Raw genomic sequence first — 107,442 nt, 5'->3', positions numbered from 1 at the left:
GGCGCGACCGGCGGGCGGGAGGGAGGGAGGGAGGGGGGCGGCGGGGCGGCCCCGCACAGGCCCCACCGGGAGGGGACGGGGCAGGGCGGGGCGGGCAGCCCCGGCCCTGCGGCCGCGCCGGGACCCGGGACCGGGAGGGGAAGGGAGGAGAGGGGAAGGGGCCCCCGCCGCCGCCGCCGCTCACCCTGTGCCGGTGCGGGCAGCACCGGGCGGGCCGGGCCGGGCCGGGCCGATCGCTCCCTCCCTCAGCGCCGCGGGAGGGGCCGCCACGCCCCGCGCCGCCGCGGGGGCGGAGCCACGCCAGCCATTGGCCCCTCCGCGCCCAACGCCCCGCCCCGCCGCTCTCCGCTTTCTCACTGGCAGCGCGCAACGTCACTCCGCAGCGGCACCCGCCCCCCTCCCCGGTGCGGACAAGGGGAGGCGGGGCGAGGGGGCGGGGCTCGGCACGTGGCCGGGGGCGGGGCACGCCCCCCCCCCAGCCGCCGGCCCCACGGCAGCGTTTTGGGGCCGCACACCCGTTTTCCCACAGTTTTGCACGCCCAGACCCCGCGTTTGGGTGCAGGGGACACCGCCCCTCCCCCGCAGCCCGCCCCTCCGCATTGGCGGCGGCCCGGCCCGGCGCGCCGAATCCGGGGGGAAAAAAACCAACAAAAAAACCCCAGAAAACAAAAAAAAAACCCAAAAAAACAAAGAAAGAGACTTTTCCGGCGGCCGTTGCCATGGAGACCGCCGTGGCGGGGACACAGCTCGTTATTTCCCCCAATTCCCCCCAATTCGGGCCCCCCCGGGGCTCCTCGCTCCGCCGGGGCGCGGCCCCCCTCCTCCGCCCGCCGGGCCCCGCTGCCACGGCAACTGTGACGTCAAGGCAGGGCGGGCGGAAGCGCGGCAGCAGCCCGGGCGGAAGCGGCGCGCTTTCCGGCAAGTCGCAGAGCGGCGGGGAGGGGGGTGTGGGGAGGGGGGGGTGTCGTGGAGCTGCGCGGCGCTTTCCGGCTCGCCCGGCGTGCGCGGAGCCATGGCGGAGGACTGGCTGGGCGTGGAGGCGGCCGTGAGCGCCAGCGAGGGCGAGGATGAGGTGAGCGGGGCCGGGCCGGGCTGCTCCGGCAGCCGCCGCCGCTGCGTGCGGAGCTCCGGGGGCGGCCGCAGGCCGAGGCCGGGCCGGGGACGTCGGGGTCCGGGGGGCGAGGCCGAGCGGTGGCGGAGCCCCGGGGGAGCTGTGGCGGCTGCTCTGCCGGGCCCGTTCCTGGGCCGGGCCAGGCTCTGTAACCGCGTGTGCCGTGTGCCAGGGGCAGGAGGACGGCGAGCGGCGGCACCGGCAGCTCCTGGAGGCGGTCAGCGCCCTCACCGGGCGGAGGCGGTGAGTCGGGGGGGCGGCTGAGGGGGTCCCGCAGCAGCCGCGCTGCCTCCTCTTGCAAAAGGGGGGCGGCGGGAGGGCGCTGGGTTCCCCTTCCCGCGGGCAGCAGCCCCTCTGCCGAAGCAGCAGGTCGGAGGAGGAGCCCGGGGGGGTGGATCGTGAGGGGCCTTTTGGTTTATTGTCTCTTCTCGCAGGCGGCGGCTGGCGGAGCGCACGGAGGCGAGCGTGCAGGTGTCCGAGTTCAACGTCAGCTGCAAAGGTGAGACCCCCGGGGGGCGCTGGGCAGGGCTGCCGGCTCGGGGTTTGCTGTGTCTGCCCCCGGGGCTGAGCGCTGGCCTCGGCCCTGCCCGCGCTGACCGGCGGGACCGTGCGCAGGCGCTGGGGAGAAGCTGGTCCTGTCCGAGCTCCTGCGGCCCATCCGCCCCCAGTCCGCCCTGAGCAGCGTGAAGAAGGAGCTGAGCAGAGTGAAGCAGAAGAAGGCGGTGGAGCTGCCGCTCAGCAAGGAGGAGGCGGCGCGGGTGAGTGGAGCTGAGCCCCCCGAGTGCCCCTCTGGTGCTGAGGGGCTTCTCTTGTCCTCGACATCGGCCCTTCTCTGCTCATCCTCTTCCCCTCTCGCCCCTGCCTGCAGGTCGTGAGGGAAGCTGCCTACGTCGGGACTTCCAAGGACGTGGGCAAATGGCAGCAGGTGGTTCTGCAGAACCGGCGGGCGGAGCAGCTGGTGTTCCCCCTGAGGCAGGAGATCGCCACGGTCGTGCCCCTGGAGCAGGCGGCTTCGGCATGGAAGGTGGGTGCTGGGCGCCTCGGCGCCCGGCTCCCGGGGTTTGGCTGGGGCAGCTCGACGTCTCCCGGCCGCGCTGGGAGGAGCGAGGGGGGCGTGAGGGAAGGCCCAGCCGGGAGCTGAGGCGCTGGGCAGGCGCACGCTGAGCTCGGGGCAGGGGAACGGGAACCTCCTGCCTTCCTGACGCACGGCAGGCGTATAAACACCCGCGGGGAGGAGCCGGGTGAGGCGTGAGCAGAGGGTTTGGAGCCTGCTCAGCCCCCTCTCCTCCTCCCAGCCCTGGGCGTGCAGCCCCAGTCTGCCCTTTCCCAGTCCCCGGGCTGAGCCAGGTGCCTGCTGGTAGCCCTTGGCCCCTCGTGCTGGGGTAGCGGCGGGGGTTTGGGTCGCCAGAGCCTGCGTGTCCGTGAGTCCTCTCTCTGAAGGAAGGATGCGCTCGGTTTGGGACCTGAATTCCCATCCTAACCTGGCACGGTGGCTGGGAGGGTCCCTGGGCAGGCCCGTGGTGTGGGACCCATGAGCGGGGCCATGACCCAGCCCTGGGAGGAGGGGGGGCACGCTCCTCCAGGCCCTCCCGTGGACCCCCTCGGGGGCACTCAGGGGGGATGGGGACATCGGGGGGGGGCGTTGGCTCTTGCAGTCCTTCTCTTCTCGCCGTGCTCTTGCTGCGTCTGTTCCCTCCCGCCAGGCCCGAACCCCCCTGGAGCAGGAGATCTTGGGGCTGCTCCACAAGACGAAGCAGCCCATCACAGACCCGCTCCTGACGCCGGAGGAGACGGCCTCGCTGCAGGCCATGAGCTTGGAGGAGGCGAGTGCTGTCCTGCCCCGCCGGACCCCGGCGCTGGAGGCCTCCGCCCCGGCGCTCGCCCTCACTCCGCTCTCCCCGGCAGGCCCAGCGGCGGCGGGCGGAGCTGCAGAAGGCTCGGGTCGTGCAGTCCTACTACGAGGCCAAGGCTCGGCGGGAGAAGAGGATCAAGAGCAAGAAGTGAGGCTCTGCCGCTGCGGTGGGAGAAGGCTGGGTCGCGGCGGGTCGGGCAGCCTCCCTCCTGCCCACGGCGGTGCTGCCTTCCCCGAGGCCTCCCCAGCCCCCCCAGGCCTCGCTCACCGGCTCCCCGCCCTCGTGCTGCAGGTACCACCGCGTGCTGAAGAAGAGCAGGAGGCGCAAGACCTTGAAGGAGTTCGAGCTGCTGCACAAGTCGGACCCTGAGGCCGCCTTGGCGAGGCTGGAGGAGCTGGAGCAGCTCAGGATGCAGGTGCTGCTTTTGCGCTGCTTCCCCGCCCCTGGGGAAGCCCCTGCTCGTCAGGGTGCCCTTTCTGATGCTTCGTCTCCTCTCTCCCTCTTCCCCCCCAGGAGCGGATGAGTCTGAAGCACCAGAACAAGGGGAAATGGGCCCGCTCCAGGGCCATTATGGCGAAGTACGACCTGGAGGTGAGACCACAGAAGGGCTTGGGTTGGGAGGGGTCTTCAAAGATCATCTAGTTCCATGGGCAGGGGCACCTCCCACCAGACCAGGTTGCTCCCAGCCCCATCCAGCTTGGCCTTGGACAGTGCCAGGGAGGGGGCAGCCACAGCTTCTCTGGGCAACCTGTGGCAGTGCCTCACCGCCCTCAACGTGAAACATTTATCTCTCGCCCAAACCTGCCCTCTTTCAGGTTAAAGCAGTCGCCCCTTGTCCTGTCACTTGGCCTGAAGTCTCTGTCTCTCTTACAAGCCCCCTCTAAATGCCGAAAGGCCACATGAGGCAGCTGAGGCGGGCCAGGGAAGGTGGGCGGGTTGCTTCTGCCGGCGTTAGAACTGTCTCGGTCCCCTCCCAGGCCCGCAAGGCCCTGCAGGAGCAGCTGGCCAGGAACAAGGAGCTGATGCAGAAGGTGCGGGTGGAGCTGCCTGAGGAGGAGCCGGGTGACGTCCCCGAGGAGGACGCCGCGTCGGTGACCGTCCCCACCGTCCCTGCGGGCGCCAGCGGAGCCAACCCCTGGATGCTGGGCAAGCCCAGCGGCCCGGCCGAGGAGCCCGAGGCACAGGAGGGTCTGGGGGACATTGCGGCGCCCCGTGTTGCGGAGAGCAAGGAGGAGGTGGAGGAGGAGGAGGAGGAGGAGGAGATGTCGGAGGAGGAAGCTCTGCTGCAGGACTTTGCGCAGAAGCGGCACGTGCGGCAGCAGCGGGCAGGGAGCCCCGAGGGAGAAGGTGAGGAGCTCGCAGCCCCAGGGCTGGCGTGCCACTGGGCCGGGCAGAGGAAAGGGGGTCCTGGAGGCCGTTTTCTGCCCGGCTCCGCTCGTCTCTCTGCTCACGGGTGCCCGTTTCTCCCCTTTGTCTCAACACGTAGGTGCTGGAGAGACAGAGGCAGCTCCGGAGCCGAAGCCGGAGGACAGCCCCGTCCTCCCGGTCTGCGCCGAGGAGCCGGTGAGCGCAGGGGCCGAGCAGCCCCCCCGGGCCCAGGAGGAGACCCTGCTGTCGGAGCGGCTGGGCCGGGCACGGACACTGGAGGACATGGAGGCTCTGGCCTCGGAGGCGCGTGGGGAAGAGCTGGAGGAGCCGGCGGCCGCGGGAGCCGAGGAGCGAGTGCAGCGGCCCGAGGAGGGCGGCAGAGCTGCAGGGGGGGCGGCCAGGCGTGCCAAGAACCCCCCAGCCAAGAAGAAGAAGAAGCAGCAGCTGATCAGCCTGCGGGCCGTGCTGGCGGGGAAGCCCCAGGAGGCTCAGTGCCCCAGCCTGCCCCTGGTCGTGGAGGAGGAGGTGAGCGGGACCGGCCTCCCCCTTGGTCCCGGCGCGGGGGTGGCCGCAGGGGACTGGTGACCCTTCTCCCCGCAGGAGGGTGGCGTCGACCAAAGGGGGGTGATCACGGAGGCCTTCGCCGGGGACGACGTGGTGGCCGACTTCCGTCGGGAGAAGCGCAAGGCGGAGCAGGAGGCGCAGCCGCAGCCGGTGAACCTGGTGCTGCCGGGCTGGGGCGAGTGGGGCGGCACGGGGCTGCGGCCCAGCGCCAGGAAAATCAAGCGGTAAGCGGGGGCAGGGCTGCGCCCGTGTGCCACGGCCCAGCGCCACGGCCCAGCGCCTGACGTCTCGCTCGGGGCGGGGGGGGCCCCCCCAGGTTCCTGCTCAAGCCGCCCCCGGCGCCTCCCAGGAAGGACCGGCACTTGCCCCACGTCATCGTGAGCGAGAAGCGCAACATCCACGCGGCGGCACATCAGGTGGGTGACACCGGGCTGGCCCCGAGCCTTCCTGCGCCCCCATGCCCAAACCTGAGTCCAGCTCGGCCGAGCCAGAGGCCAGCGGGGTGATGGGGGGAGGAGGAGCTGACAGGCCGGCCGCTGGGCCAGCCGCCCCGGGAGCTGCTAGAGGAGGGTTTGGAGCGAGGGGGTCGGCGGGGCAGGGGCCTGGCAGTGCAGGGGAGCTGGCAGCAGCCCCCAGGGAGTTTCCCCCCCCCCCCCCCCGCAGGTCAGCGAGCTGCCCTTCCCCTTCGAGAGGCACCAGCAGTTCGAGCAGAGCATCCGCACGCCCGTGGGCCCCACCTGGAACACCCAGCGCGCCTTCCAGAAGCTGACGGCCCCCCGCGTCCTCACCCGGGCGGGCCACATCATCCCCCCCATCTCCGCCGAGGACGTCCCCGACGCGGTCACCGCGGCTGCCGGCGGAGCCAAACCCCCGCTGGACACTGCGCCCCAACGGCCCCTTCCCCGCCCGCCCAGGAGGCAGCGGTAGCTCTGCCCGGGTCCGACTGGGGCAGACGGGGGGCACTGGGAGAGGCTCCTGGTTCTGGCTGGAGCCTCCTCCCGCTCCCCGCAGGAAAACCCCCGGGCTGCCTCGGCTGCTGCCCACCCCCCGGCCCAATTTGGGCCCCCACATCGGGCTGGGGGCTGTGGCCGGGCGTGAGGGAACGGCTTGGGGCTGGGAGGGTGGCCCGGGGGTGGAGCAGCCGCCGGCTGGGTTTCACCTGCCGTGCTTCTGCCCTTCGTACCCCCCTTTTGTAACAGAATAGAACAGATTTATTTTTTCTTTTTAAATATTCACCCCAGGACCCCACTCCCCCGGCCCACCTGCAGCTCCAGCGTCGCTTATCCCCGGCTCTAATAAACCCGACGAGCTGGAGAACGGGTCTGTGAGGTGGTGCTGCTGTTCTGCCCGGGCTGGGACCTGGCTCTGCCCCCGCCGCAGCCACCCTGCCCCCTTCCTGCCCCTGCGCCCGGCCTCCCTGCCCGACCCACCCCGCCGAGGGTGGCGTTGGGGTGCTCGGGGCCTCCGGGCGGCCGCAGGGAGCCCTCGGGGCCTCTCTTCCCGCTGAAACGCTCCCCAGCCCGAGCGAAGGAGCCGGAGCTGCCGGTGCTGACCCAGGGAACCGCGTCCCTCGCACGGGGGACACCTCCCGCCGCCGTGGCCCCGCAGCCACCCCCTCCCCAGAACCACGCAGGGCTCTTCTGCGCTGGGTGCTGGCGCTCTTCCCGGGGCGTCAGCTCCGCCTGGGCTGGGTGCTGCCTGCGCCCTGACCTTGCCCGGGACCCGGCCCGGGTGGCGCTGGCCCCCGTACAGCACCCTGGGGTGGCCAGATAGCGCTCGGGGCCCGTTGCCTTGCACGGTTTTAGGCTGGGCTGGAAAAAAAAAAAAAAAAAGAAGAACAAACACCAAAACAAAAAGGAGAGGAAGCCGAGAGCGTTTCCGCATCGCTGGGGAGCCCCTCGCCGGGCTGGTGGCCCCAGCTCGCAGCCCAGCTTCCCTCCGCCCTGCCTGCCCCCAGAGCCGTGGGAAACGTTGGTCCCCGGCCCCTGGGGGTGTCGCGGGGGTGCAGGGGGGGTTCTTGTTTGCACCCCGGAGCCCGGGGCAGGCAGTGCCTGGCATAGGGTGGGTGCAGCCCCCCCTGCCCCATCTGCCTGTGGCCAGGGCTCCCCTGCAGCCCCCCTTTGCTTACGACACCGCTGTCCTTGTCCCTCTCCGCAGGGACCTCAACCCGGGGCTCTGCCTGCCTCCTTCCCAGCCCCAGGATGGTGCCCAGCTGGGCACGATGGGGGGTCCTGGCACCTAAATCCCTTTCCCCAGCCCCAGGATGCTCCAAAGGGTTGTGGGAGGTATGGGTGGTCGGAGCAGAGTTGACTCTGGGCTCGGAGCGGGGTCTGCAGGGCATGTCCTGCCCTTGGCAGGGATGGGGAGCCCCGCGCGCCCCTCTGGCCCCCCGTTCGCCCTGCCCTGTGGCAAAGGGCCGTCCTCTGCTGTATCTGTGCCTGCTCTCGAGCGTGGGGTCCTCTGTGCCCCGAGGAGGGGCTGCACAGCCTGGAGGGGTCTGGCCTTGCCCCAGGCTGGGCTGGGACCTCCTCAGCTGCCCCAGCGATGCTCCCCACCAGGGCTGGGGTGACAATGGCACCAGGGCAGTCCCTGGGGTGCAGATCCTGCGGAGGTCCGCGGCCACCGGGTCTGAACCCAATTCAGGCCTCGGCGGAGCAGGGGGGGTTTACAGCTGTCACAAGCTGGGACCACCCAAAGCAGCGAGAGGGACCTGCTGCTGTGCAGCCCCTCGCTCCGGAGCTGCCTCACGCTGAGGTTTGGCTGGTGGGTCCCGTGGCGTGAGCGTTGAGGGGGGACAGGGCTGGATGTGCCTCATCTTGCGAGGAAGGGCAGCGCTGGGCTGGACTGGGCTTGAACTGGGGCTTTCGGGATGCAGACGCGCTTCAAAAATAAACGCAGAAAGCGTCAGCACGAGCTGCTGGGGGTGAGTTAGAGGAGGGACCCGGATGCAGCGGGGCCACGGGTGCTGCCGTTCCGGCTGCCGGGCCAGCGCTCCCGCATCAAGGGCAACGCTCGTCCCTCCGACTTCCCTGCAGGAGTGAAACCGCTGGGCACACGGGTGTCGGCGCTTGGCGGCTTTTAAATCCAAATCCAAGCCCGGCTCTGCAAACCGCTGCAGGAACGGGGGGCGCTGGGGGGTGCCCACTGGGAGAAACCCCCTTTCCTCGCCAGCCACCGCCTCGGCCGCGCGGTAGCCCCCGGGGAGCCTTCCCACGGCCGCGCGAGCGCCGCGTCCCTCCCGAGAGCTGCGAGCGGCTGCCGTTTGCTCTTACTGGCCTACTTTCCGGGCTACGTCAAAGCCGGGCTTACGGAGCCGGGAGCCTCGGCCAGGGCGGCCGAGCTGCTCCCGGTGCCAGCAGGGAGCGGTGGCTAATCCCGGCCGGGAGCAGTGGCGGCGGTGGCTCCCGGGCTGGGCAGCCCGGCCTGGCTGGCACCCATGGGTGCTGGGCTCGTGGGCAGCGGGGCAGGGACGGGCAGCGCTGCGGTGGGGCTGTGCCTCGCCCGGTGTGGCGTGCCCGGGCCGGGGGCCGTGCCAAGGAACGGCACAGCCAACGCTGGTGTCCCCCTGGGCAGGGACCGGCCGGGGAGAGACGATGCCCCGAGCCCCGGGGAGCTGCTGGTGCAGCCGGGCTCCTGCACCCGCCATCCCGGGAGACCAGCGGGAGCTGAGTGAAAGTAAAAGGCAGATTTAAAATCAACAAATAAAAGGCTTTTGGTGATCGGGGGTTTTTGTTGTTGTTGTTGTCGTTGGGGTTTTTTTTAAAGCAAGCTATAAATAACCTGTAAAATATTTTGTCAGGGCTATTTCTGAGGGTGAAATCTCAGCCCTCTGGCTTCCCGTGCTGCGGGACGTGAATGTGGGCACGGGCCCCTCCCCGGCCATCGCGGGGGTCCTGCACCCTTGCTCACTGGGATGGGGGGATTTCCAGAGCCCTGAACGCCTCCGGCCCTGAGGTGAAGGAAAGGGTCCTCCCAGAACGGGCCTGACTGCACCCGGCAGTGGGAGAGGGGGTGAGCTCCCCCAAACCCCACCGGAGGCTCTGCTTGGCACAGCGCAGACGGAACGGGGCTGGGGAGGCAGGTTTTGGGTCGGTGTTTTCAGCACAGAACCGCTCCCCCCAGTTTTCCCGGGCTGGGGATGGGGGTCTCCTGCGCTCCGTCCCTGGCCTCGGAGGTGGGCCCGGCTCTCCTCCGTCACCCCGCAGCCGGGGGCACCCCGGGCACCCGCAGCCCTCCCGCAGCGGTACCCGGTGCCCGGCCGGCGCATCCCGGCCTGCCCAGCCCCGCAGCCGCGTTTCCGTGGAGATGGCATCTCCCGAGCCCGCACCGCCTGAGCGGGAGGGTTTCCATGGAGATGCCGTATCCAGCACGGCACAACCCGAGCAAGAGATTTCCACCCAGATGCTGTAGCCGGGACCCTCGCACCCGCAGCGGGGCCATTCCCGGGGAGACGGGAGACCAGGGCCCGCGGTGGCTCCCGGGGCGGCGTGCGGTGGCACCATCTCGCCCCGGGTTCGGTGGCGGGCGCTGGGATGGGGGCAGCTGCCGGCTTTGAACAGCCGCTGGGGCTGGGGCAGCCGCCAGCCCTGTCACTGGTCCGGAGTGGGGACCCGGTCACTTGGGTCGTGCTGCAATGTCACATTCTGGGTGTCCCAGAGGTGACGGGTCCCTGTCTGTCCCCAGCTGCCTGGGGAGGAGAGGGGCGAAGTGCCTGTATCCCCCTGATGACTTTGCCCCAGCTGCCACCCCGCAACTCCCACAGCGATGCACTGGGCACACCGGGGCCAGGGAGGGACATCAGGGCCACCGGGCAGGGAGCGGGGCACCGCGCTGACCCCCCCACACACCTGGGGAAATCAGGTAGCTGAGCCCCAAACCAGCAGCATCCCAGAGCTGGGAGATGCCTGGCTGGGCTCCGGCAGAGCCGCAGCACCAAAAAACCTCCTGGGGGGGGAGAAAGGAGGGTCCGCGCAGGGGCAGGTTGAAGGCAAAGCCGGGGAGGGAGAGCGGAGGCTGTTCAGCCAGACATCCTCATGGCAGGCAGCCGCATGGTACGTGCACCCTGGCCGGCGCTACAAAAGCCGCCCTCGTTGGAGCGCAGCTACCGCAGAGGTCGCAGCCATTCGTTCCGCACGCAGCGACACCCCGACCAAACGCCAGCCCCGGCCGCGAAGACGAGGAGCAAGAAGCGCCGCAGGGACACCCTCGTGCCCCCCTCCACGCCCGCGGGAGACGCGGGGCCGGTTCAGCCCACGCCGCCTCTCCCCACCTCGGCCCCCCTCTACACCCCCCGCTCCCCTGCCTCCGCTCCTTGCCCGACCTTCCTCCGGCTGCCTGCGTCCTGCCCCGAGCCAAGGCCGGCCCTGAGCCTCCGCGGGGGCTTCCCTGATCACGGGTCCCCCACGCGTCCCCGTGCCGAGCGTGGCCCCGGTGGCTCAGCGGTGGGGAGCTGCAAGGGGGAGCCGGGGGGGCGATGCCTGTGGCTGAGCAGCGGTGGCCGCTCCAGCCTTCAGCCCCTGAGGGGGGGGGGGGGGGGGGCACAGGCCCCCCCATACAGCCCGGCCGTCCCCGGGGCTGCTGGCAGCACTTTCAGCATCACGGGCTGTCAGATGCAGCGTGCGTCGCAGTCAAAGACCGGCTCTCTTTGTCTCTGGTTACAATTTGGAGCCCTCGGCGGCTCCCAAAGCCGGACCTGGGGGGGTCGGGGCTGGAGGACGGACAATAGCGGAGCTGGGGGTCTGGTGCAGCAGCCCCCGGCAGTGGGGGAGCAGGGGCAGGCCCAGCTCTGCCCGCAGCGAGCAGCTTTCTGGAGCCTCCTGCCGTGCCATCCTCGGAAAGGGGCTGGAGAGGAGCCAGGGCTCCCTGCGGGCACCCCTCCACCCCTGCCAGCCCCACTGGGCTCCTCGCCTGTATTCTGGGGCTCCCCAGGCACCCCAAGCTCTGCTCACCCGCCGTGTGCTCCCCTCCAGCATCCTCCCAAGCTGCCAGCTCTTCCCTCGGCTCCCCGGCGCAGCACCTTCCTCCCCACCTCGTCCCCACGATCCCAAATCCTCACCCGCCAGCGGTGCCCCCCCAGCCCAGGGCTTCTCCTGGGGATGCCGCAGAGGAGGGCAGCTCACCGGAGGCGATGCCTCATCTCTCCAGCCAGCCCGGAGGCCAGTCCCCAGGAAGCCCACTGGCCCGTGGGGGCAGGAAGGGGCCAGCCCTGAGCTCCTCGTGGTGCCCATGGAAGGCCCAAGGCGAAGTCACCCAAAGCCCCCAGCCATGGCCGCCCCCTCCCGACGCAGTGGCAGCATTGGGCTGGTTCCAGAACGTCACCCTGCGAGCTCAGGGCGAAGAGGTTCAGCTTCCCAGGTGGGAGGTGGGACCCCGTCGCACGTCCCCCCTCAGTCCCTGCCGCAACCCCTTTGGGGAGCTGGGGGAAGAGGGGCCGCGGTGCACAACGGCGGGCAGCAGCCCGGCCGTCACGTCCCCAGCAGGACTCATGGCCTTCCTGCCCACCCTGCTCTGTCCCCCAGGCGCCAGCAGGGCAGGAGGAGAAGGCGGCTGCTCCGATGAAGTCGTCACCCTTGAGCCGCCCCTTCAAACATGCTCCAGAAGTGTTTGCTTGTCGTGGGAGCAGGGATGTCCCCGCGGAAAGCGGGAGGACGAGGTCTGTAGTTAGAGCTGACGCCCCTCATCGCCGGCAGCACCCCGGTGGGCTGCCTGTCCACCGCGGGCGGAGCAGCACAGGGGCTCCTTCTTGGGAGCAGAAGGAAACGCCTCAAGAAACCCAGAGAGAGACCGCCAGACCCTGTGGCGATGGGCACCCCGATGGGAAAGCCCCTCCCTGGCCTCGGGGCTGGTTCCTCCGCCCCAACTCCATCTTCCCAGAGATGCCCAAGCTCTGGAGCTGGGATGTCCAACGCAGGTGACGGGACGCTCATGGGGTGGACGGCTGGACGTGGCATCACAGCACGCACGAGGTGTCCCCCCCGTCAGTCCTCTCCTGGCGCCAGGAGCTACGAGCCATCCTCCCCGCCACCAGCTGCCACCACCCCTGCACGGAGGGGAAGGCTCCGCGACGCCCCACTGAGCCAGAGACACCCGTTTGCACCTCCCGGCCTACCGGCCCTGCTGGAGAGCTGTTGGGGGACGGGCAGAGGGACCGAAAGGCTCCCCAGAAGGGTTTGAGGTCTCCCTGCCCACGGCCTGGCGGCGAGCAGAGCGTGCCGTGTGGCCAGTGCTTGGCTGGGCGCATCAGCCCGCGCCTTTCTGGCTTGGGGAGGGCGGGGATGATGCGGATCCTGCCCAAAAACCAGAGGGAAGAGGCGAGATGCATCCAAAAAAAGGAAACACAATGAAGCGGCACTAGCAAAAGCAGCAGCAGCGGCCGCAGGCCAGGTCAGAGCCGAGCGCTCGAGCCCCGGTGGCTCAGGGCACCGCGGCGGGCAGAGCACCGCAGCCCCTCGGGTCCGGGGAGCGCCCTGAGCACCCGGCCAGCGCTCGGGTGCCATCGGCGCTGCGGAGCTGGGCAGGAGCCCCACTGCCCGGGCAGGCAGTGCGGAGGAAACGCCGAGGCACGGCAGCAGCCCAGGGCTGCCCGCGGCCAGGCGTGTGTCCCCGAGATGGAGGCGACTCAAAAGGAGCCTCCAGCTCCGCCCGCAGCGGGCAGCCTGGCTTCCTTTTCTTGAGAAACTCCCGGTGACGGCTCCCGGTCGTGTTTTTGCAGTGCATTATCGACAGATAACTCATGGTGGCCTACGCAAGTCAGCCCGTGACCGCTGGGCGATCAGCCACGCTCCCCGACGGGGGACGCTCCTCATTCCCCAGACTTTCCCCAGAACGCTAAGGCGGGAGCCGCAGAATTTTTCAGCACCACCTCTCAAAGCCCCTGGGTGCCAATGATCCCCTCGTGACCACATTAAAGCCTCAGCAGGTTCTGATGGAACCAGGAAGGGGCAGAGCAGTGTGAGAGGATGCGATGGCGGGATGCAGAGCCCCCCCCGGCCGGCCCCATGCATCCCCGTGTGCAATTCCTGCAGGGATGGGGTGGGGGGTGGTGGGGGTGCAGCTGCAGGATGAGGCCATCACTCAAACCGGCTGTTTTTAATTGCACCAGGATGCAAATAAGGCAGGTCCTGATAAACCCAGGGCCAGTCATGTGCCTGTTGCACGTGCCAGCCTGGTGTCCCAACCGCCCGCCCGGCCTCCGCAGCACCCCTGCGAGCATCTCCTCTGCCCGCAGCCTGGCTGGAGGCAACAGGTAGGAGAAGGTTCGGACCTAACGGAGGAGAGACCGAATAATTCCCCTCTGCAGGAAGAGTTTCCCCCCTCCTGGCCTTCCTCGGCTCAGCCCTTGCTCTCCGCCTTCCCTGGCACTGCCAGCCCCTCGCGTGTCACCCTGCTGCCCCCCACCGCAGCGCTCCCCTCTGCCACCCTCGCCCCAGCCCGCACGCCCCGCACGCTCAGCACCGCCGAGCCGTGCCCCCCAACCGCATCCCCGCAGGGGCAACGCGCCATCGCCCGCCCGAAGCCGTCACGGCCTTTCTGGTGGAAAACCCCCAAAGAGCTCGAAGCCTTGGTGAGGTGTTTCTGCCCCGTCTGGGGCAGGGGAAAGGTTTGGTGCTGAGGCTGCGGAGGATGCTGTGGGCAGCAGCAGGTGACACCAGGGTGCGGGTGCCACCCCAGATGTGCCAGCTGCGGGGGGGGGGACACGCCACAGCCCCTCCGGGATGAGCCCCCCTCTGGGATAAACCTTGGGCATCCCCCACGCTGATCTGAGAAGAGACTTTGCCGCCGGACGGGCCAAATCCGGGGGTGAAAACGGCGCAGAGCAGAGGGTCCCGGTCGCCCTCCCTGGAGCAGCGCGGACCCCGCGGGGAGGGGACCCGGCCCGTCCTGCGTTCCCACTGCAGCCCCCCGGCCCTTCGCCCCCCGACACACGTCCCCGGGGCCGCTGCCCACCGGAGAGCGGCCGTCCCGTCTCCGTGCGGCGGCGGCACCGCGACCCCTCTCCCCCCCGCGGCGCCTTGCCCGCTCCTCCCGGGCAGGACGGGCCCTACCGCGTCCCGGTGCGCCCGGCAGCGCCGGGACAAGCCCCGTGCGGCGGGGCCGGGGGACGGCCCTTCCCTTCGGTCCCGGGGGACTGGGGGGGGGGTGCGGGGGGGGAGCGGGCAGGGCTGCCGGTGTCAGGCAGCGGGGAGGGCGGCGGGGCGGTGCCTGCGCTGGGCCCGGGCAGGGCCGGGCAGCCGGGGCACGGCCCAGGGCGGCGTGGCAGGGCCGGGGCCGGGGCCGGGGCGCTGCGGGGCCGCCGGTCGCCGAGGCCCGGTGCGGGGGGCCGGGGGCGGTGCAAAGCCCGGGCCGGGGCGAGGCTGTCAGTCACCGGGGCGGTGCGGTACGGTGCGGGGCGGGCCCGGCGGAGCGACGGGGCCGAAGCAGGCCGGGGGGCGCGGCCGGGCAACCGCCGGGCCTATGGGCCCCGGTGCTGCGGGTGGGGGGGGCCCGGTGAGAAACTTCCAGCCGCCGTGCAGAGCCGCTCCGTGCCCCGCATGGCGCTGGGGAGGCGCCTCGACCCCCCCGCGCCCCGGGGCCGCCCCGCAGGGCTGCCCTCCCGGCGGAGCACCGGGCCCGGGGCGGGGGGGAAACACACACACACACACGACGGGGACGGCACCCAGCGCCATCGCCGCCGGCGGGGCGGGGGCCCCGCGGCCCCCTCGGCCGGGCAGGCGGCTCCGCGCCCGTTCCGCCGTCCCGGCCCGTCTCGGCGGGGCTGCGCCCGGAGGGAGGGGAGGGCGGTCGGGCGGGGGGGTGGGGGAGGAACCCCCCGCGGCCGCGCCCGGCGACGGGCACCGGGTCCGCGGGCTCCGCGCTCGCTGCCCGTCCAGCGCTGCCCGCTGCCGGGCTCCCAGCCGCTGTGCCCGGGCGTGGAGCGAGCGCCCGCCCCCGCTGCCTCCTCCTCCTCCATCCTCCTCCTCCATCCTCCTCCTCCCCCCGGTGCGGAGCGAGCGCCGCTCCCCGGTGCGGGCGCCGGTGCCCCGGCGCGGGGTCGGGCGTGTGTGTGTGTGTGTGTGCGTGTGCGCGGGGCTCCCCCCCGCACCGCGCCGCACCGCACCGCCAGGAGCTGCCGTCCGCGGAGCGGGGAGCGGTGCGGCCCCTCCCCGGGCGGGAGCGGCCTCCCCCCGCGCCCCCTCCCGCGGGCTGTGCCGGGCGCGGAGCCCCCTCCCTCCCTCTCTCCCTCCCTCCCCGTTCCCTCTCCGGACTCGGCTGGCTCCGCACAGCCCCCCCCCGGGCGGGCAGGGCTGCCCGCACGGCACGCCGGGAGCCGCAGTCCTCGGGGCGGTGCGGGGACCGGCCGGCCGCCGGTTGCCGGACTACAGCTCCCATCAGCCCCCGCGGCGGCGGCTCGCTCTCGCCCTCACACTCCGGCTGCCGCTGCCAGTGTCTCCGCCGCCGCCGCCGAACCGCCGCTCGCAGCGCCCAGTGTCCGACCCGCCGCCTCGGGCAGGGGGCCCGCCTCGGCCCGCCGCCCCCCCCCGCCGCCGCCGCCCGCACGGCTCGGGAAGCAGGTGCGTGTCCGCCACCCCCCCGCACACACACTCCGCCCCACCGACCCGCACCGGACGCCCGGCCCCCGCTGCCCGGGCACCCCGGGCCCGCACGGCCCCGCACCCACCGCCGGGGGGGGGGGAGGCGGACGGGAGCGGGCGGACCGAGCCCCCCAGCCCGGTTGGACGGGGTCTCCATGGAAACGGTCCCGGGACACCCCCGGGGGTGGCGGCGCGAGGGGGGTGGTGGTGGTGGTTGGGGGGGGGCGGGCGGGCGGCGCGGGCAGCGTCCTGCGGCGGGACAGCGGCGGGGCCGGCGGGCGCTGACAGCGCCGGGCCGGGGGGCAGCGGGCGGGCGGGCGGCGGTGGGCTCCGCTCCCTGCCCCGCGACGGCGCGGCTGTGCCGCTGCCCTGCCTGGCGCGGCGGCACCGGCACCGGTGGCACCTGCCGCTCCCGGGGCGGCGCGGGGGGTCCCGGGGTGCCGCGGCGGGGCGGGGCGCGGGGCGGTCGCCGGAGCGCAGCGCTCCCGGGGCGGCGGCCGCCAGCGGCGGGACGGCGGCGCCGGGCGTTCGCGGAGTTTTGGCGGCGTGGCCCGAGCCTACCCCGGCGGTCGCCGTGCCCGGGGCCGGCCGCACCGGCAGCAGCTCCGGTTACCGACCGGCCGGGCGCCGGGCGATGGCGGAAGAGCCCTCCCCGGGGGCAGCGCGGCCGCCGCTACCTCCATGTTCGGGGCTGCCCCGGTGCGGCAGCGCGGGGGCCGCGGCCACCGGGGCTGCGGGACGAGCGGCGCCGCCGCCGCGCTCCGGTGGGGAGCGGCCCCGGGGGCAACTGTTGAGCCGGGGGGCGGGCAGCGGGACCGGGCGGGGGGGGGGGGGGGGGCGGGGGGCGCTGCTGCGGGAGCCGACGCGGGGCAGCGTCGCGGGGCCTGGCCCCCGGCAGGGCTGCGGGGCGCCGGGGCGAAGCCCCCGGAGCGGCCGCGGGGGCCGGCGTGTCCCGGAGGGGAGGGCCCGGTGCGGGCCGAGGCTGCGCCCCCGCGGGGCTCGGGGGCCGGGGCTCGGGGAGCGGGACGTGCCGCGGGGAGGGGGCTCGGGCGGCGGATCCCCCCCCCCCCCCCGCGGTCCCAGCCCCGGGCCGTCAGGCTGGGTTAGGGCTGGGGCGGTGCCGCTCCGCCGCCCCCCCGAGCCCACGGTGGGGGCGGCCGGGCCCCCCGGCCGTGCCCGGGGTGGTGGTCGGGCAGCGGCGGGACCGGGCAGGAGGAGGAGGCGCTTCCTGCCGCCCTCGCCGGGGAGGAAACCAAAACTCCTTCGGTGGAGCGTCGGTGCTCGGGAGGTTTACCGGTGGCTCCTCGGTGAGCGGCGTCGGTGCCTTCATGCCAGCGTGGGCGAAGCTGGTTCGGAAAAGCACCAGGAAAAGGTCTTCCAGGCTCAAACGAAGAGGAAGCAAGTTTCTCCTCCTCGCAGAGCGTCCGCTCTCCAGCACCCTCGTCCTCACTGGAGTTAGGGGGGATCCGTGCCCTTCGCAGCTCGTCTGCGTCTTTTTTTGACATGTCTGCATCAGCCTTCCCCGCCCTGCCGCCTTCTGCATCGCCGCCGCCAGCCTTTGGGTTCAGCCAGCGCCGGCGTGGCGCTGGGGGCTGCGTGGTGCCCGTCGAGGGCACCGGCTCTTGTCACTTTTTGTCACCCGGGTCCGGAGACACGTTCCTGGGAGGGTTTCAGAGACCGGGCGCTGGCGCGGTTTGGCCTTCGGAAGGAAACCACCCTTGGGATCGCCGGGCTCCGGCGAGCCAGCTCGTCTCCTGGGGACGGGAGGCTGCGCTCCCATTGCAGTATTTCGGACGAGGCGCCCCTGCTCAGGTACATGTTTTTTAATGCTGTTTGCCCTTAGTGGCTCTTTTTTTCAGTCCTTAAAAATACGCGGCAGAGGGCTTGCGTGGGGACAGCCTGGCTGGCTGGAGTGAGCGAGGGTTTAGTGACACCCGTCACCCGGAGCTGGGACTTACGGTGAAAGGACGGCCGAGTGCGCAGCAAACTTTTTTTTTTTCCTCCCCCCCCAAACGGGGATGGATTTTCTCTTTTTTATTTCCTATTCATCACACCGAGTATCTATAATTACTCGTGGTGTTACTGTGTCTTTAAATCAGCTTAAGCAAATGCGTGTAGGCAAAGCCTGGCTCAGCTCCGCAGCAGTCGGGGCTGCTGTGCGGGCAGTGGGAAACCTGAACGGAGCCGGGGGCTGCCGCACCGGCCACGGACCACCGGACCCCGTGCTGGACACCGGCTCCCGCCGACACCGGCAGCGGAGGCGGCCCGGCCTGGCCGTGCTGGGTTTTGTTCGGCGTTGGCCGTTCCTGGTCAGTTCTGCTACAGTTTCTGACCTCTGCGTGAGCAGTAACATAATAAAAGACAAACTTTCCTTTTTTTTTTTTTTCATTTTTTTTGTTTATGTTTTTCCCTTGCTGTGTATCACGCCCATTGCGAGTCCTGTGAGAGGACCGTCATGATTTTTTTAATTTATTTTTTTATTTAATTTTTGGGGTTTTTTTTGCAAGCAGTTTGCTTTGAAAGGGTTTTCTGAAGCGGCGCTTGGAGCCAAATCCCAGCTAAGGCAGCTCGGGCAACTCTCAGGACCAGCGCTCGCTCTGGACCTCTGTACCTCGAACGGGCGCCCGACAGTCGCGTGTAAAAACCAGTATAATTCCTCGCCTGCGTTACTAATGGCAACGAACATTGCCAAAGTGAACAAACTATCGCAAGCGAAGGAGCCCGTGCCCGTCGGCGCAGCCCATTTCCTCCCGGCCCGCCTGAGCCGCCTCGTTCCGCTGCTCTCGCTCCGGTCGAAGCCGCCAGCGATGTGCTCCGAGCAGCCGGTCCCGCTGGGCTTCCCGGTGGTTTTAGGTTTTTGTAGCCATCCGTGGGGGGGGGGAAAAAAACCCCAACCCAACCCTGCCTTCGAGGTTTCGCTGCTCTCTGGGAATGAATGTGACAAAGGTGCCTCCTGCGGGCGTGTTTCCAGGGTCGAAGTGCATCCCTCCCGGCCTGCCCTGGCCAAAGGAGCCGTACGGCGCCTCGGGAGGGCGAGCGACCGCGTCCTCCCCATCTCTCGCTGCGGAGGGATGTGTTGGGCCTCCTCCTCTTCGATCCCCTACGGCTGGGAAGTCTCCCTTGCTTCCCGCCGGGCCGCTGGCCCACTTAACGCCGCCATCGCGTCGTGCTGTGTCCGTGCAGCCCAGCACATCGCTTTGGCTGTCGGCGCGACCCGCGGCACGATCCCGGCGCTGGCCCTCGGCTCGTGCCGCGGCTGCCGCTCGCTCCGGGAAGGGCAAAGCTGCCGTTCACCCCCCCCGGGGGAGCCTCGTGCCGTCGCCTGAGCCCCGGCAGCGGTGGCACGTCGCCGCTCGTCGGGCCTCTGCTCGCTGCCGTCGTGTGGGCGCTCCCGCCTGTGTCGGGGGGCGAGGGGCCTGCCCGGAGCCCATGCGGAGGGGAGCCCCATGCGGGGGTGATTTTAGGAGACTGGCTGCTGGCTTTTCAGCCCCGGTCACCTTGTCCCTGCATAGGCAGGGCGCAGTGGAGAGAGGGGCGGTCTGTTGGCACGCGGCTCACGTGCTGGTGCTGGAATGGGGGAGAGGGAAGGTCTTGAAATCCACGTTGGTTTAGTGCTTGGAAATGTACGGAGCGGGAAAACACGTGAAAAGCTTCTTGGGGGGGGGGGGGGGTCAAGGCAGGACGGTCCTAAGGCAGAACGCGTTTGCACCGCGAGGAAGCGGCTGGCACAGGTTGTCTCTGCGAGGAAGAGGGAGAAGCGCCCCTCCTGTGCCCCCGCTGCCGCAGGGGTGGGCGCCTGTGGGTCACGGCTCTGGTTGACCTGACCAAGGCAGTATGAAAGCGGGTTGGACCGGGTGGCAGCGTCGATGCGACATCTGTTAGGGCCAACACCGCCAGCACCAAACCCGCCGCTACAAACCAAACCCTTTGCTACCTGTGGCTGGAAGTTCGGTGGCCGCCCAGAGAAGCTGCTGTGTGTGTTTGCCAATGCCAGCGCTGGGGAAGCTGAGTGTGGAGTCAGGGAACGCACCCGGCTGAGGGGTCACTGTTATTTGGGGCGGGGGGGAGGCTGCTTTCCACAGGACAGCTTGCAAATCTGCTTTGCAACTCCTGTTCCCCGCTGCCGCGTTAACGCTGGGGTGGGAGGCGCGAGTGCGAGGGGCAGCACTGCGGTGGGGAACTTGGGAAGCCTCACCTGGGGCAGCTCGAGTTAGGATCCCCAAGAGCCAGGGAGCAGGCAGGATTTTAGCGGGGGTCAGCACGGAGATTACGCGGGCTTAATTCTCCCCAGCCGTGTGGGAGCTGTAGGTGAAGGCGACGGCAGCCTGTCCCGCCACCCTCGGCTCGGCCTGTGCTGCAGCGACGGTCAGCTTGGTGCTGTTGGTATTCTGGTGCAGAGGGGATTTGTCTGGAGATAGTTATTAGGAAATACCCATTCCCAAAGACCTTCATCTCAGGAAACTCGTTTCCATCGGCTGTGCAGCGGGGTTTCAGAAGAGACAGTAATTTCTTGACTTAATCCAAGGGAACTTCCACGTGCGGCGAAGTCATCGCTAACCTGAGCAAAAGCAGGCTCCTGCTGCAAGGAAAACATCCCCTGCTTTGCTTTTTTCTGGAAGAGACTGGTTTGCAGAGCAGCGTCCTCTCCTTTTGCAAAACGATGAGAGGTTTTGCCTTAATGAACAAAAAAAAAAACCCCCTTGCTTTCCATTCACCACGCTAGTTTCATCGAAGGTCTCTCCGAGGGCTTGCTGCCGGAGGTGAACGCGTTGGCACCTTTCTCGTTCGCACGTTTTGGTTTGAGAGGCGAAGGAGCTTTAGTGTCGCGCGACGGGCTGCTCCGCGCCAAATGCCGTGCTGATGTTCCTAGTTTGTTCTTAACCAGTTTTCTTCGGAGTTAATTGGAATTGGCTGGGCACCTATTCTGCTGAATCAAAATAAGGCTGTGGTTTCGTGTACACTTCCTTTGGCAGACGTAGTGGATTAAGCAGATTCTGTGCCAGGCTGTGCCCTCTCTCCCTCTTGGTGAATCTGATCTAGGAGCTGGTATGGGTTAAAACCTGTACGGCCAGGGGGAAAAAAAAGAAAAAAAAAAAAAAAAGAGGTTTTAAACAGAGACCAGCTCCCTGGTGAAGTTAACGGGACACTGCACAGTTTCAGCGACACGATTGAAGGGGTGAGGAGAGAGAGGAGGGCTTCCACAGCTTCTTCAGCAGCTGCTTCTACTCGAAGCCAGGCATGTGAAACCATGCCCTAGTTGTGTTCTCCAAGGGGTTCCGACTCGTTTAATTACATCCGTTTAAAGTCGCTTCAAGCTGCAGCAGTGTAGACGAGAGACTCGCTCGGTTTCCTCGGCTGAGGGTGTGTTTTGACCCAGGGAGGCTGCAGTTGCTCGCCCTGGTTCGGTGTGGCGTTGGGAGGCTGCTCATCCCTGCATTTCCCTGGCCGGCCTCCGTAAGGACGCTGGCCTTTGCGCGGGTCCGAGCTCGAGACAGCATCTGTTGTTTGTCCCCTGGTTTATTCCTTCTCTTGATTCTGAGGTCAAGATGAAATCAAGTTGAAATCTTGATTCTTCTTCTCTTCTGTCCTCCTTCGTTCCCTGTGAAATGCCTGTCTTTGGCATGTGTCCCACGTCGTCCGGAGAGGATAGAGGCCAAGAATTCATGAAACAGTGTCGATCTCTGTTGCTGTGTCCTCCCGGCTCTCTCCTCGTGGCTGTCGTGCCTCCTCTGTTGACCAGCTCTCACTCGAGTGCTCCAAACGTGCCGTTTCTCCCAGCTCCTCGTACCACCCTGCTATCACTTTTCCCTTGCCAGACCTATGCTCGGGTCACGCCTGATCGCTGCTCGTTGGAGGCTTCGGCTCGTCCCCAGCTCCTGTTCCACACCGTGCAGCCGCACGCACCCCCGGCCCCCGGCCCACAGAAGGTCCCTTTTGATTTCTCCCGAAACATCTGTCCTGCCGCTGCGCTCGGGGGCAGAACCTTTCTCCTCCCCTTCTTTCAGTTTAGCCTAAGATGGTGAAATCCCCGCAGATTGTTTGTTCCCCTATTTCCTTTATGTTGCATTTCTCTCCAAGCATCGAAAGACTCCTCCCCTTCCTGCTCCAAGCCACCTCTCATTCTCTTTGGGTATGACCCTGCTCTCTGTCTTAGCGTCTCCCCGGCTCCCCCTTCGTTATACGCTATTTCTTCCATCCGACAGCGCGTGGCTTTTAGCAGGTTTCCCCCTCTTCTCCCGACCTCCGGTTTCCGTAGTCTGCGTGCTCACTTGTGCCCTCGTACGTGCAGGCGGGTCTCTCGCTGCTTTTTCGCCAACGAGCCGCCTTGCCCCAATTTCTCCTCTGTGCCCGGCCCTGCTTTTCTGTCCGGAGGATCCCCGCTGGCACGTCTGGGCTGCGGCGAGGATACCCGGCAGCAGCCGCCTTCAGGGGAGTCCCTCGGTGCCACGGCTCGATCCCTTGGGCTGCCGGCCGGTGGATCCCTGCGCGGCTCGTTTCGGCGTAAACGAAGGGTGCGAGCTGCTTCTTGCCCCGCTCGGGGCTTGTGTCACCAGGAGTTTGTCAGGGAGAAGACAACCGACGGAGATTTGGGATCACGTGTCGCTTTCAGCTTCTTCCCACTCTCACCCTCTGCACGGAGAGCGCTGCCGTGGCTCTGTGCCTGCTTTCCCTTCGGGTGTTTAGAATTCCTCTGGACCAGGAACCTCTTGGACAGCACCTCTCTGCCTTTTGCAGTCAGTCCTACTTGGTTCGACCGAGTCCACTTGTTAGCACAGTAGATTCTCTCTTCCTTCGTTGCTTTTTCCCTGACACGACTTGAGCAGCAAAGCTGCCTTAATGCTTGAACACCCAGCGCTGCACGATTGGCTGCAACGTTCTCCCTCGAAAGCTCCACCCAGCCGACGGTGCGTCTTGGATGCTCACGAATCTCTGGATTTCCTCATGTTTGCCACCCGTAACTCCGCTGAATACGAGCGCCTTCCTGACAGAGGGAGGGGATAATCACTTGCTGGCACTGTTGGCAAACCTCTGCTCCCCTCCAGGGTCCCCCAGCTGCCTCCTTGTTGGAGGCTTTCCCCCTTGAACCCGCCGCGTGCTGGTTTATGAAAGTCATAGGGAGCCTCAGGGATGTCAGCGTTTTAACAGGCCATCATCTCGGGTAAAGCTCTGTCTCGTGGCTCGCTGCTCCGTGCTGGAGACTCCTCTGGAGGGAGGAGGAAAGTGAAGGAGTCTTTCGAGGGATGCATAGGTGTGTGAAGATGCCGGTGTGAAACTCCCAGGGTAGCCAGCGGGGTTTTTTTGGCAATAACGTTGTTTAATGTGAGGATGAGCGGGCTGGGTTCTGTCCCAGGGCGCTGCTGACTTCTTCCAGCCCTCTTCCAGACAGATGTGTAGGTTCTCAGGCGTCGTACCCCGGCTGCCTGGCGGCGAAGCTGGGGGTGACTCTTTCTGAAGCACGGTTGAACGCGAGCATCCCGGGGAGAGTTACCCATCCTCTGTTTTTCTTTCGCAGGCAGAGCGGCCCCTCGAGCCCCAGCAGGTCCCGGTTGGTGAGGAGCAGCTGTCATGATCTCTACGGCACCTCTCTACAGCGGGGTGCACAACTGGACCAGCACAGAGCGGATTCGCATGTGTGGCCTCAACGAGGAGAGGTGAGGTGCGTGGGCGGCGTGGTGGGGAAGAGAGCAGAGAAAGCGAGTGAGGGATCTGGAGTGGCTACGGAAGGGAGCTGGTGCTGGTGCCCGCATCCCGCGCTCCGGCGGGGAGGGCCCACGCGCAGAGCGTCTCTGCGGAGGGACCGCTGGCTGTGTGTAGCCGCGCTGCCTCCACGGCGTTGGGCGACGAGGCCGAGTTGTCTGCGTGTGCTGTTGGCTTCGCCAGACCTGTGCTTTTAACTGCCAGGGGAGGGAAAGAGCTTGACCCACTGCGAGCCAAGCTGCTACAAAGAGCTTTTGGCGACCCAGGAGGGTTAGTGGAGACCAAACGATTAGATGGGAGAGTTGTGACATGCCACCAAATAGGAGATTAGGGAGGATTAGTGGCTGGGAGGCAGAATCGATCCAGACGAGTCCCTGGCCTGCCCCGTGGCTTTCCATCGCCTTTTCATTTCCGCAGCTCTGGGGTCTTGTTTTCGAAACGGATCAGTTTGTGGCTTCCTTGAGGCTGTTCAGCACGTTTGCCGTAGCTGGAGCCAGAAAAGTTTTATGGGCTCAAAGGCAGCGCGTGCCTGTCATTGCTCAGTGTGGATGTTGAGGCTTTTGGGGACGAGCCCTCCAGACAGAAGAGCGGTGGGACGGGGTGTGTGTGTGGGGGGGAGCCGAGACTCTCGCTCGGGGCAGGAGCGCGGGCGGAGATCATCTCCAGCCCTCAGCAGCCGCTCGCCCGCCGTGCGTCCCCCAGATAAGAGCTGGCGATGGCGTTGCCCTCTGCCTCTCCTGAACCGCTTGGAGCGACTTTACAATAAATATTAAAGTTTGAGGCGTCTGAGCAAGACGGGCAAACCGGGCTGGCTGCAGCCCAGCTCCGTCCCTTGGCAGCCGGCCGGGAGAGGCGGCTGGCCCCGTCCCCTGCGCCTGGCTACCGTGGGCTCCCCCGTTCGCCACCCCCACGGGCCGGAGTGGCTTGTGGAGAGGAGCCGGGGCCGGAGGCGGACAGGCCGCACCACCGCAGCCGGGGCTGCCCGCGGGGCCGTCCCGGCAGCTGACGGGGCCTGGGCCCGGCGGCGGCGCGGCAGCTCCGGGCCCGCCGCCCCTGCAGGTTGCCGGGGCGGGAGGGGGCCGGGGCCGGGGCCGGGGCCGGGGCCGGGGCCGGGGCCGAGGCAGGGCCGGGCCCCGCTGTCCAGCCCCGCCGCTCGCCCGCGGTGCCGCGGGCAGCCGGCTGCGATCGGGCGCCCCCTGGCGTCCCGCCGCTGCGCCGCCCGCCCGTGTGCAACCGGCCCCGGCCCCGGCCCCGGCCCCGCTCCGCCTCGCGGCTCCGCGGGGACCGGGCTGCGGCGGCGGGCCGGCTCCGGGACCCCCGCTCCGCGCCTGCCGCCCGCCCCCGCTGTCACTCCGGCGGGGCCGGGCCTGCCCCGGCGCGGCGCTGGGCCCCGGGGCCTGCCGCAGCCGCGGAGCCGGGTGCCGCATGCCGAGCCCCGGCGGTTCGTCCCCGGCGCCGCGGGGATCCGGTCGGAGGACAGTCCTCCTGGGCCTGCTGTGGCCGGGCGGGCTTGGGAGGGCCCTGTCGAAGGGGCGCCGAGGGGCCGGGAGGGCAGGAGCCCCTCGAAGGGACCGACCGGGCTGTCACCGGGGCTCGGCGGGGGTTGCGCCGAGGCAGCCTGGAGTGGGGTCCCGGTGCTGCGGATACGGGAGCCCAAGGAGAGAGCTTGCTGCCGTAGCTTGTGTCTGTCGCTTTGTTGTGAAAGCCGGGGGGGGGGGGGGGGGGGAGCAAATCCAGAAGAAACCGCGTCATCAGCGGAAACTAAACTTGAGGTCTTTTATCGCGGCACCAGCAGCTTGTCTAAATGACCCTTAAAGACCAGAGAGTCGCCATCGGGTAACTACTGCCGGGACAGGAGTGTCCCGGGACAGGGCACCGCACGGGCGAGCTCTGCGTCCTGCCCAGCCTTCTCGTAGATCGTAAGGAGAGCCCTCTCCTCAGCGCGCCCCGCGTCCGTGGGGTTCACAGGCCTGGTCCTGAATTCAGGCTTTCCGCCCGGGAACTGCCTCCCAAACGTGCCGGCAGGACGCTGCGCACCGGGGCAGCTGCCGAGCCCCAGTGCCCCCGAGCCTGAAGAGCTTTGATGCTGGAGGGAGATCTCCGGCAGCGGCTGGAGGAGAGCAGCAGGGCTGGGCTGGAAGTCAGGAGCAGGGAGGGAGCGTGGCTGGGAGACAGAGGGACGGGAATGAGGAGGTGCCTGCGGAAGAAGAGACGAGCAGGATGGGGCTCAGGGGAGGACAGGACTGGGAGTGTGCAGTGGGGCAGGACGGGAAGCAGAGGGGATGGGAGCGGGTGCGTGGAGCCGGGCTGTGACTGGGAGGGCTGGGCTGGCCTGTGGTGAGACTGATGGGGCCGGGATCAAAATGGCCGTGGGTGAGGAAGGTGCACGGAGCTGCTGGGCCATGGAGAAAGTCTTGTCAGGCCCGTAGGAGCCGTAGGGTCGGCATTTCAGTGTGAGGAGGTGCTCTCCAGCGGGCGGAGCGCCGGGAGCGGGGAAGGACTGCAGTGGACAGCAGTGCTCCTCACCCTCTCGGTCTGCGGTGGCCGGTGCCCGCTGTGTAACATATGGTGACGAGGAGCTGGCTGCACGGAGCAGGCACGCTTCTTCAGGCTGCCAGCTGCTACGCTGTCCCACGCAGGGACGGGGAGGAGTAGGATGCTGGGAGGGTGTCTTGGGGTGTTGTAATGCTGTGTCTTGTTCCTCGGCTAGGAGAGCCCCTCTTTCTGATGAGGAGTCTAAAACGAGCAGCTCCCAGCACTTGGGGTCTCAGGAGTTTTGCGTCAGCAGCAGCCTTTCCGAGGTGAGCTCCTTGCGTGCGTGTCTGGGTCCAAGAAGGCTTTTCCCTGACGGAACGGGGCAAGCAAGAGCACCTACCCGAATGGGTCCCGCGGGCTCCTTCTTGGGAGGGGCACACTAGGTGCAGTAAAGCCAAGCGACGCCCTAGTTCGGCAAGAGCTTCTGCCCCTGTGTGCTGGGGGGGCTAGAGGGAAGGTCCTCTGAGGAACACCTCCTCCCTTCTTGTTGCAGGTGGAGCTCACAGCGGTCAGCGGTGGTGGCAGCAGTGCCCAGGGGCTGGATGCTGATGGCAAGGTGGAGGAAAAGCTTGGGCCCAAACTGGAAGAGCAGCTGCCTGATCCCAACCCAAACCCGGAGTGTGCGGGAAAGACTGTGAGAGATGACGCCCTGGGCCCTCTGGCAAGCCAGGGGGATGGCAGAGGGCAGGAGCCCGCAACCCCCAGGGGTGTCGAGCAGGAGAGCAGCGGTGCTGATGCTGCCTGGACACCCGCAGACCCTCGCAGCGACAAGCAGGCTGATGCTCCTCCAGCCTGCTCCGTGGCTCCAGAGAGCGAGCCTGCTGGGAAGGAGAAAACCAGCCCAAGCGCTGGAGCGCCAGGGCCAGGCGTGCTGGCGGAAGGGACGTTGTCTGTGGTTGTCTCCAGCTGCAACACCTCTGCCTCCACTCCCGCTACTTTTACCTTGAACAGGGTGTGCTTTACCACATCTCAGGCCCCTGCTATGCAAAAACTGCCCCTGTCCTTTCAGGCTGGGGCAGTTCTGAGCCCGAGCCAGTCGCTGGTGTACATCCCACCGCCCAGCTGCGGGCAGCCGCTCAGCGTGGCCACGCTTCCAGCCACCTTGGGGGTCTCCTCCACGCTCACCCTCCCCGTCCTGCCTTCCTACCTGCACGAGCGCTGCCTGCCGGGCATCATCGCTTCCCCGGAGTTGCGCTCCTACCCCTACACCTTCTCCGTCACCAGACCCTTGGCTTCGGATGCCAAAGTGGTGTCTGTGGAGGTGAATCAGCTCAGCTGCCCCTCGCCCTCCGCTGGAAGCGGTGCCCAGGCTGCTGCCGAGGGCGCTCCCCCGTCCACCTCGGGCCCTTCCCTCTCCTCCAGCCAGGCTCCGCCGGCGGCAGCAGCATCGTGCGGGAGCGCTGCTCCCTCTTCTGGCACCGGTGCGCACGCCAGAGCCCCGGAGCCGCACGCCCCGGGGGCTGCCACTTCGCTCTCTCCTCTGAAGTCCCCTCCGCAGCTGGAGCGTGAGATGGTCTCCTCTCCCGAGTGCAGCGAGATGCCCCTCGACCTCTCCTCCAAGTCCAACCGTCAGAAACTGCCTCCGCCCAGCCAACGCAAAACCCCTCCGATGCCCATCCTCACGCCCGTGCACACCAGCGGCAAAGCCCTTCTCACCACGGTCCTGTCCAAGTCCCAGCGCGCGGCCCAGGCCGCGGGCAGCAGCGTCACCTCGTGTCTCGGCACCACCTCTCCCTTGGTCATCTTCCCCGAGTTCCTGCGCAACGGCGAGCAGGGCTCCTGGGTGAAGAACACCACGCTCATCAGCACCATCCCGGGCACCTACGTCGGCGTCGCCAACCCGGTGCCCGCCTCGCTGCTGCTCAGCAAGGACCCCGGCGTGAGCTTCAGCAGGGACCCGCGCCACCTCCCCAAGCAGGAGCCTATTTCCATCATCGATCAGGGAGAGCCTCGCGGCGCCGGCGTACCCTGTGGGAAGAAAGCCAACCAGGTCGGCGCAGAAGGACAGCAGGATCCTGCCAGGAGACTTCTTCACGGCAGAGTTGCTCCCGGAGCTCCTTTGTGTCAGTCCAAGGACATCTCCACCTGGAATCCCGGCCAGGGAAGCGTGTACCCACGATGCCCTGTGAATGGAAAACCTTCCAACCCTCAGCTTCTGCCTCTCGGCTGGTCTCCTTACCATCAAACCCCGCTGCTTTCAATCGGCATCTCCGCAGCGGGACAGCTGCCCCCGAACCAGAACAGCTCCTGCAAGCCAGCTGGCGCGGGTGAGCTCCCCACGTTCCCGAGCGTGCAGCCCACGGAGTCCAGCGCGGCCGCCCAGAGCCTGCCGGAGGGGCTGCCCAGGCTCCCGCCTCAGGAAGCTGCAGCCAAGAGCAAGAGCTGCCGGGCCTTGCCCAAGCTCTACGAGGAGCAGGGCAATCCAGTCCCCTTGGATGCGGGCCCATCTCTTCAGGCCAGTGCTTTGGATGGGAAAGGGGGCAAGGGGAAGCTGGACAACCCTCAGAAGAGTCAAGAGTGTGATGAACCAGGGGCTGACTCCAGCAAGGAGGGCAACGTACAGACTGAGGCTCCCCAGGGGAGCTGCGGCCTCAAGCAGGCGGACGCAAAGCCTAAAAACCAAGTGTTGGCGGCGTATTTGTCGCACGACCTGCCCGCGGCCGGGCAGCAGAACCCGCGGATGATTTCGGAGGGGCCCGCCGGGCCCGCGGAGAGCCAATGCAAGGAGCCGGGCTGCGAAGGCTCCCAGGAGGCGCCGGCCGCTGAGTCCCTCCCGTGCGTGCGTCAGGTGGATCTGTGCAGGGTCAAGAAGGAGCGAGTGGAGTGCGACGTGTCGTTTCCTTCCGTGACCTGCCTGCGAGCTGGGGCGGCCCCCCAGGCCTTTGCCGAGGCCAAGCTCAAAGGAGGGGGCCAGGTCAAGCAAGAGGGCGGCGCGCGCTGCAAGGCCAAGCGGCAGCACGACGGGGACGCCAGGCAGACCCACAAGAGACTCAAGTGCCAAGCCCAGGGCGGCGAGGAGTCCCCGAGCAAATCGGGGAGCCGGAGCGTGCACGGCCGGAAGGTGGGTGGGACGGGCTGGGCCTGTTGGGTGACAGCGGAGCTGGGGCTGGGGGCGAGGAGGGAGCGCTCGCAGCAGGGGCGGGCGCCTGAGCGCGCAGGGCTCTCCGCCCGCGCTCGTCGGCCTTGCCTGGCGGCGGATTAACGGACCCGTGTCTGCAGGTAATCGAGAGCAAAAGCGGATCCGGCGTGTCCAGAGCGCCAGAGGGCACCAGCACGAGGCGTGGGGGACGTTTTGTCCCTTCTCCTTTGCTGCTCCAGCTGGGTCAGCCGGCAGCAGCTCGGGCTTCAGCCTGTGTCTTCCGTTCACAGTGGCGAAAACACCACGACAACCCGCATGAGCTCGGCAAGCGAGAAGGCCGAACCGGCCTGGGGTCGGCGAAGGATCACAACAGCCTCAGGGTAAAACGTAAGCGCAGGAGGCCGGCGAAGACGGAGCTCCCACCCCCGGCGCACCGCGGGGACGGCCACGAGGAAGGTACTTGTCACCGGCAACGTGTTCTCGCGGGGTCGGGCTGCGCCGGGGCCCAGGGCCCGTAGCGGCTCGGGGTGCGACACAGAGCTGTGGCCTCGTGCTGGGCGGCCCTTCCCGGGCCGGCAGAGCTGTGCCGCGCTTGCTCAAGGCTCGCCTTTCCCTGCAGGTTACCTGGAGAAGAAACCCAAGAACAACTTTCGGGACTTCATTCCGGTGGTGCTGAGCAGCCGGACGCGCAGTCAGTCGGGTGAGTTGGTGCCAGGGGACCCGGGTGGGGGTCCTGGGCGGGCTGTGGGTGTCATCCCCGTGTTCCGTCCTGCCCGGCAGGGTTTTTCTTGTAGAAACTCTTGGCTTTTCTGTCAGCTAGAAATCCCGCTTTCTTGCAGGAAGCGTCGCTGGCTCTTCTGCCGGTGTGACGGGAGAGTGTGATGTGAGCGGTCAGGAGATTTTACCGTTGCTGGAGGAGGATCAGGAGGAAGAGGAGGAGGAAGAGGAGGAGGAGACATCCTCGAAACGTCGCAAGCTGCGAAAATCCCACAGGACATCACGCTACCACAGTCGCAGGGCCAGGGACAGGTCCCTGTCCGAGAGGAGCAGCTGTTACACGAGGAGGACCCGGGAGCTGCCCTGGAGAGTGGAATCACCCAGGCAGCTGTGGGAGCCCAACGAGGAGGAAGAAGATGACAGCCACATCAAAAGGAAGAAAAGGAGACGACAGAAAAGTCGGAAATACCAGACAGGGGAATATTTGACTGAGCGAGAGGAGGAGCGAGTGGGCTACCCCCACAGGCGGCGAAAATCCAAAGCAGGTACAATCTGGGAAGGGGTTTCTGGTGCGAGGCTGGGGATCAATGTGCGTTTTTTTGTTGGTTTATTGCTTTTTTTGTCGCATGTGTGATTTCGGGGAGGTTGGGGAGGGGTGTCGGGCTTCGTAACGATGAAACCCCGTCGTTATTAATGGCTTGATGTGCACAGCGTGGGCTGCTTCAGTTGATCGGTTCTTCTTTCAAAAATATTTACAGTAAATTTTGGAGTAGGAAACGGCAGCTTATGTGGCTAATTAGATACTGATCTTACCCTCAGATTGAGACAGAGGGCGTGGGAAAATGAGAATCGGACAAGGTAGCACAGTGAAATATTTCTGGACAAGCATGGGCCCCTGGGAGCAGTGTTCGGCATTCCTGGCTAAAACAGAGGGACGTGGAGCCGTCACGATGCGACTGGGCTTCTTTATGCTTTGTCTGGCTCGGTTAACGTAACTCCCGAGCTTGCCAGGGAGCGCAGGGGAGAGAGGATTAACAAAGCAGGAGTGTCTGCAAGCGACGGAGGAATCCCCCTCTGGGGTTTGTGGTTGCAGCTTGGCTAGGAGGAGGAGGAGGCCGTGCCACCTGCCCGTGTCCTGCTCGCTGCTCTACCTCTGCTCTTGCCTCTCCTCCCGTGACGGCCCAGACCGCGTGGGCAAAGCTAAATCCTGCAAAGCCAAAAGTGTTTCTCTGAGGTGGAGCAGTCTCCGCGATCCCTCCTCTCTGTCCCTGCGAGAGCAGCCCGAGGCTGGGGGCGGTCAGGCTGGGCTTCGGCCAGCAGCGCACCGGTGTCTCGGGGCGCGTGTGCTGGGAGCTCCCAGCTGCCTCCCGGCCTCCCGCAGGGAACTTCTGTCAGGGCTGCAGAAGAGCATGTCCGAGCCGCAGCGCTGGGGGAGGCGCTTCTGCCAGCCCTCCGCACGCTCGGGCCTTTCTCTTGGAGCTGATGTAGTGGATGGGGCCCTGTTGCCTTTCTGCCACATCGCTGCCCGGATCGGCAGCCCCCAGGAGAGGCTGAGGTGCTGCTGAGGCACCGTGAGAAGCAGCAGAGACGGCTGCAATCCTCCCACAAGCTGACTTTCTGCTCTGGCGTGGGTTTACAGTAGGGCTGCAGCGCCTGGGTGCCTCTGTGAGACTGGGAGTAAAGTTTCTGACGGGCTTCCCGGCATCTTGGCGGTTCAGGGACGCTCTCGGACTCTCTCCTGCTGACGCCTGTTCCAAGCAGAGCCTGAGAGGGACGTTTGAGCGCAGCAGCGTTCAGGAGGGTTTTCTGCAGGAGCTTTACTACGCATCTTAAGAGCGTCTGTCTTCTGTCCGGGAGCCAGTTTCCCTCGGGAACTCCTTGCTTGGCCCTCGGATACGTGAGCTTCTGTATTTTGGGTTCAGAAGTTGTGGCCTAGAGCCACTGCTGGCTCTGGAGGCGAGGACCTGGGCGTTGCAGTGGCCCTGTAAGCTGGCTGGCAGGGACAGGGGGCCATCGTGTCTGGAGAAAGCAGGCCGCTGTGTCCTGCGCTGGCTCGGGGACGAGCGGCAGCGACCCGCTGGCCAACGCCCTCCGGCAGAGGGGTTAGCCCAGGCGCTCGAGGTGCACGCCCTGGTGTTCCTCTGCCTGCTTTGGGTGCTGAAGAGAGCGACAACAGATGCGGATCCCTGCCAGAGCCACGTGCTGGAGCTCTGGGCTAGAGGGAGCCGCTGGCCACCTGCCCTCTGTGCTCGGAGGAGCGACGGAGTCGCTGTGTTTTCCTCCCGCTGGGTGTGCAGGGGCTGCCGGCGTCTGCCGCTTGCCGGCACAGACCGTCCGGTTCGCTAGGTGTTGTCTGACCTGTCAGCACCTTTCCCCTTTCTCTTCACGTGCCGGTCAGGCTTGGCTCTTCCTCACCGCGTTCCAGCTCCTCTGAGGTTTGTGCCGTTTCCTCCCCGTCTCCTCCACAGCCCGAGGGAGCCGATTCTGGCTGGGAAGGTGTTCCCTGGCACGGACATGCGAAGCGAGGTGTATTTAACACTGCAGCGATGGGCTTTGCTCTAGCCCCCAGGGCCCCTGCACCTTGGCAGAAGGAACCGGGTATCAGAGAAGGAGCGTCCCAAGTCCTTGTACGCTGCCCTGGGTTAGTGGTGGAAGTGTGGCAGGGCTGTAAAGAGGATGAGGACGGTGTCACAGACAGCCCAGCAGAAACCTCCCTCCGGTGGTCGCTTCCAAACCAGCGAGCAGGCTAGCGAGGGCTGCGTGCTGCCTCCTTGACAAGTGTTGCCGCTAAAGCGTCGCTTCATTACAGTCCGAGAGCTGTGCGTGAGCTTAAAAACAAATACCATCTTCTGCCCGGCGGGAAGCCGGAGCTGCCGCCCCAGAGCGTGCCTCGTGGGCGCGCTCCGCTTTGTTCGGAGCCAGGAGAAGTCCCTGTCCCTTGCCCCAGTGCGCCCAGCGCGCTGCGCCCTGCCAGGGTCTGTCTGCCCGCAGCTCCCTCCTGGTGGGGGCCAGCGCAGAGGCTGGGCTGCAGCCGCCTGGGCTTCCCCAGCACCCAGCTGAACTCGGGCTGGACCTGCCGGGGCCTTTCACGGCTCGTTTGTGGGTCCGTTGTCCATGAATTTGCCTAAATCCTTTCTGGTCCCGCTGGTAACATCTGCCTCCGCCACCTCCGGTGGCAGCGAAGCCCTGAAGTTCCCTCTGTGCTGTGCAAAGGCCTTTCTCCCGTCTGGTTTGTAACGGATCCCTCACTCGGTTCACCGAGTGCCCACACGTCTTGTGCCGCAGGTTTGGGTGAAGAAGATTCCTCCCCTCAGCTGATCCCCCCGCTTTTAGGATTTTTGCAAATTTTGGCCACATCCTTCTCCGCCTTCTCCCCTCCAGACTGAGGAGTCCCAGCCTCTCTTGTAGGGCAGCAGCTTCTCTGCCCCTCGGTTGGTTTTGTTGCCTTTCTCCGCTTCCACTCCGTCCTGGACGTGCAGCCATCAAAGACGGGCGGTTTGTTTCACCTGGAGGCAGGGCGGTGCCTACAGAAGCTCCTCATCCCCGTTTCTCCTCCAGATTTTAGGTACCGGAAGCAGAAGGAGTCTGTGAAGGGTAAAGGCACAGAGCTACGGCTGAGGAGCAGGCTTTCCCCATCCCCCCGAAAATCTCAAGGACGCCCAGACTTTCGGAATGGCTTCTTCCTGGAGCACTCCGACAGCTCTCCTGTCCAAGAAGAGCTGGAGAAACCATCAGGAAAACGCAAATGTAAAACCAAACACCTGGCAGGGATCTGTGACGAGGGGAAGGTAGGGCTTGGACTCGTGAGGGCAACGCGGGGCGGGGGAGAAGCGAGAGAAGGGGCATCCTCTTAGTAAGCCGTGGCCACGTGTGTATTCCTTTCTTTTTCCAGGGGAAAGGCTGCTGGAACCAGCCCAAAATGCGCTCCCTGAAGAAGCCCCAGGACTTGTGGACGCTTTGTAAGTCCCGTCGGGTCAGCCCAGGGAGCTCCCCCGACTTGCCCATGGCTCAGAACATTCCTCCTGGAGCTCGGCGGCTGATCGTGAACAAAAACGCAGGGGAGACCCTCCTGCAGCGAGCAGCTCGCCTGGGCTACAAGGTGAGCTCGGGCGCCCTTTTCTGCTCCGTGTCCCGCGCTGCCTGCTGGGGGGGGGGGGGGGGCCGTGTGTCACCAGGGCTGCCGCGCTCTCGTTCCTGTAGGACGTGGTGCTCTACTGCCTGCAGAAGAAGAGCAGCGACGTGAACCATCGAGACAACGCCGGCTACACGGCTCTGCACGAAGCCTGCGCGCGGGGCTGGATCGACATCCTCCACATCCTGCTGGAGCACGGCGCCAACGTGAACTGCAGCGCGCAGGACGGCACGAGGCAAGGCCAGCGAGAGGGGGAGCGCTGGGGAGCGCTGGGGCAGGGAGCCGGGGATGAGCTGCCGGTCGTCACTAGGCTTGCCTTCACCCGAACCAGAGCGTTTGCTTTGCGAACTCGTCCAGCCTCTTCTTTTTCTGCCACTGCTTCTGTCCTTGCAGGCCGGTCCACGACGCAGTAGCAAATGACAACCTGGAAACCATGTGGCTTCTACTCTCCTATGGTGCTGATCCCACTCTGGCCACTTACTCTGGGCAGACAGCCGTGAAGCTCGCCACCAGCGAAGTGATGAAGCGCTTCCTCTGCGGTAGGTGCTGAGGCCGGGGGCGGCAGTGCTTCCATCCGTCCTGTCTGGCAGCCATCTGGGCGTCCAAGGGTTGGGAAGTGCTTGAGCAGCAGGTGACTCAAGAATTGTTGCTCTGTCTTGTCACACGTGTGCCTCTCTGCCACCCAAACTTTCCATCCAGGACTGCATACTCTTCTCCAAACCAGATAAAAGTCACTTCTCAGTCTTCAGCGCACACGATGGCGACGCTGCGGTCGCACAACTGGAGACAGCGCTGTGCACAAGGCCTGGAGACGCTGTTCCACAGTTCCTGGTTCTGCTGCATAGCCCGAGTGAACAGGGTTTTCCTGCCCAGTAATGGTGCCTTCTACTCGAAAACGGCTCTGCCCAGCAGCTGCCTGCTTGCTGTTGCTAGAAAGGACCCTTTTGGGTCCCTCTGGCCGAGTGAAACGTGCCGCTTTCTGTGCCGTTGGCGTAGAAGCAAGGTGAGGGTTGTGGCTTCTACGCAACAGCAGGGAAGAAGCGGCTGGAGTAGCGGTGGTTCCCAGGTAGACACAAGGCAGAAAGTCTCCAGTGCTGAAAAAATCTCATTTGCCAGCTCTGTCTGCCTGAGCTCCTCCGGGCGTAGCTGCTCGTGCAGGTGGTGTTGGTTGGAACTCAAGACAACCCGAAGAACTTTTCTTTCCAACCCACTCAGTTGCTTTCCCTTTTCAGCTGCTATTTCATGTCCTCAGGCCTGGGGTCATGCTGTCCTCTCCTGAGCGAGGGGACCCTTCTCACAGGTTGTGGTTCAGCTCTTGCCGTACCGCCTGCCCGCAGCGGTGAAGTGGCTCCCCCCGGATCGACGGCTACGCGTGCCAGGATCATGCTTGGCCCGGTAGATAAGCATTGACCCTCTCGATTCTTTCTCTTCAGATTACCTTTCGGATCTCCAGGGGCGCTCGGATGGAGACCCTCGAACAGCGTGGGACTTCTACAGCAGCTCCGTCCTGGGTGAGTTCAGCTGGCGCTGTTCCCTTCCCAGCAGCGAGCGGCAGCGCCGGGTGGCCACGCGCCCTTCGCCGGGTCTGTCCGCGTCCCTCCCAGCTCATGTCTCACTGCCGGAGGCCTTGCCCTAGTGCGACCTGCTGGGAGTTGCTCCTGAAAGGGACTTTTTTCTTTGGGAAGCTGCATGTGTGGATCCCTCCACCGCAGCGTGCAAGACGAGGCTCCGAGTGCTGCTGGGGATTCCTGATGGGTGTCGATCCCGGAGCGTGTTGTTCTTGTGGCCGTTCTCGTTACTCCCTGCTAACCAGCCATCAGGATAAACCCAAGGAAGGCAGAGGACAAACTTACTCCTTCGAGGTGTAGAAGTCTTGAGCTTCCCAGAGCTGCCCATCCCTCTCCCCTGCTTTGGAGGGGAGGCACTCATCCAGGGCAGGTCCTCTTCGTACAATGCCAGGCATTTCCCAGTGGAGGCACCACTTGTGCCTTTTACTGTCGCTTCCTGAAAGTTGTGGTCGCCAGCTTAGAACTTTTCTTGAAACGGTACGGGCACAAGGTCCACAAATTGTTCGCTGTGTTGCTCCCGTTCCCCCAGGGCCCGTGAAGGAGGCTGTTCTGGGTCTAGCCCCGGGCCTGCGGCAGGCTGCAGAGTCCCTCCCGACCGCTGCTGCGGCAGCAGACCAGCACCCTCAAGCCCTTCAGGAAGACGTGGGTTGTTTACGCTGGAAGCTGAAAGGCTGTTGATTTTCGTTGGCCGCCTCTGTCATTTCTGACATCGTTCTAGAAATGTGAAAAATCCAGGTACCTGCGGAAGGGTGCTCTTGGTAGAAGACTTATCCTTGGAGCCCCTGATGTCTCTTGGTTTCAGAACAGAAGAAATTCTGTGCTCCTAGGGACGCTTTGTTCTAGGCTTCTGCCCCTCGGGCATGCCAAGGAACCTGTTCAAACCACAGCCTCGTCCCTCTAGATTTCTCACTCTTGAGGCTACCACAGTCCTTTAAGAAGAAGCCTCCTTACTTTGAAAACATTTTTCTTGTGGTAAAGATAACTTCTCTTTTTGATTCATCACTGGGTCCCGCTTGGATTTCTCCGATCAACAAGGAAGGAAAATCGTGTGTGGTTTGCGGGCAGGAGAGTTTGGCTTTCCTTGGTTCCTACTGCGTGCTGCGCGCTTGGTTACCCCGAGAGCTCATGTGCTTGAGCTGTAGGGTCTGCTGATGTCCCCCTCAGCAGTGTCCTTTCCTCTTGAAGACCCTGGCTTGGGGTTGTAGGCTGCCAATTCTCGTACCCTCTAGCAGACCCGCTGCCACATGCCAGTCACGTAGGAACGTGCCGCCTTGTTGTTCGCAAACCCTGATGCCCGAGATGAAGCGGGTGGGTCTTGGAAAGGCGACTGGTTGGTTCTGTTCAAATGAGCTGCTCCTTTCCGCTCTTTCACTTCCATATCCCTCGGCTTGTCTTGGAAAGTCTTGTCTTGCATCGTGTCTTCCCACGTTCCTGTCCTCCGCCCCTGCGGGCAAAAAGAAAGGGACGATGTTTTTTCAGGAAGCAAACCATCACCGACTTGGGAGCGGGGGGGACGGAGGGGTTTGGGGATGCCATCAGTGGTGGCGGTTCACTGCTCCCAGGGGCCTTGCTTAGGCACTTGGCTAATACATGGAAAAGCTCCACAGGGGCTGCTGGGGGCTGCACTTCTTTCCCTTTTCCTCGACCTTAGTCGAGCTTTTCAGAGTATTGCTTCATCTGAGGGTGGAAAAACACTACCTGCTCTGTTCAACACGTCCTGCCTCTTCCAGCGGGACTTCACACTAAATCCTGGCCCCTGCGGGTGCGCCTCTGCCGGGTCTCCGTCGTTCACATGGTGCCATCTCTCAGGTTTTGTCTCCCCTCTCTCCTGTGCTACCTGAAGTGGGTTAACAAGCCAGACCGATCCCGCATTGATCTGCCTGGACCCTCCCTTGGGAACCTCATTTCTTCCTCGGTGCAGCGGAAAGATCCTTCCAGTGGGGGCTGGTGCCTCTGCACGGCACTCGGGAGAACGGGGGTTCCTCCCAGGCACGAGGGCGATGATCCCTGGAGAAGTGGCAGCTACACAACACGTTCCGAAACCCCGGGGCTTTGGTGTTGCTTGTGGGATGTTTCTGTCTCCGTTCGCAGAGAGGCCGGCAGAGCCCCCAAGCTGCTGTCAGAGGGTCAGTCCCGCGGCCCCTCCTCTCGCCCCTCTGCGTGCAGCATTCCCAGCGCGTGGCAAGGCACGAACCCAGCCGGGAAGTCAGCCTGTATCCTGCCAGGCCTGTTTTCAGCGGGCACAGAAAGGGACTTCCCAGCAGATCCACGCCTGGATCAGCCGTGAAAGGGCAGCGCTGGGCCGTCGTCACCTGTGCTGTGCCAGGCACCGCGGCGGGAGGCGGCGGGAGGCGGCAAGGGGGAGCAAGAGGCCCGAGGCTGAGGCGTGGGGCCGGTTCCTTCACAGTGGTGTTGACTGAGGGTTTGGAAATGGGCCCTTTTGGCTCAGTTCCCTCCAGCAGTCCCCTCGGGTCACCAGGAGCAGGTACTCCCCAGGGCAGGGAAGTACCTGGTTCAGCTCCGGGGTAACCGAGCTGCCCCCAGCTCTCACGGGCAGCAAACCAGCTCAGCAGAAAACAGTTCTTCTCCTTCAGCGCTGCAGCCCTTCCGAGTTTCCCTTTCCGTCAGCTCCACCAGCCGAAGCACAAAGCCTCACGTGTCCCTCAGGGCGGAGGAGAAACCCCAGGCCCCAGCGCGATCTGCTGCTGTTCTTTGAGGCAGGAACGCCGTCCTTTAGGTCTGCGGATCTCTGGGGGCCAAAACATCATGAGGGAAGCCGGGGCGTGGGATCCGTGAGGTCTGAGCGTGGTGAAGTCACCAGCGTCCTGCCCTTGGTGCTGCGGTGGTGCCCAAGTCCCGCGCTACACCTGGGACCAGCACGGCCGTGCCCGACGGCCCCCGCAACCCTGCGGCGGCGCAGGACGTCCCTGTTCTGTCGCAGCCTTCGCTCGGGCGAAGGGCCGAGCGAGAAGAGTTTTCAGGCCACACGTTGGACCGTATTGTTGCCACAGTAAATTCCTTTTTCCCGGGTTGCTCAAGGAATCTGAGGTTTTTTCGGGGATGGCACCTGAGCTCTGCCTAGCAGTGAGATCACACCAGTATTCCTGCCACTTGGTTTTGTTCTGTTCGAGCTCTGAGGATTTAAGCACCCTGGTTTTCTGTTCCTTAGGGATTTTTTTTTTCCTTGGCAGGACTAAGAAATTACGTTTTTTCCCTGTTTGAGCCTGTGTCTCCTGCCATCTGCTGTCGTTTCCCGGTTGCAATAACGTTCTGGCTGGGTGCTGCGCTCGTGCCTCGAGCAGCGCGGTGCCTGGAGCTTTCTCGCGCAGCACGCCGTGGGGCTTTTCTGCAGCCTTTTCTCTCGTGCGTGGTGGTGAACTTTGGCATGGTTGGTTTATCTGCTCACCAGCACCTTCAGTCTGACTTCTCTCCATAGAACCTAAACTCTATTTTCTGGAAGTTTTGGGAGTTATCCGGTGTCATCTCGGCGGGACAGAACCGCTCCGCCAGCCCAAGACTACCCATGCCTTTTCCTAGTAGAGTCCAGGCAGCGAGCTGGTTTTCAGCAGGTGCTTTTCAGATTGGCGAAGAGTAACTTTAAAACTTTTAACTGTGTGTAAACGGTTCACGGATCCAGGGCGCTGTTCTTCTCCTCCCGCGGAAGCAAATCCTGGCGGAGCTCAGGTACCCCCCGGAGCAGCCAGCTGCGTGCCCCCCGCCCGCGGGGCCGACGCGCTGCCGTCGTGCTTGTCGCTGTGGGGGTCCGTCAAGTCTCTAGAACGGCCGCCCGGCGCGGCGGCAGGGCCTCGCGGCCCGCAGCCAGCCGCCTCGCTGCCCTGCGCCGCCGGGGCACCGGCTGGCAGCTGTCCGGAGCGGGGCCTGGGTAGGATCTGCGCAGGCGAAGCGTCTCGTCCCTCCGCCTCCCTCCTCGCTGGCGCAGGTTCTTGCAGGCCGTGCTGGCGAAGCGGAGGGGGCCGAGGCCGTTCCGGGGTTGTGAGGGGGCCCCAGGAAAGCCTGCCCGGGGCTCCCCTTGCCGGCAGGCAGCGCCTCGCCTCGCCTCGCCTCGCCCGCGGGGTGAGCGTAAACCCGAGGGCGGCTGCTGGGGCAGGAGGTGTTCGTTCTGCCCAGCCCGGCCACCCAGAGGGGTCCCGCTGGGCCGAGCAGCCCTCACGCGGGGGTTTTACCAAGACGAGGGCTGGAAGGAGCCCCTGGGGCTCGGCTCTCCGGCACGGTTGCTGGGCAGAGCTGTTCCCCGGGGGAGCGGCGAGCGCTGGCCGAGCGAGCGATGCCAACCGCTGTTTTGCCTGTTGCAGAGGGGAAAGACAGCATTGGATGCGACCTTCTGCTCAACCCTCCGGGAAGTTCAGACCAGGAGGAGGAGGAGCAAGAAGCAGACAACTTCATGTTTGAGTTCTCAGACAAGCCACTGCTCCCCAGCTATAACCTCCAAGTGTCCGTCTCTCGGGGGTGAGTATCTTTCCCCGGAGCAGGGAGGATTTGGGTGGCGTTAGTGCTGGGGTGGAGGGGGAGCTCGCAGAGCAGAGCCCTCAGAGGACAGCGGCGGTGGCACACAGCCTTAGGGTAGAAACCACGCTCTGCAAGCCCCAAGTCAGAGAAGCCGGTGGAAGACGCGGGGCAAGATGGAACTTGAGTGAGTGATTCTCAGAGCTCCACCTCTGAGCTGGTCGCCTTGGCCTCTGGCTGCAGTCAGCAAAGACTCGACAGCAGGGCTTATCCGAACGAGGGCAGGAGCGAAGGTCAGGCTGAGATGAACCGCTGGGTGCGACTGGTCAGCTCTGCGGTGACTGTGGAGGGACCTGGGGGCGGCCACTGGCTTGGATGGGCCCTCCCATGGTGTAAACATGCTTAGAGAAGTCCCAGATTTGTTGGCTGACGGCTGGCACAGCACAGAGCCCGTGCGGTCCTTCAGTCCCTGTTTTAGTCCCCTTGGTCTTGTCCCCAGAGTCAATGAAAAGAGGAGAAAGACTGAGGGAACGTAGGTGGGGGAGACCTCTACGTGGGGGAGCTGAGCAAGGGAAGACCCCTTTGGTTTAAGAAAGGGCGGGTTTAAGAAAAGACTTGGTTTTCAAACAGGGCGGAGAAGCAGCACAGGTAGAGCCAAGCAGACAGTCGGTTTTGTCGGCTGCCTGGTGCCTGCTGCTCTGTGCCACGGCGGGGCACAGCCCCGGCAGTCCGGTCCGCAGATGGCAGCACCTCCGTTGCTTCAGCTCCTTGAGGTTAAGAGCAGCTGGTGTGTCCCAGGTGGTCGTTTTCCTTCGAGTTAGGCGTAGAGCTGCTGGGTTGAAGGCAGGGCCTTGCAGGAACAGTCGCTGCTGCTTTTCTGTTGAGGGAGTTTCCGTGCCTGCCAATTTCTGCCCGCCCGCAGGGACACCAGGGACACGTACAGCGCCCAGGAGAAATGGCCGGGTGGGAAACGGAGCCCCTGGTGGGGCTTGTCGCGGGGTGGGGGTGCTGCGGGGGCACCTTTGAAGGCGTCGCTTTCGCCCCGCTGTCCCTGCCTTGCTTCGAGCGCCTCGACAAGGTGCGACCCGCAAAGCAGCGACCAAAGGCCGGCGCCTCTCTGAGCCCGGGTCCTGGCCCTGGGGTCTGCCCAGGCCCCGCGGAGGGGGGCCACGTGCAGAAGAGCGCCTGGACCTCACCGGCAGCGCTGCATCGCGGGGAGGGGGGGACACATCATGCCGGCAGCTGGGGGGCGGTGAGGTGGGCGACGTGCCCGCAGACCCCTCCGCCCCTAACCCGCCGTCCTCTTGCCGCCCTCGCAGGCCCTGCAACTGGTTCCTCTTCTCCGACGTGCTCAAGCGGCTGAAGCTGTCCTCCCGCATCTTCCAGGCCCGCTTCCCGCACTTCGAGATTGCCACGCTGCCCAAGGCGGAGTTCCAGCGCCAGGTCTCTCTCAGCCAGGTGCTGGCGCAGGAGGAGGTGCAGGAGAGCCCGGAGCCGGCGCAGGGCACTGCAGAGACAGTGGAGCTGGTGCACTACGAGCCCGAGCTGCTGCAGCTGCTGGGTTCGACGGTGGAGTACCAGGGCTGGAGCAGCTGACGGGGTCAGACCGCTCCCCGCATCACGAGGCAATAATAAGGACCAACGGGAAGCAGCCCTCTCAGCGCCAGCAGCAGGGACCCGAGTCTTTGGCCAGCCAGTCCTCCTCTCCTCGGGGTCTCCTCCGGCTGGGGAGGGAGGACCCTTGCCTCCAAGGACTTCCCGGGGTCCCTTCGCGACGAGCAGCGGCGGTTGCAGCCGTCGCCCCCTGCCCCCATCCAGCTACGGTGGGCGATGAAGCCCCCCTCCACGGGGATGCGTGAGCCGGAGCTCGTGGGGCAGCGGCGGCTCCGGCTCCGCCAAAGCGAGGGGTGGTGGGATGCCGCTGCCCGTCCCCGCCTGACCCCATGGAACTGCGCCTCTCTGTTTGCCCTCCCCCCTCCCGACGTCTTCCATAGTATTTATTTAATTAGTATTTAATTTGTAATGTTTCCTTTGTTTTTTGCTGAGTCTGTATCACTGTGATGGTGAGCTCCGGGCTGGGGGCTGGGGGCTTCCTCCGGCCCCTCTCCAACACCGCCCGAGGCCGGCGCTCCCCCGGGACCAGCCAGCCCCTGAGCGGGTCACGGCCCTCGAGGCCCGGGCTCTCGCCCCTCGGCTGAGAGGGAGCCTGGGGACAGCCGCGACCCTCAGCTCTGGAGCCGGCTTCTGCTGAAGGCGCCCGCCCGCCCGCCCGCCCGCCGAGAGCCAGCCCTGCCGCGCCAGCCTCGCGCCGGGCGCCCTCCTGCATCTCATCGTGCTGCTGCTCCCGCTCCCCGGCGGCTGTCCCACGGGCAGCTGCAGACCCCCTGCCCCCCAAGCACACCCCACGCTTCCCGGCAGCTTGTCCCCCCACCCTGGGGTCTCTCGCCACCGCAGAAGCCCCCTCCTTGCCCTGCGCGCTGTCTGCTCGGCCTCGCCACCCCCCGCCACCCCTTCCCCGCGCCCCTCTGGTGTCACCAGGAGCAGTTCTGTGGGAGAGAGCGGGCACGGCGCCCGGGAGATGGTACAGTTTTATTGTACAGGTGCTAACGGGACTGAGGACGGGACAATCTTGGTTTTTCTGGCTCTCCCCTGCTCCGCAGCGGGAGCGTTGGGTGGGTTTTTTGGGTTTGGGGTTTTTTTGTTGGGGTTTTTTTTTGTTTGGTTTTTTTCGTTGATTCGTTTTTTCTTCTTTGTGTTGTGTTTCTTCCCAGCCAGGGCAGATGTTACCCCTTCCCCTTGGGCTCCCGGCTACCGGCCTCCCCTCCCGGGGGCCAGGCAGCGCCTTGTTTAAGCCGAGGGTTTTTTTGCCTTTGGGTGTGTATTCTGGTTGCTCTTTCTGATTTCTGTTTTATTATAAGCAGCAACAGGCTGTGGTGTCAAAAACACTGATGTACAGAAAAAACCTGCATCAGGCCCCCTGTCTCCGGCCTTTTCTTCCTTGTCCCGTGTCTGATGCCCGCCGCGGGCAGGTTTCCTCGCGCGGTGGCCCGAGCCTGTGGCTCAGCAAGGGGGGACGGCAACGCCGCCTGCCCCGAGCTGCCCACAGCGGTGCTGGGCTGGTGCCTCGGCCGGCGGCCGTGCAGCCGCAGAGCAGGGGGACGTCGTCGAGCCCAAAAAGCTGCGGGGGGGAGACTCTGCTGTTCCTCCCAGCGCATGGACACCCGCTTCTGGCCGCACGCCGGTCATAGGAGCTTTGTGGCCAAGCCCGGCTGTGCCCAAACGCCACCGCTGATGGCCGGGGGGGCCGTGTCCAGCGGCTGGTCCCTGTCTGGCTTCACCCACCTGGGAGCAGAGGGGGCTCCTGGAGCATCACTGGGATTTTATTTGTTATTTTTTCCTTTGAAACGTGCCTTGGAAAAAGCCATTTTCAACCCGTTTCCCCCTCTCTCCAGCCCAGGTGCCCTCCAGGGGCGCAGGGACAGCTCAGCCTCTGTCCATCCCAAACCATCTCCCCAGGCACCAGCCCGTGTGCAGGAGGCAGCGAAGGGCATGCAGGAGCAAGAGCTGGGGCTGGGGGCACAGCAGGGTGGGCCACGGCGCTGGTGGGGAGCGGGGGGGGACCTGCTGCAGTTGCTGACCCACGGCGCCAGCTCAGGAGAGGGTTTGGCAGAGGTGCTGGCGCAATCTGGGCAGTCCAGGGGCGTCCTTTAATCTTTGTGGGTGGCTTTAAGCTTCTCAGAAGCAAAAGTCCTTAACTTCGGGGGGGGGGGGGGGGGGGGGGGGAGGCTGTCCTCCTTGCAATGGGCTGGGATCCTTTGGTCCCTGACCATGCAGAATAGGGTGGGCGCTCCCTGCGGCTGAAGAGAGTTCACACGATTTAGTATGATAAGGATTTAATGGGTAAAAGAGCAAGAGAACGAGATTTCCTCATCACCTGCACCCAGCTGGCCATGGCAGGGCCGGGCGGAGGTGTGCCCGCAGGGGGTGAGGTGGGGTTGGGGTGCAGGGGGGGCTGTGGCGGTGGGGAGGGGGGGAGCAGCGATGAGGGGCACAAGCCCAGCTGGCCGTGGCGGCGAGGGGCAAGCCGGCCCCTGCAGCAGTGGGTCTTTGGGGAGCGGGAGACGCCACGTCCCAGCCGGCCGCCGTGGGCCAGCCCTGCCCTGCTCCTCCGCTTCTCCTGGTTGCAGCTCCTGGGTGACGGTGGTGGTGCGTGGGGCTCGCCCTGCCCTGGGAGCCTTCCCGCAGCCGGGCCGGCTGTGAGGCTGGGCAAGCTGGGGCTGTGGCAGAACAGGGATTTTGTAGGACTTGTAGGGGATTTTCCTACAAGTGCTGGTGAATATCACAGTGTTTCACACTGAGAATGATCAGACATAGAAATAATCTCCCCAGGGAAGTGGTGGACGTCCCAACATCGGGCACATTTAAGATTCACCTGGTCAGGGTGCTGGGCCACCTTGCCTAGCCCGCGCTTTTGCCAAGAAAGGTTGGACCAGATGACCCTGAAGGTCCCTTCCGACCCGGTATTCTGTGATCCTGTGATTCACACGCCAGACCCAGGAGGGAAAGTGGAAAGCCAGACCACGGACTTGCTGCCAGTACTAGAGCCCAGGGCAAACCCAGCCCGTGCTGGGACACCCTGAGGGCAGAAATTGGCTCAAAACGCGGGCACGGCGGAGCGAGGCCAGTGAGGCCCCAGCTGGGCGGGAGCTGCAGCGCCGGCGGCACGGGCAGAGGACGAGGGCACGGGCTCTGCCGGGCCTGTAGGGGAGGGAGCGCAGGGGCTCTCTGCCTTGCCCGCCGGCACGGGCCTTGCCTGCGCCCGTCTTCCTCCTCCCGAGACGGACCAGGCCCAGAGGAGCATCAGGGGAAAACTGTTGGGGTTCATTGACTGAAGACCACGCTCGGGAGCAGCAGCCATCGGTGGTGCCCTCCGGCTCTGGCTGTCCCCGCTGCCGCCCCCGCCTGCTGCTGGCTGGGGGCACGGCCTTCCAGCGGCTCCAGCACGGCCTGCTCGCTCCTGCCATGTCCTCCGGCTGCCGCACGTCGCCAGAGGTCACCTTCAGAGCGGAAAGGAGAGAAGGGGGCTTGTAATGGCCACCTGGCTCCCACCAGCAAAGGCCTGCCGGGGAGCTGCCGGCAGCGGGGGCTGCAGGAGGGGACGGGGCTGCAGGAGGGGACGGGGCTGCAGGAGGGGACGGGGCTGCAGCCCTGCGGTGGGAGCAGCGGCCGGCCCCAGGCAGAGGGAGGCTCATCCCCCTGGCCCAGCCTGACCTTGGCTCTCACCTCCCGGCATCCGACGTTGAGCTGCTCCGACGGCACCGCGGGGAAACGCTGCTCCTCGCCCTGCTGCCGCTGGAGCTCGCTCCCCTCCGGGCCGCCCCACTGCCGCTGTGGGGCGGATTTCCTGAGCCGGCCGGGCTGCGCTTGCTGTGGGGCTGGCCGCTCCTCTCCAGCTCCGTCTCCACGGACAGGACGGCCCGATTCTCCGCAGCAGCCTCGTGCTGCACCCGCAGCGACCCGTCCTTGCCGCGCACCCCGAGCCCTGCTGGGCCCTGCTCTGCCACGCGTCCCCGGCGCCCTGGGTGCCGCATCCTGCCCCGGGAAGCTGGTGCAGGGGCCCTGCCAGCAGCACCGGTGTGCCAGCGTGCGGCCGGGTCGCTCGGTGGGGGCTCCCGAGGGGCTTCTTTTGTAAGGGGGGGTGGGCCGGGTGAGTGGCCGTCGGTGCCATTACAGGCCGGGCCAGGCAGGTGGTGGTGGCACCATTACCGGCCAGGAACGTGGCTGTTGGTGCCGTTACAGGCCAGGCTGGGCACGTGGCCATCACCATTACGCCTCCCTCTGACCTGCCCCCGGCGGTGCTGGCTGCCCTCCCACCGCCTCAGCCTCCACCCTCAAGCCCCCGCTTTTCCCAGCCACAAAAAGACCCCAAAGCGCCTTTTTCCAGTCTTTTTTGCCACGAATCCCCGCCCTGGTGGGCGCTGACCTGCTGCCGGAGCTGGTCTCTCAGGCCCCTGCAGACCCGCAGGGTTCGGTCCCATTCAGCTGGGGGAACTCCGCTCCCCACCGCGCTTTGGGCCCGGCCCTCCAGCCAGCTGCTCCCCAGGGAAGGGTTCGCCCGTCCAGGTGCCGAGCAGCCAGTTCCTCCCGCCGGCTGCCGCGGGAAACGGGGCCCAAGGCTGTACTGAAGCCCAGACGACCACAGCCCCAGCCCTGCCCTCAGCAGGTCACCTTCTCCCCTCCTCCCCCGCCTCGGGATGCCCCTTTCCCACCCAGGCAGCCCGCGGCAGGCTCCCCCGCTGGGGAGTGCAGAAGAGGCAGCTCCGCCGGCTCCTCCGTGCTCCCCTTCCCAACCTGGCAACGCCGGACTGCGGGAAGGCGGCGTTTAACTTAAACAATCCGACTTTATTGGTGCCAGCATTCGAGCTCGGGGTGACCGGAATATTCACAAGCACTGGGAGGCAGCTGTCCCAGCCGAAGGGGCGTGCGCAGCCGGCTGCCCCGCTGCCCTCCCGGAGTTCAGTCTTCGTGGATGTTGAAAAGCTTTGCTACTTCGTTGAAGTCATCGTGCTCCTCGCCGTCTTTGATGATCTGAAGGAGGGGAGAGGGCATTAAAACCCGCACGTACCATAAACCACCAGTGCCGCGAGACCCTGGGATGAGTTTCCCGGACCCTCTCCGGAGCTCTGCTGACCACAAGGCGCCAACCCCCCGGCCCGCAGCACCGCAGCAGCGCTCGCCACAGCCAAAGAGGTTCTAGGGGAGTCGTAAAGGCAGCCCTCTGCCCACGGGAACGGCGGGAGTCAGGACCAACCCTGCGCGGTCTCCGAGGAGCCACTCCAAGTGGCTTCAACCGGCAAACCGGCCTTTGGGAGGAGGAGAGTGAAAGGCCAAGGGTCCTGTACGAACCTGGCGCCCTCACGTAGAGGAAGGGCTGCAAGAGGAGCAAGGGAAGGGTCTCGTTTCCTGGGGACGGGAGAAGTAACGGGCTTAAACTGCATCCTGAAAGCTCCAGATCAGATACCGAGGGAAACTTCCAACACTGAGAATAGCTCCTTGGGGGACAGATCACCTGGGGATGGTGCGGGATCGCTCCCCTAGTTTGACCTATGGCAGTTCTCCGGCGATGCCAAAGGGCCCGAGGGCAGCTGAGCTTATGCTGGGGGACGGAGAGGGGCTACGGGGGGCGGGGACAGGCTAAGCGCCTACTCGAGGCTGCCTCCAGCCCTGGCTCTCCCTGGCTGCGCGTCTGGGACGACGGATGTTTAAGACTCTTTCAGACACCCGTGCGTTAGCGCAAAACCGGGACGTTTCGCTCTGAAGCTCGGCCGCACGCGGCTCGTGCCTGTCCTTACTACAGCCCTGCGCAAGGCTGGAAGCGTGAACCCGGCTCGAGTTGTTCCCGCGAGAATTTTGAACAAACCCGCCGGGAAGCACAAGGAGGCCTCCCGGAGCTCGCCCCAGACAGGGCTCCCGCTGGCTACGGCGCCGCTCCGCTCCAGACACCCGCATTTTGCCGTCCTCCTTTCGCAGAGGCAGGTGGGTTTTCCCACGAGAAGATCCCCGAGCTAAGCAGGCCCCGCCGCTCAGCGAGCTCGTCCTGCACTGACCTTGCGAGCGATCGGCATCCTGTTGAAGATGTTCCACAGGACGATGCCCACCACGACTTTATCCCTGAGGTAGAAAATGACGCCTTTGCCATAATCCTCTCCTTGCTTTGGGACTCGGGGCGCTGGTGAAGAGCTTGGAAAAACGCGAACTTCTGAGGCTTCTGCTTCTGTCTCGCTCTCCGACCGAATACCTGTCCCTAACGCAAAGGCAGGAGGGTTCAAACACCCAGCGCAGAAACGAGCGGCAGCTCTTTGCCTGGGGCGGGGAAAGCGGGCGGAAGCGCGGGGCTCCCTGACGGAGCGCCCCCCTCCCAGCTGCCCCCGGCAGAAGCGAAGTTCCAGCCGCAGGAGAACGGGGCGCCCCTCGCACGAAGCGCCCCGCCAACCGCTCCCGGCTCCCACCCCCAAACGCCGAGGGCGGAGCAGTCTGCGGCCGCACGCACGGGCCCGTCGTGCCCAGAGCCCCGCCACCGCTCCTGGGCGAAACCCCCTCGTCCGGTCGCTACGGAGGAAATGAAACTTCACGGGGAAAAACGTCCTACTTTGGGCAAAGGCGTCACACGCCATCAGTGTCACGCATTAACCACGTTGTTTTGAGATCAAACCCAGCCTTCAGGTCTAGGGAAGCAGCAGCCAGACCGACGTCTGCCACTGCTCTGCAGCGAGACCTGACGGACCGCGGCCGCCCGCCCCAGACACAGCCCCCCCGCGCAGGCAGGCAGCCCCCCGCCCGCCCCCAGCCCTACCCGACTGCTCCGTCGCGCTTTTCGGGGTGTCTTTTGCCGTCGCTTTCGCAAAGACTCCTACTGTTGGCAAACTGCTGTCGACGAGGCCAATGGCTTCGTACCCTACATTAGGGCCCAGATCGCTCCTAGGGACGAAGCGGAAGACAAGAACAACCGTTGGTAGGGCCAGCGAGAGGGACACCAGGCAGCTCCACCCAGCCCCGAACGCTGGCTGAGCGCGGCGTGAGAGCAGGGCTCGCAGGCTGACCGGCGCCTCGGCCTCTTCCGCGGGGCCCAGCGGCGAAGGAGCAGCCAAGGCGCCGCCAGGCGAAGGCCACCAGCTTCGGAAGAAACCAGGAGAGCGAAGGAGAACCGAAGCCGCCTCAGGCCTGCTCCCTCCGAGGGAAGGCGGGCGGCCTCCCAGAGCTGCCTCTGCCTGCGCCCTGCAGAGAGGCAAGGCCTGAGCTCAGCGGCAGCCGGGAGGGTCGGGACGCAGCCAGCGGGCACTCGCCAAAGCCTCGGGGTCGCTCGCCGAGCACGAGCGGGCCCTGCAGGCGGAGCTGGGGCAGCAGCAAGGGTCCCTCCGGGCCCTGGTAACACCACGGGCCCAACCCCTGGCCGTGCCGAGTCACACGCACCGGACTCTGCCGCACAGGCCTTTATCTAGCGTGTCTCTCGGGGGGCTTTCAAAGCCGGCTGGAGAGGAGAACACGTTGCTGTGACGCCCCCTGCACGGGGCGCCTGCTGCGTCTGAACCGGGGGTGCTCACAGCAGCCACCGCAGCCGCGGGTTGGGGCCCGTCCAGAAGACGGATGCGTCCCCCAGAAGAATTTGGGTATCTCTGTATGTCTGTCACTACCTCCTGGCCAGAATCCTCCAGCACAGACTGGGGTCACTGAGAGTAAAACCAGTAACAGGCCAGGCAACGAGAGCAGGCACCCAGCAGTGGGTGAGTCAGAGCTCGGGGGGGATCCCGAGCATCCTGAAAAAAGGTAAGAGCAGCTCCTGCCGCCGGAGGAGCTCCGGCCACCGGAGGAGCTCCGGCCAGCTGCCCACCTTACAGCCCAGGGGAAGGGAGTCTCTGCCAGGGAGGGCTGCAACCCCCCGAGCTAATGAACCCCAGGGCTGCAGCTCCCGTCCCCGCCTGCCCGTGCCACCGTCGGAGCAGCCTGGAGAAGAACGGGCTGGAGCGGCTGCTCGTGTCCCCGTGCAACAGCAAACAAGGAACCCTTCTGGGCCAGGGTCCGGGCAGCGCAGACCAAGTGCCCAGGTAAACGACAGCAAGTCACAACTAATGATTTTTGAGGGGATTTCTCCATGACAAGTAAAACTCTTTTCCCCATATTTAAACTCCTGCTAACTTGAAGTTCCTGACCTTGAGCTAACAGGCTTTGGGATTTTAATTTTGTTCGTTTTGTTTCGAAAAGAACTTCAAGGAGACACAGCAGAGCAGCGCATTTGCTCGATACCTCTCTGGAAAACAGCAACCTTGCACGTACGCTCCTGGGTGCGGCGCCGCATTGCTATAAAGCCTCAGTTCAGGCGGGCAGCAGAGGTGCCACAGCCGAAACCAAGGGGTCGTGCTGGGCACCTTCGGGTAACCCTGACAGAACAGCGGCTGCTGAGTTCAGCCTGTAAATTCGCCTGCCCTGAGGAAAGGGGCTGCTCTTTATCGCTACTCGCTTGGCCGAACGGGACTCACTCGGGGAGCAACTGGGATCTGCGGGGAGGACACACGTTTCAGAGCGGAGCAGCGAATGCTGAAACGCCCTCCCGTTCCCTGAGCTTCTGGGAACGAGCAGCTGGACGCGGTATTTGCTGGTTTCGCTGCGCTCGGGGAACAGAAGCCTTTACGAGGTGGCACCTTGTCACGGCTCCTGCCGCGTGGCCAAGCGAGAGACACCAAAAGCAGAAATCGCCGTTACCAGAACATGGACTGGTGCCAGTAGGGCTTCGCAGCTCCTGTCATGTTTTCCCCGGCTAGCCTCCCGCTCACGACAGCGTGATCATGGTGCTCGACACGTCTCCTGCCCAGCTTGATGTCGTAGAAGCAGGCGGCATCCCCTGCCTTAAAAAGAAGGACTCAGCGAGGACCGAGCATCGACATCGAAAGCTTCAATTAACGCACAACACAAAGGCACGGGGCAGGGAACAAAGGGGAACCATGAGCCGAGTTTTTCAGGCAGACCCCAACCAAACACCACTTTATCCCACTCCCCAGGCTACGCCAGTCCCAGTTTCTCAGCATTTTTCACGGATCTTTGGAAGAACGACAGCACCAGGTACGTCTTTCCAGAGGAATCAGCCTCGGCTCCCACCGGAGGGACTCCTGCGCAATAATCCGCACTATCTTTAGGTCACCCCAACTCCTCTTACGCAGCATAAATATTCAAAAACTCGCCCGGTCGTTACCACAGCAACGCAGCGGCGGCTGCGCCGCCCGAGCGGGCTCCAGGCGGGCGGCAGCTCTGCGCCGCCGCCGGCCTCACCGCGGCGCAGGCCGCGGCCCCGTAACCGCGCGTTCCGACCCGCGGGCGGCGAGCTCCTCCGCGCGCACTCACCACCCAGATGTTGGAGCGCGCCTGCAGCTCCGCGTTCACCCTGAACCCTCCGAAGTCCGAGTCCACCTCCAGCCCCGCCGACTTGGCCAGCTCCACGTTAGGCTCCAGCCCTACCGCAGCCACGATGTGGTCGGTCTCCACCTGTTTGGGCACTCAGAGGGATCACCTTCGGGCTCCCAAGGCGCCCGCCAACTCTGTGCTCTCCCCGCTTTCCCGTTTACCTTCCGTCCGTCTTTCAGCTGGATCACCAGCCGGCTGCCGCTGACGGAGACAGACTTGACCACAGCGTTCGGCATCACGTTCACGCCCTCTGGGAACCAACAGAGGAAACGTTGCCCGGGGGTGGCCAGAGGCACCTCTGGTGCCACCAGACGCAGGCAGAGCAGGGGCCAGCTTAGGACCCAAGGGAGAGACCACCTCGTCTCTGCTGCATGTGCCAGTACAGCTTTGAGCGGGGCGCGAGGAGACAAACTCAGTGAAAAAGTCTGAAAGAGCTACTTAAATGGCAGCCAAAGGGACGTGTCTCGGGAAGACAAGGCCACATCCAAAAGAACTCCCCAGGGCAGGTCTCCAGGCACTGAGGACACGCAGGTACGCGTCGCCCCGCCACAGCCGGACCCAGAGGTCCGACACGGCACCTTCCACAGACAGAGTCACTCGGAGCTGGGGGTGCTCAGGCCCTGCAACCTGCAGCCCCGCTGCGTCCCCCCTCCCTCCAGCCCCACGCCACTCACCGAAGCACGGGAACAGCTTCCGCACTTCACAGAGCAAAGGGGAAAAAGGCACCTGGGATCTTACCCACCCCCCCGGCGCTACCCACCGCAGCGGCTGGCCCCGGCGAGGGGCACGCGTGGGGCTGCGCAGCCCTTCCCCCAGGACGGCCGTGCTGGGCCGTCCCAAGCACCGCTACCCGGGGCCGGAGCAACTCGGGGGAAGGGGCAGTGACTGCAAGACTGCACTGGTGCCAGGCGACAGAGGCCGTGAAAGCAGCTGCCAAGGAGGGCAGCAGGGAGGAGCAGCCGGAGGGGAAACCTCGGCGGCACCAGCGCGCGTTTGCTTGGCTCTCCCAGAGGAGCCGCGAAGGAGCCAGAGGCTCCCGGCAGCTCTGAGCTCCCCCAAGCTGCCCGAGCTGCAACTTGCTCAGTTCTGCACCCGGGCCGCCCTGCAGGGCACCAGGTCTTCCCCAGGCTCCGCTGACGAAGCGGAGCGCTGCATTTCGCAGGCGCTGCGCAGCAGCCGCTGGCCTGAACACCGCCGCTCTGCCGCGCGCACCGAAGGGCGGCTTCACCTCTGCGGACTTTCTCTGTGGTCCAGTTGCTCAGATACTCAGGCAAGACTTTGCCCATGTTGCCGTTCTCTGGAAACAGCTGAATCACCTCCAGGCCTCTGGTTCGTGCTGGAAGGGAAGCAGAGAGCAGGCTGCTTACAACCCACGGACGCGGCGCAGCGCACGGACCTCAGGACACAAGCCTGGGCTTCGCTTTACGCAAGGAGCTTGACAGAAGTTTCCAAAACAGGGAGTTCTGGCGCCCAGATTTTCCACAGGCGTCACAAAGTGACCACCCGCTGTTTTTCACAGACACCTGCAAACCCTAGGGTAGCAGACAGCAGGCTTCTAAGTAAAATGCGTAATATTTTGGAGAAAACCCTTCTCATCTGAAAAATTACCATAAAGGCACGACTCAAAAAGCTGCACGCACTCGACAGTGAGAATCCAGCTGTTCCCCTCTTTGAAATAACAGTTGTAGGGTGGCTTTGAGCATGGAGAGAGCACACACAACTCGTTCCAGGCTGGAATGACTTTGCAACAGGCGCTGGCCTGCAGAGCTCCCAGGGAGCCCGGCCTTTGGGGTGAGGGGCTGCCGGAGAGCCAGCGAGGGAGAACATGGAAAAGCAGGTCAGGCCACCCAGCCCAGGGAGCACAGGGGCACGAAGGTTATTTCAGGGAAACCACAAGTCTGCGCAAACACTCAGCAGTCGGGGAATGAAAAAGCAGTTTATACCGACAGTTTCTAACAGGGTTCATAACAGAGTGCTTGCGCTCGGTGCCTCTCACGTCTGCCGAGGCGCCGGGGGACAAGCTGCCTGCGGGAGCACGCTTACCTCTCCTTCCCAGAGCACAGGCCAGCTCACTGCCCAGAAAACCACCACCAATAATTGTGATGGACTTGACTTCTCTTGAAATCTTCTCCAGGCGTTTGAAGTCCTCAATCTGAAAGAAGGTTTACTCCCAGTTCAAATCTCCTCCAACGGGCATGGCAGCAGAAGATATTTTTCTCCAATTTCTCCCTTTGAACTAAGAGCAACTCTCTCCCCCGTGTAGCAAGGGAAACGTGCTGCTGCTTCCTCCCGTTTGTCTGTTGCACAGAAAAACAACTCTCTGGCTTCCTAATGTTGGTGCAAGTTTGCCCCTGTCCAGGCAACCTCAGATTCCTGCGTCTTCCCCAACTTCCAAGAGCGATTACAAGGAAATCTCTAGACACAGAGGTACTACAGCACACCCAGCACCACAAGGATGCCCCAGCTCACGTCACCCATCTTCCCCTTCCCACAGCTGAGCAGCCCAGACCCGAGGGGAAGTCCAGCCCAGAGCAGAAAGCTCCCACACAGGCTCTTATTCATCCCCTGAACAGGCGAAGGAGACGGGTGTACGCCTGCACCGAATCCCCTGCTTTCAAGAAAAGTGGAGTTTGTCAACAAAAAGCAACTCCACGGGGACAACCAGGAGACCACTGAGCACCTTCCACGTCTTTTACCCACTGTCCCGAGGCACAGGGTGAAGGAACGCCGCGGAGGAGGCTGTCGGTTTATCAGCTCACCAGAGAACGACCCAAGCCCCGCCACGAGCCGACCGCGCGCTCAGCTGGCACTTCAGCGCGCGAGGGCCCCCTCTGTCCTGCCCCTGGCCAAAGGGCAACCCCTTGCCCGTGTGCTGCGGAGCTGTGCCCGCTCCTTCGAGGCCGGGGAAGGGAGCTTGCCCCCTGCGCCCGCCCCCGGGCCCGAAGGCACGCGCTGCTCGCCGTCCACACTGACCTGCAGAGCTTACGCTGCCCTTTGCTAGCAGGCTGGGAGGGTGCAGCAAAGTCACACAGGAGGGAAACTAACCCAAAAAAAAGCCTTAGAAAAAAGATAATCACACATGATTACAGCTCTCGGGCCTGGGGCTCGCAGGCGGGCGGGCTCGCAGGCTCCCCCCCACCTACCTGCCTGGGGAAAAGGACGAAACAGCAAAGGGGCTCGGGGTTACCAGCGGGGGGAAGCAGCTGCCAAGGCAGGGCTGTCCTCGGCCCAGAGCAGAAGAGGTAAAAAAGCTGGAACAGCAGCAGCAGCTCTGATTTTTTCAGCCTCACCCCAGGACTAGCAGCGCCTGCAGGCTGATTACCTTTCGGAACAGCGTCAGCCTTTTTTGGACATCTTTTCCTGCTCTTTCAATGGCGGGGAGGTTCCTTGGGGAACCACCTGAGGACAGAGAGAGAGAGAGAGAGAGACTAATGACACCACGGCCACGTCACTGGCTATCCAGACAATGCACAGCTACCTGAAATCCGGCCTGTGCTTTCCAAACTGTCCCAAAACGCTCTATTCCCTGTTGCTGTCTGGGTCTCTAACGCGAAGGACCTTCTGTGTGAGCAGCAGGTGACCCAACAGTCACGCAGGGGAAACAGATCTAACGCCACACGCCTTGCGCCAGGGACGGGGAACAGCCAGTTCCACTGGAACCACCGAGGGCTGCACAGCTGCCAGGGTTCGGCGCCGGAGCAGCGCTCTGCCCAAGCAAGAGCTGGTGGTTCTGCTGGCTCCTGCTGCCGGCAGGGTTCGAGGAGGCTGGCCTCTCCAGGAGCTCCTCGCCGAGCCGCCGGGGAAGTCACCTCCTCCTCCTTCCCCGCTGGTTTTCACAGGGCAAACCTGTGAGCGTCCCAGAGAAGCTGGCTGACGCGGGGCGGGCGAGAGCGCCGCTGGCACGGCTGTCTGTACGACCGCCCCTCGCACGACTGCCCTACAAGCGATTGACACGCACCGCAGGAGCTCCCCCGTCAGATAAACGCCACTGAACTAAAGAGCCTGGCACAAGGCAAAGCACAACGAGGAAAGACCCAACAACCCACCGGTGGCGATCAGGCATTTGTCGTAGGCTATCTGGGTGCCGTCGCTGAGCCTCACCACGTTGCCTCGAACGTCCATGTGCACAACCTGCAGAACGACACGAGCAGCAGAGCTCGAGCTGCCGCGCCCTGCGGGCCGCCGGAGCAGAACTCGCTCACTACGGCTTAGAGAAGCGAACTTGGAAGGAACCTTCTCCCACCTTTCCGTTTAGGGGGCAGGGGGGGGAAGGAGAAGACTGGAAATAGGAATTGAGACAACTTCTTTGGCAGCCAGCATAGATCAGGCAGATCTCCCCAGGGTCTGAGCCGAAGGAACAGACTCAGACACCCGGTGTGGTTCAGCAGCACGAGGAGCCACCGAAATCTTATTTTAGCAACACGTGAAAAACGGAGGGAGCGAATCCATCAGAACCCCCTCCACAAGCTTCTCCACCTCCCTGCTGCTTCTGCACAACGCTCTTGCTCACATTATGACCCACCACCCGGATCTCTACTCTCCTCACCTCACCCTCTGACCGACGTACAGCCTAGTCCCCGTTTGGTCACACCCTGTCTCTGAGCTCCACATATTCTCCTCCCACACCCAAACCCGAGGCTTATCCTTCCCTCTTCCTCACCTTCCCTCAGCTCACTGCTACCCCTCACGGCTTCCCCCGTGCTCAAGCTTCACTCGTGCTGTCCTTAAGGCGGGCACAGGCCCTGCTTCATCACATACCCTTGTCCCAAACCGTGCACGGCCTCCCCCTCCTCAGCCAAACTCCCCCCCCGCAGTTGTTGGGTTTCAGCGCAGAGCACAGGCCCTGCTCGGGAAGAACCGCGCGACGCCACAGCAGCAGCCAGTGCTGTACCCACCTTCTTGCCGCAGAGAACGGCCACTCCACCATTTTCTACAAAAGGCAGATCCCGAACGGGCACGTAGAAGGACGGCGGCTGGAAATATATACTGAAAAAAGCTGCGTTACCAAACGGGCCCCGCTTCCTCCGCAACAGCAGCTACTCCGCAACTACCAGCGAACAAAGGCAACCGTAACGAGCTCCAGAGTTCTTGTTTATCTATTTTTAAGAATTAAAGTCTTCACACTGTTGAGTTCAAGGGTTTAGATCAGGAAGGCTTTATCACAAAAGCTGCAGGAATCAAATGCGACGCAGGGTCCCTGGAGCTCTGCTTGAAACTGTGAAGCTCTGCCCCCCCCCCCTCACCGTTAACTTACTCCACAGGATTCCTGCAGGGTGGTCTCTAAGGGAATAAGGGAACCACAGCCCGGTTTGAGAGGCACCAAGGACCGAGCTCACCCTGGCGCGCGGAGCGGCACCGCCGCACCTTTTGCTCTGCTCCTCGCCCGACCTGTCTGCGAGATCTCAGCCCCGCCGGGAAGCCGCGCGCCCGCGCCCCACACCACGGAGCCTCGGGGACCCCGCCAGGCAGTGCTAAACACCGGCCACGGCGGGCAGCGCGCTGTCCCCTCTTCGCCCGACACCCGCAGCCACACGCACACCCCGGGCTCTCTTCGGAGCGGGCGCGAACGCAGGAACTACCCAGGGGTGTGCGCGCAGCACCCCGGGGTCCCTCCGCGCTCTGCCCTGGCTCGCTCACGAGAACAGCCCGATCACCATCGACTTCTCGTTCAACGCTCTCCTCCGTCCCGGCTGCCCCCGGGGCACACACACCTCCTCTCCTTGCCGTTCCACTGCTTGAACCGCAGAGTCTCCGTCACGTCCGCGTCGTCTGAAAACCACAGCTCTTTGGAAAGAGGCGGGCGCATGTAGGGCAGGGCAGGATCTTCAGACACGATCAGCACCTTGAACGGGCCATTGAACACATCAGCCGCGCGGACGCCAGGCAAAGGGCAGAGGCTCTGAAGCAAGCGGGGTGTTTAGTCGCCCACGCGGCTCTGCTCTACAACAGGGCACCTCTTACCCGGGCACCGGGGTCACGAGCCCGAATGGATCTGGCAGCAGCAAAAGCAGCAGTTCCTCCACCGATCAGCAGGAAAGGAACGTGAGGTGGGACCTCGGGGCAAGCTGCAGGTGACAGAGGGGACAGCTTACTGCAAACACCGCAGGGAGAACGGCCCAGCCCCAAAACCAGGGTCTGTCACCAGGCGCCTGTCACTCACGGACTCCCCTGGGAAACCGCGCTGCCAACAGCATCTCCTCCCCTTCCCCTCCACCCCGGTACACTTCCCAACAACCACGCCGCTGCTTCACTCAAAGCTGCCTCCCTGCACAGATCAAACTGCCAGATTCCAGCAAATGATTTTTTCTAAGCCAGGTCCGCACAGCTGAGCTCGACGGCAATCGCAGAGTTTCGGAACAGGCCAGCAGCTCCGCTTTCACCGCCTCTATCTCAGAGCTACTGTCCTCTGGTTTCAGGTGTTAAAAAGAAGAACCTTCTCCATAACAGGCTCGAAACGCCACCATTTAGCCAGGCTGTTCACAGGGTTCGAGCCTTACTCCGAACAGGTGCCATGTGCCCAGCAGGCTCTCAAGGAGCTTCACTTTCCAAGCTGAGCTGTGTAAGAACGCTGCTCACAGCTGGGTGAAGCGGCTGTGAAGTCAGAGAATCACAAAGTTCATTTCCAGCATTCACCACGCAGTCTCAGAAGCTTCGTCCGAGGTCAGGATCAGACTCAGGACAGCAAAGACACGCTGGGCCTCTACAAGGCACTGGGGAGGCGACGCCCAGGCTCTGCAGCGCCAGTGTGCTGAGCTGGCAGGAGGGACACAGCCGGAGATCACTCGAAACACCCGGAGAAGAAATATGGCCTGGGCGTCATTCAACCCGGAAAACAACTTTCAGAATTACTTGGAAAATTCCAAACTGCAGAGTGTTTGATGGAGCTGCACGACTTCTTTAAGAACACGAATCCACTCGTGGGGCAAGACCAGGACTCCGCGCTGGCCATTCAGTTTACGGGAAAGTAAAGTTCCCCAAAAGACCAAGGCATATTTTTGTGTAGCTGTACCTGAACGGAGACCAACTGCTGAGTTCCTGCCAGAGCGCACGTCCCTCCCACGTGCGGGTCCTGCTCCTAAGCACCGTGCAGTTAAACCGCGCGCGGGTACGACACAGCCCGTTAAATATCACCATCGCGACTCACCTGCTGCGCCCCGAGAAGCGGCTTCTGTACCTGCAAGAGAAGACAGGGAGTCAATTCGGCGAGGGCACCGCAGCTGGGGAGCTGCCGCTCAGGGCTGCCTGCCCCCACAAAGGCACCGAGCCTCCAGAACCGCAGACCTGCCACGGCCTCCGCTGCAGCGCCCAGAGCCCCAGCCCTGACAAAACACCCTCTGCCCTCCCAAACCAAAGCGAGCAGTGTTCTGTCCCGCCTGCAGGACGTGCTTTCTGCTGGTTTCGGGGTACAGCGACACAACACACCCCATCTCCTACGACCCGCAGACACAGTCGTTACAGAACGAGCTCGATGGCTCAGACTCTGCCGTTGGAGACCTCGCAAATCAAGCGAGACCTTCAACGAGCGACCTGCGGCCCGCAGGCAGCCTGCACAGCGCCTCCGAGAGCCTCGCCAACGGCCTCGATTCCCCCCTCTGCCCGTGGCCCGAGCACAAGGCCTTCCCGCAGGCCCAGCCCTCGACAGGGGAGGCGGCAGGGCACAGAGGGTTCTGCGCTGGCAGACCGCAGGGCCCCTTCGGAATCACGGTGCCTCGGCCAGACTGCGTCGGGGGGGAAGCCAAAAGCAGGGCGAATTCTTTTCTCCTTTTATCACAGAAGGCCTAAAGCGGCAGAGAGGAGCCCCGAGAGACAACCTGCCTTGTCCTCAGGATTCTCTCTACGCCAGAGCCTTGTTCTGGGTCGCGGGGAGCCAGCCCTGCGCTGGGAAGACACGGGAATTCGCAAACAACGCAGCGCCCCCGGAATGACAACGCTGCGAAGGCGCCGCTTACGCTACCCCCTGCTTTCAGAAGGGCTCTGCTCCATTTGTTTGAGAGGTCACCAGCCAGCAGCTTCCCAAAGGCAGACCCAAACCAGACCGAGCAGGCAGTACCCACCGGAAGGGGACGATTCACTTTCTTGAGATCGCGTAGTTATCGTCGTGACGCGGCTGGTGAATCGCTCTTTGTTTTCTCTCAAAGTTCTGTACAACTGGAGAGGGACAAGGAGATATTTACCTCGTGTATCTTACAGCATCAAGCATCCTGCTTCTGCCCCCTGACAGGGTTTTGTCTCTCCTGCTTGCTCCGAAAAGCCCCCTGCTTTCAGCGGCTCGGACACCTCACTGAAAAGGCGCCCGTACAGGCATTACGTATGCAGAGCTACACCAGGAATGCGCCCAGAAAAGGATCTGCTCTGCGTGTGACGGGATGAATCTCGCTGTCTGGTTGCTCTCCACAAGCAAGTAACCAGCTTTCTGGAGCTGTCTGGCCTCTGGGCTGCAGCCCTGCTTCCAGAGGAACCACACACAGCGGAGGGAACGCAGCCGAACCCGCCCCAAGGCTGTTCGCAGGCTGGGCCGCGGCACGCGGCATAACCCGAGGCTGCGGAAAAGGAAGGCAAATTCAAGGCAAAAAGCAGGTCGCAGCTTCCAGAGGCTGGAGCAGCTGGACAGGAGAGGCAAACCGCCTCACTGGCTTGCTCTAGGCCAGACGTTACAGGCAGGGCGTTAGTGGCAGCACCACGGATGCCAGCAGTGCTCCTCGGACAGGAGCGTGGCTGCTCCACCTAACAGCCTCCAGCGGGAGATCCCCCCGTCTGAACGCTGACCCTCTGTCTGTCTGTCGGCTCGGGGTACAGCGTGAGCCCGTGCCTGTTCTGGGCACACCCCTTAGGGGTACAGACAAGGGCGGAACATATTTTAACTTCCAAGAAAACCTGGCGGAGCGGCAAAAGAGAACGGGGCTGCTGGAAGCAGGTCACAGCACGGTGTTTGCCCCCAGAGCGAGGAAATTAGAGGGCAGCAAACTTTTTTTTTTTTTAGGCAAAACCTAGCCTGGCGAATAATGCACATCACGTGTGCCTGACGTGACCTTCCATTCTGCATTGCTTACAAAAGAGAAAAACCCAATCGAGAAGGTCTGAGACGTAACCATCGATGCAGTTACTCTATTCTGAATCGTGAAAGAGTATCAAAGCTGGAACATTTCCAGCAAGAAACGAAAGCCTCCTGCCTGGGAAGGCACGGCAGGTAGTGCTGCAGCTGAGGCCAAACCGCCTGCCGTTAGCTAACCGAGCGTTGTGACATCCAAACCAGGCTGGGACAACCCTTGGGGGAGCTGAAGCCCCTCTCGCCCCCGAGACATTCTGCCTGTTACCCACCCCACGGTCAGGTGTGGGACAACCAGCAGACGGCCTCAAGCTGAGGAACGTAATGCCAGGCAGGACAGGGAGCGCAGGCAGACAAGAGCGCATGCGGGGAACCGACACAACGGCAAAAGTATCAGAAAACAAGAACTCAGCAGTGCTGAAAGGAAGGAAAGATGTTTTTAAAGTCTTTTGCTTAAACACGTAAAAGTTAAGGGTGACACAACTGCCTCTGCAGGCAGAACCGTGAAGCTTTCAAGCCAACGGGCAGATACAGCAAATCAAGTGTGACCCCTTAGAAACAAACGACCACCGCAGAGATGTGGGACACCAAACCAGGCTTGCAGGGTGACCCTTTCCAGAGGGACAGTGCCAAGGCCTCTCCCGTCAGAAACACGGCTGCCTGCTCGGCCGGATGCCGGAGTGACCTGCACTCTGCTCTGCACAAGTCACAAGCCAGTTCTCTGTCCTTTCCTCCAGCCCACTCGTATTTAGTTTTCATTTTGCAATTTTCAGTTCTCTTTCAAGGCTTTGCAGGCCAGCACTGCTGGTGCCAGAGCAGACGGGTTAACTGACTCGTGCCTGCCCGCCGCTTACAAACCAAAAACGGCTGGGTTTGGTTTCAGAGTCATTTAACGTGGAAAAGTCATCTCTAAGGCCGTTTTCCCCACTATGTTTGAGAATACCAAATCCATAAATTCAAGTTGTTTGACAATGTCCCTTGAAATGGAACACCTGAGGCCAGGGAGCACGCAGACGGTTTAGCTGAAGTAAACGGCTCACGTGTAGGACACAGAGAGAGGCACCCGCCCTCCGCCCTCCCCAGTTAAAACACATTTATTTAAGCATCTTACGTAAGCTCCTGTCCCAGTGACTGTTCCTCCTACAATTAAGTACAGCAATAGGTTGCTGCCAGCTTTGCCAGGAACACCTGCAGACGCCAGTGATCTAGAAGGGCATCTTAGATGAGGACATTGCAAAACTGTAGGTGAAGACAGGCAAGGAAAGAGAAGAGAGGGAAAGGGCTGAACATTAAGGACTTTTTGGGGAAAGCAGAACGTGGTTTGTAATTTCAGTCACCTTGTTCGTCAAAAAAGGTACAGCAGGGTCCAGTAAAGAAGATTTAAAGGGAAAAGACTTTTCCCCCATGCCCTGTTCTGAATTTCTTCTATTTCCCAGGAGCCTTCTGCACGTGAAGGGTTTCATCAGGAGGAAATCAGGCCTAGGAACTCTGAACGAATATGATCCTCTCAGAATTTGAAACAAAGACTTGTATGATGTAAACTCGGGACCCATCCGCTCCAAGGTAATGCGACTCACTCCCCAGGCCAGGCTGAAAAGCCTTATCCTTTTGGATCCTTCCAGCAGGGCATACAGGTACGCTCAGCGATGTTGGGTTGATTTGGCAGACCAACACAGCTAAAGGCTCGTGGTCCAAACGGAGGTTTGGCAAAGAATGGTTTACTTGGGCGTTAAAAGCATAGGCCACCCACCTCCCCACAGGAGCTGTGTGCCGCTGTCGCACACAAGGCGACAGAGCGAGCTGTGGTGGGTCACAGCATGTTAGAAGAGGGTGCCTTTGTAGTAAAGTAACCTACAAAGTAACTGAAATTACAGGTCAAACAAAAAAATATCACAAGAAGTTAATTTCCAGCCAGCTCAGTTAGCTCCCCTTGAGGTTTTCTGGAGAAGGAAAGATCTACAGAGATAAACAGCTACGCCGAGTTAACTGGAAGACAGCAAATGCCCGAGAGGAGAGATGTGTTGCAGCTTCTTTCCACGAACTGCCTTGCTACTTACATAGGCACCCGCTCCTAAGGTTGACAAGCCCACAATAAGGACAAAAACAGAACTATCGCCTTTGCCCCCGGGCACACCAGAGCTAGCCACTTGTCTGCTCCTCTGCAGTTCTACGGGCACATTCCAGCGCTGCAACAAGTTGCCTAAGGAACACAATTTATTAGAGAAAAACACAAAAAGACCATCAATACAGAGTTACGTTTTGAAATTTAGAGACCAAGTAACTTCTGAAACCAAGCAAAGCAGCTGCTCGTTTGAAAAGCCCGGCACCACATCTGAGCGACCGCGGCCAATTATCCTCTCCCACAGCAAGCGGCTCCAGGCAGTTGTGGATGCCAAAACCGCCTGTATGATCAAAGAGTAACCGAACAAATTAACAGCAGAAACGTCTCCCAGGAAGCTGGAAAGACTATCTCCAGCGGCAGGAGCCTTGGAGCCACACACACGTCGCTGGGAGAGCGCCTGGCGTGTGCTGCCCGTGGCTGCTCTCACACCCTCTCTGCTCTAAAGCCACGCTGTGCTCCACCGCCTGCCGGCAGAGGCCAACGGGACCGCGTGAGGACAGGCAGGAGGCACGGTCCTACCAGCAAAAAGCCCCTTTGCCAACACGGCTCGTCCCGCTGAGGTAAACCGCCCGCGGGAAGAGGCTTCTCCCGGCCGAAAGGAGCCGCCAGGCTCGCCGGTGCGGAGCAGGGCATCCGCCAGCCCGCAGGCAAGGCTGAACGGCTACGCCACGCTGGGCTTCACGGTGGTTTCATCCCAGGCTGCAATTACAGCTCCGCACGGAGCGACCAGGGCGGCTGCGGGGCGCCGGGCTCACGCACAGCCGCCGGCCGAAGCCCGCACAAGCGGTTGGGCTGTTCTGCGGCGCCGCCGCACGCAGCAAACGCCTTCTGCCTCGGGACGACGGGCGAGCTGCTGCGCCTCTTGGGTCTCTCTGCCCAAAGTTTGTGACATAAACCCAAAGGGGCACCACGGTGCCAAGCAGCTCCACCGAACTCGCGGCTTCCCCAAAACACACAAGTTTTCCCGCCCGCTCCCGGGAGCGCAGCGGCTGCACCCCCACCGCCCCGGGTGCGCGCCATCCCCACACCGTTCCTCACCCACCGGCCTTCTCTGATGTGGCTGCCGGTGGAGCCGGGCGGTCCGTCCCGCCGGCGAACCGAGGGCACAGCAACGCCCCGCGCCCCCGCCGCAAGCGCTTTTCTCCAATCACCTCCTAATTCGGCAGCGCCCAGCGCCGCTGGAACCGCGGGCCGGCTGCCCTCTGCCTGCCTAACGGGAACCGACAGCCCCCGAGCACGCCGCAGCTTCGGGAACCCGCCGTTCCCCACCGCCACCCGTCTGCCCGGGCGGCGGCCCGGCGGGGAGGGGGGCTCGGGCCGGGTGGGCCGCGCCGCCGCTCGACCCACGCACCCAGGCCCGGCGCCGCGGGAAAGGGGCTCCGCGACCCGCGTGTGCGAGGAAGCCAGCGGCAGAGAGCCCGCCCGCCACCCTCACGGAGCCCCGGACCCGCCGCCCCACGCCAGCCCCCCGGACTCGGGCCTGGGCCTGCCTTACCGGCAGGGCCCCGCCGGCCCGCCCGCCCCCGCGCCGGGGGGACACCGGCCCCGGCCCCGGCTCACCTGCGGCAGCGCGGCCCCGCGGCGCGGGGCTGAGGGGGCGCAGGGCCCGCGCCAGGCCCCCCGGGGCGGCCGCGGCCACGCAGCAGCGGAACATGTCGCCGGTCGCCTCACGTCGCTCCCGGCCCCGCCGGCTCGACCCCGCCGCCCGTACGCCGCATGCGCCGCCGCCCGCTCCCCATTGGCCTCCGCTGCCGCGCCTCCACCTACCCTTCCGGGCGGCCCCTCTGCCCCGCCGCCTCTATGGTGGGCGCCGCCATGTTGCGGCCGCCCCGCCGCCTCCCGCGCCCGCCCCGCTGCCGCGCCGCCGCCACCGCCACCGCCACCGGGCCCGGCCGCCGCCTCCTGCTCTCCACCCCCATCTTCTACGCTAACGGGCCGCCGCACATCGGGCACGTCTACTCCGCCCTGCTGGCCGACGCTCTGCACCGCTACCGCGGCCTCCGCGGCGCCGGCCCGGGCCGCCTCTCCACGGGTGAGTGTGGGCCCGCCGGGCCCCGCACCCTCGGCTCGCCCCCGGGGCTGCCCCACCTCCCCCGGGGCTGCTCCCCAGGCCCCGTCCCGAGGCCCCTGTGTCCCCGCGGGGACGGAGGAGGAGGGGGGTCGGCCGCCGCGCCCCCTCCCCACGGCCCCCGCAGCACTCCGGCCTCTCTCCCGTTCCAGGGACGGACGAGCACGGGCTGAAGATCCAGCAGGCCGCCGCCGCAGCGGGAACGTCCCCCCCGGAGCTCTGCGAGCGGGTCTCGGGCCTCTTTCGCCAAGCCTTGACCCAGGCCGCCGTCTCCTTCACCGACTTCATCCGCACCAGCGAGCCCCGCCACCGGCGAGCCGTGCTGCATTTCTGGGGTGCCCTGCGGGATGGCGGGGCTCTCTACAAAGGGGCTTACGAGGGCTGGTACTGCACTCCCGAGGAGTGCTTCCTGCCCGAGAGCCAGCTCGCCGAGCGCAGGGACGCTCAGGGACGCCCATGCAAGGTGTCTTTGGAGACCGGCCACCAGGTAACGGCACCGGCCCGGTGAAGGGCGGCCGCTCGTGCAGAAGCACTGTGCGTTCATCTCTTGCTCCGATCTGGCCAAATTTGGGGGTGTTTAATGCTTCCCGTAGCCTTTTACTTTGGCCTCTGGACACTTTTCACCAGTCTTATGGCGTGGGTTTTGGCCCTGCGTAAAACACCGTAACGGCACCGAGCCTGGTGCCCGAACAGCCGCGCTGGCGGGAGCGTGGGGCTGACCAAGAGGCTCCTGCGTTCTCTGGGCGGTGTCAGGAGCCGTGTGAGTTAACCCAGCAGCTGCAGGTAATCGTGCTTCAGAGCTAAGCAGAGGTTATGCTCTTGTGATGTTTGTACGAGGCTGGGGCTCGGCAGCGTTGGTTCACACAGAAAGGGCTGCGTTGGCGAGTGATGCCTCTCGATAAAGCACCGAACGTGGTTGGGGACAAGATAAGTTTCCAGGCAAAGAAATAATTCAGATCTAAAATTTAGATCTAGATCTAAAACAGAGTCAGCAGGCTTGAAGGTGAAATGTACCCCGAGAACAATTACTGGCCTTGGCTGCACATCGACCTGTCCAAGAGAAGCGGTGGTGTGTGTGGTGCAGAGACGATTTGCAGGGTGGTGGAACGAGATGGTGGGTGTTTGTCTCCAACCAGAAAGAGACAGTTGGGTGGTTTGTTGCTTGAGGGATTTGTGAAGGAAGCGGGAGGGGTTACAACATGCCATAAAACCCGTACTTCTGGGGAGTCTCTGATTTTTGGTATCCAGTAGAGCCTGGGGGTGAAAACGTGTAGCCCATCTTTGAGTGATGTTCCTCAGGTCTTCCTTGACCGCTGAGCGATGAGAGTCTGTTCTGTTGGAAATGACCCCCCCCCCCTTCACTCTGATATGGTGCTTTTCATCATTTACTGCGCAGAGAAGCTGGAGAGGAGCCACCAGAGGCTCCCAGTGTGGCCAGGGCACGGAGCACGGCCCGACAAGAGGTCGAGGGAACTGGGCCAGTTTGGTTTGGCAAACAGGACGGGGGGACGAGCTGAGGGCAGCCTACACCTGCTGGCAGGGCGGTACCCAGGGCACAGGCCACGTGCTGCTGGCCCGAGGGGCAGCGATGCCACCGGCTGCGCTGGGGGGCCAGGCTGGGCGCTGGGACAAGCTCTTTCCCCAGGAGGACGGTGCGATCCTGGGGCGGGTCCCCAGCGAGGTGGGGGTGTCCCAGCCTGGGCTGGGTAAAGCTCCAGTCACCCTTGGCTGGTGGCAGCCCTGCTATGAGCAGGCTGTGGGGCTGGAGAGAGGCGGAGGGTCCGTCCCACCTCTGCTCCTGGTTTTACGGGATCCTTCTGGTGTGGGGTGGGGGATCAGTTTACCCGTAGGGTGAGCAGCGGCTCCAGTGCAGGACTGGGAACGGAGCCGGTCCGTGTTCGCTGCGGGGAGAGCTGCTTTGACTGGAGTGTTGCGTTCATTGCCCAGGTCCAGCTGGGAGACGGTCAGTGCGTGGGGGTCCGCAGGGATTCTCTTTGTGAGGGGGGAGCGAGCTGGGAGCTGGCTGGAAGAGCACTGGGGGCTGGTAAACGGTGAGCTGAGCGTCAGCCAGCGGCGTGCCCGGGCAGCAGCGGCGGCCAGCGGGATCCTCTCGGGCTCTGTGAACAGGAGCGGTGCCTGTGCAAGGGACGCGGTTGTCCCCCTCTGCTCGGGGACTCCACCTGAGCGCTGCATCGCCCAGGACAGAAAACGTCCTTTACAAACTGGAAGAAGTTGGGTGAAGGGCCCCCGAGATGGTTGGGATGCTGGAGCACCTCCCGTTGGGGTGGGGCTGAGAGAGCTGGCTGCTGAGCCGCAGAGAAGACGGGATTTGGGGAGGGCCTAGCGGCAGAAGCTCCCTGGTAGCTACGAGGAGGTCATCAAGGAGACGGAGCCAGGTTCTTCTGACAGTGCGTGGCAGGAGGATGAGAGAGTGGGCCCGAACGGGAACGAGAGAGCTCGGACTGGATTTGCAGAGGGGCTTTTCCCCAGTGAGGACGGCCAAGCAGCAGAACAGGCTGCCTGGGGAAGTTTTCTGGTCTCCATCCTTCGAGGTTTTCAAGACATGCCTGGCTAAAGCCCCGAGGAGCCTGTCCTAACCCCGCAGGTGACCCTGCGCGGAGCAGGAGGCTGGACTAGAGACTTCCCGGGTGCTCCTGTGCTCGTCAGGTGAGGGCAGGAGGCACGGCACGCAGTTCTCTGCGGGGCAGGCGTTCCAGTAACTGCTCCCAGCAAGCCTGGAACAGGGACACCAGTTCTGCAGCTCCTGTCATTACTCTGCCCTTCGTCAGCCTCTCCCTGTGCTCCAGCCTCCACCTCACCAGTTCATAGGAGACAGGCTGTTTCTGGTCTCTCCTCGTCCCACTGGAGTACTTGCCACTCGCCTGCCGACCTCCCCTGCTGCCGGCCCCCAGCTGCAGAGCCAAACGCCCGGCCCGGGCAGCGCCTCGGGTGAAACGGCGGCAGGTCCCGCTTCGAGGTGGCTTTGGCGTCCCGAGGTGTTGCCAAGAGGGTCCCCGGACTGTGTAAAAGGGAACAGTGGGTGGAGGACGTGGCGTCGGCTCTGGGTGAAGTGTCACTCCTGGGCAGTGCTGAGAGCTGGTACCCAGAGACTGGAAAAGATTATGGAAAAGCATAAGGAATTTTGGGAGGGAACCAAAATGTTTTTGTGTAACTCGTTTGTGATTTGCGTAGGGAAGAATATTTCATTGGGGGTGACTTTCTAACCAAGTGAGCGAAGGCAGCGGTGGCTACTGGCTGCTGCTGAGGAACTGCTCCATCAGAAACCAGTTCCCTGCCGCTGGGACGAATTCATCCTGAGGGTATCTCGGTTTGAGGCGTGGGAGGCTCTTGGCTGCGGGTGTCAGTCAGAGGTTGTGGGGTTCGGTGCTGGACACTGAAACTCTCCTGCATGATGCCAAAGCCTGGGCTTTATCTCAGAGCCTTGCTTAGCTTTCAAGGTGAGAACTCTTGACACAGCTCGCTCATACCGCATCTGCCCACCAAATTCTCACTGATTTAGCCAAATGTGTCCTTTAATGAACTTAGCCGTGGGGGAGAAGAGCTGTCAGTACTTGAGCAAGTCTGTGGGCTAGTGAAGTCAGCAGCTGAGGCGCACTGAGGTGGGGAAGGGTGGAAGGCAGCACCCAGGAGAAAGGCAAAGGCACGCCCCAGGGTTGTTGGTAAGGCAGCAGTAACGTCATTTTGCCTTTTCTTGGTTTTCTACTATTGCTGCGAAACTACATTTCTAAGAAAGTGTATTCTTGTTTCCCGATTCTTGCCCGACGACACCCAAATCGGGCAGGCGGGGAGGTTTTCCTTCCCTGGGGGAATCTTGAAGAGCAGTGCCGCGCCATCCCGAGTGCCTGCCTCCTCCTGGGGAGCGCAGGAGGCGAGGTCTGGGCAGAGGAGGTGCCCGCTAGTCGCAGAAGGGCACCGGGGGCTTCGCACGTCCGGGGGGGGGCGCAGCCAGCCGCAGCGGGGGCCGGCAGGGAGCACCGCGTGCGGAGCGTCGAAGGGTTTGCCGAGCGTTTTGGGCCGTAACTCTTTCCTCTCCCGCCTCCTCAGGTGCACTGGACCAAGGAGGAGAACTACATGTTCAGGCTCTCGGCGTTCCGGGAGCCGCTGCGGCGGTGGCTGCGGGACAACCCGCGCGCCGTTTCCCCCGAGCCTTTCTACCGGCGCGTGCTGCGCTGGCTGGACGAGGACTTGCCCGACTTGTCGGTCTCCCGTGAGAGGAGCCGGCTGCAGTGGGGCATCCCCGTCCCCGGCGACGCCACGCAAACCATCTACGTGTGGGTGGACGCCCTGGTGAACTACCTGAGCGCGGTGGGCTACCCCGAGGCGCACGGGGAGTGGTGGCCGGCCGCGCGCCACGTGGTGGGCAAGGACATCCTCAAGTTCCACGCGGTCTACTGGCCGGCGCTGCTGCTGGCGGCGGGGCTGGCGCCCCCCGAGCGCATCCTGGTGCACTCCCACTGGACGGTCCGGGGGCAGAAGATGTCCAAGAGCCTGGGCAACGTGGTGGAGCCCTCGGCTTGTATCGGACGGTTCACGGCTGACGGCTTCCGGTACTTCCTGCTGCGGCAGGGCGTCCCCGAGCGGGACTGTGACTATTACGAGGAGAAGGTGGTTAAGGTGGTGAATTCGGAGCTGGCAGACGCGCTTGGGGGGCTTCTGAATCGGTCGACAGCCCTCAGCATCAACCCCAGCAACACCTACCCTTGTTTCTCAGAGTCTTGTTTTCCAAAGATCTCGGACTACAGCGGGGAGAAAGCTGCGGGCAGGGCTTCTGCTGAAGACTACGAGTTCGTGGCGTCCGTGGCTTCTCTGCCTCTGCAGGTGGCTGGGTGTTTTGAGGGTTTCCAGATCTACAAGGCTTTAGAGTGTGTTGCCCTGTGCGTGAGGCAGACCAACAGTTTCTTCCAGAGACACAGGCCTTGGAAACTCGACCGAAAGGACCCCGCAGAGCAGCTCTGGCTTGACACCATCATCCACGTCACGCTGGAGTGCCTGCGTGTCTACGGGACGCTCCTGCAGCCCGTGATCCCGCACGCTGCAGACAAGCTGCTTTCCAGGCTGGCGGTGGAGCCAGAAGAGAGGGGTCTCTCGAGTTTGACATTCCTGCCACGCTACGATGGGGAGCCGTGTCCCTTCGAAGGGAGACAGCTCGGACCGGACACCGGCGTCTTGTTTCCCAGACTGGAGAAGTCAAGGCAGCACCAGAGGGAAACCGAGAAGCTCTAGTCTGTGACAGGCAGCTCCTGGAAATAAAAGCCTCCGGGAAAACTCCCGGAAAAATGCTGTGTTTGTTAAAAGCATGTTCCCCCCCGCGGAATCAGAGGAGGGGTTGGGTTGGAAGGGACCTAAAGATCACCTGGGGCCACCTCTCCAGCCTGTCTGGGTCCCTCTGGGACTCCCTTCCCCCCAGCGCGTCGCCGTGCCGCGCCGCTTGGCGTCACCGGCAAATCTGCCGAGCGTGCGCTCGATCCCGGCGGCCGCGTCCCCACAAAGGTGTCACACGGCGCCGGTCCCCACGCCGGCCCCGAGGAACCCCCTCGTGGTGGTGTGAGCGAGCGGGAAACCCAACCGAGCCGGGGCTGGGCTGTCCTGCCGAGGCGACCGGCGCGGGTCTCTGCCTGCTCGGGCAGAGCGGTGGCGTGAGCGGGGCTGGAAGCTGGGAAGGCTGCTGGGGTGACGCCCTGGAACCCCGAGTTAGCGGAGTTGGAACGAGCTGAAGGCGCAGCCTCGGGTTTGAGTATTGCTGCTTGCGTTTTGTGGGACGTAAAAAGCAGCCGAGGCAAATATTGATCCCGGTAAAACAGGGAACTCGCCCTGTGCCGCCTCTGGGCTCTGATAGGGAGCCCGCTGGCCTGGGTCCTGCCTCCCCTCCCGGCCCCCTTGTCTTCTCCCACGAGAGGAGCAGGTTGGGTGCTCTGCCCAGGACCCTTTAAACAAGAATGTGGAGCCCATCTGCTCCGCGATCTCCGGAATTCCAGAGACGGCAGCTCCAGGAGCCCCTCCTGAAGCCAGCGTTGGGGCGGAGGCTCCGGGAGGATCGAGGGTCCTTCCTGGGGCCTTCTCAGGGTGGCCTCGTCCCAGGCAGGGCGAGAGCTGAGCAGCGCTTCTGCGGCTGCTGTCCTCGGCTCGGCTCGGCTCGGCCCCGCGGGTTTTAGGCTGGGCCAAAAGTAGCCGGGGGTGGTCAGGAGCGGTGACGTCTCCGGCCGCGCGGATCCATCGCCTGAGCGTCCCTGATGGGCCGAAGCCTCCGTCGGGCCGAGGTTGAGCGGAGGATCCCCTCGGCGCGGCTCCGCTCTTCCTCCCGGGGGCAGCGCGGTGGTCGAACGGGGGGTCCCGCTCGGCCGCGGGGGCCTGCAGGCGTCACCGAAATCGCAGAAGGGGGATGCGGTTCAGGCCCGGACTCAACTTCACGAGGCTTTTCCACCTCCTGCGTGGGTTCTTGCCTCACCTTTGTTCCGTGTGGGTGCTCTGGAGGCAGGCCACTGAGCCCTGGCACCCTGGGGGCACTGGGGACCCCCTCGGGGACCTCTGCTACCCCCTTCCCAGCCTTTGGCTCCTCCGCCCTGTACCCCGGCCAGTTTAGGGGGGCTGCGATCCCTTCGGGAGCAGCGCAGCCCCCTCGGAGCGCCGCGGGTCCCTGCGGGCACCGGGGCAGGCCGTGCTGCTTCTCCCTCCTCCGAGGGCGATGCTCCCCGGTGCCCTCCCTCCCCCTTGACACCCGGGTCCCCTCGGCCCCTCCTCATCCTCCTCTTGCCCACGGGGGACGGGGACAAGAGGGACCCCCATCCCCTTCCCCGCCCTCTCGGACGCCGTCGCGGAGGAGGAGGAGGAGGAGGAGGCAGCTTGTCCCCGGATCGGTTGCCTGGACCGGGACGGGGGGGGGCGGGAGGACGGGACCACCGGGGCTCGTGAGCGCGGCGCCGTGTCACCTCACCCCGCCGAGGGGACGCCGGCCGGGTCCACCAGGGCCTGGCGGGAACGGGAGGTGGCTCCGGGCCGGGGCCGGTGCGGGGGGCGGGGCTGTAGCCGGTACGCGGGGCGGGGCCGTGCCGGTGCGGGGGGCGGGGCTATAGCCGGTGCGCGGGGCCGTGCCGGTGCGTGGGGCGGGACGGGGCCGTGCCGGTGCCGTAGCCGGTACGCGGGGCCGTGCCGGTGCCGGTACGCGGGGCGGGGCCGTGCCGGTACGCGGGGCGGGGCCATGCCGGTGCTGGGGGCGGGGCTGTAGCCGGTGCCGGTGCCGTAGCCGGTACGCGGGGCCGTGTCGGTGCCGGTGCGCTGGGCGGGGCGGGGCTGTAGCCGGTGCCGTAGCCGGTACGCAGGGCCGTGCCGGTGCGCGGGGCGGGGCTGTAGCCGGTGCCGTAGCCGGTACGCAGGGCCGTGCCGGTGCGCGGGGCGGGGCTGTAGCCGGTGCGCGGGGCGGGGCCGTGCCGTAGCCGGTACGCGGGGCCGTGCCGGTGCGCGGGGCGGGGCGGGGCTGTAGCCGGCGCCGGTGCGCGGGGCGGGGCTGTAGCCGGTACGCGGGGCCGTGCCGGTGCCGGTGCGCGGGGCGGGGCCGTGCCGGTGCCGTAGCCGGTACGCGGGGCCGTGCCGGTGCGCGGGGCGGGGCTGTAGCCGGTACGCGGGGCCGTGCCGGTGCCGGTGCGTGGGGCGACGCGGCGCCATGAGCCGGTGAGGCGGCGGCGGTGCGGGATGGCGGCGGGTGGCGGGCGGCCGCCGGGCCCCGACTCCTCGCTGGAGCCCTACGTGCAGACCCGCATCTTTAAGATCATCGTGATCGGCGACTCCAACGTGGGCAAGACGTGCCTGACCTTCCGCTTCTGCGGGGGCACCTTCCCCGACAAGACCGAGGCCACCATCGGCGTGGATTTCCGCGAGAAGACGGTGGAGATCGAGGGGGAGCGCATCAAGGTGGGCCACGGCAGCACCGGCACCGGGGGCTGCGGCACCGGCAGCCGGTCCTTGCCCCGGGGATGCCTCTCCGCACCCCGCACGCCTCGCAGGGGGCTTTGCTGGTTCCAGTCCAGCTGGAGGGAGGGGAACGGGGGGAAGGTTGGTTGCGTTGCAGAGACGCTTTCTGAGCCCGTCGCTGCTGCCTCGTCACCGTGGAGGGTGAAACGCTGCCATCCCCCTGCTCCCCACCCCCCCACCCCCCCACCCCCCGGTGTCACTGGTCCTTAGAGCATCGCGGTGGCCTCCAGCTTCGGGAGCTGGAGCAAAAGAGGCAAAGCTGGAGGGAGCCGGGGGAAGGAGCCATACGCAGAGAGCAAGGTGTTTTGAGGGGGGGGAGAGCGGATGGTTGCAGGCTGGAAGGCCAGGAGCTGGCAGGAGCTGGTGGCGGTGGGTTTGGCAGCTGCGAGAGGAACGCCGAAGGCTGCTGCCAGCGAGCGCCGGGAGGGCGCGATTTCAGCAGAACTAGGCCGGGATGAATTCGCTGGGTGAAGGCCAGCGTGACACCCCTAAGAAATCGGCCCCAACCCGGGCTGATGTGCCCGAGCGGATCCGCAGATCGACGGCAGCCGGTAGGAAACAGCCTGGGGAGCCCAGCGTGCGGCTGGGGGGATCAGCACCGCCCGTGTGTCAGCCCGACCGCGGCGAGAAGCAGCCAGTATTGCTGGTTTGCTGGCAGGTGCACCAGCACAAGTTTGCGATCGGTCGGTCACGACGAAATCAGCGCCACGATTAGTGGGTAAGGACTTCCCTTGCGCTCTCAATGCCCACCAACGTTTTGTGTTCTCTCTCCTGCAAGAGGAGAGGTGCCCATTTTCCCCCTGCCTTCCCCAGCTCCATCCACCACCTCATAGCTGTGGTGGAGGCTGGCATCGAGCCTGGCTCGCTGCCACTAGCTGGGAAACCTTGCCAGGCTTTCTGCCTTTTGGGCATTATTTGGGCTCCCGTGGGCAGAAGCGGGAGGCAGTGCAGCACGGTGGCCTTTTCCCGGGCCCGTGTGTCCCAGAGGGGAGGTGGGAGGTGGGAGAGGTACCCTGCCTCTCCTGCTCTGCCCTGATGGAGCGGCCCAGGAGAGACCAGCAGGGAAACGAAGGAGCAGCAGCTCCTTTCTGCTGGCGTTTTCCTGCTCTGACAGGCTCTGGGGCAGGCGCTGTCTCAGTGGGGTACGGGGCGGTTTGGGTTAAGCCCGGACACTTGTTTGGAAATTGCCACTTCCAGACTTCGAGACGTTCCCCGCAAGGGCCGGGAGAACTCGCGGAGCCACAGACTCGCAGCCAAGTGCGGGTTGGAGGGGACGTCTGGAGGTCACCTGCTCCAACGGCCCTGCTGAAGCACGGCACCCAGAGCCCGCTGCCCAGGACCGCGGCCAGGCGGCTGCTGAGGCCCCACCACCTGCCTGGGCAACCTGTGCCCGTGCTCGGTCACCCCCACAGCGCGAGGGGTTCCCTGATGCTCAGGGGGCACCTCCCGCGGCTCTGCTCCTGGCGCTGGGCACCGCGGAAAAGCGCCCGGCTCCAGTCCAGCCTACCTGCACCCGTCGGTAAGATTCCCACCCCGGAGCCTTCTCTTCTCCAGGCTAAGTAGTCCCAGCTCGCTCAGCCTTTCCCCACGGGAGGGACACTCCAGTCCCGTCCTCATCTGCGTGGCCCTTCGCTGGGCTCTCTCCAGTCCAGCCCATGCTGCTCCTGTACTGGGGAGCCCAGAACAGAACACAGCGCTCCAGGCGCAGCCTCCCCAGCCCTGAATGAAGGGGAGAGATGGGTCCCACCCTTCGGCCTGCTGGCAACGCTTTGTTTCATGCAGCCGGGATCACATTCGCCGCCTTCGCTGCCAGGGCACGCTGCTGGCTCGCGTTCAACCTGGCGTCCATCGGGACCCCCAAGTCCTTTTCTTGCAAAGCTGCTTTCCAGCTGGGTGGTCCCCAGCGTGTACTGGTGCCTGGAACTGCTCCTCCCCAGGGCCAGGACTTGGCGCTTTGCTGAACTCCATCGGGTTCCCGTCAGTGCGTTTCTCCCGCCTGTTGAGGTCCCTCTGGATGGCGGCACGACCATCTCGCGTCCTAGCCACGCTCCTCCCGGCCTGGTGTCATCGGCATGCTGCCATCCGCCCTGCCATCCAGCTCGTTAACGAAGGTGTTGAACAGGACTGGGCCCAGTACTGACCGCTGGGGTACGCGGCTCGTCACCAGCGTTCAACTGGACTTTGCGTCTGCTCTTTAGCCCTCACCCACAAGCTCTCGGTTGGCTCCTCACCCGCCCCCACGCAGAGCTCCGTGCCCTCCCGCTGCTCTCTCACGCTAAGGGTGGCTCCCTCTCCTCCTCTTCTCTTCGCCCCGACTCCTCAGCGCGCACCGCTGCGTGGTTGTCGGGGTTCTCTTCTGTGGCGTAGGATGAGTTGGACAAATGTCCTCATCTGGCGCAAGAACAGAGAAGTGCTTTGTGGGTTTCTGGGGCGGGGATGGTGGTCAAGGGCATCGGGAGGAGGGTGAGGAGCGGGGCTCCCTGAACGAAGTGCTGACGTGATCTCTCGTACTAGGTGAGCCGGGCTTGCTCGGATGAATTACACAAGCACGTGCCCTGTCATAGGCAGCCTTGGGCACTGCCAGCGTCGGCCCAAAGCCTTGTGTAACTCGTCCCATCGATCCCGGTTCGTCTCATCAGAGATCTCCTCTCCCTGCAAGGCTCGCCTTGCCCGTGCCCTGCCCTGGGGCTGCAGCACCGCTGTAGCCGGTGGAGCAGCGGGAAGCCCTCCTGCACCTTCCCGCGGGGGGCTCCACGGGGCAGCCCCCTCCCGGAGCAGCAGGCCCTGCGCCGGGGCGGACGCTGGGCGCTCCTGTAGCCTTCCTTCTCGTGTGCTTTGCTCCCTAGGTGCAAGTGTGGGACACGGCTGGCCAGGAGAGGTTTCGGAAGAGCATGGTGGAGCATTACTACCGCAACGTGCACGCCGTCGTCTTCGTTTACGACGTCACGAAGATGACCTCCTTCACCAACCTGAAGACGTGGATCGAGGAGTGCAACGGGCACGCGGTTCCCCCCCTCGTCCCCAGGGTGCTCGTGGGGAACAAGTGTGACTTGAAAGACCTGATCCAAGTGCCATCCAGCATGGCCCTGAAGTTCGCCGACGCTCACAACATGCTTTTGTTTGAGACCTCGGCCAAGGACCCTAAGGAGAGCCAGAACGTGGACGCCATTTTCATGTGCCTGGCCTGCCGGCTGAAGGCGCAGCGCTCGCTGCTCTGCCGGGACCTGGAGGGGCGGCCGGGCCAGGCCCGCCGGCTGGAGCCGGCCCACGACGCCAACGGGAAAACCTCCTGCCCGTGCTGAGCGGGGACCCGCCGCCCTCTGTCACGGTCACCCCAATAAAGGCTCTGCGCCTCCACTCAGCTCCGGGTCTTGCTTTGCGAGGCCCGGCTCGGCCTGCGCTCGGCCCGGCTCGGCTGCCCTCGGCCCGGCTCGGCCTGCCCTCGGCCCGGCTCGGCTCCGCTCGGCCCGGCTCGGCCTGCCCTCGGCCCGGCTCGGCTGCCCTCGGCCCGGCTCGGCTGCCCTCGGCCCGGCTCGGCTGCGCTCGGCCCGGCTCGGCTGCGCTCGGCCCGGCTCGGCTGCGCTCGGCCCGATTCGGCTGCGCTCGGCCCGATTCGGCTGCGCTCGGCTCGATTCGGCTGCGCTCGGCCCGGCTCGGCTGCGCTCGGCCCGGCTCGGCTGCGCTCGGCCCGATTCGGCTGCGCTCGGCTCGATTCGGCTGCGCTCGGCCCGGCTCGCCGCGGGATCGGCCTGCGCTCGGCTCGATCCGGCTCGGCTCGGGGAGAGGGGCGGGGCGGAGCGCGACGCGCATGCGCGTTGCCGGGCGCGTGCGCAGTGTGCGGCGCAGCCATTATGAAGTAGGTTGGCGGGGCGCGGAGGGGGGCCGGGCGGGACGGAGGGTGGGGAGGCCTGCCCGGTTGTCCCGCTCCCACGGTGCTGACGGCGCCCCTCGCCCGCAGCCCCCTAACGAAGGTGAAGCTGATCAATGAGCTGAATGCGCGGGAGGCGGAGCTGGGCGTGCACGAGGCGGTGTCGTGGCACGCCGAGTACAAGGACAGCGCCTGGATCTTCATCGGTACGGGCCGGGCCGGGCCGGGCCGGGGGTGGCGGGGCCGGGCCGGGCCGGGCGCGGTGCCGGTGCTCCCTTCCCTCCTCTGCCTCTCCCCGCAGGCGGGCTGCCCTACGAGCTGACGGAGGGGGATGTCATCTGCGTGTTCTCGCAGTAAGTGCCGCCGCCCCCCGGGCCCGCCGCGCCCCTGCCGCTGCCCCGGGTGCTAAGAGTGTGTTGCAGGTACGGGGAGGTCGTCAACATTAACCTGGTGCGGGACAAGAAGACCGGGAAGTCCAAAGGCTTTTGCTTTCTGTGCTACGAGGACCAGAGGAGCACCGTTCTCGCCGTTGACAACTTCAACGGGATCAAGGTGAGGGAGGCAGCCCGGGGGCGCAGCCCCCCCCCCCCCCCCCCCCCCCGCTCTGCTGCGGCTCCCGAGCTGCTGCTTCCCGCCCAACGGCAGCCCTGACGGTGCGGGGAGCTGGTCCGTGCCTTCGCCGACAGCGGGACCCCTCCCGTAGATCAAAGGGCGGACGATTCGGGTGGACCACGTGGCCAACTACCGGCCCCCCAAAGACTCGGACGACTTGGATGATGTCACAAAAGCCCTCCACGCGAAGGGCTGCGGGGTCACCACACCCCCTCGGACGTCGTCCGACTCCCTGTCGGAAGATGATGGCGTGCCGGTAAAAAACCGAAAAGGTGAGGTCTGTTCCCGCCGGGCCGGGCCCAGGGCGGGAGGGGCGGCGCGGAGCCCTCGGGGGGCTGCTGAGGGCGGGGGGGGGCTCTTGGGAAGCGCCGCAGCCCCGATGCCCGGGCCTGGCTTTGTGCTCTCCCGGAGGGTGTCCGAGGGCCTGTGTTTAGCCTCGGTCCGTGAGCGTCCTCCGCCAGCCCCTGAGGAGCTGGAGCTCGCGGTGGTGGTGCTTCTCCTGCCGGGGGGCGCGGCGAGAGGGAGGGCTTGGGCAAAGGGCCGCTTGCTCTGGAAACGGGGGCGCTGCCGCCGTAGCGAAGCCGAGAAAACTCACTGACACCTCGGCGTTATCCAGCAGGGATTCTTTATCGCGGCGCCGGGCAGCACGGGGGATGGCTCCTTCCATCCCGGCGTGCCCAACCGTTGGGATTCTGGCCTTATATTTACAGCTTTCATGTTTATTCATTACATTTCTAAGGAAAGGTTGGGTTATTCGAATAATTTCCAGGAATTCATTAACACAAGTTCCTCCCGCAGTCCCACCTCAGTCCGCCCAAGTTACGCCCCTGTCGAGGGTCCTTGGTGGTCGTTAGGGATGAAGGTCCGAGTCTTCCTCAGGGTTGAACTTTTGAACTTGCCCTGTGGCGCATGCCCTGTACCAGCCTGGGTCTTTCCCAAACTGCAGGACCAGCTCTTGCTCGCTGCCCTCCCTGTCCCTCCTGCTCAGTCCTTTGTGTTCCTTGAGCCCCACGGTCTGATCTGATCGGAGGATCCCACCGGGTGTCCTGCGCTGGGCGGGTTCTGCTGCATTCTTACCTTTAAAGTGTTGGTTAGTCAGCAAGGGATCTGTGCGTGAGGGTTAGGACAGATCAGCCTCCCTCCCCCTCTAAAGGCTGGGCAGCGGTTCTTTTCGGAAGGCCAGGTTTTTTCGGAAGGCCAGGTTTTTTCGGAAGGCCAGGTTTTTTCGGAAGGCCAGGTTTTTCGGACGGCCAGTTTTTCTTAAACAAAAAACCAAAACCAAAAGCCAGTTAGCCATTCTTTATGACAGTAGGGCTGGGGTGCTGCAGGGGTGCGGAACGGCCCCCTGCACCAGAGCTGGGCGTAAGCCCGGTGGGGCTGGGGGAGGTTCCGCGGCTGGGAGCTGAAGCCGAAGGGGGCAGGTGGGGCTGAAGGGTCCTTCCGCGCCCCCGCTGCTCCTTGGGGCTGGGAAAGGGGACCTAAAACCGCAGCAGAAGTTCATCCGAGCTGGTGGCTGAGCCCGCCGTGTTCTGGGGGGGCGCGGCGGGAGTGGGGGGCTCCGCATCTTTCGGAAGAAAACCGGGGTGCAGAGCGCGGCCAGATGGAGCCCGAGCGAAGGGGCCCCGGGCAGGGCGGCCCGTGCAGCGCTGCTGCGGGTGTCCAGGAGCCATCGGGGTTGTTCCCGCTGGGCAGCAGAGACAGACCTGGGAAGGTTTCCCTGGAAGGAGCCCGCCCGAGGTGGGGGGCGGCTCCCAGGAGGAGCGGGGGGACGGCGGGGTGGGGGTGTCTGTTGCTCTGGGGGGCAGCACATAGAGGCACGTGGGTCAGGCTGGAGGCCTGGTTTGAGAGAGGGGGTGGCGGGAAGAGGCAGCAAAACTACGTGAGAGGACGGGACCTGGCTCTAGCGTGTGGAGGAGGCGCCCAAACCCGAGGGGGGCAAAGGAGGGCGAAGTGGGAAGAGAATCGGGCTGGAGAATTTCCCTGGAGCAGGTCGTGAGGGTCGGGTCGTGAGGGTCTGGTGAGGAAGGAGAAGGAAGGGAAGGTGCTGGGTGCTCCAGGGCGCGTCGGAGTGCCCGAGGGCAGCCTTCCTGGGAGGAGCGCGATGCGGTGAGGGGTAAGGAGGAGAGCAGGCTGGAGGGGAAAGGGGTTGGGAGCCGAGTGGGGTCTTTCCGAGGTGGGGAAACGGGCTGTGAAGCGGGGGGGGGGGGTGACGGGGAGCAAGCTTGAAGTGGGAGGGGAGCGGGAAGGGTGCTGGGGGTGCTCTGACCGTCCGTCCCGAAGGCTGAACCTTGTGTTTCAGAGAAAAGCCGACAGGAGCGGCAAAAGCAGAGCTCGAAGGCTGCGAAGAGGGCGGTGCCCACGGAGGAGGCGCCCCCCAGGCTGAAGATTAAGAAGGAGAAGGAGGACCCGGCCTACGAGCGCTGCGCCGGCGGCAGCCAGCAGCCCTGGAGGGGCTCCGAGGGGGAACCGGAGAGCAGGCCGCAGCGAGACGAGGAAGAGCGGAGACACCAGAGGCCTTCGGAGAGGAGAGGGGAGAAGAGCAGCCAGGACCCGAGGGGGCCGAGCCGCCCGTGGGACGAGCGGGAGAAGAGGGAGGAGGGCGGCAGGAGGGGCGACGGGCACGGCGGGCGGCGGGACGCGTGTCCCGAGGGAGGCAGGTCCCGGGAGCACGGTGCCAGGCACAGGGAGCGGAGCTCTGCCAGGGGCTCCAGCCGCTGCTGAGCCCCGGGGGGTCGGAGAGACCCCGAACCTGCCCCAAAAAACCTCCTCGCAGCCTCCCTGTGCCTCTCGGCTGGGCACCGCGGCTGGACCGTGGCCCTCCGACAGCTGCCACGAGGTTTCTCCTGCCCTCCGCGGGCCGGGCTCTCCTCGCCGCCGGCCGGGACGGGGGTGTTGGGGGGCCTCCTGGAGCCCCTCCTGCGGAGATGGGCGCTGGGGGCGGCGGGGGTGCAGTGCGGGGTGTCCGCTCGGCCGCCCAGGCGGGTCCTGAGCGCGCCCAGCACCTCCCGCCGCCTGCGCTGGACCCCGAGAGCCGCCTTGGGGCGATTGGCTGCGGTTTTGGGTTAAATGACTTGTTAATAAAAGTTACTTGTTCACCAGGGGGTGGTTTTTAAGCCGCATCTGGTCGCGACGTCGCTCCCGTCAGGCCCCGTTAGGGGTTCGCGCCCTTGTCCGGGTTTTGACCCGCCCGAGCGGCGGGGGCCGGAACGGCAGCACCGGGTCCGGGGGGGGGGGGGGGGGGGGGGGGGGGCAGGGGGGGCAGGCGGGGCCCGGGGAACCCGTTACCGGGGGCTGCCGGGGTCCCAGCGCCCGCCCCGGGGATAGGGGCGGGGCCGGCAGGGGGCGCCCGGTGCTGCTGCGCTTCCGCTTCCGGGTCGGTGCGCGGCGGCGGCGAGGCAGGTGTCCGGTGCGCCGGCGGCCCCGCTCCGCCATGCCATGTCCGCGCTGAACTGGAAACCCTTCGTGTACGGCGGGCTCGCCTCCATCGTGGCCGAATTCGGTGAGGCGGCGGCGGGGGGGGGACCGGGGCGGCGGCGGGGCGGCGGCGGGGCGCTGACGGCCGCTCTCCCCGCAGGCACCTTCCCGGTGGATCTCACCAAGACGCGCCTGCAGGTGCAGGGCCAGAGCACCGATGCGCGGTTCCGCGAGGTCCGGTACCGGGGCATGTTCCACGCGCTGTTCCGCATCTGCCGGGAGGAGGGCGGCCGGGCCCTCTACTCGGGGTAAGCACCGGGTCCGCACCCCCGGACCCCCCCCCCCCCCCCGGACCCCCCTGCCCTGGGCCCGCACCCTCCGGGCCCCTATCGTGGGCCCGCACCCCCCCGGCCCGCCCCGGGCCCCCTACCGGCGCCGCTGTCGGTTTGGCCGAGGTGGGGAGCGAGGGCTTGGCCGTGGCAAGGGGAAGGGCTGCGTGGGTGCCGGCCTCCCCACCCCGGAGGGTGCGTGGGGGCGATCCGGGGCGGTGCGTGGGCGCCCGGGGTTGTTGTCCTGGGTGCCTGATGGGGCGGCGTGGCTGCGGCGGGGGGGTCCCTGCCCCGGGCTCTGCCCCCGTCCCTGGGCTCTGCCCCCGTCCCCGGGCTCTGCCCCCGTCCCCGGGCTCTGCCCCCGTCCCCGGGCTCTGCCCCTGATTCGGGCTCTGCCCCGGCCCCAAGTTCTCCCCCTTGCAGTTCAGGGGCTGGTGGGCAGCGGCTCGGGCCGGGCCCGCACAAACGACCACTGCGCTGGTGGGGTTCAGTGGTTTCCTTCGTTCCCCCCCCCCCCCCAGGATCGCCCCGGCGTTGCTAAGACAGGCCTCGTACGGCACCATAAAGATCGGCATTTACCAGAGCCTGAAGCGGCTGTTCGTCGACCGCATGGAAGGTCAGTGCCGGGCACCGAGCCGGCGCGGGCACCGCCCGCCTCGCCGGAGGCGCGGTGTGAAGCCTCCTGCTCCCTCGCGGTGCGGTTTCGCTCGTTCCTCGCTCTCTCCTTCCCGCCCGGAGAGTCCCACAGACAGGGAGTTCTCGTGGCCCGGCGCTGCGCTGCTCCTGCAGCAGCGGCCGGGATAGTTTCGGTACCGACGTGACTCGCTGTGCTTGGCGCTGCCCGCAGGCCCTAGCCGGGCACCTCCCCCTCCAGCCAGGCCTGTCCTTTCCCCAGCCTTTATCTCTGGTCTGCAGAGCCAAAAAAAGCCTGCGGAATCGCTGCCCCAGGCTCCTCGCTCTTTTCTGGTTAGTCTCAGGGAAGGCACCACGTCCCGTCTGTACCTCGGAGGTGGGAAACGGGCCGAAAGCGTCAGTTGTGGGTCCCGTCTTCCTGCCGGAGCCTTGGGGTCCTGGTGCCTGAGGGCAGCCCGGCTGGCAGGAGCCTCCTGCCCGGCTCTGGAGCTCCGGGGTGGGGGCCGGGGTGCTGAACGAGAAGGCTGGTGCGCGGTCGCCGAAGGAGCACCGAGATCGGCGCACCCTGGTGTGACAGGAGCGACCACCGCAGCGCCTCCCGCCCCGGGGAAGGCGAGATGGGTGGTCCGGGCCCGTCGGCAGGCCGGCAGCGCGCTGGAGCTTCTTGCCAGGGGCCGCTCCCCTCCCCAGCAGCGCCTCTCGCTGCGCCGGGCCGCCCGTCCCGCCGCGCCGCAGCGTTCCCAGCCGTGAGTGCCGTTGTCTGAATGTTTGTCTCCCTACAGGCCTGGGGCAGCCAGTGGCCTGGTCTCCTCGGGGAAGTGCTGTGGTCAGTACCAGCCAAGGGCCGTGCCTTTTCCCAACGTAACCACCACCCTAATACTGGGCCTGGAAGCCTGGGATTCTTCCGCCCGCCTCCCCCCTCCCCGGGACTAATCGCATCTAACGAGCTCTGCCTGGGTCGCTGGGGCTCCGGATCAAAACGAATGGGCGTCAGGTTGCCTTGAGACCCCGCGTGGGGTCGTCCCTCTCTGTCCCGCCTTGTCTCCGTCACGAGAAATGCGTCACCGGACACTGAAATCTCAGATAATTGTTCGAAATTGTCACGTCTCGCGGTCTCTTCCTTGTCTGATCAGCCAGGCTCGCCAGCGAGACCCGCTTCTCTCCGCGAGCGCGTTGCTGAGGGTTTCGGCTGCTGCTTTCTGGCTCTGGCGGGCGCGGGGACGGCTCTGCCGTGAGCTGGTGGGGGCTGGCCGGCCTCCGCGCCCGCAGCTTCGCCGTGTGATTTGCGAACTGAGCTTCTCTGCTCCTCCCAGAGCCGCTCGCTTCTCCGGAGCGACCTGCGCGCCTGCTCGGTGGATCTCGGGGCCCTGACTTTCTGCTCTTGGTTGCAGATGAAACGTTGCTGATCAACGTAATCTGCGGAGTGGTCTCGGGGGTGATCTCCTCCGCCATCGCCAACCCGACGGATGTGCTGAAGGTGAGGAGCGTGCGTGGGCGGACGCGGCCCCGGGTGGCGGTTTGACAGGTCGACGCTGCTGCTTCCCTCTGCCGGCTGCAGTGAGGTGCTCTCTGAGCCGCTGCTGCCGCCGGTTCTGCTCAGTTGGGGTTTTGAGGGGTGGGAACAGGAGCCCGGAGCGATAAAAGAGCCTGAAATCTGTTTTGGCAAGGGGTGGAGGCTGCGTTACCTCAGCTGGGGCGAGGCGAGCGGGGCGGTAGCCGGCGATTCGTCGCTCCCTCTCGGCTCCTTTCCCTTTGGGCGCTGAGCTGGGCTGTGCTGCCCGCTCCCTGCAGCGACCGGAGCCCGTGGGGACTGCCTGGCCCCCTCCGTGCCCTGCTGCGGGGCTCCCAGGGCCGGGGCTGAGCGCCCAGAGCCTGGAGAACCTCTCCGAGGGCCTCGCCCGTCCCTTCTCCCTCTCGCCCGAGCGTCGCCCGGTGCTTCCGTCCCTGCTCCTCGCCTGCCGCCACCCTCGGGGGCACGGCCTGCGGCGGGGAGAGGGCGCGTGGGCCGTGGCTGCTCCCAGTTGCTCCTTCCTGCCAGCGCGGGGGGTCTCTGCCCCCCGGGGCGGGTGGGGGGGGATGTCCCCCACCCTGCTGACTCCCGCCTCTCTTTCAGATTCGGATGCAGGCTCAGGGCAGTTTGTTCCAGGGCGGCATGATTGGCAGCTTCATCGACATCTACCAGCAGGAGGGGACCCGGGGCCTCTGGAGGGTGAGCGCCGGCTGCCGGGACGTCCCGGGGGGCAGCCGGGGTCTGGGCCGTGGCAGAGCTGGTGTCCCGGGCCGGCTGCGTTCAGGCAGACGGGCGTCCCCGGGCTGGAGCAGCGTTTGGGGATGGGTCTGCCCCACAGCGGGCCCAGCGGGGGGCTGTTCAGCCCGGGGCGCTCTGGGGGGCAGCGGGAGGTGGAGCGGGGCAGTTCCCCTGCCCCTGCCGGGGAGCGGCGGAGCGCCTCCTCCCGGAGAGGGAGGGCGGCTCTTCCAAGGGACCCGAGGGGCACCTGGGATGTGCAGAGACTTCCTGATGTCCCAAAAGGACATGTTTGCCCCGTGTCCCCACCTATACCCAGTCTGCGACCCCTTGAATCGTGCCCTCTGAGCACTTGGTGGCCCTTGGGGAAGCTGGTGACGTGAGGCTTGGGCTTGAGGACAGAGGAGCGTGACCGGGGCTCAGCCCTTGCCCTGTGGGTTCTGGCAGCGGCCCTTTGGCTTTTGGTGGAGACCCTCACGTGGCCCTTCCACCACGAGTCTGCTCCGTCACCCAGCAGGGTAGCTGCCAGGTCAGGGGTGGGACCTGCCCATTCTGGCCCCCCTCTGGCGGGGACGCCCGAGCTGGCTGTGCCAGGGCTGGGTTCGGCAGGAGCCCGGGAGGAGCCCGTCAGGCGCCGCGGGATGGCGGCGGCCGGAGCCCTGAACCCGTGAGGTGCCTTTGCCTCTTCCAGTCGCTTTGGGGTTGTGTGGCGAGAAGGCTGGCGGTCCTGGGGGGCCGGCTGGGGTTCGGCCACGCCGCGGGGGCGCTCCCAGTCCCGGTGACCGGGGAGCTCTCGTGACACCGTGGGTGTCCCCGAGTTCCTTGACTGGTGTTAATGGTTCCTGTGGAACGGCCCAGCTCTGCACCGCTGCTGCCTTCTCCTTGCTCTGCGAGCCAGGAAGAATCTGCACCACGTTTTTGTCTGGTTCCTGGGGAGGGCTTTGCTGGGGGGTTTCTCAGACAGAAGGTGGCTGGTTCCTCTTGCCTCAGCTCGTAGTTGTTCCGGTAACTGTCTCGCCAGTTCCCAGATCGACGTCCTGCCGGCAGCAAATCTTTTCATGCATTAAAATCTCCTCAAGCAAGAACATGATCCGAGCAGACTCTCTCTGCTGTTGTGTAGCCAGGAGGAGCCGGAGCCCCACCGGGCTCCTTAAGCCGCTGCTCTTGCGGTGCAGAATCTTCCCTGGTGTTGAAACTGGTGGGTGCTGCGTATGGCAGCCCGATTCCTGCGTGCTGGGGGCTGGGAGGAGAGAGGCAGCGTGCAGGTAACGCCGCTGGGGTGACGCTGCCGGGGCGGAGGAACCCTCCTTAGCTTCGGAGCGCGGCTGGCAGACGGGGAGCTGGTCTCCCTGAAGAGCTACGGTAGGGCAAGGAGGAGCCAAGGCAGAAGGGCAGCGAAAAGCCCCCCCCAGAGGAGGCTGGGGGGGGATGTCACGCTCTCTGCAGCCCCCAGGCAGCCGTTGGTGCGTGTGACCGGGGTTTGTGCTCTGCAGGGTGTCGTGCCAACGGCTCAGAGAGCCGCCATCGTGGTCGGGGTGGAGCTGCCGGTCTACGACATCACCAAGAAGCACTTAATTCTGTCGGGCCTGATGGGCGACACCATCTTTGCCCACTTCGTGTGAGTATTTGCTGCGGCTGCTGCCCTCCCCAGGCTTGGCTTCAGCGGGGCTGTGAAGCAGAGGAGCGAGGTGGGGTTTGGGGTGAGACCTGTTCGTAGAGCAAGTGCTCTGGAGCTGCAGGGAACAGGTTGGTGCTTCGGAGGGATCGGCTGGAGCAGCTCAGGTTTACCCAGGGGGACCTCCCCGGAGAGAAGGAGCCCGGCAGGAATCCTGTGGCGACGGGAAATGCCAGCGTGGTTTCAGCTCGCTGGTGACCCCAAGCGCTGGCGCTCCCTGTCTGTGCCCGGGTGCGGACGAGGCAGGAGCTCTGGGTGTGTGACCGCCTGTGGCGATCGCTTGGACGAGCCGCCCCGGTCCCGGGTCCTCCGCTCGGGCGCTGCCGCCTGCGGCCGTTGCTGGAGGAGCTCCCCGCGGCGAGCAGGGACCTGCGGAGGGGACGAGACCCTGAGCAACCTGACCGAGTGTTGGAGTCAGCCTGCTCTGAGCAGGGGGTGGGTTAGAGACCTCCCAAAGTCTTGCTTCACCTACATTTTCCTGTTCTTCTGGCAGACACCTTAGCTGGAGGCGCTGCAGTGCTTCTGTTGGGTTTGCCCGCTGTGGCCTGAAGGTGACGAGCACTAGACCATACGTGGAGGGGGGAGGCTGGCAGCTGCATGCTCCCTCTTGCTGCCTTTGCTCTTCCTCCCTCCTTCCCCGCCCCGAAGACATGTTTGCTCTGGGGAGAAGGATGTGCGCTTCCGAGAGGCTGCCTTCAGGTCTGTGTCACCTCGAGAGCACCCGGAGACACCTGCCGGGCCGCAGGCTGCCCCCGGGGAGACCCGGCGGCGGGTCTTGGTCCGACAGAGCCGAGCGTTTCCCTGCCCCGAGCTCCTGGGGCGCCGAGGCGGGGCGGCTCCTGCCCCCGCCGGCGTGCTGGGTGGGAGCAGGTCGTGCCGCTGGTCTTTGTCGCCGAAGGCCGTTCAGAAAACGCAGTGAAAGCTTCTCCAGGCCTGCCTGAGCCGGAATGGCCGTGCTCAGCGCTGTTCCCCTCTCCTCTTTCGGTGTGTGTGTGTGCAGTTCCAGTTTCACCTGCGGGCTGGCCGGGGCCATCGCCTCCAACCCCGTGGACGTGGTGCGGACACGGATGATGAACCAGCGGGCGATCGTGGGCAGCACGGAGCTCTACAAGGGCACTCTGGACGGGCTGGTGAAGGTGAGGGGGCGAGGGGGGCGGGCAGAGCCCTGTCTGCGGGGGGCTGGCCAGGCCCCAGCGCCACGCGAGCGGTTAGACCCTGCGGCGACAGGACGCGCTCGTCAGCCAGCGTCTCCAGAGGAGGGCCCAGAGTCGCCTTCCTGGGGTCGCCATCAGCTTGAGCGTCCTCCTCGCGGGGCAGAACTGTGTCGGGGATGCAGTTTGATGAGGCTCGTACGCTGTCAGTGACGCGTCACGCAGCTTCCCTGCGTCTCCAGGGGCCTGCTGCTGCCTGCGGCCGCTGCGGAGGGCCGTGATGCCACACGTGGCGCGAGGGGGACGGGCAGAGCGTGGGCCTGGCGTGTCTCAGAATTGACCTCGCTCTTCTCTCCCCCCAGACGTGGAAGAGCGAGGGCTTCTTTGCGCTCTACAAAGGCTTCTGGCCCAACTGGCTTCGGCTCGGTCCCTGGAACATCATCGTATCCTTCAGCGTGCTGCGGGGAGGGCCGGGCAGGGGCGACCCGAGCTGCAAGGGAAGCGCAGAGCAGGCGCCCGAGGGGGCACCTCTCTGCCTCCCCCAGAGCAGACTCCCTGTCCCGCGTGGACAGACGTCAGCCGCGATGCGGCTGCTGCTGGTGCCGGTGCCAACGGACGGTGGTGGCCGCCGTGGGGCAGCACGGGAGCCCTCCTGTAGAGCGAGCGCTCGGCTTGGGACCTTCCCCTCGGCCCCAGCTCCTGCGCTCTCCTCCCTTCCCCGCGTTGCCTTCAGCCGGGCCTCGCCGGGCACGGCCCGCTCACGCCCGACGGGTTTGGGCCCATTCCTTGACGTTCCCATCAGTTTTTTATCACGTACGAGCAGCTGAAGCGGCTTCCCTTCTGACGGCTGGCTTCGTTTCACCACAGTCATCCTCACCGCTCGCAGCAGAGCGCTTTGCTGCAGCCTTCCTCTTCATTTCACCGTCCCCACGTTGTGATGTTTTGGTACGTGTGGGTCTGGGCTCTCCCCCCAAGCGCCTGGTCCCTGGAGCACGGTCTGGCTGAGGCGTAGCCGCGGGGCTGATGGCAGGGGCTGCACCGTTTTCCACGCGGAGGCAAGTACGGAGGGTCTGGGCCTGAAGCAATATCTTCTGTGAAGATCCGCGCGTTCCAGTGGCCCCTGGGTGCAGCCGGGGTGGGTTTGGCTGTGCCGTGCCTGCGGGGCGAGGCGGGAGGCTGGGGAGGGTGCTGCCGTGGCTCCTTGCAGAACTGTAACCCCATTAAATTATTTATTGACTGGATGGCTCGAGTTTGCGTCCGTGCAGGTTGACCGCGGGTGTGGTCCAGAGCAGGTGTGTATAGATCTTTTTTTTCCACAAATATGTGTGTCCAAAAAAGCCACCTTTGGGATTCATTGCAATAGAAATGTTTCTAGAGCTGAGTTTCATTGTTAGCACCAGAAAAGCGCGGTGCTGCCCTCTCGGCCGGGTTTTGCAGAACCTCGGTCTCTTCGCCTCCTCGCTTCTGTTATTTCTGCTCGTCGCATTTTTAAAGCGAGGGAACGGGGTCGGAAGCTGAGCTCGTCTCCCACTGCTTTAAAGTGGTGGCTCTGGCACTGCCGGTGCCAAGCAGAACGTCCAGCCGCCTGTTTGATCATCTTCACGTTGGGCTGGGGTTTTTTTTGAACGTCTATGGCTACAAGAGCTGTGTCCCTGCTCCCTTTCCTCCGTATGGGGTGGCTTTCGTTTGGGTGAAGGTCCCTCGTGACACCGGGGGAAGCACAAGGGACGTTCAGCCGCATCCAGCCCGGACGAGTGAGAACGGATCGTGCCTGGGGTTTGGCAAAGGCCTCGTGCCAGCTGCGCGCGTGAGGACGGCGCCGCCGATGGGCTCGTGGGTGGAAATCACGCCTGGGACCGGGGTGTGACCGCAGGGCCAGGCTCGGTAGGCTGGGCGGGTCGTTTTGGGGGTTACACTCTGCTTGCAAGCTGCCAGAAACGGGGAGCAGTGGATTGGAAGCGCGCAGGGTTCATACGCCTCGCGGGGAGGTGGACCAGGACGCTGGAGTTCGGCTGGGCCGGCTGGGTTTCCGAAAGGCTTTCGGTTCAGTCCTTTACCAAAGCCATGCAAGGCGCCAGGCGGAGGCAGGGCGAAAGGGAAATGCCTGTTGGGGTCTAATAAGGGCCGTGATTTGAGGTATTTGGGGTCGTACCCGGGAAAGCGGGCGGTGGGCAGCTGCGGAGGGGTGCGGTGAGGTACAGCCACGACGCGGCACGGCGGGGAGGGGGAATCCCCGCCAGCTCCCGAACCAGCTGCGGTCTCACGACTTGGGCATCGCCAGTGCTGAGCCACGGCGCTGTGAAGGTTCCTGCTCCGTGCTGCTGAGGTGGGACGGGGGAGCCACCCCAGCGAGCCACCCCAGCGCTGCCTGTGGGACGGGGCAGGGACGCGCTGGCGGGGAGGCACCGGCTCCGGTGGGTGCTGGTGCTTTGCCCACCTCCCCTCCGCCTGCATCGCATGCCGCGGGGTTCGGGCCCTCCTCCCCCCACCAGGGCTAAGGCTCTCCCAGTGGGCAAACAAGAGGAGGAGGTGTAAGGGTGTAAGGCCACCGGAGCCCTTCCCGTGGCCACCTGCAGACCCAAAAAGGGCTTCCCCGCTCCCCAGCCCCATCCAGAGCGGCCACAATCCCCGTGTCCGCCGCGTCCTTCCTCCCCACCAGTGCCCGTGCCCTGCCCCCTGGCCACGTCCCACGCTGGGCCCCGCTGGCAGCCTCTCCCCGCTCCCCAGGTTACTGTTTGACAGAGGAAGGCTCGAAGCTGCCCCGTTTCCCGGCAGCTCAGATTTTTTCCGGCTCAGGAGGCAGGAGATGCGGCTCACGGCACTTTGTTTAAGGGATGGAGCAGTTGCCGGCACGGCCCGCGGGGGTTACCCACCCTGCGGGGGTGCAAGGAGGCGGCGGAGGGTTCGTAGGGCTCTGTAACGCGCGGGGGCGCGGAGGCTCTGTGTCCGCGAACGTCTCTGTTAGGAGTTACTGTGGGTCACCTGGTGAATGCGCTTCTGATCAGCAAAGCAAGGGTGTGCCCGTGGTGGTTTTTTCTTTTTTATAGTGTCAGTAGCAAGAACATATCTCTCGTTGGGAGGATTACGGTGCGGTTCATTACGCTGCTCCCAGGAGCGAGGTCAGCCGATGACGGGCGAAGCCTCTCGTTGGAGATGATCCACGTCTCGGAGCCTGGAGTCAGCCAGGCGTCCCCAGCCGGTCTGAGGGATCGCACAGAGGAGCGGGGGGGGCTCTCGGAGAGAGAGGGGCTCGTTTTGGGCAGGTAGCCGGTTACTTTTAGGAGGATCCGTAAGCGGGCAGAGGACGGCAGCTCCCGGAACAGCCGCTCCTGACTCCTGCTTGCTGCGGAGGCCCCTTTGTAGGTCACGGCGGTTTCCTCGCCCTGGGGGTTACAGCAGTTCCCTGGGTTTGGGCTTAGCGAGGTGCCCCGGGCTCCCAGCGGCACTTGTCGGGGCCGTTGCGCTCTCCCAGGCCGGCAGACGTTTTCTCCGCCTGTACTTTCGCAGACGCCTCCTGTCAGCGCTTTGCCCCGTTATAACCGGGTCGCCGTTACGGGGCGGCTGCTCCAAGGGACCGGTGTCGGTCCCTGCGGGAAGGGGCAGCCCCGGCGCTGGCAGTGACCCCCCAGGAGCTGTGGCACCCGCGGGGCCGGGCGTTGGGAACCCTCTTGGCTCGTTCCCGGCGCCCAGCACCCGTCTCAGCGCAGGGCACCGGCTCCGCCGGGAGATGTCCACCGCCCCGTGCGCCATCGTGGCGGGTTCCTGCCCAGGCGCTCGCCGCTCACCCCCCCCCCCCCGCCCTGCTCCAGGGTTGTCTGGAAACGCGGCTGGAGGGGAGGGACCTCCGTGGGCACAGCGGGTGCGGTGAGCGCGCCGGTCCCTCCGGGCAGGCAGCGGCTCGGCAGAGCTCTGCTCCCCAGCCTGGGAGACGCCAGGACACCCAGGGCACCACCGGAGAGCGGGGGGCGGCGCTCGCTGCTGCCCGGCCGCCGAGAAGCCCCAGGTGAGGGATGCCCTAGAACCCTCGTGGGGACGCGCCGCCCTTGGGCTGCGCCCCGCGGGGGGCCGCCATGGCTAGCTCAGCCCTGGGAACCATCCTGGCTGTGCTGGCCGCGCTCATCATCACTGCCAACGCGCTGGTGGCCGTCGCTCTCCTTCGCCTCCTCCAGAAGAGCGGCTCCAAGGGGCTCTATTTCATCCTGAATCTCGCCGTGGCAGATGCCATAGTCGGCTTCACCGTCGTGGGCCTGGTGATGGACGAGTTTTCCCAGCCCTTCCGTCCTCCCCAGATCTTCTGCGCCCTGAGGATGGCTTTCGTGACCGCCTCTTCCGCTGCCTCTATCCTGTCCCTCATCCTGGTCGCCTGCGACAGGCACTTGGCCATCAGGAAGCCTTTCCACTACGTCCAGCGGGTGACGGGCCTGCGGGTCGGGGTGCGCTTGGTGGGGCTCTGGCTGGTTGCCGCCATCATCGGCTTCCTCCCCGTCTTCACGCCAGGCTTCCAGAAGTTCTCCAGCGATAAAAAGTGCTCCTTCTTCGGGGTCTTCCACCCTGCCTACATGCTCGCCGTCTTCTGCATCGGCTTCCTCCCGGCGCTCTTCCTCTTCATTTACCTCTACTGCGACATCCTGAAAATCGCCTCCGTGCACGTGCAGCACATCCAGGAGGTGGAGCAGGCGGGGGGCTGCCCCCCACCCCGCCCCACCAGCGACATGAAGGCCATGCGCACCGTCGCCGTGCTCATCGGGTGCTTCACGCTGTCCTGGCTGCCGTTCTTCATCGCCAGCATCGGCCAGATCGTCTGCTCCGAGTGCTTCCCCGACCAAGTCGTCGAGAAGCTCTGGCTGCTGGGGCTGGGCAACTCCCTCCTGAACCCCCTGCTCTACTCCTACTGGCAGAAGGACGTGCGGCTGCAGCTCTCCCAGCTGGCTGCGGGCGTGAAGAGGAGAGTCCTCCTTCAGCTGAGGAACGGCCGCCGCTTCCCCGGCAGAGGCACCAAGGCGCTCCCCACCGTGTCCTGCCTCCAGCTGCAGGACTGACACGGGAAGGAGCGGCAGTCGCCGGCCTCCCAGCTCCTCTCCTGCCTCGCGACCGCGAACTCAGGGCCCACCGGCTGCGGAGGAGACCCCAGACGAGGTGGGACCGACCTGGATGCTAATTCCCAGACGTCGGCACGGCCCCAGCCCCGCAGCACGGCCCGGTTTGCCCCAGCCCCGGCGTGCAGGCGCGCGGCACACGTTAGACTTGGCCTGGAGACCCTCAGCAAGGGCAGCCTCGCGTCTCCTGGGGCCAAGCCCTCGGCACTCGCTCCACAGCTTGTGATCCTTCACCCGTCGCTGCCCGGCGCCCCCCTGCCCAGGTCTGGGATCCCCCTGCCCTCCCCTCTGCCTGCAGCACCAGCTCTCTGGGCGACAACCCCCAGGCGCCCGTGGCCGGGGCAGGGGCTCCGGGCGGCAGAGCCTGGGAGGTGGGTGCGTGTCCTAAACCTGCCCCGACCACCGCCGCCCCCGGTCGCTGCCCCTCCTGAGCCGAACTTGTGACCCTACGGCTGCAGCCCGGGCCGTCCCCCATCGCACCCGCAGCCAGGGCTGTCCCCGCTCCGGGCTGTGCCCACCGCAGGGGTACGGGTCTGGGGTCTCGGCCGTGGCACGGGGGACGCAGAGGGGGCTCCCGCTGCTCCTCGGGGGCTGGCGCGGCTGGCGGCGGTGCGGGGCAGCGCGGGCCGCGCCGTCGCTGTTTGGCCTGGGCTGTAAAGCGAGTTAATGAGTGACCGGCCGGCCGCGGAGCTGCGGCTGCCTCGGAGCCAGGGAAAACCCCCGGCACGGGGTGCTTTGCCCCACCGGGGCCGCAGGGCTGGGTGTGGGTCCCTCATCGCTGCCTGACACCACGGGAGCGCTGCCACACGCCCTGCCAGGCCGCAGCGGTGGCCAGACGGCTGACCCTGCCGGAGGCTGTGGCGATCTTTAAGTGCTTCTCATAAAATCATGGCCTTTGAATCCTCGTGGCAAGAATATTTCCCTTAAAAGAGGTTTCTTAGCTAAGAACGTACCCCACCCTGAAAACGAGGGGGTGTGTGAACCAGCAGGTGTTTCTGCCTCTGTCACTTGCCCCACCGGCAGACACGGAGGCTCAAGGCCATGCCCAGCGGGCGTCCAGAACCCGTCCCACAGTGAGAGGGAAATGGAAAAGTGCCTTTAAAAAACCCCCAAACTGACGGGCCCCCTGTGGCATTCAGCTCTGCCTGGGAGAGGCCCGAGACCAAACATCGCCGAGCAGACGCCGCTCGTAGCCGTACGGCGCAGAACGGGCCTAGGGAAGGCCTCCAGAGAGCAGTCCTGGCTCTGTGGGTGGGCTGGTGCCTCGTGGGTGGATCCAGTGGGTGGATCCAGTCCGAGCCAGTTCTGGGGATCCACACACCATCTGTCTGTGCAACGTGTTTGCTGCCCGTTCTCGGTGAAGCCTGAGCTCCACCGGCTGTTGCTTTGCGAAGCCGCCCTGTCCTCTCTGAGCCCCTGACAGTGCCGAAGCCGCCCCCCGCCTCCCTCCGCCGTGTTTCCCGCGGCGGGTGCCCAGTGTGAGCGCAGACGCTCTCCACGGGGGCCTCTTGCTGCTTCCCGAGCTCGCTGGCTGCCGCCTCGGCCGCGGTTCTGCTGCCCACGGCGCCAGAGAGGGCCCAGCCGCCGGCAGCGTTTGTGCCCGGGCACAGAACCAGACGAGGCCGCAGGTCTGGAACGGAGCGAGCAACGGGAGCAGGAGCCCTGTAGTGACCACGGTGTCCCCGTCCACAGCGAGGGTCACGGCTCAGGCAGCCTCCTCGGTGCCCCAGAGACACGGGGTGGTGGCTCGGATGGGAGAGGAGACACTTCTGCCACGCTCTTGTGCGGGTGGGAACAGAGGACCTGCCGCGGCGCTGACTGCGTCTCCTCTCTCTCCAAGCCTCGGGCTGGAAGGGGGGCTCGTTGCTCATAGTCAGGGCTCCATTCCTGGATAAAACCCTCTAGATCCCGCTGGGATAGCAGGGACCCGCAGCCCTTCCTCGTGAGACCGTGCCTGCTTTCGTCGCTCCTCCCAGAGACCACCTGCCCCCCCGCTCCCGCCACGCAGAGCGGGTACGGAGCCCCCCGCGTCGCCCAGGCGCTCCAGGGAGGCCGCAGGAGCGCGGCTGGATGAACCTGAGGCCACGGGGTGAGGAGAATAATCCTGCCCCAAGGTGGAAAACAAAAACAGAAGGGAAGGCGAAGAGCTGGCTGCCCTGCCGCTGAATAAACCGCGTTTCTGCCAGCCTGTCCTCTGCTCCTGCTGACCCGGGGCTGGGGGGGGAGTGGGGGCGGGGGGGGGGGGGGGGGCTGCAGCCAGGGTGCGGCGGTGGGCAGCAAGGCCTATACCAGCCCCTCCGCCCGGGGACACGGAGCTGTGCCCGGGGCGAGGACAGGGGCGGGCGGCCGCAGCTCTCCAGGAGACGGCGGGGGCTGCCGCGGGGCCGGGGGTGCGCTGGGGGCCGCAGAAGGCGGGACACGGCGCCAGGGTTGGGGGGGGGGAAGAATGGCACTGCCGGGACGGCGGCGGGCCCAGAGGGACGCGGGGGAACGGCTGAGGGGGAGAGGCCGGGGCCCCGCACCGAGGGGCGCCCGGTGCCCGCGGGGCCGCCGCCCCGGGACCGCAGGCCACAGCGCCCGCCGAGACCGCCACCTTCCCGGCGTGCCGTGCGCGCAGCGCCCCGCCCCCTCTCCAGGCAGCAGCCAATGGGCGGCCGCGGAGGGGCCGGGAGGCGGGGCGGATGTTCGCGGACGGCGGCTGCGGCGGCGCCGGGCGCGGGTCGGGCGGTGAGTGCGGGGCCGGGCCGGGCCGGGCCGGGCCGGGGGGCGGTTCGGGGGGGGCTCTGGGCCTCGCTGTGTCCGGGCGGCGCGGCCCGGCCTGGCCCAGCCCCGGGAGAACCCGGTCGGGAGCGGCCGAATGGCGGCTCGGGCCCCGGGCAGGGGCAGGCCTGCGGCGCCCGCGGCCCGGGGCTGCCGCCGGGGGAGGGCCGTGGGGAGCGGGGCGACGGGCCCGGCGTGCGCTCTGGTTCTGCGGCTCTCTCCTGTCACGTTCCTCCCGCTTGTAAAGCGGAGGGGCGACAGCGGGTGCTGCCACCCGCCTCCGCCCGGGGCTTTCTCCTGCCGCCTCTCGGCTGGGCTCGCTGGGCCAAACCGGCTCGTCCCTCCCGGGCCCCTCGCCGCGCAGGGGGCAGCCGCCGCCGCTGGCTGTTGGCCTCCCGGCCGGTGCGGACAGCCCTGTCTTCCCCACCCGTGCGGGAATCTTCCGAGCATCGAGAGAGCTGGTGCTGGCGGGGCTGTCCCCGGTGCTCCGGTGGCCGTTTGGGTGGCGGGGAGGCTGTTTGGGAAGGTTTTGTGCTGCGGGGGAAGTCTCCGGGCTACCTTTTGGGTTCAGCCGTAATTAAAATGGCACAAGGCAGTGCGAGAGGGAGGGAGAAGCGAGTTGCATGTGGGGGCGTTACCGAACCGGCTGGCCCTTCCGCAGGCCGCTCCTGAGGCTCCGGGAGCGGTGGGCTTGCAAAAAGGGGGATGGGGGAAGAAGGTGGCGGCAGCTTTTCACCCGCTGGGTGTAACTGGTTGGGTGTAACTGGTTGTGTTCTCTCTTTTCTGAGCGCTGGGCAGGCTCAGCCCCGTGTAACTCAGCTCCTGCGGGATCCGTTCTGCTGCAGCCAGACCGTACGTGGGAAGTGCTGTTGGGCTCAGCCGCGCTCACACCGGTAGCCACAGCTGCCAGTGGGCTGTAACTCGCCCACAGCCCCGCTTCGGAAAGGTCTCTTGCCTACGATTCATGTATATACGTGTGTGCACGCGTTTATTTGGTTCCTCAAGCATTGTACTCGAGCTTCTCTATGTGTTTCCTACTGTCTTAATTGTTTTGCTCATATTTTGGTGTGGGCAAGGTCGAGCTGTGAACAGCAACATCTCTTCAGATCATGCTGTGTAGAAACGCTTTTGTTCTTTAGTTTGTACACAAACATGTTAGTCCTTGGACAGATTGCTCGTTAGCCCACAGGCTTTCTAGCTCCCCTGTACTTCACTTGCACAGCTATGATAATTAAACACTGTGTTTTTCCGGCCTTCAGAACATTGCAGCAGAGCCATGAGACGACGGATAAAATGCTCAGGCAGCCTGGGGTAGGGGTTTGTCCAGAAAACCTGCGTTCCATCTGACTCCAGCTTTTCGTGCCTTTCCTGCTCTGGAAGCCGTCTGGTTGGTTTTTCTGCTTCTTAAGGTTTTGTTTGGGGGATTTGGTAGTGTCTAATTAGAAAGCCCCCTGTGCTGAGTTGTTGAAAGCCCTGTCTGCGCTGCTGGAAGGTCAGGTTTCTTGGTTTAAGGTCATGTTTTTGGTATGGGTGACTTGAGCTCGTAGAAGGGGTGAAGTTCAATCTCCGACTAATTTCAAAGATAAGGTGTTGCTAGAGAGGCATTCTGCGCACCTTCCAAAGATGGTGTGAGATTTCTCCTCTAATCCCCAACTTTTCTGCTGGCATTCCTGCGGTGCCAACCCCAGAGCGGTGCCTGCCCAGCTGCTCTGCTCTCGGCCGAGCCGAAGCCGTTCAGGTCCTCGCGCGGGTGCTGCCCCTCTGCGAGGCTCTCGTCCGGGGGGCAGCACTCGCCCCTCGGTCCAGATTTTTGGACTAGGATTTTCCAATGATCCTGATTGCTGGCTCTGCCGGGGTTTTCTTTGGGACTTCCCTCTTTTTTTTTCCTCTTTTCTTCCCTTTTTTTTTTTTTTTTTTTTTGCCCCGGGAGGTCTGTGCGGTTAGTCCTGTGTCCCTTTTCCTGACTGGTTTCTCCTCCTAGCCTTTCAACAACCTATTTCTGAAAAAGTGAGCCTTTGAGCGTTTGCTATGAAGCGGCAGGTCTTGCTCTGCGGGCGTGCTGTGGGGGAGGTTGGCAGGACGGGGAGGGATGCGACCGATGCGCTGCCTGGGCTTGGGCACGTCCCCTCGGAGCCTGGAGCCGCCTGCTCCGCACCCCGGGCAGTGGAGGACGAGCTGCTCCCCGCACCCCGTACACCCCAGCGTCGCTGCAGAACGATTTCCAGGCATTTGCCGAGCGGGCGGGTGGTTTCCCAGAGCCGCGTGAGCGCCCCGAAACCTCTCCGCCGTCATTCGGCGCGGCGGCTGCTTTGGGGGGGGGGCTGCAGAGGGCTGCCCGTGGGGAAGCCGACGCGCCCGAGCGGCTGGGGCTGTGCTGGGGTGCACGGGCATGGCCGCGCGCACGCCGCTGGGGAACTGTTTTCCTTGGGTTTGGGTCACCGCGGCAAGCCAGCGGCGCAGCTCCCGCGCGATAAACCTCTGCGCTTTGGCTGCTGTGGGTGTCCGTATTTGTGACAACGTGCCACTGGCTGGAGGGCACTGCAGGGAGTGCTGAGCGCCGTGTTTGCAGGGTCAAGGAAGAAAGGGACTGTGGTGTCTCTCTTTCTTGTCTGTTTTTTTTCCCGCAGTGCCCTGCTGGAACCATTAGCTTGTCTGAAGGTAACGCTTCATTTGAGCACGAGCTTCCAGAGTGAAGGGGGGCGAGCGGCGTGCCTCTTGCTGTCGAGGATTACCAGAGCTTAATCTTTCTGTGCAAAGGCAACTCATCCCAGGCATGCAAACAGGGTTCATTTAACCGCGTGCCAGCGCTTCAAAGCATCGCGCTACGAAATCCCTTGCGGATTCGGATGTACTCGCTGCTCGGCGCTCCTCCACCTGCTCGTCCGCCTCCACCCCTCGCTGTCAGTCACTGCAGACTGATGGTGCCACGTGCAGCCCCTGTTTGCCAGCTCCTGCCCCAACCTGTGCTCCCGATGCCCGGGTCGTCGCTGCCCGCCCGCGGGGCACCGCGGTGGCAGTTCGACGTGCTCGGAGCTGGAGCTGGGGGGCTTGCGTGGAGCTGCGCTGAGCGCAGGGGCTCAGCCCGGGACTCCCGTCTTTTAAACAAATAAACGAGCTGTGGGAGCGGCGGAGCTGGCTGAAATACTGAAATGGGATCAGCACCTTGCCATGTTTCTCGTGCAGTACGCAGGTAAAGCGTGTGTCCGTGTGCTTTGGCCGAGAGCACGTTCCTCCGGTGGTGTCTCGCGGTGGTGTTAGCGTATGGGACTGTACGGAGCCGACAGAAGTGGCTGTCAAAAGTCTGCTGGTCTCATCAGCGTGCCTAGCCAGCTTCTGGATCAAACTGGTGGTTATAAAGCTCTAACCATGACACTGAAGCCGGGAGTACGGTAGAAAAGAGTGCACAAGCCCAACAGTGGATTTTGAACCTGGGAGCTAGTGCTGAAAGCAAACGGTTGGTATCGAAATGTAACTTCAGAGCCCTGGCATCTTCTCTCCTTTCCCTTCCTTGCTGTTTTCTCCACGTTCTCTCGTGGATTGCGGCAGGTGCTCTGTACTTCGGTTTCTGCTAAAGTGCGTTTCTTTAGAGCTTGAAACAGGTACTGTGTAATCAGATGGTACCCTGGAACCCAGTTTATTTCTAAACATGCCAAAAAGAAAAGGGACCCCTGTTCAGGCTGAGCAATGCTTGTTTCATGTATTTGCCAATGTTGGCAAAAGGTAAATCCGTATTTATAGTAAAGCCTGTGTCAGCCCGTGTCTTAAGTTCCTCTGGACGCTGGCTAAGCGAGGAGTTGGGTCAGTGGGCACAATCTACACGGGCTTCTTAATGTATCGTTAAAATGCTTTTAGGTATATGGAGGTCTCAGAGTAGCTGTTGCTCGGTTTTCTTTGAGTTACGGGGCAGAGATTGGAGTTCCTGGGTCTCGGTAACTAGTCGCACGTCGGGAAGGCCGTCGGAGCGTCTGTCGGGCAGCAGGGCGAGCGAGGCCGCTGTCAGAGCGTGCGGTTCCCTCCTCTGGCTCCCGGTGAGCCGGTTTGCCTGCCCCTAGAGCAGTGCCAGGCGTGGGTCAGAGCTCCTGGCGCCGTTTGGCTGAAGGTTAGTCAACCCAGCGGGGAAGATTTTGCGAAGATCTCGAAGTGGCAGCGCCGCTGGGGGCTGTGGTCCTGCCGTCTCGCAGGAGCCCCTCCCCGTGAGCTTTGGGCCGAAGTGGTGTCGGCCCGTTCGGCGCTCGGCCGCAGGAATGATCTGTAAAACGATGCTTTTCGGTTCACCTCGTTGGCTATTTCTGATTTCTCTTTTTGCTGGTCATGACGGCAAATGGCCAAGCTCCCTTAGCAGGAACTAGTGGCTGGAAAATGAAGTCCTGTCAGGGTCTGGCACGGGACCCGGTGAGGGTAGATCCTCCCCTTGATTTATGCCTGGAACATCGAGACCTTTCCTGTCTCTATCCGGGCCCTTTCTGAACGTGGGCTGTGAAAGCTACAGCCATATATAGTGTCAGCGCAGAGCTGAATCCATCCACAGGGACAGGCAGGGCTCCGCATCGCTCGTGCTGGTCAGGGCGGTGAGAAACCGAGACACAACTCGGCGTCTGCTTCCAGAGGTGAAGAGCACCTACAGCAGCCTGCTGCTGCTGCGTGAGGGGCCTTGCTGACAGCCCCGTCCTGCTCACCTTTCAGCATCTTCGCCTTTTTTCCCTGATCCGTTTTTCGAGTGAGGAATCTTCTAGTCCCAGTTGATGTTTATTTATTTTTTTTCTTTTGAATTTTTAGCCACTGCACTATGGCAGCTCCGGCTATCTTGCTCCTAAAAATTCACTCTTCTGAAAATCCCTGGAGATAGATAGTGGGTGTGCTTGGAGGCGAAGGGCACACTGACGCCCCTGCCACGTATGGCTCCCTAGAAATGCTGGCGCTGGTCTGACACTCACTGAAAACCCTCCTGTTTTTCTCCTTCTTCCCCCCGTACCTTCTGCACAGCATTTCACTGCAAATGCAGAAATCTGCTGGTTTCTGCCTTTCCTGGCTGCCTCACTACAGATCTCGGTAAAACCCCGAGGCTTGCTCCTGTGCTGGTGTCCCTCCCTTCCGGAGCAGGCAGCTCAAGATAGCCAAGGGTGCTTCGCTAAGGTCGGCGTGAAGGAAGAGTGCTGGTGCTCGTGCCTCGCTGATCCTGCCAGCTTTTGTCCTGCTCTGTGCCCAGGAGAGAAGTTTTCCTGCAGCTTCAGCTTCCTTCTGAGCACGTTCTTTGCAGGCGGTGGGATGTGGTCGGAGCTCGAGCTGAACGGCAGTTTGGTGAAATGACGGGAGGGAGGCAGTCGGTTCTGAAGGCGGCTGCTGCGTCTGTGGCATTTACCGGTTGTAGGGTGGGAAATCTGACGTAGTGAGGGGTTTCTTACTCTGCAATGTGTTGGAAACCTTCTCTCTGGCTTGGTTTAGTTCTTGGAGCAAGCTCCATACTGCAAGGGAGCAGGGAGCACGGTGCCCACTTTTTACTGCTGCCATCGCCTGCTGTTCAGTACCCTTTTCTTTTGGGGGTCATTTACTCTTTCTCCATCTCGGGGAAGTGAGAGCAAAGCTTTCCCAAGGCGCTTTGCTCCTCCATATCGAGCGTGCCAGAACGTGCCCGTGGACGGTCGCTTGCCCGGTCTTGGGGGGCTCTGGAGACCCGGAGGGAGGGACAAGGCTGCCTGCTCTGAGCCGCCTGTGCCTCCGCCCGGAGCTGGGCGCTGGCAAGCGCCTCGCTGCTGGCTGCAGGCAGGCCCTCGGGACGGGCAGCTGCGCGCAGGGACTTCTGCCGCTCGCCATAACCCCCCTCGCAGGGGTCAGGACCTTGTAATGAGGTAAATGACAGCTTCTGTAGATGAAGGCAACGCGGTGACCATCAGCAGAAGCTCCTGGCCCTCTCTGCCCGCAGAGCCTGGAGCAAAAAACAGGGCAAAGTGTCTGTGGAAGCAGGTCTTGGGATCCTGGAAGTCCTTGCTGGAGGAGCTGGCAGGATCTCTCGTGTGAGTGGGACTAAGAGTAACTGCATCCTCTCTAGCGCCGTTTCCAGACAACACTACCCAGAAAATAGATTTCAGTTTTGTTTACAGCTTGTGAAGGAGCTACTCACTTTGCAGCCTGTGGCTGCAAAGAGAAATATGTTGCAGTTCATCATCTCATCTACTTCTGTTTTCTGTAACTTCTGAATAGCTCTGACTTGGGGAATTGTAGGCTGAGGCTGTGTAAGCACAGTAGCGGGCTTCTCTTCCAGAGCACTCGTACCACGTGCTCTGCATGTGGTAATGAAGTTGTAAATGCAGAGGGTTAGCTCTGAAACCAAGAAGGTCCTATTTCTACCTTTTGAAGAGGTTTAGGCACTACGGAGGAGCATATCAAACGAGAAGGGTAGCTCTAAACCAGTTCTGGTGGTGAGATAGAATTGGCTTGGAAAAAAAAAAAAGCTGTAAATTGGAATGAAGTTTCACAGCAGGGGTGCAAACGTTCCTCCTTTCCTCGGGCAGCTTGGTAATGTTCTGGGGCACGACGCTTGATTTGAAGCAGTTGCATTTTGGCTCTCCAAGTCGTACGTCCTAACTCGCCTGTGAGGTATCGACTGGAAAAAAGGATGTAGGAAAGTCAGTTGCTTATCCTGGAAATCTGAGAGGAATATGATAATTTTTGGTTTGATCCGTACTCTTGTCCCTTCCTTGTACTGGTGTGGCTCTTTTGGGGTTGCTCTGTAAGCCCTGTCTGTTGTTACATGGCTTGAGGCTGCAAACGACCCCAAATCCTCCAGAGTTAGAAGAGGGGGTTTTAACACTGACCTCCTCGCTGATGCTGGTGTGGCCTCTCCCATAGGATGACCTAAGCCACAGCTTGATGAAACGGTGAACCTGGATCTGGATTCCTGGTACTGGTGCCTTAATCACACCCTGCGTGGTCACCTTTGAGCGTTAATCTGACACCGTGAGTTTGTACCAGCACAAAATGTTGCTGCGTTCACGTCTGGGGATCATGTGTTGCATCTGTTAGAGAGCGTATCTGATTACGTTGAATGGAGAGCCCATAAATAATACATTTTTTTGGAAGTGGGATATTCACGAAGTGGCTGGAGCAAGCCCGTAGGCCGTTCTCCCAGCTCGTGCTGGGGTTTGCCCACGTCTCTCTTGGGCAGCGCGCGCACGTTGGTGGTTAGAAATGCGTTTGTTGAAGCAACGCGTCCGCATCCTTCAGGTAGTCATTGATCTCACACTGGACTTCACCCGACTTCCCCCAAAAAACACTTCCACTGAGCTTTAACTTCTGTTGCTGTCACCCTTGGGGGGGTCCTGTGATCCTCCTGGGAGTCCCCCCGCCTTGGGGAGGAATAACCCTGTGCACCGGTACGTGCTGGGGACAAACTGCTGGAAAGCAGCTTTGTGGGAAGGATCTTGAGAGTTGGGTGTTCTGGTTGACGTCAAGCTGAACGTGAACCAACACCGTACCCTTGCAGCAAGGGAGGTCAGCGGCGTCCTGCGCTGCGTTTGGTTGAGCGTTGCCAGCAGGTCGAGGGAGGGGATCCTTCCCCTCAGCACCGGTGGGGTTGCACCTGGGTGCTGCGGCCAGTTCTGGGCTCCCCAGTACAGGGAAGTCACGGTGAGTGAGCCCGATGAAGGGGGATTGGAGTATCGGTTAGCGAGGAGAGCCTGAGCGAGCTGGGATTGCTTACCTGGGAGAAGGGAAGGCTTGGGCGGGGGCAGAGGGAGTCTTATCGGTGTGTTCAGATACCCATTGGTGGGGAAGTAAAGGAGATGAAGTCAGAGTCTTCTCAGTGGTGCCCAGTGGAAGGTCAGAGGGCACATGTCACATCAAAGTACGGGAAAATTAAACTAATCATGAGAAAACGCTGCTTGCTGTGAGGGTGGCAAGCACTGGAGCAAGTTGGCCGGAGCGGTGGTGGAGTCTGTCCCTGGAGATGACCAGACAGTGCCCTGAGCAGCGTGCAGGAGCTGGCACGGCGTTGAGCGGGGCAGGGGGGTGGACTGGGTGATCACCCGAGGTGCCCTCCAACACGAAATATTCCATCATTTGCTTCTAGAGAAGAGAATGGTTGGGTTTCCCAGCGCGTCCCCGCTCGCCCGTGTGTTCTGATCTGAATTCTTGAGCAGAGTTTTGCTTTACTCGAGATCGCTTCGGACCTGCTAGTGATATTCACAGTAATTTCAAGACTCTTGAACACAGAAGGTGATTGATGGAGTGCGAGACATTGCAGCCTAATCCGAAATACTCTGTTCAGCTTTGCCTCCGTGTCAAAGAACGTGGCACCAGGGGCAGCTCTTTGGTGTTTTTGCCGTGTGTACTTCTTGCCCGTCGATTGTGCTTCGCGGTTTTTGGTGAGCTGTTGGAACAGCGTTAGCAGCGCCACGTCCTGCTGTCGTTCCTACCGAGCGGGCGGGCGCCTGGAGCTGGTCAGCCGTGCGTCCCAGCGGCTCTGCCCTTCAGCAGGGGGTAGCTCTGGGGGTGCGTTTCTCCCCAGGCGGCACGTCTGAGCTGGCCAGTCTAGTGAGGGAAGGGTTGCCACCGCTGGTGGTGGCGTGGTTCCTGTGACCAAGCGCGGGTTGATTTAAGTGTTCCCGGGTGAGAGGCGTTGTGCTCTGAACTCTGGCTGTGCAGGTAGCTGTTGGCTGTACGGGTAACCGTTCTTCCCCCTCAAAGGGAGCTTAGGGGGACCCCATCCTCTGCTGCAACGTCGTCACTTGCTGGCTGAACCCCCTCTGCGCCTGCTGGCTAAGCCTTGCAGTATTTTGTCTCCTTCCAGCGCCTGCAGGCGGCTCCGCCAGCTCCAGCCGTGCGGTGTGCTCAGCGGCTGCTGCGTTCCTCCTGGCAGTGCCGCAGCCGCTGTGGGTGCCGTCCCCTTCTGATGGCACAGCCTGACCCTCGTGGTTCCAGCTCACGGGGGCTCTCGGCAGGACTCCTGCCCGGGGACTGCAGCAGCACGCTACGTTCCTGGCGTGGCGCACGGTGGTCGTATCGTGCCTGTTTAGCATTCTTCATGTTCGCTGCCTGTTAAGTAGCAAATTAAAGGTTGGCTTCGTAAGCTTGCAGTTGGAGCCTCGGTCCGTGCGGTAGCAAACCGTTTCTGACTGCCGTGCAGAGGTACGTGGGGCAGCAGCGTTCTTTACGCGGGCATGCTACAGCGTGTGGTGGCTTGCAAAAGACTTCAGTGGCTGGCTGAAGGTGTCAGTGTTTGGGTGATCTTGAAGGTTTGTAGGCCCGCAGAATGTCATCTAGAAGAGCAGACAGCCGTGTAACTGCAGAACTCTGGATCTTTGTTTTCATCCAGAATTAGAAATCTTAGAAGCATTGGCCCAACTCGCAGAGTTCATCCTGTGTGGCTTCTTAGTGGTCAGGGGAGCATGACCCTGACGGAACGCACCGTCCGTCTGGACGCCGCAGCTCCTCGGTGTAAGTGTGACCCCAACCAATCTAACAGTTTCCTCACCTTACTTTGTTTAAAACCAACAACAAATCCCCCCAAACTTAAGCCCTCCCCCGGCTTCTCTAAGGAGAGTGGGGAGGAAGGATCACAGTGACCCCTGGGGCTGTGGCACTGGGAGGAGGGAGAGCTGCCTCGAAGGTACAAGACTCCCCTTGAGGTCCCTCTGAACGATGGCATGGCCGTCTGGTGTACGGGTCGAACTCATCCGGAGGGGTTTCGTGCCTGGGTGCTGGGGCGCTCCTGGGACAGCCCTGCAAGAGGCTCCAGCAGGGTGGCCTTCCTGTGCGGCTGCAGCGTGGCTTCCCGCCTGCCGTTGTGCTCCTCTGGGCCTGTGGAGACGGGCCTTACGGGGCTGATGGGCCCGGGAGGAGTTGAGTCAGGTGTTGTTCAGGCTCCCCCACCCATCGCTGCCTCTCCCTGCTCCTGTGTGTGTGTGTGTGTGTGTGCAGACGAGCTGTTATCCCATAACCCAAGTTTTAACTCTGCAATAGGCCTTTTCTTGCTGGCAAGGAAGATGGGCTTTGGATTGAGTGGCTTCAGATGAAAAACTCCTGTGACTGCTTTGGTACGTGCAGGTCCACGTGAAGAACTGGCTCTCCCTTCGCTGCAGCCTTTTCTGCTGTGATTCTTCCTGCGAAAGAGTCGACTTTGTGGGTGGGCACCCAGCGATTCCTGGCCTGCTGCTCAGCCCGGGATGTTGGCCGGTGACACGAGGTGAACTAGAGTCTCCTTGTCGGGTTGCCGCTCGTGTCCGTCCACCTCATCCTCTTGCATGTGATGAACTTCATCCTTTTAGGCGACCAGTCCTGTGTCAAACTTGGCAGTACTCGTTTCGGAGGGTGTTTTCCAAGCTTTGCTGCTGGCACAGCAGCTCCTGTGTGCGTTTGCTGTGGCGCTGGGGGTGGGTGCCAGCGCTGCAAACTCGCCCCCCGTGCCGCAGAGCGGATTTGAGAGGTTCTCAGAGCAGTGCTGAACTTGAGGTGAGGGTCAGCCGAGAAGGGAGAGGTTGATTTGAGATTTCCTTACTCCGTCTCTTCTTAATGACACGCTGCGCCGCAGGGGCAGCCTGCTGCTGCTCGTCACCCTGACTTGAGAACGACTCTGGAGCGTCTGTTGGTCACCGAGGGAGCGGTTGTGTTCCTGCGCCTGTTCAAGAGTGTTTTACTTGCGGTTGCACCAGCCTCCCCTTCCCCCTTGCTCCTCAGCAGCTGCTTAAACAAGTTGTTGTGAACAGGCTGACCTTTTGGTGCAGGAGATAACCTGGAGGAGAACTCCTCAGGAATGTTTTTGATTACTGAGCTGCCCTCCTGGGTGTTGCACAGGGCTTGGTGAATTCTGGGAATGTAACTTCCTTTTCTTTTTCAATTGCTCTTCAGGTAGCTGGCTGCCTTTGGGGCAGTGTTTAATGCCAGCGCCTGAAGTCTGGATGTTTTCAGGGAGAAATGGTACAAGACAAGAAGAGAAGCAAGTTCTTATGAATTACTGTTCAGTTCTCCATCCCCACAGTCTCTTCTGTTCCTTCTGTAGGTCTCCCCTTGTCATCTGCATGCTGAAAGCAGGAGAGACATTGCCAGCTCTCAGCTGGTCCTCAGTGAGGTGCCTGCTGGTTGGCAGCTACGCGGTGCTTGGTTTGGGGTGGGGAGGCAGCGGATGGTCAGGGTCGTGGGACCCCGTGCTGAAGGCTTAAGAGCATTTGTTGGTCCGTTTCTGCTCCTTCCTGGGTCTGTCAGGTTGGGGCTGGAGCCTTCTGCGGGCCACCTGGGTGCACACTCATCCTAGCAGAACGTTCTCCGCTCCCGGGAGCTGCATGAATTTCTGCCTGGGGTGTGAGCTGGGTCAGATCACAGGAGGTCTGCAGGGCTGGCGCGGGGGCAGGGGGCGCGTTGGGCAGCCGGGGGCAGGGCTGCCTCCCTCCTGGCCTGACAAGAGCTGCTCAGTTTGCTCAGGCACTTGCCTGTGGCTTGGCTGATGACCCGACTGGCCGGGGTGCAGCGGCGAGAACTTCCTTTGCTTCCCGTAGACCCCAGCGTTTGTCCTGTAGCTAACGAATGTGGGTTTTCTTTTCCAAAACACATTAATGTTTTTTTCTTTTTTTTTGGCAAAGAACACCCGTAGTTTTTCACTGCTTGTTAGCTCACCTCTGCTGGAGACGGCTGCCTCCCTCCCCAGCGCAGCTGGCGGCAGAGGCAGCATCCGAGCGCTGCTCCTCCACCGCAGAGCGGGATCAAGCATCCGAGCTCGAACCGGTGGTGGGAATGATGGGGGCGAGTAGCTGCCTTTGCCTTTGGGGGGTTCGAACGTCATCGCCCGAGCGTTAACGTTCGGGTGTTGGCTACTGCCGAGTGCCCGCGTGGCGTGTGGCCTTCAGCCCGGCTGGGTCGCTGCTTCTCCGCGTCCTTCCCTCCGCAGGGAAACGCGCTTTCGAGGTTAATGTTGCCTCTTCCCCCAGCTGGGTAAGAGCACAGGTGAATCTTGCAATCGCTCCTTTTCCCTTCTCCCTGCTCCTTTTCCCTTCTCCCTGCTCCTTTTCCCTTCTCCCTGCTCCTTTTCCCTTCTCCCTGCTCCTTTTCCCTTCTCCCTGCTCCTTTTCCCTTCTCCCTGCTCCTTTTCCCTTCTCCCTGCTCCTTTTCCCTTCTCCCTGCTCCTTTGCTGTGCACGGCCTCTCTCTATTTTTAACCTGCTGCATTCGAGATTTGTTTTCCTGAGCCCTCATGACCTCAGCGGTATTTTCACTTCGAGGTATTTAAGAAGCAGCATTGTAGGCATCTCGCATGGCCGGGCGTGACTATTGTTGTTGCCAGCCGAACGGGCCGTGTTGTTTTGGCTGCTCCTTGAGCTCTCGCCTTTCAGTAGCCAAGAGGAGAGCCCTCCAGGCACTCCGGACCCACTCGCTTCTCTGCTTACAGCCCTACCCAGCCACCGTGTTTGTTAACCAGTTCCTGGAAGTGAAACCCTCTGGAACAGCAATTGTGGCGCTGCCGTGTCGAGAGAAAGGTTTGAGGCCAACGGCTCAGCCCGCCAGTGCGCTGGGACGGTGTGATCGTGTTCTTGGGTGCTCCTGTCGTGCTGCTGATGTTCTCCCCAGGGGCACAGGCGTGCCCTGGCAGAACTGTCGCTGGCGACATCACTTGACATCACTTGACATCACTTGACATCACTTGACATCACTTGACATCACTTGACATCACTTGACATCACTTGACATCACTTGACATCACTTGACATCACTTGACATCACTTGACATCACTTGACATCACTTGACATCACTTGACATCACTTGACATCACTTGACATCACTTGACATCACTTGACATCACTTGACATCACTTGACATCACTTGACATCACTTGACATCACTTGACATCACTTGACATCACTTGACATCACTTGACATCACTTGACATCACTTGACATCACTTGACATCACTTGACATCACTTGACATCACTTGACATCACTTGACATCACTTGACATCACTTGACATCACTTGACATCACTTGACATCACTTGACATCACTTGACATCACTTGACATCACTTGACATCACTTGACATCACTTGACATCACTTGACATCACTTGACATCACTTGACATCACTTGACATCACTTGACATCACTTGACATCACTTGACATCACTTGACATCACTTGACATCACTTGACATCACTTGACATCACTTGACATCACTTGACATCACTTGACATCACTTGACATCACTTGACATCACTTGACATCACTTGACATCACTTGACATCACGTCCATCAGGGCAATTTGTTTTCCCCCCGGAACTGTTTTGGAGGGACAGCCTAAGGAGTTACGGGGTCTTTTGTACCCAGGCAGACAGCACCCGTTGCCGCTGCCCGTCTGCCTGCTCTGGATTTGCTTCTGGAGGTTGGGACCCGTCAAACGCGCGCGTTGGCCGTGAGGCCCCCCAGGCTCGTGGGCTGAGGCCGGGTGCTGGCCGCGGGGCCCGCGGGAGCCCCGGTGTGCCGCCCGTGGTGCGACGGGCGCTCTTCAACCGCGGCGCCGCCGCTGCTGCTCGCCTCTCCCGGCTGCGCGAGCACCCAGGCTTCAGCTCCCGGTCGCTCTAGGGCTTGGACGTTTGGGGGGCGGCGTGAGAGCCCTCACAGGAGCCAGCGTTTCCTCCTGGCAGCTCTTGTTCTGCTCCGTTATGTTCCCCTTATTTGCACTTCTTTACTGACGCCTTTTCTTTACTCCTGTGGTAAACACACGCTGGATGGTTCTTGTGAAACTTGGGCTCGACACTGAAATACCTTGTCCTGTGGAGGGATGGGAACGCTTGTGGATGAGGAAAAGCTCAAAACTTCAAGGAAACACAAAAAAACCTTATCCAAG

At 64.1% G+C, this 107,442-nt stretch overlaps 8 protein-coding genes across 9 annotated transcripts; 7 read left to right on the top strand and 1 right to left on the bottom strand.

Annotated features, from left to right (window-relative positions):
* The first annotated feature begins 1,012 nt into the window (after positions 1-1,012).
* Positions 1,013-7,138, top strand: UTP14A (UTP14A small subunit processome component). Its single transcript, XM_086470701.1, has 17 exons — positions 1,013-1,072; positions 1,284-1,354; positions 1,546-1,610; positions 1,727-1,869; positions 1,980-2,135; positions 2,815-2,934; positions 3,017-3,111; positions 3,256-3,379; positions 3,478-3,555; positions 3,942-4,311; positions 4,451-4,857; positions 4,933-5,120; positions 5,213-5,312; positions 5,560-5,789; positions 5,908-5,990; positions 6,416-6,545; positions 7,054-7,138. Exons 1-17 carry the CDS (start codon positions 1,013-1,015, stop codon positions 7,136-7,138), a joined length of 2,505 nt encoding a protein of 834 aa, XP_086326827.1.
* A 15,895-nt stretch (positions 7,139-23,033) lies between these two features.
* Positions 23,034-41,487, top strand: BCORL1 (BCL6 corepressor like 1). Of its 2 annotated transcripts, none has more exons than XM_086469912.1 (13): positions 23,034-23,119; positions 25,876-25,966; positions 26,194-28,761; positions 29,070-29,235; positions 29,399-29,479; positions 29,619-30,041; positions 33,055-33,284; positions 33,389-33,595; positions 33,697-33,863; positions 34,022-34,167; positions 35,062-35,139; positions 39,510-39,663; positions 40,980-41,487. In XM_086469912.1, exons 1-13 carry the CDS (start codon positions 23,034-23,036, stop codon positions 41,254-41,256), a joined length of 4,674 nt encoding a protein of 1,557 aa, XP_086326038.1. In that variant the 3' UTR covers positions 41,257-41,487. The 2 variants fall into 2 exon arrangements, with proteins under 2 accessions (XP_086326038.1, XP_086326037.1); XM_086469911.1 differs by having other exon boundaries at positions 29,019-29,235.
* A 4,554-nt stretch (positions 41,488-46,041) lies between these two features.
* Positions 46,042-63,435, bottom strand: AIFM1 (apoptosis inducing factor mitochondria associated 1). Its single transcript, XM_086470406.1, has 18 exons — positions 63,342-63,435; positions 61,717-61,859; positions 58,668-58,761; positions 57,754-57,787; positions 56,994-56,998; positions 56,575-56,678; positions 56,325-56,455; positions 55,509-55,599; positions 54,660-54,744; positions 53,936-54,012; positions 52,657-52,765; positions 51,842-51,949; positions 50,775-50,863; positions 50,554-50,694; positions 49,918-50,060; positions 48,014-48,138; positions 47,268-47,464; positions 46,042-46,248 (listed from the first exon to the last, which is right to left on the bottom strand). Exons 1-18 carry the CDS (start codon positions 63,433-63,435, stop codon positions 46,177-46,179), a joined length of 1,842 nt encoding a protein of 613 aa, XP_086326532.1. The 3' UTR covers positions 46,042-46,176.
* Positions 63,436-63,581: 146 nt separating this feature from the next.
* On the top strand, positions 63,582-69,134 carry MARS2 (methionyl-tRNA synthetase 2, mitochondrial). Its single transcript, XM_086470407.1, has 3 exons — positions 63,582-63,813; positions 64,002-64,336; positions 67,915-69,134. Exons 1-3 carry the CDS (start codon positions 63,582-63,584, stop codon positions 69,091-69,093), a joined length of 1,746 nt encoding a protein of 581 aa, XP_086326533.1. The 3' UTR covers positions 69,094-69,134.
* A 2,422-nt stretch (positions 69,135-71,556) lies between these two features.
* Positions 71,557-75,137, top strand: RAB33A (RAB33A, member RAS oncogene family). The gene is made up of 2 exons (XM_086470408.1): positions 71,557-71,775; positions 74,682-75,137. The coding sequence occupies exons 1-2, from the start codon at positions 71,557-71,559 to the stop codon at positions 75,135-75,137; spliced, it is 675 nt and encodes a 224-aa protein (XP_086326534.1).
* Positions 75,138-75,643: 506 nt separating this feature from the next.
* RBMX2 (RNA binding motif protein X-linked 2) lies at positions 75,644-79,036 on the top strand. The gene is made up of 6 exons (XM_086470700.1): positions 75,644-75,695; positions 75,742-75,909; positions 76,005-76,056; positions 76,126-76,255; positions 76,407-76,587; positions 78,615-79,036. The coding sequence occupies exons 1-6, from the start codon at positions 75,644-75,646 to the stop codon at positions 79,034-79,036; spliced, it is 1,005 nt and encodes a 334-aa protein (XP_086326826.1).
* A 697-nt stretch (positions 79,037-79,733) lies between these two features.
* On the top strand, positions 79,734-86,933 carry SLC25A14 (solute carrier family 25 member 14). The gene is made up of 9 exons (XM_086469782.1): positions 79,734-79,814; positions 79,890-80,037; positions 80,580-80,674; positions 82,083-82,168; positions 82,805-82,900; positions 84,430-84,554; positions 85,612-85,747; positions 86,125-86,205; positions 86,565-86,933. Exons 1-9 carry the CDS (start codon positions 79,751-79,753, stop codon positions 86,604-86,606), a joined length of 873 nt encoding a protein of 290 aa, XP_086325908.1. The 5' UTR covers positions 79,734-79,750; the 3' UTR covers positions 86,607-86,933.
* A 2,899-nt stretch (positions 86,934-89,832) lies between these two features.
* Positions 89,833-90,801, top strand: GPR119 (G protein-coupled receptor 119). The gene has a single exon (XM_009946570.2). It carries the CDS (start codon positions 89,833-89,835, stop codon positions 90,799-90,801), a length of 969 nt encoding a protein of 322 aa, XP_009944872.2.
* Positions 90,802-107,442: the final 16,641 nt, after the last annotated feature.

Source organism: Leptosomus discolor, chromosome 9, assembly GCF_034619465.1.
Source record: "Leptosomus discolor isolate bLepDis1 chromosome 9, bLepDis1.hap2, whole genome shotgun sequence".
Taxonomy (NCBI): Eukaryota; Metazoa; Chordata; class Aves; order Leptosomiformes; family Leptosomidae; genus Leptosomus; species Leptosomus discolor.
This window is presented reverse-complemented; position numbering and strand designations above follow the sequence as displayed.

What these genes read in the sequence shown, in the direction of transcription:
- RAB33A (XM_086470408.1), top strand. Translation starts at nt 71,557, where the DNA reads ATGGCGGCGGGTGGCGGGCGGCCGCCGGGCCCCGACTCCTCGCTGGAG. An exon ending in TCGAGGGGGAGCGCATCAAG is followed by an intron (nt 71,776 to 74,681) that starts GTGGGCCACGGC and finishes TTTGCTCCCTAG; the next exon opens with GTGCAAGTGTGGGACACGGC.
- UTP14A (XM_086470701.1), top strand. Translation starts at nt 1,013, where the DNA reads ATGGCGGAGGACTGGCTGGGCGTGGAGGCGGCCGTGAGCGCCAGCGAG. An exon ending in CCAGCGAGGGCGAGGATGAG is followed by an intron (nt 1,073 to 1,283) that starts GTGAGCGGGGCC and finishes GCCGTGTGCCAG; the next exon opens with GGGCAGGAGGACGGCGAGCG. An exon ending in TGGAGCAGCTCAGGATGCAG is followed by an intron (nt 3,380 to 3,477) that starts GTGCTGCTTTTG and finishes CTTCCCCCCCAG; the next exon opens with GAGCGGATGAGTCTGAAGCA.
- AIFM1 (XM_086470406.1), bottom strand. Translation starts at nt 63,435, where the DNA reads ATGTTCCGCTGCTGCGTGGCCGCGGCCGCCCCGGGGGGCCTGGCGCGG. An exon ending in GCGGGGCCGCGCTGCCGCAG is followed by an intron (nt 61,860 to 63,341) that starts GTGAGCCGGGGC and finishes TGTGTTCCTTAG; the next exon opens with GCAACTTGTTGCAGCGCTGG. An exon ending in AAGCGCGACGGAGCAGTCGG is followed by an intron (nt 47,465 to 48,013) that starts GTAGGGCTGGGG and finishes CCTTTGCGTTAG; the next exon opens with GGACAGGTATTCGGTCGGAG.
- MARS2 (XM_086470407.1), top strand. Translation starts at nt 63,582, where the DNA reads ATGGTGGGCGCCGCCATGTTGCGGCCGCCCCGCCGCCTCCCGCGCCCG. An exon ending in CCCGGGCCGCCTCTCCACGG is followed by an intron (nt 63,814 to 64,001) that starts GTGAGTGTGGGC and finishes CTCCCGTTCCAG; the next exon opens with GGACGGACGAGCACGGGCTG. An exon ending in CTTTGGAGACCGGCCACCAG is followed by an intron (nt 64,337 to 67,914) that starts GTAACGGCACCG and finishes CCGCCTCCTCAG; the next exon opens with GTGCACTGGACCAAGGAGGA.
- SLC25A14 (XM_086469782.1), top strand. Translation starts at nt 79,751, where the DNA reads ATGTCCGCGCTGAACTGGAAACCCTTCGTGTACGGCGGGCTCGCCTCC. An exon ending in GGACCCGGGGCCTCTGGAGG is followed by an intron (nt 82,901 to 84,429) that starts GTGAGCGCCGGC and finishes TGTGCTCTGCAG; the next exon opens with GGTGTCGTGCCAACGGCTCA. An exon ending in TCGGTCCCTGGAACATCATC is followed by an intron (nt 86,206 to 86,564) that starts GTATCCTTCAGC and finishes CGTTCCCATCAG; the next exon opens with TTTTTTATCACGTACGAGCA.
- BCORL1 (XM_086469911.1), top strand. Translation starts at nt 23,034, where the DNA reads ATGATCTCTACGGCACCTCTCTACAGCGGGGTGCACAACTGGACCAGC. An exon ending in AGCGCGCAGGACGGCACGAG is followed by an intron (nt 33,864 to 34,021) that starts GCAAGGCCAGCG and finishes CTGTCCTTGCAG; the next exon opens with GCCGGTCCACGACGCAGTAG. An exon ending in CTACAGCAGCTCCGTCCTGG is followed by an intron (nt 35,140 to 39,509) that starts GTGAGTTCAGCT and finishes TGCCTGTTGCAG; the next exon opens with AGGGGAAAGACAGCATTGGA.
- RBMX2 (XM_086470700.1), top strand. Translation starts at nt 75,644, where the DNA reads ATGCGCGTTGCCGGGCGCGTGCGCAGTGTGCGGCGCAGCCATTATGAA. An exon ending in GTCATCTGCGTGTTCTCGCA is followed by an intron (nt 76,057 to 76,125) that starts GTAAGTGCCGCC and finishes AGTGTGTTGCAG; the next exon opens with GTACGGGGAGGTCGTCAACA. An exon ending in ACAACTTCAACGGGATCAAG is followed by an intron (nt 76,256 to 76,406) that starts GTGAGGGAGGCA and finishes CCCCTCCCGTAG; the next exon opens with ATCAAAGGGCGGACGATTCG.
- GPR119 (XM_009946570.2), top strand. Translation starts at nt 89,833, where the DNA reads ATGGCTAGCTCAGCCCTGGGAACCATCCTGGCTGTGCTGGCCGCGCTC.